This window comes from Nomascus leucogenys, chromosome 2 (genome assembly GCF_006542625.1).
Source record: "Nomascus leucogenys isolate Asia chromosome 2, Asia_NLE_v1, whole genome shotgun sequence".
Taxonomy (NCBI): Eukaryota; Metazoa; Chordata; class Mammalia; order Primates; family Hylobatidae; genus Nomascus; species Nomascus leucogenys.
Genome location: NC_044382.1, coordinates 18369661 through 18472507, shown reverse-complemented (window position 1 = coordinate 18472507; position 102847 = coordinate 18369661). Strand labels below are relative to the sequence as shown.

The following is a 102847-nucleotide window of genomic DNA, read 5'->3' as shown; positions in this document are numbered from 1 at the left end:
GAGGTCAGGAGTTACAGACCAGCCTGGCCAACACAGTGAAACCCCATATCTACTAAAAATACAAAAATTAGCCAAGTGTGGTAGCACGTGCCTGTAATCTCAGCTACTTGGGAGGCTGAGGCAGGAGAATCACTTGAAGCCAGGAGGGGGAGGCTGCAGTGAGCCGAGATGTGCCATTGCACTCCAGCCTGGGTGACAGAACGAGACTCCGTATCAAAAAAAAAAAAAAAAAAAAGAGCTTCGGTTTTGGAGTCACATTACCAGGATTTGAATCTTTTCTTTATCACCTAGTAGCTGTGTCACCTTGGGGCAAGCTCATCCATTTCTCTGAGCCTCAGTTTCCTCACCTGTAAATGGGAATAACAACTGTACTTACCTAATAGAGTTGCTACAAAGTCACTCAATGTTAGCTTCTACCATCACCTCCATCATCACAACCATCACTCTCAGGTCAGTGCAATCAAAGGGTTAGGAGTGCCTCTGTCACTAACTTGTGAGTCACTGGACCTCTCTGAGCCTCATCTTGGTCATGTGTAAAATGAATTAGTAAGACCTTCCCTTCCTTGGTCACAGAGGAGTTACAAGGATAAAGGGTAAAAATCCATGCTTTGGGAGGCCAAGGCGGGCAAATCATTGAGCCAGGAGTTCAAGACCAGCCTGGGCAACATGGTGAAACCCCATCTCTACAAAAAATACAAAAGTTAGCCGGGTGTGGTAGCACGTGCCTTTAGTCCCAGCTACTTGGGAGGATGAGGTGGGACAATCACCCGAGCCCGAGGAGGTCGAGGCTAAAGTGGCCATCATTATGCCACTGCATTGTTGTCTGGGTGACAGAGTGAAATCCCGTTTCAAAAAAATTTTTTTTATTTGTTTATCCATGCTCATGACTCCCAGAAAGTTAGATTGGCTTCATTATTTGCTGCACTGTGCAAGATGCTGGAAGGACTTCCCATTCCACAGACCTGGTTCAGGTGCCCTTTACCACAGGCTCTCCATGACCTTCACCCTGACATTTGGGAGTCATCTTTCCCACTCTGCCAGGGCACCTGCCTCCCTCCTGGCAAGCTCCTTTAGTGAACTTGGGAGCTACTCATAGCATCTTTAAAGATCACCACTAGAGCTGGGCGCAGTGGCTTATGCCTGTAATCCAAGCACTTTGGGAGACTGAGGTGGGCAGATCGCTTGAGCTCAGGAGTTTGAGACCAGCCTGGACAACATGGTGTAACCCTGTCTCTACAAAAAAATGCAAAAAATTTAGCTGGGCTTGGTGGTGGGCATCTTTAGTCCCAGCTACTTGGGAGGCTGAGGTGGGAGGATGGCTTGAGCCCAGGAGGCAGAGGTTGCAGTGCGTTGACATCGCGCCACTGCACTCCAGCCTGGGGGACAGAGCCAGACAATGTCTTAAAATAAATAAATAAATAAATAAATAAATAAATAAATAAATAAATAAAAGATCACCATTAGGTGGCACTCTGCCACCCGCCTGCCATTCCTTGGATACCTGATGTGTTTGGGGGGAAGGAGCAGTGAAATCTTGAGTAATTGGGCCTTCGTGTGGCTGTGTGTCACCCAGGGGTGACATGGCATGGCGAGACCTTCAGCCTCCACAATCCTCAGTATCCTCATCTAGGTAATGGTGATAATCCAACTAGCTCATGGTGGCGTTGTGAGGGCAAAAGAGGAGTAAGGATAAGAGCATGAGGAAAGTGCCAAAGACAGGGCCTGCCACATAGTAAGTGTGCACAAACGAGCTATTAATGGCTCTTCTTTTTTTTTTTTTCGAGACAAGAGTCTTGCTCTGTCCCCCAGGCTAGAGTGCAGTGGCACAATCTTGGCTCACTGCAAGCTCCGCCTCCTGGGTTCACGCCATTCTCCTGCCTCAGCCTCCAGCTGGGACAACAGGCGCCCACCACCATGCCCGGCTTTGTTTTGTTTTGTTTTGTTTTGTATTTTTAGTAGAAACAGGGTTTCACAGTGTTAGCCAGGATAGTCTTGATCTCCTGACCTTGTGATCCGTCCGCCTCGGCCTCCTAAAGTGCTGGGATTACAGGCGTGAGCCACTGTGCCTGGCCAGGGCTTTTCTTGAAACATCTACTGGTGAGAACTGGCACATACAGGGTAGGGCTTCAGAGCAGGGAAAAGTGTCCAAGCCTGGCTGTGCACAAGCCTCTCCTGGGAAACCTCCCGTCTCAGACCTGCTGGACTTGACTCTAGGTAAGAAGACCATGGACTGCCACTGGGACATGCTCCCCTACCAGGTATGACCTGGGAGACCATTCCAGTCCCACCCTCTCATTTACAGATGGAGAAACTGAGCTCTAGAAAAGGGAAATGACCTGCCTAAGTCCATACAGTTGGGAGCAGCAGAAGGCCTGACTTCCCAGATGTCCTGCCTGTGTGTCTCTGATAAGGGCAGGGACCTAGCACCAGCCAGAGCTGGCCCAGCAGAAGCCTGGCCACTTGAGTTCTTCCTTTGAAGTGGGAGCTGGGTTGGGGGAGGTGAAGCTGCCTCACCTGAGCCCTAAAGAAGGAGGGGTCCACTTATTTCCAATGTTCCTTGTGGAACTCACTGCTAAATGATAATACCACGTGTTCCAGGCTTCCTTCCCATATACCTGAACCACAGACCAGGTTGGCAGCCTTCCCCTTAAAATGAGGAGACAGAGGTTCAGAATGGAGAGATGGCTATCGTCAAGACCAGACACACCCAGACCTCTCACCTCTCAGGCCCTGCATTCTTGTCTAGATTGCACTTCTTTCTTTTTTTTTTTTAGACAGAGTTTCACTCTTATTACCCAGGCTGCAGTGCAGTGGCACCATCTCCACTCACTGCAACCTCTGCCTCCCTGGTTCAAGTGATTCTCCTGCCTCAGCCTCCCAAGTAGCTGGGATTACAGATGCCTGCCACCATGCCTGGCTAATTTTTTGTATTTTTAGTAGAGAGAGGGTTTCATGTTGGCCAGGCTGGTCTCGAACTCCTGACCTCAGGTGATCCAGCTGCCTCGGCCTCCCAAAGTGCTAGGATTACAGGCGTGAGCCACCGCACCCAGCCTAGATTCCGCTCTAACTTAAAACGTTTTATCGGCTTTCTATTTGTTAAAATGTTTTAAATTTAATTTAAAAAATTTTTAAAAATTGATTTCCTAGAAAGCACAGATTCTCAGTTTCTCTGGAAACATGGAGCTTACATCTCTGAAAGATAATACCAGGTAGCGGCTGGGCGTGGTGGCTCACGCCTATAATCCCAGCACTTTGGGAGGCCGAGGCAGGCGGATCATGAGGTCAGGAGATTGAGACCTTCCTGGCTAACAAGGTGAAACCCCGTCTCTACTAAAAATACAAAAAAATTAGCAGGGCGTGGCAGCGTGCGCCTGTAGTCCCAGCTGCTGGGGAGCCTGAGGCAGGAGAATGGCGTGAACCCGGGAGGAGGAGCTTGCAGTGAGCTGCGATTGCGCCGCTGCATTCCAGCCTCGGTGACAGAGCGAGACTCCGTCTCAAAAAAAACAAAAGAAAAAAAAAAAAGAAAGATAATACCAGGTAGGAGCTGAGCAGACATCATATCCTCTAGGGAAACACTGGCTTTACAGCTCAACACCGTCCCCACCACCTCACACTGTCAGTCATCCAGCTGTATTTGCACACTTACGGTACCTACCTGGCCCTGGCGGGCATTTGGACCTGAGACACCTACCAAATGCTTTGGTGTCTTCTGCTGAAATTCGGTTCACAAGAGTCTACTCTGAGGACCAGATCCTGGGTCATGAGGGCTGCTAAGATTCTCTTCCAGGCACCTGGTGCCAGGGATTGCCTCAGAAATACAAAGATGCTGGTTGCTGGCAAGGAGGAGGGCAGCTCTTTGGGCTGCTTGACAAGCTGGATGGTGCCTGGAACTGGTCTGAGCGATCACTGAGGCAGGTCTCCTCCTGGGGGAAGCTCTGGGGAGGCCCCAGGCCTGGTCCCAGGTCTTCACCTTCACAGATGGGGCTGGGAGCTCGGGGAGCCCCTCCCAGATCTGAGCGTGTTAGAAGCAGACAGATGCAGCCGCAAATCATGTTAGCCGGTGGCAGATGTGCAAGGAGCTACGGTTCTGTGTCTGCTGGTGAGCATGCTCTGAGAATGCCGGCCATGAATCAGGAGTGTGAATGCCAGGCAACTTTTTGCTTTTATGAACCCATGTCCATTGTTCTGTCCTAGTGGGGTGTTCCCTACCAGGTGAGTGGATGGCCAGCTGGGCCAGCCACGGAGCCTTTACCTCTTGCAGTCCAAAGCCATTGAGTCAGGAGCACAGGGTGGTGGGGCGTGGGGTTGAACTGTGGCTCCTTCACTGTCGCTGCTGTCCTTAGGCAACCTCTCTGTGCCCTTATTTTCTGATCTGTAAAACACAGCTAATAATACTTCCTACTTTGTAGGGTTACTAGAATGGCTGTAAGAAATAATATGAGCAAGTGCCTGAAACACAGTAAGTACGTAATAAATGTTAGCTGTGATGACTGCTGCCACCATCACCAGGAGCTATTATTATATGGGGTGGTGGGAGGGGAAGTAGTTTAGGCACAGCCATCAAATCAGGTAAACAAATTAGTTCGGTCATTTCAGACGGTTTGAATACCATGAAGAAAATCAACAGCTAATGAGAGAATGACTAGGGTTGTTACAGACGCCTGTTCGGGAGGCAGCATGTGAGCTGAGACCTACGGCAGGTTTTCTTAGCCTCAACACTATTGCCATTTGGGGCTGGACAATTTTTTGCCATGGGGGGCTCTCCTGTGCAGTGAAGGATGTTTAGCAACATCCTGGACCTCTACTCGCTATATGCTGGTATATGCCCTCAGTTACAACAACCAAACGGGTGTCCAGACATTGCCAAATGTCCCCTGGGGGGCAAAAATGACCCCTGTTGAGAATCACTGATATAAAGGGTGAGCAGCAGGCCAGGCACCGTGGCTCACGCCTGTAATCCTAGCACTTTGGAAGGCCAAGGCGGGCGGATCGCCTGAGGTCAGGAGTTTGAGACCAGCCTGGCCAACATGGTGAAACCTTGTCTTTACTAAAAATACAAAAATTAGTCGGTCATGGTGGTGCTTGCCTGTAATCTCAGCTACCCGAGAGAGTGAGGCAGGATAATTACTTGAACCTAGGAGGCAGAGGCTGCAGTGAGCTGAGATGGTGCCACTGCATTCTAGCCTGGGTGACAGAGCAACTCTGTCTCAGGAAAAAAAAAAATAATAAGCGTGAGGAGCCAGTCCCACAAGGACTAAGGGGAAGAGCAGAAATAGCTTTAGACAGATGGGCTTTGAACTCGGAGGGCAGAAGGAACTGGAACCCTGACCCTAACCCTAATCCAGGCATTTAGTCTGCAGTGTTAGTTTGGAAAGAAGCAGATTCTTCTTGGAAAAGAAGTCTGGGTGTCCTAGCCCTTCACCCAGCCAAGTCAAAGAAATGCTGCATAGAACAAAGAAATACTAAGTATAGAACAAAGTCGAGGTCTAGGACTCAAATGGTTCAGACATTCAGACAGGGATGCTACTTCCTTACTCTCATTTGAGTTTGGGAACCAGTTCCTGCACAGTTAATCCTTCAGTGTTTCTTCAATCACACGGGCAGTCTCTCAGTGCCTTTGTGCACATAAAGATGGGAGAGCAGGTGCCTAAGTCAGTGCTGTTTGTGTGTCTGGGTAACATGTGTTGGTCACCCATTGCAGAAGCAGTTTTCAGATTAAAGCATTTCAAAGGCCCGGGCACGGTGGCTCATGCCTGTAATCCCAGTACTTGGGAGGCCAGGATGGGCAGATCACCTGAGGTTAGGAGTTTGAGACCAGCCTGACTAACATGGTGAAACCTTGTCTCTACTAAAAATACAAAAATTTGCTGGGCATGGTGGCATATACCTGTAATCCAGCTAAGCGGGAGGTTGAGGCAGGAGAATCGGTTGAACCCGGGAGGCAGAGGTTGCACTGAGTCAAGATTGCGCCACTGCACTCCAGCCTGGGCGACAGAGCGAGACTCTGGCTCAAAAAAACAAACAAACAAACAAACAAAAAACATTTCAGAGAATTGGAGGGTAGACAGTGTGGTGATGTCTGGGTATGAGATAGGGAATCCCCTGACTACCCAGGGCACAGCTGCATGAAGAGGCACGATACTCCCATGAGCCACCTTGCCCAGCAGAGATAGGAATAGAAAAAGCAATCAAGCTAAAAACTGCAAAGCTAAAATTGAACTACTTGGGAGCTGTGATCACAAAACCAACTTGTTAATGCAGATCCCCATTATGGAAATGGCTGCCTTTTGAGACGGTGTACCAGCAGGGTGTCAGGTGCTGCAGAACGTTCTTGGGGGAAGCCCACCGAGGCTGGTCTGTACCCTGCTGCGGCCAACCCGACTAGACCCCAGCCTTCGGCTCTGCATCTCTGTGGGCAAGCTAAAGTATAATAGTGTTCCACAGCCCAAGGTCCCAGCTCGTTCTTCACTGACTTACTGTTTCTTACCTTAAAAAGTAATCGCAGATGGAAATCAGTTGTGTTTGGCAGAAGAATAAAAATCATTGATTCAGACGGTTTCTGGGGTATATTAAGTGTTCTTAGATTAGTTGAGCCTCTCAATTTGCATCAATTAGAAAAATAGTGGAACAAACAACATAAAACGACAAAATAAAACACAGTGGAGGCAAACTTCCCTTGAAGGCCCAGGTCAACACCTAAGCCCATTAAGACTTAATCGGGTCTGCCTCTTCAGTGGGTTTGATGATGGCTGGATGGAGGACAGGCGCCCTCTGCTCCCTGCACTACCTCCATCTTTTTGCCCTAGGGCCTTTTATAGAGTGACAATAGCCCTGCCCATAGGAGCTCACAGTCTAGAATCATTTTAATTCACACACACCCACGGTGCACATTTGTATATTTAAAAGATAGGGAAGAGGCTGGGCAGGTGGCTCATGCCTGTAATCCCAGCACTTTGGGAAGCCGAGGTGGATGGATCAATTGAGGCCAGGAGTTCGAGACCAGCCTAGCCAACATGGTGAAACCCTGTCTCTGCTAAAAATACAAAAATTAGCCGGGCATGGTGGCGTGCACCAGTACTCCTAACTACCCGAAAAGTTGAGGCAGGAGAATTGCTTGAACCTGGGAAGCAGGGGTTGCAGTGAGCCGAGATCGGACCACTGTACTCCAGCCTGGGCGACAGAGTAAGACCCTGTCTCAAAATAAAATAAAAAAAGAGGAAGAAATAAAAGATTTGGAATCAGTCTTTAGCAACTTTAATACTTCTTGATTTTTTGCCTAGTGTATTTCATGAGGAGGTCAGCTCATTTGCTCCCATTTGAACCATGCTGTCTCTGAAACTTAATTACATCCAGAAAGGACACTTGTATGCTAGTTTAACTATGGTCAGTTGTGGAATAGGTCTGTTTCTATATGCACATGTAACCCAAATGTCAAATATAAATTGGGTTAGGTGGGAAAAATAATTTAAAAAGGTGGAAAAAGTTCTATTATGTTGACATGCTTAAATATTGGTATATTAAGTATTCTTTCATCAGCATTTCATATTTACTGGCAAATACAGGTAATTTCTGTGTACTTTGAGGCAATTCTGTTAAATTCATATAGATGTCAGAAAGTAATTTTCAAAACAAACTGGACCAGGCGTAGTGGCTTATACTGTAATCTCAGCACTTTGGGAGGCTAAGGCAGTCAGATTGCTTGAGCTCAGGAGTCTGAGACCAGCCTGGACAACATAGTGAAACCTCATCTCTACAAAAAATACCAAAATTAGCTGGGTATGGTGACAGGTGCCTGTAGTCCCAGCTACTCAGGAGGCTGAGGTGGGAGATCACTTGAGCCCAGAGGGTTGAAGCTGCAGTGAGCTGTGACTGTGCCACTGCACTCTAGCCTGGGCCACAGACTGAGACCCTGTCTCAAAAAAAAAAAATTTAAAAATTTAAAAAATCAAAATAATAAACTGGGGAGTTATAAAAATACAACTGAGATATAAAAAACAAAGAAATCATATGCCTGAATGATCAAGAAGCTGGCTAAAGTGCAGATTCCAGGTCCCCACCCCTCCTAGACAAGGCTCCAGGTCATTCTGCAGCTTGCTCAGGCTTGAAAACTTCTGAATTTAACCCGATGCCAGCCCTGGGAGGAACTTTAAGGCTATCTTTGTGCTTTCTAAAGCTTTCATAGCTGTCCTCCAGCATGGGAACTAACACAATCTTACATGGAGCGCTAAAGGGTGGAAGAAATACAAGTGGATCCTTCTGGCTAAAGGCCACAGAGGTCACAGCCTCTGTGGCACAGTCCCCCCACCCCAAGAGCTTAGAACCATCCACCAACTTGACCATCTCCATAGTAACAGATGGAGAAATGGAAGCCCAAAGAGGGAGGGATTTGTCCAAAGTAAGGTGGGTGCTCTTGGTAAACCCAAGACTTGCCTTGTCTCTGAATCCCCAAAACTTAGAGCTTCCTGCCTAGCCTGGCCTTGCACACAGCGGGTGGTGAGCACTGCCCTCAGCCCCGCCCTTGGCGGTGTCAAACACACTCCTGGGTTTGGGCTGCAGCCTCAGGCCCTGAGCTCATCTTCCCATTCCTCCCCTAATTGTCTAATCGAAGGCATCTGCACTTAGCAAATGTCTCAGCCCCACAGTGACACCGGCTCTCTGGGGTGGTTCTCCTGCTGGAAGCTGGGTAGGTAGAGGGCAAGAGAGAAGTCTTGAGTGAGACTCCCTTCAAGGAGGAGTATGAATCTGACATTTTTCATAATAGCTGATGCTATATCTCATCAATTCTACATATACATATTTTGACATTTAACGCTTCTGAAATGAGAATGCAACATATAATCAATGGTATCTTAAAAACTGCCTCATGATTTAGTTTTCTAAAAAGTCTTATTAGTGCATAAAATAATAGTGCATCTTACAAAAAGCTGATCTTATGCTTGAAGAAATATAATAATTATCTCCTTTTTTGGAGGTACTGGTCTTGATGTACATTATGTTATTTAATCCTCTTGAGAACCCTATGAGGCAAGGTCTGTTATCACTCCCATTTTAACAGGTGAGAAGATGGAGGCTCAGAGAGAGGTTGGGTCAACAGCGGGTAAGTGGTGTGATAGTTAAGTTTATGTGGCAGCTTGGCTAGGCTATGGTGCCTGTTGTCTGGCCAGGTACGAGTCTAGATGTTGCTGTAGAGGTATTTTTAGATGTGATTAACATTTACAATCAGTTGACTTTAAGAAAAGCCTCCATAATGTGGGTGGACCTCATCCAATTGGTAAAAGGTCATAAGAGCAAAGATTGAGGTTTCCTGGAGAATAAATTTTGCCTCAAGACTGTAACACAGAAATCATGCCTGAGTTTCCAGCCTGTGGGCCTGCCCTACAGATTTTGAACTCTATTCCAACATCAACTCTTACCTGAATTTCCAGCCTGCTGACATGACCCAGAAATTTTAGACCACAGCCTCTGCAATCACGTGAGCCAATTCCTTAAAATAAATCTCTCTCCATATATATCCTACTGGTTTCTTTGGAAAAACCCCGAGATGGTGATGGAGCTGGGGTGTCAAGCCTTACACACCCCTCTGCTGGCCTCTATGTGCTCATAAGGCCCAGCTCCCACTCAGAAGGCAGGGTCCAGCTCCCACTCAGAGGGCAGGACTCAGCTCCCGAGGTCTTGCTGCTGCCCCCAATATTCCACCCTCTATCATGGGGAGATGCCCACCAGCGCTGATTTGAGAGAGGGAAGGAGGGGCTGGCCCAAGAGGGGACGCCTAGGAAAAGAGGCAAGAGACCAAGAGCAGGTGATGTGTTTATTGTGGGACGCCTCCTTCTGGGGGCCGTGCTGGCTGTGAGGGAATCCTCACGATCCCCAGGTCCCAGAACAGACAGATACAAGAACTTGAATCCAAACTGCTTGCACATAAATAGAACGGAGGTTGGCAAAGGAAAAAAAGAAAAACAACAAATGAACGTGCAGCCTCCTATGCTAGTGTGACATGGTGGCAGAGTCTTATCCACACTCCGTCTCTTTTCTTACTGTCTCCACGCTGAGATTTTCAGCTGCTCTGGAAAGATTCACCACCTTCGGATCTGACTCAGCAGCACACAGCTGCCTTCCTGGCGGCCCCTGCCACAGTCTCCAGGACTGGCAAGGGGCTAAGGAAACCAAGACAGGTATTCCTCAAGCAAAACAAAAATTGCTTCCACGGTCCTTTGCACCTCCCAGTTCTGATGGGTGAACGATGTGTCCCCCAACCCCAAACTAAACCAAAGAACATGCTGAGCACAAGCCATGAGTCAGAATAAAAACATATTGCACATGGTTACAAGAGTCTTCCTGAGAGCCCTCTCGCTGCAGATCCCTAAGTACTGGCTTTTGATCCAACCAGCCGCTTGCCTATCAATGCTGGTATCAAATGCCCATGTACATCCCACTCCCCAAATCCAGGTGGGACTAAGCAAATTTTCCACATTGCTATCCTTCACTATCAGCCACACTCAAAGCCGAGACTGGGTTAAACTCATGCACTGTAAGTATGTGGTGGAGAGAGGTGGGAATTGTTTAAATCTTTGTCTTCCTTTCAACGAGCTTCTCCCTCCCTGGGTAGTTATTAATGTTCTAGTGGTGAACACAGCCTCTAAGACGTGGAATCTTCTGGAACCGAGAGCTGGGAAAGTGGTTCTCTCCAACCATATGCTTTCAAAAAGGAAGCTCTGTGGTTACCTGCGGGTCCATCACAAGTTGGGTTCAAACTTGGGTTCCAACTTAACAGCCCTCATGTGGGACAGGCAGTGTGGCAATTAAGGTTTTTTTTTTCTCCAAAGGAATTTTCAAGTATCACCAAATCCCTGATACAGTGTGTAAACAAGACATCTTACGAAACAAAGCGAGACCACTTCGCGAAGCAGCAGCACATGACATATCTAAAAGGCTGAAAATGGTTTTAGGTTTGAAAACAAAGGCAAGACAGCCACCCACTGTGCCTCGCAAGGCAAACAACGCTCAGGCATACACACCAACTCAGGCCCCTCTGCACGGAGCCAGGGAAAGAAAAGCACCCAATACGGGATCCTCCAGGGGTCCTGAGAACACGCCAGGCTGCCCCTCCTTTTTCAGTGGTGTAGCTGCCATCAGCAAAGAATAGAGAAGTCTTTAATGCTAAAAACTGGACACGCTTGAGATCAGTGGTCTGTGTCCAGTTCCCACTCTCCTGGCCTCTTATCAAGTCTTTCTCGATTCACTGGGCCCCTGCGTGGGGGGACGGCCACCAAGCCATCCTTTTGTACCCTAGCCACAAGTGGCAGACGTTTCTCAGAGGAATGCTCTCGGGTGAGGTATGTTATTGAATGTTTTGCTCTGGGTCAGTTTTATTTAAAAGGAGCACAGACCCTCCACGTTCCAAGGCTCTTCAGGGATGGCCTCCTGCTGCCTCACTTGGCTGAGCTCTCCTCTTCAGTGTCCTCTTCCCCTGCCCAGATCTCCAAGGCTTCCTCATGAGGTCTGGAGATGGCCTATCTGTCAAAGCAGCCGGTGGGGAACACGTGGCTCCCACTGAAGTAGCTGCTTCCATAGGCGGTGGCGAGGCAGTGCCTGGGCTCAGCTGCAATGGCCATCTGCATGCTAAGAGACGCGGGGACGGGCATGGGACACATATCCAGGGGCTGCAGCGGGGGGTACGGGGTGTGGAGGGATGAGCCTGTGCTTCCCGAGAGCAGGCTCCCTGAACGGTGGGCCTGCAAGGAGTCCCGATAGGCCAAGCATAGGTCCTGCACAGGGGTCTGGAACTGTGCCAGGGTGGTCACTGGCTGGCCGAGGGCGGGGTAGGCTGGTGGCTGGAACAGCACTTGGGTGGGGGTGGGGGGGGTGCCGGGCACCATTGCCAAGGCCTGGCTCTTGACGGCTACGGCATCCTTGAGGATGTTGTCATACACTCTGAAACGAGAAGACCTGGGTGAGAACTGGAGGCCAAAAGCCACCAGATGCCTGTGTGTGTCTCTACCTGCCTTGCTAAGTGGGACTGGAAGAGATGCGTGTGCCCTGTGTCCACCGGGCCTTATCTGGCTGTGCTCACCGTGTGTGGCACCGCTCCAGCTGTTCACCAACTAGATTCAGGCCTTGGTTCTCAGCTTGGATCTGCTTCCTACAGAAAACTTCTTCTGGCCCCTCCAGACTAGGCTGGCTGTCCCCACAGCCCCACGCTGCCCTATCTCCACAGTCAATATCCCAGAGAGTAACTTGCTCCAGAGGGTAACTTCCAGTTACCTGGCTGCCAGGAGGATGGCGCCTGCTTCTGTTCACCAGTGCATTCCCTGCCCCTGGCACTGGAGTGTTCCTGGGGCCTGAATGAGCCCAATCTCTGCTTTCCAGGCAATTCTGGGCCAGCTCCGTCCCCAGCGGGGTCACTCCTTAACTAGCTGATACCAACCAAATTGACCCCTGGGGCCTAGGATTTTCCATCTGAAAACAGGGCTGGAACAGAGATTTTTTGCCATCTCAAAAAAAGCTTCCCATATAGCTTTTTGGGAAAACAAAACAATTAGAGGCTTATGTAAGGCATGCACCGACACTCAGACCAGGCTTTGGGGACCTTCTCCAAAACACAAATTTTAAAACAAGGCCTATGGAGTAGGACTGACTTTTCAGAGGAATGAGATTAAGACAGCTGCCAGCAAAGCTTCCCACATCGGGGAGGGCTCTCTTCAGCGGTCTAAGGCTCTTCAGTGGTCTAAAGCTTTGCCCACACGGCCCACCAGTCAGTCAGGCCAGCGCCCAGGATACGCGGTGCCTGGCAGGTGGAAGGGGAACTGGACAGTGTGTGCCTACCGGGAATGGCTCTGTCCTGTCTGCCTTGCTCCCTGCAGTAACTATGGGGCACGTTTACCTCCAGTGTCAGTTTCGGGGTGTTGGGCCCATGATGCCTTTAAGTATCTTCTCTGACACACTGAACATTTCCTCCCCAAGATTCCCAGGGACCCTTGCAGAGGCTGTGGCGCTTAGGGGAAGTCACTCGGAGCTTACCTGGCTAAGAGGTCAGCTTTGTGACCATGTCTGAGAAAAGTAGCTTATAATGGAAGTCCTTCAATGTGATTATCTGTAAGATTACACTGGGACTTAGATCAAATAGCCTAGACATTTAAAGGTGCAAACAGCCCTCTTCTCCCTTGCTGCCTGACTTTAAAGATGTAAACCTGGCCGGGCACGGTGGCTCACACCTGTAATCCCAGCACTTTGGGAGGCCCAGGTGGGTGGATCATGAGGCCAGGAGTTCGAGACCAGCCTGACCAACATAGTGAAACCCCCTTTCTACTAAAAATACAAAAATTAGCCGAGCGTGGTGGCACGTGCCTGTAATCCCAGCTACTCAGGAGGCTGAGGCAGGAGACTCACTTGAACCCGGGAGGCGGAGGTTACAGTGAGCCGAGATCGTGCCATTGCACTCCAGCCTGGGCGACAAGAGCGAGACTCTGTCTCAAAAAAAATAAAAAATGAAAAAATAAAATAAAAAGCAAACCCGACGCTATCCAAAATAGGAAGAACTGGTTCTCCAAACCCCACTTCTACCAGGAGTCACCATGACCCACTTTCCCTGAGACCCTGTAGCTGGAAGAACCACCACAAGCTCCAGACTCAGGAAACTGCCCGTGGCCTCAGGCGGGCCTCAAGGCAAGAGGAACCTCACTATTTCAGAAACACAGGATTCAGGGGAGAAACTTACACCAGCAGAATTTCAATACACGTGCTGAGGTGTTCCAGGGAATAGCTTGAGATCCTCTGCAGGTCTCTGGTCCAGTAGGGAGAAAGCTGCAGGCAAATCCTGGAGGCCCCAACACAGGCTGCAGCTACCACAGAAGGCTGGAATTTGTAGAATACGTGATCTGAAAGAAAGCCACAGAGGGAGTCAGCATCCAAATCCTCCCCTTGGAATCCCAGGCCCACCCTGAGAATGGATGGACAAATGAATCGTTTTCAAGGCTTTTCATTGATGCCCTACAAATAGGATGGAAAATTACAAACTGTGAAGTTCCATTTTTGAATCTTAACCTTGGCTCTTGGTCCGGGATTTCTTTTTTGTTGAGACAGGGTCTCGCTCTGTTGCCCAGGCTGGAGTGCAGTGGCGAGATCACTGCAGCCTCAACTTCCCGGGCCCAAGAGATCCTACTACCTCAGCCTCTTGAGTAGCTGGGACTACAGGCGTGCACAAACACATCTGGCTAATATTTGTATGTTTTTGAGAGATAGGGTTTCAGCACGTAGTTCAGGCTTGTATCGAACTCCTGAGCTCAAGCAATCCTCCTGCCTCAGCCTCCCAAAGTGCTGGGATTACAGGTGTGAGCCACCACACTCAGACCAGTCTGAGATTTCTGACAGCAGCCTAGAATAGTGTTTTCAAAATACTGTCCACGGCTTCCAGGGAGCAGCAAGGCGCTTGCTGATGTTCTACAAACAGAACTGCAAAACATTTGTCCTTTCTTTGGTTATTATAAGATAATGACACATTATTTCAAAGGCTTCCATTTTGGGGTATGACTAAAAGCTACTTATTAATTGTAACAATGCCTGGCCCATAGTAGGCACTCAGTGAAAATCTACTGAATGAATGGTTGTAAGACTTTGATATTTATAACTAAAATTGGCACTTAGGTTGACTGAGGAATCTTAACGTCCAACTAAGATATGTGGCCACAAGGCAAAGCTGGTACGAAATATGTACAAAGGCAAACAGCAGAAATTTCTGCAGTTTTCCTGAATGCCACTGGATTTTCAGTTTATTACTATGTTGTCTTAAATTGTTCATGGTTTTTGCTGGGTGCAGTGGCTCACATCTGTAATCCCAGCACTTTGGGAGGCCAAGGCAGGTGGATCACAAGGTCAGGAGTTCAAGACCAGCCTGGCCAACATGGTGAAACTCCATCTCTACTAAAGATACAAAAAATTAGCCAGGCATGGTGGCGGGCACCTGTAATCCCATCTACTTCGGAGGCTGAGGCAGGAGAATCGCTTGAACCCAGGAGGCGGAGGTTGCAGTGAGCTGAGATCGAGCCATCGCACTCCAGCCTGGGCGACAGGGCGAGACTCAATCTCAAAAAAAAAAATTTTTTTTTCATGATTTTCAATTACTTCCACTTTTGCCTTTTAAAGATCAGTTCATAGGGCAGCTAAACAACAACAACAACAAATTTAAAAAATAAAGTATCAGTCAGGGTGGTAATAGGGTGATAGAAACAATCATTCAGTCAGACTTCCCAGGTTCAAATCCTAGCAATGAGCAGGGCACGGTAGCTCTCACCTGTAATCCCAGGAGTTTGAGACGAGCCTGAGCAACATGGCGAGACCCCACCTCTAAAAAAATTTAAAAAATCAGCCGGGCGCAGTGGTTCACGCCTGTAATCCCAGCACTTTGGGAGGCCGAGAGGGGTAGATCACGAGGTCAGGAGATCGAGACCATCTTGGCTAACACAGTGAAACCTCGACTCTACTAAAAATACAAAAAATTAGCCAGGTGTGCTGGCAGGCCTGTAATCCCAGTTACTCGGGAGGCTGAGGCAGGAGAATCGCTTGAACCTGGGAGGCGGAGCCTGCAGTGAGCCAAGATCGTGCCACTGCACTCAAGCCTGGGAGACAGAGCAAGACTCCATTTCAAAAAATAAAAAAAAAAAATAAAAAAAAATAAAATCCTAGCAATAACCTTGGGTAAATTACAGCTGGGCGCAGTGGCTCACGTCTGTAATCCTAGCTCTCAGGGAGGTAGAGGCAGGACGATAGATAGCTTGAGCCCAGGAGTTCGAGATCTGCCTGGGCAATGTAGCGAGACCCTGTTCTCCACAAAAAGGAAAAAAAAAATATAAGCGTAACCTTGGGTAAGTTACAGCATCAGTTTCCTCTTTTGTAAAATATGATTAATCGAGGTGATTTTGGTGTGGGGTTGCTGTGAGGTTCAAATGAGATAATGCATGCAAAGCACTGAAGCAAGACACTTGGCATGCAGTAAATGCTCAGTTAATGTTTGGGATCACAATCACTGTTTTTTTTTTTCTTTTTTTTAGATGGAGTCTTGTTCTTGTTGCCCAAGCTGGAGTTCAATGGCACGATCTCGGCTCACTGCAATCTCCGCCTCCCGGGTTCAAGCGATTCTCCTGCCTCAGCCTCCCAAGTAGCTGAGACTATAGGCGCCTGCCACCACACCTGGCTAATTTTTGTATTTTAGTAGAGATGGGGTTTCACTATGTTGGCCAGGCTGGTCTTGAACTCCTGACCTCAGGTGATCTGCCCACCTCGGCCTCCCAAAGTGTTGGAATTATAGGCATAAGCCACCGCGCCCAGTCCAATCATTGATCTGGATGCTCATGCCCATTTTAGTTTGTGGTACGTTATGGGATGGTTGTATCAGCAGTATTTTTTTTTTTTTAAGACGGAGTCTCACTGGTCAAAATGGCTGGCAAGAAGGCTGTTGCAGCATCAGGCAAGTGGCTGCACGGTATTCGAAAATGGTATTACAAAGCCGCAGGATTCAATAAACTGGGGATAATGAGAGATGATACAATATATGAGAATGAAGATGTAAAAGAAGCCGTACGTAAGCAGCCTTCCTCAGAACCTTTATAATGACAGGATGTTTCACATGAAGAGGGCACTGGACCTGTCCATGAAGCATCAGATCTTGCCTAAAGAGCAGAGGACCAAATATGAAGAGGAAAATTTCTACCTTGAAATGTATCTGAAAGAGGTTATTCGGGAAAGAAAAGAAAGAGAAGAATGGGCAAAGAGGTAATCATGTAGTTGAAGTCTGTGGATGCAGCTGTTACGAAAATGGTTAAACTTGAAAAAAACAATCTTAAGAATTATTTGGTCTGCAGATGTTTTACTTTAAATAAATATCTACTGTAAAAAACAAAAGAAAAGACAGAGTCTCGCTCTGTCGCCAGGCTGGAGTGCAGTGGTGCAATCTCTGCTCACTGCAATCTCCACCACCTGAGTTCAAGCAATTCCCCTGCCTCAGCCTCCCAAATCGCTGGGACTACAGGCATGCACCACCACACCCAGTTAATTTTTTGTATTTTAGTAGAGACAGGGTTTCTCCATGTTGGCCAGGATGGTCTCGATCTCCTGACCTCGTGATCTGCCCACCTCGGCCTCCCATTACAGGCATGAGCTACGGCGCCTGCCCGTATCAGCAGTATTTTTGACCCAGTTAACATCTATATTTTAAAACACTGGGAAGAGTGAGTTTCAAGTAAGTTTCAAGTAACAGGGTAACTTTTATTGCTAAAACAGATGTAAACGTAATTCCCTCTCCCCATACTATCTGTATGATGGCAGCTATTTGAGAATAACCGATCTGCAAATCTGTGCTATTTAATTCATTTGCAATGTTTCAGGTTACTGTAAGAAAAATTACCAGTTGATCTGTAAGTTTCTAGGTTTCCGGCTGCCTGTATATAAGTTGCTATTTCTCTTTTACATGTTACTGGTAACATACTGGGAGAATCCTTGCCCTTTCTTTGCTTATGCCTGCAAAGTAAGAGTGATCTGGGTGTACAGGCCCCAGTGAGAAGGCCTGATCTGGATGGACATGCCTTTGAGGGCCGCCTGACCCCGACCCCTGGGTGGTGGGGAAGGGGTGGGAGGTCCTGCCATCGGGTCCCAGCTGTCACCTTGCAGGGTGACCTCTAGGAAGTAATGGGCATACTCCTTGAGGCACTCTTTGGTCTTGCGGGGGCAGGTGGTGGGCCAGGTGTGGCAGTGGTGGTCCTTCTGGCTGACGGAGGCCAAGAGGTAGTAGTCCAGGAAGTGGGCAGGCGTGGGCAGGCAGAGGTTCCAGCTGAAGGCCTCCAGGAGCAGCAGCTCTGTGCTCAGCAGCTCCTTCTTGGTGAGGGTGAAGTTCTGGCTGCTCAGGATCCTCGTGCTGTTTATTTGCTCCAACTTGGGGACGTGGTCTTCCCGATCCTCGAACTTACCTGTGGGGGATCGGGGGAAGCAGGGGTTACTGGAAGACATTTACCTGAACCCAGGAAGCTAATGGCCCACCTTACAGTGCCTGGATAGTGCTGGCAAAGAAAACAGAAAGCAGACAGGCCAGACTGCGGAGGAATAAGAGCACACATTCCAGATCTGTCAAACCTAGGCTTGAATCGACAAGCCATCACTTCCCACTGGGGGATCATGGCTAGGTGTCTCAACCTCTCTGTGACTCAGTTTCTTCATCTGTAAGATGGAACCTATACTTCATAAGGCTTTTGTTAGAGTCAATGGGAAAATGCACACCAAATGCTCAGACCAGCCTCTGGAACACAGAAAGCAGGCGACAGCGGTCAGCAGCAACAGCCAGGGCCTGGGGAATAAGGTGCCCTCCCTACTCTCCATCTGGCCCTAACCAATCCAACCTCCCGGCTAGAGTCAGCGTGGCCGTGAAAACCTGGCCCTGTCCCTCCATGTATAGAAAAGCTCTTCAATGGCTTCCCGCTATCCTTGCTATTGAGTTCAAACTGTGTAAACGGGGTCTTAGTTTGGGTTCCCTCTGGTTTCCAGGTCTTGGAAGGTAAGCCCAGGAAAGATCAGTAGGTGGGGGAAGAGAACAGGAAAGGGAAGAAAGCCCAAAAGGACACAAGCGAGTCACCACTGTGGACAACCCGAGCTTAATCCTACTGAGGAATTCTGAGAAACAGCCTAAGACAGGCCTCAGGTTATCCCACCCGCGGATTAAAGAGCAGAGGCGTTTACACAGCAACCCCCGCAGTCATCAGTTGTGGATGCTCCCAGGGGACAATGGGGGGTCCTTGTGCCCTGAGAGTCAAGAGTCAGGGGCTGGTGGGGGACATGACAGCTTCCACTGTGTGAGGCTCTGCAGACTGTGGGCCTCTCCAGCCTCAATGTTCCTCACTCTGGGGAAGCCACCCCACAGGTGGCCGTGGACCCCGTCCTTGGCAGTTCTTGCCTATAAGCCTTCATTGACACATACCCCTGGGCCTGGAGCACCCTTCCCCATCCCCTCCTCACTCAGCCAACCCTGACATGTCCTTCACCTGGAGTCCCTGCCTCTCAGGAGTCACCCTCCACACCAGCCCCCTGTACTGTACGACTCCCACATCAGGTGGTGAGGCCTTCAAGGGCCTGGCCTCGGTCTGTTCATCCGTGACCCCAAGGCCAGCCTCACGGGGTGTGGAGCTGCCACTAAGTAAATGCCAAAAGAGGCAGTGGGGTGGCCCAGCTGACCTCAAAGCACACATCAGTGCTCACGAAGGGAAGGGCAAACAACACATGCACGCACCTTCTCCCAGCTGCAAGTGCCTCTGACCCAGTTCCCATCTCTCATGCTGCTTAGGGGAGATAAGGAAGTAACCACCACAGGCTGCTCCACAGTAGATACAACACATTCCTGAGGACGGCTCAAAAGACGTCACTGCAGAATGAATCAACCATGTCCCAGCAGGCCAGGGTCGCTCCCTTCTCGGCAAGCCTTGCAGCAGCCCACCTGGTGGGTAACGATGACCTGACACAAAGCTCTGGTCTTTGATGCAGAGGAGTCTAGTGAGTGGAAATGCACAAGACAGTGAAGGGCAGAGGCACTACCAGCCCCGCACCATGCAGTTTACAGCAAGCACACATTCCATCCCTTTCCGGAGCCCAGTTGCTCAGCCTGCAACGGTGCTGTGTCCGAAGTACACAGTTTCTTGTCTTGCACACAAGAGCAACTCAGGCAGGCCAACGCAAGGTCAAAGCTTCCCAAAGAGAAAGAGCCTCCTGCATGGCTGGAAGTCCCAGGGTTGAGGCTCTGGCCGACTGGATCTGTTGGCTTCGGCAGCGCCCCCCGACTCCCCCCAACACTCCCTCTTCAAGCACAGGATCCAGCCACATGGGACTCCGACCTCTCCCCGGGCTGGGAATGCTCTTCCCCTCACCCCCCTTATCTGTGTCCTCCAGAGCTCAGTTTAGAGACCTCCAGATATTAAAGGGACTTTCTACACTCAGATTACTTGCTTAACATCAAGTATTAATATTAATGGCTGGCATCTGACTCTAAGCCTCGTAAGAATAGGAACTGAGTCCGACCCATTCGCTGCTGTGCCGCCAGTTCCCAGCACATGCCTGGTACATAGTAGGTACCCAATAAATATTTGTTAAATGAATGAATAGTCCTCTCAGGAAACAGGTATTTTAGGCCATTTGAATTTTTCTCTGATGATCTTGTATTCCTCAGTTTTTTCTCCAATGATCATGCATTCTTTGTGCAGTTTTTAAAAGGAAGAATTTTATTTATTTATTTTTTCCAAAGTTGCCCCGGCTCCCCTGAATCTTGTGCGGAGCCAGCCTCGGTTGCATGCACTCAGTAGAAACAAGCTCTCTTTCCCTCCCCAGAGCAGGAGGTGGTGAGATGAAGGTGCACTGTACTGGGGTGGCATTAAGACTCTTGCACAGCACTGCTGGCAGCCAGCAATCTCTTAGAACTGGCAGATGTGCTCAATCAGATTAGTTTCCTCCTCCCCTCCTCGCTTTTCAAACCTTTCAGAGCTCTGCTACCAGGCCCAAGAGGATTATCCCCCAATGGAAGGCACCAGGGATTACTGCGGAATCTGATTTCACCTGCTCCCTCTGCTTCCTGGGAATGCACACGGCAGGCCACAGCCAGGCAGAGCTGGGTCTGAATCCTCAGGAGTTTGCCCTGGACCTACGAGCACTAAACTCCACAGGCTGTTTATTTGTTCATGATGTAGGACCATGTCCCACGTGAAGATAAAATGGTGCTGCAGAATGGAAAGTGCTTCTCAAGCCCCCAGCACACAGAATGGGCTGTGCTTCGAGCTGGTCACGCACTGGCTCCTGGCAGGAACCTTCTAGGTAGGTTCTTTACAATCCTCAGAGGCTCAGAGAAAAAGCTGATGGGAGAACTCAGCTTCTACACCCAGAAGCAGACTTCAGAGTTAACCTGGGCTTGGCCTGGCCAGCAGTTAAAGCAGCCAGGAAAGATTTTATGAGTTTCCTGATGCTGCACGTGCCTGGCAGACATTTCCTCCCCTCCTCCTGGGACTGTGAGTGGGGCTGGCCCCTTGTCCCCAGTGCTGCCACCACCAAGCACCGTTACTCAGCTGCTTCCTCCTTATCGACAAACTGCACAGGCAACAGATGCCTAGAAGACTTCAGGCGAGTCTCCTGGGAGAGGCGGGGAACAGAATTCTGAGTCTTTCCAAGCCAGACAATAGCCACGGATTCTCTGACTCCTTTGATGTACTTTTGATTTCGAAGATTTTTAAATCAGAGAAAAGATGAAAGAGAACAATGAACACATAGGACCCTTCACCAGATTCTGCCCTTGCTGACCCTGATCCATGTGTGCTCTGTCTAGGTGTAGTCTGTCTGTAAATACTGGTTTTGTTAGACCATTTCTAGTCAAGTTGCAGACATGACATGCCACCCCGAACACTTCAGCATCCGTTCCTGAGGTCATTTTCCTACAAATCGTAATGCTATTAGCATTTCTAAGACATGAACATTAATGCAATCACATTTTCTAATATTCAGTCCACATCTGACTTTCTCCAGGGGTCCTAAAAATGCCTTTTATAACCTTTGTTTTGTGTTTTTGGATCCAGAATCCAAACTAGGTTCACACACGGAGTCTATTATCGCTGAAGTCCCCTTGTTTCGTTTGTTTTTCATGACACTGACTCTGGCAGAATCTAGGCCAGTTGTCTTGTAAAATGCTCTGCATTCTGGATCTGTCTGATTGTTTCCTCACAATTAGATGCAGGACAAACAGTACAGGCAAGAAAACGACAGAGGCTGTTCTGTCCTTCTCACCCACTGGACCATAGCAGGAGTCCTAGGCAACGTCACTTTGTCCCGGCCTATGTTAGATCACTTGATTAAGGTGGTGACACGAGACTGCTCCAGTTCAAGGTACCAGCTTCCCTGGAAAATTAATAAGTAACTGGGAGGGGACACTTTGTGAATATCCTTTTTCTCAACAACCTTTAGCTCAGTGGCTTTGCATCCATGGATGATCCTTTTCTGAATAAATTATTATACCGGGGGTTGAAAAGGAAGTTTTAAAAATCCTATCATTCCATCTACATTTTTCTTTTTTGATGTTCACATTGTCCTAAATTGGAACAGCAGGAGCCCTATCAACCTCTTTTTTTTTTTTTTTTTTTTTTTGAGATAGGGTCTCACTCCTGTCGCACAAGCTGGAGTGCAAGTAGCTCAATCTCGGCTCACCATATCTTCAACTTCCTGGGCTCAGGTGACCCTCCCACCTCAGCCTCCTGAGTACCTAGGTATATAGGCACACGCCACCACGCCTGGCTAACTTTTGTAATTTTAGTAGAGCCCAGGCTGGTCGAACTCCCGGGCTCAAGTGATCTGCCCGCCCCGGCCTCCCAAAGTGTTGGGATTACAGGCATTAACCACTGTGCCTAGTCACTATCAACATACTTATAAGATTAAAAAGCATTCTAAACCTAGTGAAGCACTTCTCTGGCTCTCGGAGGCCAGGCAGACGCACGTGTACCCTTAGTGTTGGTGATGATGGTGGTGCCTGTAAGTGATGCCTCTTATGTGTCCTCCTTTCTGCACCTGGCTGGCTGATTCCTAACACCTCTTCCTGAGGCTGGCACACAGAGCTCCTGGGCAATTCGTGGCAGGTGAGGATGCATCCATGTGGCCTACATGCTTAACCACAGATGAGGCCGTGGTGGCAAGATGCTGTGGATCCAGCTTACAGACTGGCCGTTTTTTTTTTTTTTTTTTTTTTAATTAGAAAAAACTTATGACAACACATAATATAAAGTTTACCATTTTTCACTGTACAGTTCAGTGACATTATATGGACACTCACAATGACGGGCAGCCATCACCACCATCCCTCTCCAGAACTCTTTTCATCTTGCTGAAACTCTGTCCTCATTAAACAATAATTCCTAAGTCCCCCCTCTCCCGAGCCCTTGGCAACCACATTCTACTTTCTTTCTCTATGAAGGTGACCACTCTGAAGACTGGCTTATCTTCTACCTACTGTCCTGGCAATCAAGCCTCAAAGCAGACCCAACAGGATTCCTGACTTTTCTGAATTAGTGCCAAGAGGAGCAGTATTTTTAACTGCTTAAAAGTCATTTTATTTTAGAAAAGTTTAAATATACAAAAAGAGAAAGAGAAATGTTATTATAATGAACTCCCTTGAATGTTATTACCCAGTGCCAACAGTCATCAACATTTACACTGCCTTAAAAAAAACCCAAAAACTTAAAACAAAAAGGTAACCAGCACAGAACAAGGTTCTCTACAAATTCAGCATTGCCTCATTCCTGTTGCCCAGGTTCGAGTGCGGCCCACCCCCAACTAGACAGACTGTGTTCTGCACTGTGCCCCCACGAATCCCCCCAAAAGTCCTTCAAGCGTGGGAAGATGCCTACTGACGGACCCATTCAGGGCTACCTGCTGCCCATTCAGGTGCTTAAACCAGGCTCAGAGATGAGGCCAAAGCTTCCTGGCTAAACAGAAACAGGTTTTAAAGCCACAGCTGGCTACTTTTCTTCCCTAAAGAAATGCAATGCCGGCCAGGTGTGGTGGCTCATGCCTGTAATCCCAGCACTTTGGGAGGCCGAAGTGGGCGGATCATGAGGTCAGAAGTTCAAGACCAGCCTGTCCAATATAGTGAAACCCGGTCTCTACTAAAAAAATTTAAAAATTACCCAGGTGTGGTAGTGTGCGCCTGTAGTCCCAGCTACTCAGGAGGCTAAGGCAGAATCGCTTGAACCTGGGCGGCGAAGGTTGCAGTGAGCCAAGACCGCGCCACTGCACTTCAGCCTCGGCAACAGACTGGGACTCTGTCTCAAAAAAAAAAAAAAAAAAAAAGGAAATGCAGTGCCCCAGCCAACATGGTGAAACCCCGTCTTTACTAAAATACAAAAATCAGCTGGGTGTGGTGGTGCATGCCGATAATCCCAGCTACTCAGGAGGCTGAGGCAGAATTGCTTGAACCCCAGAGGCGGAGGTTGCCTTGAGCCAAGATCGCGCCACTGCACTCTAGCCTGGGCGACAGAGCGAGACTCCGTCTCCAGGGGGGAAGAAAAAGAAATGCAATGCCTTTAAAAACAGGCAAAGCTACTCTTCCACAAGAATGGCCGCTCTCCTATTAAAAAGTCTCTTCCTCATTTTATCTGAGAATGAGAACCAGACTGTTATCAGAAGTTGAGGCCCCATAGCTATCCCACGCCCCTCCAGCAGCCGCCAGCCTACCCTGCAGGTGCTGATGATAAAGGAAAGATGGGGCTGACGGGTCAGAGGGATCAAGAACCACCCAGTGGTGCCCAGGCCTTGCCCTTTCCCAGGTGGGGCCTGACATCTATCTTCCCAGGTGCACGTGGGGAGTGCTATGCAGTCAGGTGGCAGGGACAGAAGAGGAAAGAGAAAGCTCTGGCTGAAAGGGCTTTTTCCCAGCTTTGCAGCCTTTGCTGGCAAGGGAGGCCAGCGTCCCAGAGGTGGAAGCCCAGGCAGGGCCAGGCTCAATAGAGATCTTTCTGATGCTAATGCTTTTTTCCCTCAGATTCTTCCTTCCTGGAGTGGAGAAAAGTAGCCCCAGAAAAGGCAGAACTTCTACCAGCTTTATTTATGGGCTTGGAGTCGGTGTGACCAGGGACAGCCAGGATTCTGGGGGAGGTCCCCACCAGAAACAGGCAGGAATGTCCTGGAGCAGGGGCAGGGCAGGGGCTCAAGTGCCAGTTTCCCATCCCCACTCCTGGTATCATTTGTGTGATCTTGGGCAACCACCTGGAAACCCACACCTCATAGGGCGGTTGGGAGGGCGCAAGGAGCGTCCCAGGTAACATGATGGGCATGTGGGAGGTGCTCTATAAATGGTAGCAGCTGCTGTATTATTTACTGAACATGGTATTCTTTGCACTCCAGACCCAGGATCTTCTCAAGTCCTGTTAGCTAGAAATATTTTCTTACAGGTTCTGAAAAAGGGGCTGAAAAAGGCCCAATAAAAGGCTCCCCTACCCTTACCCGACTCCACAGTCCACGCTGTGCTGGAATGCATGGAGTGGACTGGAATCGTTAGAGCTTCCTTTCCCCAGGACTGTGACCTTGAACTCTGACTTCCTGCTGGTAATTTCAAGGCTCACAGTCAGGGAGGAAGAAAGGGGAGTGAGTGTTGCATCCAAGGCCTTTCCCAGATGTCCCCCTCCCCCAGGGTGAGACTTTTCCCAGGTAACCCAGTTGGGTAGCAAGAGGCAGAGAATCCACTGGGTAGCAAGAGGCAGAGAATCCACACACCAGGATGTGAGCTCTGGGAGGGCGGGGAGCTTCGTTTGGCATTTGGTTCTCTGCTGCATCCCAAGGCCCAACGCACAGCAGGCATCAAATGTGCTGGCAGACCCTGGACCACACATCTATTTACTGCAGGGTTGGGTGGGCTAGGGGATCTGTGAACTGTGCTTGCTGTGCCCTTAACAGATGCTCTCAGCTGATTCTGGCAACAACCCTGGGAGGTTGGGGGTGTTTCCCACATGGAAACAGAAGCTCAGAAAGGTTGAGTTACCCTGATCTCCCAGCTGGTAAGGGACAAAGCAGCATTTAAAAGTCTGTCTGTCTGCTCCATGAGGGTAGGGAACAAATCTGTCTTGTAGAACACCACAGATCCTGTTCACCTAGCACAGCTTCTAGCATAAAATTAATAACAAATAACTTTTGTGTATTTTAAAAAATGAATGAATAAATTATTCCAAAGTCCCGAGCTTTTTACTTCATAAGCAAGAAACCTTATATACAGTCACAAGGCCCCCTGCAATCCTATAAGCTCCATAATGAGTGTATCTATCTGGGTGGAGGAACCCTACGGATGTGTCAGGCTAGTTTCAGCTTCACCCCATCTAACCACCCTGTTCTCCACAAATACTCTTAATTTTTAAAAATTTTTCAAAAATTGTGTACTTGTTGAAGAGATAGTGTCTCACTATGTTGCCTAGGCTGGTCTTGAACTCCTGGGCTCAAGTGATCTTCCTGCTTTGGCTTCCCAAACTGCTGGGATTACAGACATGCACCACCATGCTTGGCCCTTCCACAAATTCTCTTGACTTCAATCTCTCCTTTGCTTATGCTACTTAGCAATTTAATTCTAGAGCCTTTCTACTGAAGAGCTATATGATCAACAGGACTTAGTTTTTTCTTCCAATGATAGCATTTAAGTCAAAGGAGTGGCTCTCTAACAGGAAACTTTTTGTACTAAAGGTGCTCCCCAGCCTGACTTTTTCTTAAAAAACAAAAACTCTCTTTGACTTCTTGCAGTTATTGAAGGCAAGAAAGGTGCTTCCTACTCTTCGCAAAAAAAGGCACTGCTCATACGCCCAGCAGACAAGTGTCTTTCCGAGGAACCAGGGGGACAGATTTTGAGCAATTGATGGAGAGGGTGTGAAACTACTCTGAGGGCGCCATGCTCTGGCAGGCTGTTTTTACTGTGTAAGGCAGCACAGCGGGCAATGCACACACTCTGATGATGACTGTCCTGGATTCTACGGAGTGGCAGCCACTTACTAGCCGTGTGGTCTGGGGTAAGTCACAACTTCTTGGACCTGTGTTTCCTCATCTGTGAAATGGGAAGAAGACAAGTAGACAGAATTGTGGTGAGGGTGACATGATGGCTTAGTGTGCTTAGCACAGTGCCCTTTGTAAACCTGTGCTCAATTCAGACCCAGCCCTGTAATGACAGTCACAGCTACAATGACGGTGGTTTGGTTTCTGGATGAGATTTGGTGTGGGGCAGAGAGAAGGCCAGGCACAAAGCAAGAAAACCCTTCATCTGTAAGAGGGTGCTTCAGTGGTGCTCAAGGAAGGGAGAAAGCTGAGAGGACCACAGGGGTTGGAAGCCCGGTAGCCTCCCCTTAAGTCCTCTTAAGGACCTGCTGTAGCTGCATGCAAGATCTCTGGCCCATTTCTGATCCTGTAGTTAGGAAATATCCTGGAGAGAAACAGGCCTCCAACACCAGCCATTCCTGGGCTTCCAAAAGCCGCTGGGTAGACCTGGCGTGAAGGTGGATCTGGGTACCCTGCCTGGCTGAGCTTCCTTTTTCCCTCAGGAAATAAAGAAAAAGCTCTCTCTTCTCCTTCCTCTCTCAAGAGCAGGGCTGCATCCCCAGTCTCTGGCACAGAGTAGGCCTTGATAAATAATCAATGAATGGATGGAAGGATGGATGGATGAAAGAATGAAAGCAAGCCCATTTCTGACAGGCTGAATCAATTCCTGAGCCCAATTTTAAAAACAGAGACCAGAGGTGAGGTTGTGGGTGGTTGTTTCCTTTAGGAGGAAATTGTGAAAATGCCTTCTAGGTCAGAGGTGGCATTCGGCCAGCTGGGTCACCCACAGGCTTCCCTTCTTGCTAGGAGGACTTCCCTGTGTCAGGAAGGAGAAACTGCTGTGATGACGTCACACTGCGGCCTCAGGCAATCCCTGGTTCCTTTGTGCTCCCCTTTACACGTGACCCAAATAAGTGTCACTGACTGAAAGCAGGGCCTGCGGGGCGGGGGCCATTTGTCACCCGAATAGCTGGCATCTGGGGCTGGCGTCCCACAAGTGCTTCTGTCCTCGTATGGAGGATAGGAGTTATCTCCTGTCACGAAACAAGGTTTCGGTGTCACTGCTTTAAAGAAAGCTCACTCCTAACTCACCAGGGGCTGCTTCTGGCCCAGGTCTGATGGGGCTGCAGCGCTGAATGTGTGGGCACTGGGGACCCTGATCCTTTGTTCTGACCCGTGCGGGGAACAGGGAGAAGGAAAAGGAGAGGCCATCTTGGGTACCGCCCTTGAGGTTCAGAGGGGAGATGCTTCCAGATACAAGAGCTGGTCCTGAGGGCTGATGTTTTCATCGGGGTCAGCACAAATGCTGCTCTGCTGGCTCAGAAGGAAGTGTGCCCAGGAGTTTCCCAGCAATCTCTCCGTGTTCTGACCTGAGTCTTCCTGGCACAGCCAAGGAAGGACGTGGTCTGGCTGTACAACTAGGGCCATAGTTGTACAGTGGCTGAGAGCCACTGAGTCAACCCCAAGGTGACAACCTGGGTCCCCATTACTAGCCACATCCTAGCTGTATGCTTTTAGGGAAGTGTCCCAACTTACTGCGCCTCAGATTCTTCCTCTGATACTTGGGGAAAATACAACTACAGCCTACCTTATAGAATTGTTTTGAGGATTAAATTAGTAAATCTGTGTAAAAAATTCAGAACACTGTGTGACATATAGGCTGGGCACAGTGACTCATGCCTGTAATCCCAGCACTTTGGGAGGCCGAGGCTGGTGGACCGCTTGAGCACACAAGTTAGAGACCAGCCTGAGCAACATGGCAAAACCTTGTCTCTCCCAAAAAAAAAAAAAAAAGTCTGGGTGCAGTGGCTCACGCCTGTAATCCCAGCACTTTGGGAGGCCGGAGCTGGCAGATCACTTGAGGACAGGAGTTCAAGACCAGCCAGACCAATATGGTGAAACCCTGTCTCTACTAAAAATACAAAAATTAGCTGGGTGAGGTGGTGGGCGCCTGTAATCTCAGCTACTCAGGAGGCTGCGGCAGGAGAATCGTTTGAACCTGGGAGGCGGAGGTTGCGGTGAGCCGAGATTGCACCACTGCACTCCAGCCTGGGTGACAGAGTGAAACGGTGTCTCAAAAAAAAAAAAAAAAAAAAAAAATTAGCAGGGCCTGGTGGTGTGGATGCGCCTGTGGTCCCAGGTACTGGGAGGCTGAGGTGCAGGGAGCCGTGATCATGCTACTGCACTCCAGCCTGAGTGACAGAGTAAGATCCTGCCTCAAAAAGATAAATAAAAATAAACACTCAATAAACATGAACTATCCCATCACCACGGAGGCTAGGATTTACCCTCCACCGCAGGTTCCGATTATAGAAAAGAGAAATGTAGTGAGATTACAAGTGATTTTTATTTTGTTATTTTTATTTTTTCCCATTTTCTGGTTTTCTACAGGAACAAATATTACTCTCCTGCTGATAAAAAACACTTTAAACTCCTCAGAAGGCAAGACCCTGCTGCTGGGAATCTAGAAGCCAGAGCTAACAGAATAACTGCCAGAGAACGTTCCAGAACGTAGGTCTGCTCCAGTCCAAGAATATCTCAGCATGAACCTGTTTTACAAGTACCTACAAGTCGGGAGGCATCAGACTTCCCTAGAAAAGTCCCAGAAACCTCACTACGTTGGTGACAAAGAGAGACTTTTCCTGTCTAGACACCACAATGCTTGTAATTAAAATTAAGATTTAGGAGGTGGAGGGAGGCAACACACACTCCTTGAAGATGATCTCAAAAATCCAGGCAAATGCTCCACACATAAAAATAATCTCTAACCTTAGCACCAAGGGATAGAACAGGCCGACATATCTCCTTTGAGTCTGAAACGGATTTCAAAACCAACCAAAGCTGCCCTGCCAGTGCTAGCTATCACAACCGACAATACTGATAGGTAAGTGCCTGGGTGGTGAGGGGTGGGCTGCTGTGATCAGGGGCTCCTGAACACCGCATGTTCAATTAATTCATGCAGCTTGAAATACAACCCCCACTCCCGGAAAACAAAAATAAAATTAAAATAAAAAAAGCCATGCAGAGCCCAGAAAGTTAGGCCCTGGATAAACAGGTCTGGGTGTTAAACTTGCTAAGGCAATTTAAGAGTTTCCGGCCCAGCTAGCTGTCTGACAGGCAGTTTACACAAAATCCCTCCCCTGAAACAGCTCTAAGCCTGCCAGTCTGCAGAGATGGAACAGGAAATGGAAAATCACCATGTCCTCCGCTCACTGTGCTGTGACATTCGAGCCCCGTGCCCAGATTTGCTTAGCATGGCTCTCACTAATGTGAGAGACCACCTTTTCCAGTTGCCCCGTGCCGCGTGGCCACCACCCAAACGGCACTGATTAGAGAAGCACCATTGATGTCATGGCAGTGTTTTGGAAGAAAGATAAGCAATAGTCACTTTAATTGCACACGTCAAATGTTTAAGACCTGTTCTGATTCCTGAAATGTTCAAACACTGAAAGGCTCAAGCATTTCAAATGCTCTCCACGGCAGGGAGGAAATGGAGTTTCCTCCTGACCACTCTTGCATAAGATGTAGGGAGCTATTAAATTATCTCCTGCAAGGGCGCTGCCACGTTTCCTTGCAGATTTAGGTTTAATTCTATCAATAAATCTCATGTTTTGTCAGAAATACACCCCTGAAAAAGACCACCTGGAAATATTGCCCCATTTGCACCTGCTGCCTACAATTAGAGCCTTGGAGGCATCTCAAGCCTTCCCAGCTTTGGGGAGAGCTGATGTGATGACGCTAGGAAGCAGCATGTTCATTCATCCTTGTCCACCAGAAAGGATTAAGACTGCTTTCAAGTTTCTGAAATCTCCAATGGGGAGACCCCATCCCGCCCCCTGCCTTGTTGTCAAAGAAGCTGCTTTTCAGAAGCAACAGTTGCCAAGTAATCAAACCAGGGGTGAGTGGGGGATGGAGGATGCAGGGGGAGTGATGCTGTTTTACTGGGAGGAAGACAGGCCTCTCCTAGAATCTCCTGAAGCCCCACTGCAGGTACCTGGCAGGCAATAGCTTTTAGTGGTATCTGCCCTAAGACATGAGGCTTAACAGGCACTAAAAGCAATCGGTCTGGAAAGGATTCCTTGTCTGTGCTTCCTGGATAGGGAAAGGCAGAAATGCAGGGCAAAGGCTCTCGTGGCTGGGAGCACCGAAGAGAAGCCGAAGTGGGCACGGGTGAGGGGCCAGGATGGAGAAGAGACACTGTTTGTTCTTTTATAGTTTATTGTTTAGGTAGAGAATAAGTCAAATAAATGTTTTTCTGGAAGGCAGCTGTGCTCACCACTATACCACCAATGCTAACAGTTCCAAAGGCTCCCACGAATGAAGTTCAAATTCAGGGAAAAACGGATCTCATCAGCTGTTGGTTGAGTTAAAGCTTCCGTAAGGCAATTTGGCACTACTTATCAAAATCTTCAGTGTACCTACCTGTTGACCAAAACAATTCCACCTCTGGGAATTTATCTTACAGTCAGACTCATGTAAGTTTGCAAAGATACAGGGAAAAAGCTAGTCACTGTCATATTGTATACAGCAGTAAAAAAACAGATGGCAACCTAAATGTCCAAAAATAGAGAAATCATTACATAAATGACAGTGTTTATAAAACAAAGGACTTTGCAGTCAATAAAAAGAGTGAAGTAAATCCACAAGCACTGATGGAAAAAGAGGTTCCCTAACATACTATGAAGAAAGCACCTTTAGCAGTAACCCAGCTGTGTAAATATATCTGGTCAATTCTTGTTATTCATATCAGTTATGCTCTATAAAGCCATTGTGAACACTCAATTAGTGAATAATGAACCACTGCTCCTAGGGGAAGGTACAAGGTTAGGTTCCTGCAAGCCTCCGATCACAACATTTCATCAACTGATCAGCCTATAACTTTGTGTTGTGTATTTGTTTAATACATTAATTCATTAATATTGAACTCATGGCCAACAGCATTATAACTTCTGCCTGAACACAGCTTCTCTAATAGAGGCTTTTTTCTACAAGGCACATCACAGCCTTCTTGACCTTAGGAGCTCTAGACAGCACTTCAGCTCTATTCTTGGAGACTTGTTGACACCCAAATCACCAACAAAAAGCACAAAAATATGAAAAATGTGGCACTAAGTCCACTAAAAACACATTTGTTTACAGTGTGAGAGGTGAAAGAAGAAGGCAGAGTGCTTCTTACTGGGTCTTGGCTTGAAATATGGGTATGGGTCAATCCATATGGGACACACAGCTCTATGCGTGTTTGCGAAGCACCACGAAAGTGCTGCCACTTTTTTTTTTTTTTTTTTTTTGAGACAGAGTCTCACTGTCATCCAAGCTGTGGTACAGTGGTACGATCTTGGCTCACTGCAACCTCTGCCTCCCAGGTGCAAGCAATTCTCCTCCCTCAGCCTCCTGAGTAGCTGGGACTACAGGTGCCCACCACCACGCCTGGCTAATTTCTTTGTATTTGTAGTAGAGAAGGGGTTTCCCCATGTTGGCCAGGCTGGTCTCAAACTTCTGACCTCAGGTGATCCACCCACCTTGGCCTCCCAAAGTGCTAGGATTACAGGCGTGAGCCACTACGCCCGGTCTACAAAAGAGTTTTAGCAAGTAGGCAAATTCCCAAGAACAGAATCTGTTAATAATGAGAATCAACTGTTTGTATATCCATGGAACAATTCCAGAAAAATACACCAGATCAAATTCGGAAGAAACTGTTCCCAGGGTTTACCTGGGATTGGGAAAAGGATTTTTATTTTATTCTTTGGATCTCACTTTACAAGTGAGTATAATAATTGTAATTTTAAAAATCTATAGTAAGGGCCAGGTGTGGTGGCTCACGCTTGTAATCCCAGCACTTTGGGAGGCCAAGGCGGGCAGATCATTTGAGGTCAGGTGTTTGAGACTAGCCTGGTCAACATGGTGAAACCCCGACTCTACTAAAAATAAAAAAATGAGCTGGATGTGGTGGTGTGTGCCTGTAATCCCAGCTACTCGGGAGGCTGAAGCACAAGAATCACCTGAACCTAGGAGGCGGAGGTTGCAATGAGACAAGATCACGCCACTGCACTCCAGCCTAGGTGACAGAGTGAGACCTTGTCTCAAAAAAAAAAATACAATCTGTAGTAAGGAGATGGGCCTTTTCACAGGCAAGCTCAGCACAGCATGACTGACTCACAGCTAAGGGACCCTGCTCTGCAGGAGGACCAGAGCCAGAGAGAGGGGCTTTCCCACTCCCCTGAAAGAAAGGCCATGTGATCACCTCCTGCCAGACACTTCTCTCTCCTAGGGAGGAGGACAGGGGCCAGCACGAAGGTCAGCACAGGATGTGGCCCCACCTACAGAAACCAGAAGTCAGAACTTTACTGTAAGAGTCAGATCTATCAGCCTCAGCTGCCACTGCTTTTCACAGACAACAGGCAGTGGGCCAGGGGCAGGAGGGGCTCAGAGGACAGAGGAAAACCACTTACCAGTGAGAAACCTTGTTTTCTCAGGGACAGGCTCAGGCTCAGGGTCCGGAAGTAACAGTGAAAGAAAACAGAAAAAGTACGATGGAATTGCAATTAGATGGGGAAGAAAAAGGAAGAATGGAAAAGGAATGAGGAGAGGGAATCTGGCAGTTTTGTTCACTGGGTAGTGTGTAAGGGTGTAATCTATGAGTCATTCTCCCCCCATAAGTGAAAATAAGTTTATTTTCCCAGTTATGAAAACACATTGAGGTTTGGAAGGATTTGTGTTGTTTTCGTTGTTTTTTGTTTTTTTTTTTTTTTTGAGACAGAGTCTTGCCCTGTGGCCTAGGCTGGAGTGCAGTGGTGCAATCTTGGCTCACTGCAACCTCCGCCTCCCAGGTTCAAGCAATTCTTCCACCTCAGCCTCCTGAGTAGGTGGGATTACAGGTGTGTGCCACCATGCTTGGCTAATTTTTGGAATTTTTAGTAGAGTGGGGGTTTCACCATGTTGGCCAGGCTGGTCTTGAACTTCTGATCTCAAGTGATCCGCCCACCTTGGCCTCCTAAAGTGCTGTGATTACAGGCATGAGCCACCGCGCCCGGCTGAGGTCTGGAAGGATTCACACAAAACTTTGAGAGTGGGACTGTGAGCAAAGGGGAGAAACTAATTTTTTGCACTAGGTACTTCTGTACCTTTCAGTTTTTTTGTGTTTGTTTGTTTTGAGACAGGGTCTGGCTCTGTTGCCCAGGCTGGTGTGCAGTGTCAAGATCTCAGCTCACTTCAACCTCCACCTCCTGGGCTCAAGAGTTCCTCCCACCTCAGCCTCCCAAGTAGCTGGGACTACAAGCACGTGCCACCACACCTGGCTAAATTCTTTCAGGTTTTTAAAAGTAAAAACGTATCTCACACTTCTTGTACAAAATAATAAGATCTTACAGTTAAGGCCTAGCTACCCTAGCAAAAGGTCACCTCTTACCCTCCTGGCTTTCTCCCCAATCCTCCCTCCCTCCTCAGGGTGGTCCATGCCCTGGGGCCAAAGACTCAACACTGCAGTCATCTCCAGGCAGCAACTACCAAGCAAAAGCAAAACTCCAAGGTGTCTCAAAAAGTCCAACATAAAATTGCCACATGACCCATAATCCAACCCACAGACATATACCCAAAAGAATTAGAAACCAGTGTTCAAATATAACTGGTACCTGAATGTTCATTGCAGTGCTGTTCACAATAGCCAAAAGGTGAAAACCACCTAAACATCCATCAACACATGACTGGATAAACACACTGTGGGATATACAATGGAATATTATTCAGTCATAAAAAGAAATGAAGGCCGGGCGCAGTGGCTCACGCCTGTAATCCCAGCACTTTGTGTGGCCAAGGCGAGTGAATAACCTGAGGTCAGGAGTTTGAGACTAACCTGGCCAACATGGTGAAACCCTGTCTCTACCAAAATTAGCCGGGCGTAGTGGGACACACCTGTAGTCTCAGCTACTCGGGGCGGTGTGGGTTGAGGGGCGGCGCTGAAGCAGGAGAATTGCTTGAACCTGGGAGGTGGAAGTTGCAATGAGCTGAGATCGTGCCATTGCACTCCAGCCTGGGCGAGAAGAGCGAAACTCCATCTCAAAAAAAAAAAAAAAAAGAAAAGAAAAGAAAAGAAAGAAAAAAAAAGAAATGAGGTACTGATACGTGTTGCAACATGGATGATCCTTCAAAATTCTGTATGAAGAGAAGAATGCTAGACACAAATGGTCACATATCGTATAATCCTCTTTATATAAAATAGCCAGAATAGACGAATCCACACAGACAGAAAGCAGATTAGTGGCTGCCAGAGCTGGGGGGCAGGAAGAAATGGCAAGTGACTGCTTAATGGGTACAAAGGTTCCTTTTAAGATGATAAAAATGTTCTGGAAGTAGAGACAGCGTGAAGGTGCTAAACACCACTCAACTGTACACTTTAAAATGGTTAAAATCCTGAATTTTATATTGTGGCATGAATTTTATCTCTCTCTCTTTTCTCTTTTTTGAGACAGGGTCTTGTTCTGTCACCCAGGCTGGAGTGCAGTGGCATGATCTCAGCTCACTGCAACCTCTGCTTCCCGGGCTCAAGCAATTTCTCCAGCCTCAGCCTCCCATGTAGCTGGGACTACAGGCATGAGCCACCAACACCCAGCTAATTTTTGTGGGGTTTTTTTTAGTAGAGACAGGGTTTCTCCATGTTGGCCAGGCTGGTCTTGAACTGCTGGCCTCAAGGGATCTACCTGCCTCAGCCTCCCAGTGCTGGGATTACAGGTGTGAGCCACTGTGCCTGGTTGTATTTTTCTTTACTGAAAAAAAAAAAAAAACACACACACACAACCCCACACTACAAGTTGGGCAAGTTTCGTGGCCTCTCTGAACCTATAAAAGGGGTGGGTGACAGCACGACCGCATAGGCTGGTCGTGAGGATCCGTGTGACGTGTGTAAAGTGCCTGGCATGCAGTCCAGCGTATAGAAACAGAACAGTAAGGAAGGAAGCCACAGCCGCTGATGCCGATGATTCAGGGGCACTGCCAAAGCCAACTCACCTGGAAGTCGTGGGATTTCCATGTTGTCAAATTATCCTTTTCATTAAACAACAGGAACAACAAAAAAACATTGCAGGAGGGGTGCTGTATAAGATGAAAGATTATAAAAGAGGGAGGCTCAACTTCATTTACAGTATAGTGATCTGTATACTATATTTATAGTACATTTCTATCCTGTGTTAAGGTAGGAGATGCAAACAATAAACTCTGAGGGAGAGAGGGTGTCTTTGCCACGTGTCCACTGTGGAATGACGAAATGCTTTTGCTTCTTCTGCCTCCTCCTGTGGCCCGCAGACATGGGCCCCTGGCTGAGTCCTGTTTGACTGGGAAGAAGGGGCTGTAGGTAGGTGAGAAAATCCCATCTCTGCTTCCTGTCTGTTTTTTTTTTTTTTTTTTTTTGAGATGGAGTTTTGCGCTTGTTGCCCAGCCTGGAGTGCAATGGCGCCATCTTGGCTCACTGCAACCTCCCCGTCCTGGGTTCAAGCAATTCTCCTGCCTCAGCCTCCTGAGTAGCTGGGATTACAGGCACCCATTATGCCTGGCTAATTGTTTTTTTTTCTGAGATGGGGTTTCATTCTTGTTGCCCAGGCTGGAATGCAATGGCGCGATCTCGGCTCACCGCAACCTCTGCCTCCCAGGTTCAAGCGATTGTCCTGCCTCAGCTTCCTGAGTAGCTGGGATGACAGGCATGCGCCACCATGCCCAGCTAATTTTGTATTTTGAGTAGAGATGGGGTTTCTCCATGTTGGTCAGGCTGGTCTCAAACTTCTGACCTCAGGTTATCCGACTGGCTTGGCTAATTTTTTTGTATTTTTAGGAGAGACAAGGTTTCATCATGTTGGGTGGGCTGATCTCGAACTCCTGACCTCAGGTGATCCACCTGCCTCTGCCTCCCAAGGTGTTGGGATTATAGGTGTGAGCCACCATGCCTGGCCTTCCTGTCTATCTGGAAGCAGATTTAAAAACGTGAGATTGACAGATGGCGGGGGGCAAGAACCCCAGCACTTCTTATCTCAGAATAATTTGGTACCAAATTAGCAGATCTCCAAACTTCCCGAGGCAAGGGGATCCCCCTTGTGGCCCACAATGGCCTGGGGAGAGGGGAGGAGGGAAGAATAGGATTTCAGGCTGTCATGGAAACTTTTCTTCCCTCTGGTCTCTGCAGCATATGGCAGGTGTCCTGAAAAATCCGTTCCTGCTGCCTGAGGCTGTGCTGCCCTCAGACACGTGGGTGAGGGCGTCTGCCTCTCCATCTGAAACACTCCCTCTCTCCGCCAAGGCGGCAGCAGCACAAAGGAGTCTCCAGTGTGTGCCTCACATCCCAGCTCCCCAGACAGACACTCGGGGAGAGCTTCCATGGCCCCATGGAGAAATATAAGTCCCCTGCCCCCAGCAGGCCTCGATGCAGCCCATAGATCACAGACAGCAGCAGGCCAAAGGCCGTGGCACGAATTTCTCCTGTGCTGCTTGAAATACGACGCCCAGTGTGCCCTCCACAGCCGGAGATGTTTCACAAGCCCTGCAGATGAAAGGGGGCTGCACGTTGATTTGGGGTGCTGAGACAGGCTGGACACCCAGCAAGACTGGCTCCCATGTGTAACAAGGGAATCCAGTTGGCCCAAGACAGAGCAAAATCACCAAATGTGGGGCTATGAGCCTAAAGCAGCCAATGGAATCACGAACAACAGCAGGTAAAAGGTGCCAGCGTCAAAAACGAGACAGAATTCTGAAAACTCTAAATCTGTGCTTCTGGAACTGGGTGATCGTGCCCATAGGGTTTATGGAAGCCTGCCAAAAGCAGACAAAGCTACAGAAGAAAGTGGGTGCCATAGTCCTGCAGCACCAAGCAGGATGAAGGATGGCAGGGCAGGCAGGGGAAATGAATAATGAAATAGGACAGAAACATATCTCAGAGGAGAATGTAAAATCTGACTGTCAAGGATAAAATACCAGATGTCAAAGAAATGTCCTAATTGTACCTGGCCACTTTGAGCCTGAGGCCTCTGGGGCATTCCATTCCTCTGCATTAGGGCAACCTAGAGAAGTGTAGAGGCCTGGCTCTCAAGGAACCATTAGCTCCATTAGTTTCACTGATTCCACAATTTATTTTTGAGGTCTTACTATGTGCCAAGCTCCTTTCCATCCCTGAAACTTGCTATCCATGGGGGGGGGTGGTTGTTAATTCAAAGCACATGACGCTGAGGGTCTGCATACTTGGGAGAGCTCACCTGCTGAGGGCAGTGGGGGAAGGTTTTCACAGGGATATAGAGCCTGGGTGATGTTTAACCAGAACCAGGTGGGCAGCAGGAGGGAGCGAGAAGCAATCCAGGTAGAGAGAACAGCATGTGCAAAGCTCTATGACAAGAGGGGGCTTGGCCAGTGTGGCTGGAACCCAGGAAGTGATGAGGAGAAAGGCACAGGGCAAAGAGGCAGGAACTCAAGGGTTGGTCTTTATCCTAAGACTGCTGGTAAACTATGGGGTGATGTTAAATGGCAGGGTGGCATGGCAGAACTGTGTTTTAAGGAGATCATCTGAGTAGCAGCGAATTAACTCAGTAATCCCTACCAAGGCGGAGAGACAGATGGTCAAAGCTACGCTGTGTTTTTAGTGAGGCCTGTTTGGAAGGTGCAAACCCCAAGAGGGCTGTGCCCAGGCCTGGTGACCACACAATGGATCCTGCTTAGGTCCAAATCAAGCAGTCACATTTCAAAACACCTTATGAACAGTGGTTGCTAGGGTTCCCCTCCCAGCACGTTCAGATCCCCCATACCAGGAAGCAGGAGACAGGAGGTTGAGGGCACAGGTTCTGACACCATGCAGTTCTGGGCTCAAATCTTGTCTGCCATATACTACCCGGGCAGCCCAAAACTGGCTTCGTCACCTCTCTGTGCCTCTGTGAAGTGGGGTATACTAAGAGTATCTGTCTCCTAGGGCCACTGTGTGGATTAATTGAGACAAGCTGCTAACATCCTTATCACTTGGTCTGGTACATTAAAGATGCTAAAAAACGTTGCATCTAAAAATGTTGATGCTAAAAAACGCTCAGTGAAGGATGAACATATAAGACGTGCAAAGATCGTCAAAATGTAAAGTAATTTGGAAGCAGCCAGGCGCACTGAGGGGGAGGAGACCACACAAGCGCGGAGGAAGACGTAGGTTTTCGCTTACTTGCAAGCAGGAGGCAGGAGACGGCCACGGTGTAGAGCTGCTTGGAGGTGGTGACGTTGTAGCGATCCATGAAGTGGTCCAGCAGGTAGACAGCCAGGTGCCGGGCTGCAGGGCAGAGCTGGCAGTGGCTGCTTAGCAGGGTCAGGATGTCCACGAAGAACCGGCGGCTCTTCAGGAGTGGGGAGTGGGCTCGGAAGGCGGGCAGCTTCAGTTCCTGGAGGACAGGCGGGGCGGAGGGGTGATGGTCAGGGCCGCCTCCCGACAGTCTCGGCTGTCCCAGGAAATGGGACTTCAGGGCCTGCCTGCTGACTGAATGGGAGGTGACAATTCCCTCCATACCCTTCTTAGTTTTCCTGCAAGTCCCAGGATGGCAGCCCCTCTTGGGCTATCTCCCATCTGCTTTCGCTAAGCACAGACTCATAAAGTATCAGGGACCTAGAGGATGACAGAGGAAGCCAGTCATTCCTTCCCAGGGGAAAGGTATGCTATTTGAGATACACAAGGCCATAAAGGAATAAAGGCCTTGGGGTCAGAGGTCTAAGTCCAAATTCTTTTTTTTTCCCCAGGGTCTGGTCTGAAGTAACACATCCAAATTCTGGTTCCACTACTCAGCCAAGTTGTGTGACCCTGGTCACCGGCCATCACCTTTGTTTCCTCCCCGAGAGCTGAGAACTAAATTTAAAATGTATGTAAAATGCCTAGCACACTTGTGAACTCTCAGGATCCACATCTAATTCTTTCTGAGGGTAGGATTACAAGAGAGAGGTTTTTGAAAAAAACCAACCTAAAAAAGTTGTTGAAATAATAGTACAAGGAACTCCCAAATACCCTTCACCTCAATTCCCTAATTTTTGACATTTGCCTTCTTTCTCTCTACATGCATATATATTTTTTTTCTAAAAGTAAGTTCAGATATCATGATACTTCCCACGCCCCCGGGAGGTGACTAGATGACTTTTACTTCTACTTTGCAATTTATATACTGCCACATTACCTTATTTGTCTAACTCAAGAAAAACCAATAAAAGATATCAAACCAACAAGGATTTTTACAACATAAAAATGTTCTTATGTGCAGTATCTCTCATATTTACCATTTAATCAAACTAGATTAGACACTGTTTGTTTGTTTGTTTGTTTTTTTAAGAGAGGAGTCTCCCCTCTCACCCAGGCTGGAGTGCAGTGGTGCAATCACAGCTCACAGAAGCCATGAACTTCTGGGCTCAAACAGTCCTCCCACCTTGGCCTCCCAAGTAGCTAGGACTACAAGCATACCCCACTGCACCCAGCTCATTATTTTTGTATTTTTTGTAGAAACAGGGGTCTCATTGTGTTGCCTGGCCTCAAACTCCTGGCCTCAAGTGATCCCTCCCACCGTGGCCTCCTAAAGTGCTGGGATTACAGGCCTGAGCCATCACGCCCAGCCTAGACACTACTTGTTTAGGAAATGTCTTTGCAACATTTTGCCAAAGAAGGAAACTAAAAAGAAGTATAATTGAAGGAAAACAGGAAGTAAGTTGGCAGGAAAGGAATGTGAAAGCTTACTTATGGCAGGCTCACAAGGGGATGAGACTGAAACAAATGGGTGCCCCTCTTCCATAGAATACCTCTCTCTTAACCCTGGGGCTTACTTAACTAGCAGCAGATCCAGGACTAGAAAGGGATATCTGCTCATTCATTCATTCAAGAGCTAGTCATTCATTCATTTTACTCAATAAGTATCAAGTGTCTTCTCTACACTGGGCGTTATTCTAGGCACTGGGGATGCAATCTGGAATAAGATAGACACAGACCTAAATGTAAGACTTACAACTATAAAACTCTTAGAAGAAAACAGGGGGAAATCTTTATGGCCTTAGATTAGGCAATGGTTTCTTAGATATGACACTAAAACAAGAAGCAATCAAGGGAAAAATACACAAGTTGAATTTCAAAACTTAAAACGTTTGTGCTTCCAAAGACACCATCCAGAAAGTAAAAAGACAACCTGCAAAATTGAGGAAAATATTTGAAAATCACATGTTAATAAAAGATTGTATCCAGAATATATAAAGAACTCTTACAGCTCAACAATAAAAAGGCAAACAACCCAATTTAAAAATGGGCAATGAACTGACAAGACAGTTCTCCAAAGAAAGTATAAAAATGACCAACAAACACATGAAAATGTGACCAACATTACTAATCATTACGGAAATGCAAATTAAAATCTTGATAAGATACCACCTCACACTCATTAGAATGGTTGTTGTGAAAAAAATCAGTACAAAACTGAAAATGTATATACAAGTACTGGATAGGGGCAAATCGGAACCCTCAGATACTGCTGGTGGGTAAGTAAAATGGTGCAGCCACTGTGGGAAACAGTCTGGAAACTCCTCAAAATGTTAAATGTAGGGTTCTCACGTGACCCAGCCATTCCATTCCTTGGTATATGCATATATACCTAAGAGAAATGAAAACATATGGCCACACAAAAACTTGTATACGAATACTCACAGCAGCATCATTCATAACAGTTCCCAAGTAGAATCAACTCAAACGCTTATCAACTGAAGAATGGATAAACAAAATGTAATGTATCCATACAATAGAATATGACCCATGTTACAAGAGGGATGAATCTTGAAAACATTATGTTAAGTGAAAAAAGCCAGTTGTAAAAGGCCACATATTATATAATTCCATTTATATGAAATGTCCAGAATAGTCAAATCCATACAAACAGAAAGTAGATTAGTGGTTGCCAGAGGTTAGGGGTAACAGTTAATGGGAAATAACTGCTAATGGGTATGGGGTTTCGTTTTGGAGTTATAAAGCTGTTCTGTCATTAGATAGTGGTGATGATTGTATAGCTCTGTGAATACACAAACAACTAAACTGCACATTTTAATTTTTTTGTTTTTAATTTTGTGGGTACATAGTAGGTATATAGATTTGTGGGGTACAGGAGACGTTTTGATACAGGTATGCAATGTGAAATAATCACATCATGGAGAATGGGGTATCCATCCCCGCAAGCATTTATCTTTTGTGTTACAAATAATCTAATCACACTTAGTTATTTTGAAATGTACAATTAAGATATTATTGATTATAGTCACCCTGTTGTGCAATAAAATAGTATGTCTTATTCATTCTTTCTATTTTTTTTGTATCCATTAACCATCCCCACCTCCCCCACAACCCCCACTACCCTTCCCAGCCTTTGGTAACCATCCTTTTACTCTCTATGTCCATGAGTTCAACTGCTTTGATTTTTAGATTCCACAAATAAGTGAGAACATGTGAAGTTTGTCTTTCTGTGCCTGGCTTATTTCACTTAATATAATGATCTCCAGTTCCATCCATGTTGCAAATGACAGGATCTCACTCTTTTTTTTGGCTGAATAGTACTCCACTGTGTATATGTAGCACATTTTCTTTATCCATTTATCTGTTGATGGACATTTAGGTTGCTTAATTGCACGTTAAAAAAGCTAAATTTTGGCTAGGCGCAGTGGCTCATACCTGTAATCCCAGCACTTTGGGAGGCTGAGGAGGGTGGATTGCTTGAGTTTAGGAGTTTGAGACTAGCCTGGGCAACACGGCAAAACCCCATTTCCACAAAAAATAAAAAAAATTAGCCTGTTGTAGTGGTGCGTGCCTATAGTCCCAGCTACTTGGGAGGCTGAGGTGCGAGGATCACTTGAGCACAGGAGGAGGAGGCTGCAGTGACCCGAGATTGTGTCACTGCACTCCAGCCTGGACGACCGAGCCAGACCCTGTCTCAAAAAAAAAATAAAATAAAATAAAAGTGAATTTTATGATATATGAATTATTATATCTCAATAAAGCTGCTATAAAAAAACAAGACAGACGTATCACCCACAGTCATGGAGTCCACAGTCCAACAAGGGAGAGAGGTGGCAATCCAGCAACAAGACAGTTGCAGAATTCCAAACTGTGATGAACTAATACTGCAAAAGAAAGCCACAGATGCTCTGGGAGGCCCCATCGTCTCCGACGGGAGGGAGGCCTGTCTCCTGAAAGTGAGGCTTGAGTTGAGATTTCACACTGATTACTTCTCCTCTGGCCTGAGCCTCCGGAGAGCTCAGAGACCAGGACTCAGCTATTTTTCGCAGTCCAAGAGCTTTACTCATGGGAGGCTCTCAAAGCCTGAATAAATTATTTCTTCTCCCTTATGTTTATATATGAAGAAATTGAGTTTCAAAAAGTCCCTGAGTCCCTGGGCTTTATCTAACTAGCAAAAGATCTGAATTAGAAGACTTTCAAAGTATCCCTTTTTTCAACATTTTTTTTAATTGTTGGGTTTACCAGAAAACTTTTTTATTTTTATTTTTTTTAAGTCATGGAGCTTGGCTGGGTGTGGTGGCTCACACCTGTAATCCCAGCACTTTGGAAGGTCGAGGGGGGTGGATCACCTGAGGTCAGGAGTTCAAGACCAGCCTGGGCAACACGGTGAAACCCCCATCTCTACTAAAACTATAAAAATTACCTGGGCATGGTGGCGTGCGTCTGTAATCCCAGCTACCCAGAAGGCTGAGGGAGGAAAATCACTTGAACCTGGTAGGTGGAGGTTGCAGTGAGCTGAGATCGCACCACTGCACTCTAGCTTGGGTGACAGAGCGAGACTCCATCTCAAAATCAATCAATCAATCAATCATGGAGCTCTTTTAGCCCCAGCTTAACTTCTTTAGGGAAAAGACCTGATGTGCTTGTGTATTCTTCATCTTCATGGTTTGATGAATTTATGTGGCCACCATGGAATTCAAACTCCTTGAGGGCAGGTCTGGGTCTCCTTTGCACATCACTGTTACTTCAGCACCCCAGTGTGATGAGAACAGGGTTAGGTGCCCAATAACTAATTGTTGAAGGAAAGAAGGGGTGGGGAGGGAGGGAGAGGCAGTAAAGAAAGCAAGGAAAGAATTGCAGTGGTGAATACAGAAGGTCCTGGCCAACAGAGGGAAGTCGTGACCAACTCTACAGAGTAGCAAGCCCATGGGAACTTCAAAGAAGACAGATTGAGCCAAGTTGTAAAATTTACCTGTTGAAGATGCAGGAAAGGTAAGGATCTCTCACTAGGAGAAACAGTACCTGCAAAGCCACACAAGTGTCCCATCTGGGGAACAGCCAGCCAGGCAGGGTGTGCCTAGACACAGGCTGGAAACGTGGGCAGGGGCCTAGCTTGCATGCCCCGTTAAGAAAACTGCCTTGCCCTACTCTGAGGGCAATAGAAACTGAAGGGATTAGAGCAGGGCGTTGGCCTGGTCTGAGCAGCCTTGCATAGAGATCTTTTGGCCAGCTTCTTCCTAGGGTAAGGCCAGACAGCTGGTAGCAGCAGCCAGTGTGGGACGGCAGCTCCCCTCAACAGTGCTCCTACCTTCCAGCAGCCCCCACAAGCTTGCAGGCTACATGGGTATTTCCTCTAAGCACAGGGCTCTGAGTTTAGGGTCATGACAAGAAGCAGCCACAGTCACAGATCCTTGGTGTCTGGTGGGCTGCAGCTGCCAGAAGTTAGCCTTAGCCAAGTGACCTTTGGCCGGGCCACACTGCCTTCATCAGTGCAGTCCAAAGCCCCAAAACACAAGTCAGATAGGCAACGTCTTGACCTCCCTCCCCACTCAACTGGCCAAGCTCAAAGCCTTCTAGATTTTCCCTTGAGCCAAGTGAGAGAAGAGAGCTCAAGGCAACACAAAGAACGTCTTTCCTGTACATGTTCCTGGGAAAAGCGTCCTTTGCCTTGAGCAGGTTCTCAAAGAAAGACATTGGTGCATAAAAGAAAAAGTTATGGACCAGGTACAGTGGCTCATGCTTGTAATCCAAGCACTGTGGGAGGCCAAGGCGGGCGGATCGCTTGAGGCTAGGAGTTCAAGACCAGCCTGGCCGTCGTGGCAAAACCCCGTCTCTACTAAAAATACAAAAATTAGCTGGGCATGGTGGTGCACACCTGTGGTCCCAGTTACATGGGAGGCTGAGGCACGAGAATCACTTGAACCTGGGAAGCAGAGGTTGCAGTGAGCCAATATTGTACCACTGCACTCCAGCCCCGGTGACAGAGTGAGACTCTGTCTTAAAAAAAAGCGAAGAAAAGAAAAAAGAAAAAGTTATGGACCATTGGAATGCACAGCAATATATGTCACGTAGGGGTTAGTAGGTACAGCGTGCTGGAAGGGGCTAGTCTCAAGAGGGCAGGATTTTGAAGCTAGAACACTGGCTCCCTGGGATGCTCTTTCTCCCTATTTCTGTTTGTCCCACAAATACTGATTTAAATGTCACTTCCTAAGACTTCTCTGACCTCTCCATCATTCCAAATCAGGTTCCCCTTATTCTCTTGGTAGTCTTTTCTTTGTGGCCAAAAATTTACTTATTTATGTAGCTGGCATAGATGCAGACATTCAATAAATATGTATCGAATAAGAAAGAATAAATACAGAGTCACTCCCTGTACCAACCACCTCACCTCCCGCCCCCACATACCGGGGATTAGCTTGATACCTACAGAGTGTGAGGTCAGGCAGTTCTGGGTCGGAATCTTAGTTCCACTATTTACTAACCTTGGGCATGTGAACTGACCCTCAGTGTCCTTATCTGAGAAATGCGGGTCACGCTGCCATAAATGTAGAGTATTTGGTGTTAACAGCAGCTCAGCAAGCCTAGTGGCCCTTCCTCTTCCCTCAAGCTGGGGAATCAAGTCTCAGAGAAGTTGAATTGATCTACCTCTGTCAAAGGCTCTTTGGGCTTTCAAAGAAACTTGCTTTGAGAAACGTGCAATGAGGCTTTCTACCTTAGAGCTGAGGCGCCTCTGTGAGTGTGTCCTCTGCAGAGCCCTCAAACCAAGTAGAATTAGCAGCTCTGAGCTTCAGCTTGTTCCCCTCACTGGGAAAAGGGAGATTCTTTGGCACAGAAATAACAATGCAGGACTGCAGCATGCCTATCCTGTTTAGTTTGAGAATCCAGCTGATCACTTCGCTAACCCAATTAGGGGGTGCAGGGAAGGCATTCATTACAAGGGCTTTGCTCTAAGGGGACTGCGTTCCTCCCCAGGCACGCTTGACCTAAGTCCACTTGAAGGCCGCAGCAGCGCAGTGCAGGAAGCCAGCCCCTCTGCTGAGTGGCCTGGATTCCAGAAACAAAAGAGCAGCCTGCCCTAGGGCGGCTTCTAAAGCTCTCCCCAGATTAGGCAGGCGCTTGGCAGGCACTCAGCAATCAGGCAGGCACTGGGCGGGCAGGAACCCGGCCAGGCAGGGTGACCTTCCCCTCAGCATGCCTGGCAGGGCCACAGGCAGCGAGAGTGTGGGCAGCAGAAAGGCTGGGGGGAGGCCGGAGAAGAAGGGGAATGAGGTGGGAAGGGAGGGAAGGGCAGAGGCTTCCTGATCACTCTCCCTCCCCAGCTGTTGGCCCTTGATCACCTGACTCAGGGAAGCCCATCTGCCGCAGGAGTATCTAGAGATGAACAGGTGGAGGCACGGACAGATGGCCGTGATGGAGTTCCGGGAAAAAGAAATCCACCTTACAAAACCCCTGCTTTTGTCATCACAGTCCTTTATTATTATTATTATTATTTTTTAACAGAATAGCTATGGGCTAGAATAAACTTAGAAGAGCTACATCAAAATATTAACAGTGGCTACGGAGGGGAGGTCAGGATGGGCACACTGAGATCTTGCATGATTTTCACAATCATGCTTTTCAAAAGCCTGAATTTTTCAAAAATGCTCAATGCATAACCACTTTATTACTTCAGTTACTATGTTTTCAGTTTGGAAACAAACAAACAAAAAGACTAGATACCCACTGTGTTAAGGCCCAGCTCAAAATTTATCCCCAAGGATTTCCTAGCAACCCCACATCATCCCTTTAACAAAATCAGCCCTGTCATAATAACACCCCATGCCCAGAAAGTATCCCACTTCATCTTCCTACAACGCAAAGCCCCTTCCAGAAGGAATTTTCCATTTTTTTCTTTTCCTTTCTTTTTACTAACTATAAATTATCTGTTCACTGATGAATCTTAAAAAGAATAAATCCCAGCACTTTGGGAGGCCGAGGCGGGCAGATCACCAGGTCAGGAGATCGAGACCCTCCTGGCGAACATGGTGAAACCCCGTCTCTACTAAAAATACAAAAAAATTAGAGGCTGAGGCAGGAGAATGGCATGAACCTGGGGGGTGGAGCTTGCAGTGAATGGACACCATGCTACTGCACTCTAGCCTGGGTGACAGAGTGAGACCCTGTCTCTAACATGTGTGTATATATATGTGTGTGTGTATATATATATATATAACATGTGTGTGTATATATATATAAAAAACATGTGTGTATATATAGTATATACAGTAGTTATATATATAGTAGTTATATATTTATATAACTTGAAAGTCTGTATGTATGTATATATACAATTTAATATATTTTTTTCTATAATTTGGCAGACACTGCATTCCATGCATCTTGTACTCTAATTCTCCAACAGACCCACAAAGATTGGAAGCTTCGAAAATTATAAACTATGCACCTAGCAGTCATTTCAAAGGCAATGTTTCTCAATACATATTCTGTGTCACACAATCTCAAAATATGTTTCCTACAGAAAAGGGTTCTGAGATTACCAGCGTCCCTACATTACAGACAAGGATGGCTCAGAGAGACTAAGTAACTTGCTTAAGATCACCCAGTTAATAAATGGTGAATCTGAACCTGGGTCTTCTGACTCTACTGTTTTCTAGACACTATATTCTCAAAACACTGTGTTTTAACCCTCCATGTGATAGTTTAGGTTTGTTTGTATTTTCCTTTCAAAATAATGTTTTAGGCTGGGCATGGTGGCTCACACCTGTAATCCCAGCACTTTGGGAGGCCGAGGCAGGCAGATTACCTGAGGTCAGGAGTTCAAGACCAGCCTGGCCAACACGGTGAAACCCCGTCTCTACTACAAATACAAAAAGATTAGCTGGGCGTGGTGGTGCACGCCTGTAACCTCAGCCTCAGCTACTCGGGGGGCTGAAATAAGAGAACTGCTTGAACCCGGGAGGTGGAGGTTGCATGAGCTGCATTCCAGCCTGGGTGACAGAGCGAGGCTCCATCTCAGAAAATAATAATAATAATGTTTTATTTAACTGATTATAAAATACTTAATCACTAAAGGAATTTTAGAAAATACAGAGGAGCACAAAGAGAATTAAAGTCTCCAGCAATTCCACCAGCAGGAAAATACCGGGAGTATGTATACATGTTGGCATACGCACGTCCACTCCTGTTTCTCTGTGCGCACGCATGCCCACTTCTCTCTCTCTCATGGGACTATCTCCTCCCTTACAACTAGAACGTAAATGCTATGTGCATTTGCTATGTCCCCACACCCACCCTCCGAAGTGGAACCAGCACTAGCCCTGGTGGCCAGGAAACTGAGGTTAGTAGGGGTTATACAGAAGTATAACTGCCAAGGCCACACTGCAGGTGAGTGGTAAATCCTGGGCTTGGACATCAGAGGAGCAGGCCAGGGCTTGGGGTATGACAATACTTGGAGGGTGACAACCACTTCGTAAACGGCTCAAGGTGCAGTAAAGCAGGGCTGAGCTGCTCTCAAACACCAGCCACCAAGAGAAACCATTCTGCTCTCCTCCTCCAATCTCCCTACCACGCCTATCCCTACTGCTGTCAACAAGAGCCCCGGAATCCACGCCCTGGGCTGGGACAACAGCTAGAGGGGTCTTGTCTAAGAACAAAGAACCGCAGAGAGGTGAAGAAACACCATGTGTAACCAAGGTGACCAACAGGAAGTGGAGACTTGCAAATGTAAAGGGGCAAAGAAAGGGGGAGAAAGGCTGGCTCTTCAGAGGCCTCAGTACACAGCACGACCTGGGAGGCCCAGCAAGGCGGGAGGCTCACCCTCCTTCCTCTCTCTGCCCCGATTGCTTCATAAGGCCCAAGGAGGCATTTTCCGTAAAGCATCAACACCTCTGTGGGAACACTATTTCAACATTCTTGAGAGGGTGGCCCGTGTCACATAAGGCCAACAATGCCTGTCACGTCCCCTCCTGCTGAAGTCCAGCCTGTAGCTTCCTTCCAGCAGAGTGAAAGGTAACCCAGGCACCACATCCGCAGCCGGCGTCTGTACTACTCCTGGGCGGATGGCAGGCAGGCCAGCTCCAAGCACACCTCCTCATTCCTGGGAGCCAGAGCCACTGCCCTTCTGGGCAAACTCTGTACCAGGCCCGGCCACAGCTGCCAGGGCATCCACAGTGACCACACACATGCCTGCACAACCCTCACTGGCCCTCCATCCAACCCATGGCTCTGAGGCCTCCAAACACCCCCATAGACAACATTCATGGCCTTTTTAAAAGACACCACACCCCCCAACTGAATTCTTTACTTCTGCCAGCTTCCTACAGGACCGCATCCCCCATACCTTCTGGAGTGGAGGACTGGGGTGCCCCTCATCCTCCCACGCCCTCTGTTATCCAGGGGAAGAGGTCCCAACGTGCCTCTCCATGCTGGTTCTCTGTCACAGGTCCAATTCTTGGATCTCTCCGCTTTCCTCCTGGATCACTCTGTGGAGTGGCTCCAAAGCTCTTCCCTCCACACCTCCAGCTCCTGTCCCCGATTTCCAGATTCCTTTTGTGGATTCTCCTGGGAGCTTTGACCCTAATGAGAAGCCCAAAATGGGACAGTAGGGTGACTGCACCACTACCCCCTCGCTGCGACTCTACTTCCCTACCCATCTACAATCCAAGGTTTCTCAAATGGGTTGCCAGTTGACCACATGCATTCGAATCCCCTGGGGACCTATTTAAAAAGGGGGTTCCCCTCCTGTACTGGGATGAATAGTATTTCCCTGACAATTCCTGTCTACTCAAAACCTCAGAATGTGACCTTATTTGAAAATAGTCAGCTGGACGCAGTGGCTCACACCTGTAATCCCAGCACTTTCGGAGGCCAAGTAGGGCGGTTCACGAGGTCAAGAGATCGAGACCATCCTGGCCAACAGGTGAAACCCTGTCTCTACTAAAAATACAAAAATGAGCTGGGCATGGTGGTGCACACCTGTAGTCCCAGCTACTCGGGAGGCCGAGGCAGGAGATCTCTTGAACCTGGGTGCCAGAGGTTGTAGTGAGCCAAGATCGCGCCACTGCACTCCAGCCTGGGCGACACAGCGAGACTCCATCTCAAAGAAAGAAATAAATAAATAAGAAAATAGAGTCTTTACAGATGCAATCAAGTTAAAATGAGGTCATATTAGATCAGGATGGGTGCTAATCAGTGTTTTGTGTTCTTATAGGAAGAGTAAACAGAGACAGAGACACACAGAGGGAAGACGAGGTGAAGACAGACAAGGAGGAGAAGGCCTTGTGAAGATGGAGGCGGAAATTGGAATGATGCAGTTACAAGCCAAGGAAGACCACGGATAAAATGCCAGCTGCTGCCAAATGATAGAAGAGCAAGGAAGGATCTTCCCGTAGAGCCTTCAGAGGGAGCCGCGGCCTGCTGACACCCTGATGTCAGACTTCTGGTCTCCACAACTGTGAGAGAATAAAGCCCCAAGTTTGTGGCGCGTTGTCACAGCAGCCCTAGGGACCTAATACACCCTCTATTTCCTGTCTCACCAAATCAGAATTCCTGGGGATGGAGCTGGGCACCTATCTATGCTTTACAAGTTCTCCACTTGAGCCTGATGCTCAGCTATAAGCTCCATGACACAATTTTTCTTTATCCCCAATTGTGTACACAATTTTTGTTCATCCCTTAGGCGGTGGCTAGCACAGTGTGTAGGATGCAGTTGGCTGCTAAAAACAGTGCGTTAAATGCAGGAATAAACATGCACAGATATTCAAGAACCACCAGTGCCTTGGTCAGTGCATTTAACTCATCCTTTTTCTTTCTGAAGCAACTTTAATAATCAAACCAGACAATACACACAAGGCATTAACAGTCACTGGCACTCTGCAGGTGCCCAATGAACATCAATTCTCTTCACTTACTGGGCAGTGGGAGTCCTTCAACTGACAGTTTCTAGAAGGGGCCCTCCAAGAATAATGTTCACTATGAAAAAGGCTGAACAAACTCAACTAAGGAAAGTTGCTTTGTTCCAACTAGGAAGAAAGTTGAAATCTTCCATGCTTTTTGTTTGCTGGTCCTTTTTGACCCTATTGTCTACAACCTGTCAAGTCTCCTTACTTCCTCCCCTAGTTCAGATGCCATCGCTTCGGGGAGACGGCAATAACTGTAATAACTAGTCTCCGAGGCCAGGGTGCATTTCCAGGGAGCTGGCACTCTCCTCCCCACCCTTCTCATTGCCCTCCACGGGTTCTCAGGATAAGGTTCAAACATTTAGGAAGACCCACATCCTCAAAGCCAGTATTCCTGGTGCATCTCCCGGTCCTCCCCACAACTGACCAGGCCACCCCTTGCAGGCCACTAATGCTTGACTCTCCCCAGCTGCCCTGGACCCTGCAGAGAGATGATGAACTTCACACCTGTCTTTGCCTGGCAAACTTCTACTCATCCTTCAAACCCAAATCAAACAGCACCTCCTCGTTGAAGCTTTTTAAGACTTCCTCGGGCAACTGGACCTGTCTTTGGTACAGCAGTAGGTGTGAGCTTTGGAGACAGGTTGCCTACTAGCTGTATGGGCTTGGGTAAGGTACGTAACTCTCTAAACTTTGCATGTCCCATCTGTAAAATGGGGATAAGTATAGGACCTACTGGAAGGAGTTGCCTGAGGACTTAGCTAACGGAGGGGATCTCAAGCTCTCAGCACATGGTAAGCACCCATTAAAAGTGGACTATCATTACTAACATTAAATGGCTATTATGGCCATTAACATATGGCTGTAAGTGGTTTGATATGACTATATCTTCAGCTATGCTAAGGGCCTCAGGGCAGGTTTTGGGTCGTGGTTTCTCCTGGCAGAGCCTCCCACAGTCTTGCAGGTTACACATGAGGCTCACTAAATGACCACTGGATAAAGAGGCTGCTTTCGTGGGCACTGTGTGACAATCAAGCCAAAGAGATGGCCCCAGGAAATTAGCCAGAGCTCTGCCTTCCCCACAGTTGAGGCCAGCAAAGCCCACCAGCGACTGCTTGGCTTCTTCCTTCCTAACCAGAATGCTGAATCCCCTCTTCCTGAAACATGGCTCCGGGGAGGTCCTGGGAAGATAGATGTCCCTAGTGATCTGACAAAAATTCCCACAGAAACCGCTTCATAGCCAATCTTAAAAGTAACCATGGCTGGGTGCAGTGGTTTACGCCTGTAATCTCAACACTTTAAGAGGCCAAGGTGGGAGGATCGCTTGAGCCTAAGAGTTTGAGACCAACCTGGCAACACAGTGAGATCTCATCTCTATTTACAAAAAAAAAAAAAAAAAAGGCCGGAGAAATAAACCCTGAAGTATTAAGGGATAATGGGGCATTATTTTTGCAACTTGGTTGAAGAAAAGAAATATACATAGAGAAAAAGAATGATAGGAGAAATGTGTTAAAATGTTCACAAAATTGCATATTATGCTTGCAACTCTTCTCTAAGTTTGAAATGATTTCAAAACCAAAAGTTAACACAAAAGGAGAGCCCAAAGAGAAATTTCAACGCCAAGTCAATAGCTTTGCTCCACCAACCCCCGCCTTCTCACTTAGCTTGGTGGCTGCCCAGGATGTCAGCTCTGCTCGAGGGGAAGTCCATGTTACACCATCACCAACTTGGAGGCTGCATTGCAAGTCCTCTGCTCTATGTGTGCCTTGTCTAAGGTCAGGTGGGGACAGCAGATCCACAAAATATTAAGGCTTTAACTACCTTGCTTAAAAGGGGGACTCTGGTCAAATACTTAATCCCTCAGATGCCATTTGTCTACCAGTATATGGTGGAGTTACTGGTAGCCGTGCTACCTACCCCCAAGACTATGTTGAGGCCAGGCGTGGTGGTGCGCACCTGTAATCCCAGCTACTTAGAAGGCTGAGGCATGAGAATCGCTTGAATCCAGGAGGCGAAGGTTGCAGTGAGCGAGGCTGCAACACTGCACTCCAGCGTGGGCAACAGAGAGAGACTCTATTTCAACAAAAAAGACAGTTTCGACAGTGAAGTCCAGGAAGACAATTTGTGGGCTGCACAGCACAGACTTCAGTCAGATAAGGTGTCAGTGATGAGCAAATCCTGATGGAGGAACTCTTATGCAACACACACTCTGCTGAGAGCTGGAGAGACCCAGTGCCTGCTTCCCTGGGCCTACAGTCTGGGGAGGGAGCTAGCTCTACATCAAATAATTGCAGAAACAGGTGTATAATTATAAATTGTGCTAAGTGCTTAAGGAATCACCAAGGGTGCTCTGAGAACATACAAAAGGCCCAGCCTGTCCTTGTCTGGGAGTCAGGGATGGCTTCTCTGAGGAAGTGATGCTTGAGTCTACAGCTAGAGAACAGGTAGGTTAAAGCATATTATAATCCTGCAACATTAGGGAAGTGTATAAACCGATCTGTTAAGAATGAATTCAAGTTAAATGACAGTATGAGGAGGTAACAGGTCAAATCCAGAATACAGGACATTTATCGGACAAATCAAACTGTTTTCTCTGAAAATCAATGGCATGAAAAAAATATTTTCAGGCAGGGTAGGGGACCATTGGAGAGTAAAATACTTGACAACATTTATGTATTTTATATTTATTTATTTATTTGTTTGTTTGTTTTTTGAGACAGAGTCTTGGTCTGTCACCCAGGCTAGAGTATAGTGGCATAAACATAGCTCACTGCAGCCCGGACCTCCCGTGCTCAAGCAATCCTCCCACCACAGCCTTCCAAGTAGTTGGGATTACAGGTGTGTGTCACCATGCCTAGCTAATTTTAAATTTTTTGTTTTTTTGAGACTGAGTTTCGCTCTTGTTGCCCAGGCTGGGGCGCAATGGCGCAACCTCGGCTCACTGCAACCTCTGTCTCCCGGGTTTAAGTGATTCTCCTGCCTCAGCCTCCCGAGTAGCTGGGATTACACATGCCTGCCACCAGGCCCGGCTAATTTTTTTGTATTTTTAGTAGAGACAGTTTCACTATGTTGTCCAGGCTGGTCTCGAATTCCTGACCTCAGGTGATCCACCCACTTCGGCCTCCCAAACTGCTGGGATTATAGGAGTGAGCCACCATGCCCAGCTTAAAAGACACTTAAAAAAAAATGTAATGCATGGACTTTATCTGGATTATGATGTGAACAACTATAAAAACCATTTCTGAGACAACAGAGGAATGGACAACAGAAGATATTAATGAATTATTGGTAATTATTTTAGGTGTGAAAATGGCATAGTTGTTATGTTAAAAAAAAAAGCCCTTATTTGGTAGTGTCATTTATGGGTAAAATGACACACTGTCTGGGGGAACAGATGAAACAGGTGAGGAAGCTGGGTGGAGGGTATGCAAGGACTCATTCTACTGTTCTCTCCACTTTTGTGTATCTTTTTAAATCTCCACAATAAAAAGTTAAGGAAAAAACAATGGTTCACTCCGAAGAGTCAGAAGTGCTCTGAATTGCTTGGATTTCTTTTTTTTTTACAATAATCAGAAAAGTCCATTGCACACCAACACTGTCTACCATGTCGCATCTAATGACTGCACCATATTTTCATGCATGGACAGACTGTAGTGTGGCCAATTTCCTTCTGATGCCATTGAAGTTCTCTCCAACTTTCCCTTACAATAACTGAATCTATCCAATTCCCGATGCTTCTGTTCTGAATGACATCCTCTCCTTCCTCCTCGTGTCCTCCCAACCCTTCCACCCAAATCACTTGATGACCACTTCCAGACTTAGCAGCTGGTGGTATGGCGTGGGTATCCATGTCACAAGACTGCCCGGGGCCTGGAACCATCTGCTCCAGGGACCTACAAGGCACTCAGTGCCTCAGGATAATTCAAATTCTGCCTCCGAAGGATCCAGTTACCAGGGGCAGCACACGCTGCAATGCGGGGACTAAGAGGGAGCTGGAGGAGTTTTCCAGCCAGGTCACCTTAATAGCCCTCATCCAGCCCTTGATGCAGGTCTCAGGCCAGTTGCGTGCTGCAGATGGGGCTCCATGCAGCCTAGAATGAGGATTCAAGAGTTCCCTTCCTCTCGCCTTGCCATCCTCTAGCACAAATGTGTCCAACCCACAGCCCATGGGCCCCATGCTGCCCAGGACAGCTTTGAATGTGGCAAGCACAAATTCATAAACTTTCTTAAAACATTATGAGATTTTTTTTTGTGTTTTTTTTTTTTTTTTTTTTTTTTAGCTCATCAGTTATTGTTAGTGTTAGTGTATTCTACGTGTGGCCCAAGGCAATTCTTCTTCCAATGTGGTCCAGGAAAGCCAAAAGACTGGACACCCCTGCTCTAGTCATTTTCCCACTCGGGGTTCCCACTCTTTTTTTTAAAAAAGAGAGATAGGTGTCTCACTCTGGCATAATCACAGCACACTGCAGCCTCATACTCCTGGGCCCAAGTGATCCTCCCATTTCAACTTCTCAGGTAGGTGGGACTACACGTGCGCGCCACCATGCCCGGCTCCTGTTCCTTTTAAACACAGCCATTCAGACACCATTTTTAACCTACCCAAATGGTACTAATTTTTTTTAAGGGTACTATCCAGGGTTAGCAAAGTTCCTGGGAAGCAGGCATTCTTCCATAACACCACTGGAAGTATACTAGCACAGTCTTGTGGGAATTTATTACCTGGTGATATGCAAGGTTCTTAAAATCATACCCTGTGATTAGTGCTTCCATTTTAGGAACTTATTCCTGAGCATACTTACAGATACAAATCAAGGATCACCACGGCAGTGCTATATAAAATCAAATGGTACACTAGAAGCAACTCTAAAAGGCATTCAGTGGGGAAATGGATGAACAAATTTTTATAGACATAAAACGGAATACTAATCTAATAAAAAGAAATAAACTCCTGACAGACACAACGACACGGATGAATCTCAAAAGCATTAAGTAAAAAGGAGCAGGCAGAAAGGAGTACATACATATAACTCCATTTATATGAAACTCTAGAAAAGACAAATCTAATTTACAAGGACAAAAAGCAGATCACTGATTGCCTAAGGCTGGGGGCAGGATGGGACTGATGAGGAACTTTCTAGGTTGATGGCAATGTCCTATGTCTTTTTTTTTTTTTTGAGATGGAGTCTCACTCTGTCACCCAGGCTGGAGCACAGTGGCACAATCTCAGCTCACTGCAACATCTGCCTCCCAGGTTCAAGCGATTCTTCTGCCTCGGCTTCCTGAATAGCTGTGACTACAGGCATGTGCCACCATACCCAGCGAATTTTTTTAATTTTTAGTAGAGATGGGATTTCACCATGTTGGCCAGGCTGGTCTTGAAGTCCTGACCTTGTGATCCATCTGCCTCGGCCTCCCAAAGTGCTGGGATTACAGGTGTGAGCCACCGCACCTGGCCGTCTTTTTTTTTTTTTTTGAAACAGAGTCTCTTTTTGTCACCCAGGCTGGAGTGCAGTGGCAAGATCTTGGGCCACTGCAACCTCTGCCTCCCGGGTTCAAGCGATTCTCCTGCCTCAGCCTCCCGAGTAGCTGGGATTACAGGCATGTGCCACCATGCCCAGCTAATTTTTCTATTTTTAGCAGAGATGAGGTTTCATTACGTTGGCCAGGCTGGTCTCGAGCTCCTGGCCTCATGTGATCCACCCACCTCGGCCTCCCAAAGTGCTGGGATTACAGGTGTGAGCCACTGCGCCTGGCCTTGTCTTGATTATGGTGGTGGTTACATGAGTATATACATTTGTCAAAACTCACTGTACACTATAAACTATATATTCACTTAAGATCTGTATATGGTACTGTATATAAATTATACTTCGATTTTTAAAAAATGAATAAGCAGTCCCCTAAATATCCAACAATGAGATGAGTTAGTGAAATAATGATGCATCCACAGAACATTATGCATGGCATTGCAGAAGGATAGAAAATGACATAGAAGGTTATTTAGCATGTGCAATTAAGGAAAAAAGTTATGAAAGTGTGATATACTTGATAGTATTTTTGTAAAATAAAATGTATATACTTGAATAGAAAATGACCAAAAGGAAATCTTCTATTCATTTGTTCAATATAAATTTCCTGAGTGTCCACTATGTATCGTTATTGCTACAATTAGCGAAATATACAAAAAAACCCTTCTGTTCATGGTTTCATAAAAGTTATTTAGATTATTAAAATCTAAACATTAAAATAATGAGGCCAGGCACGGTGGCTCACACCTGTAATCCCAGCATTTTGGGAGGCTGAGATGGGCAGATCACTTGAGGTCAGAAGTTTGAGACCAGCCTGGCCAACTGATGAAACCCCATCTCTACTAAAAATACAGAAATTAGCCGGCATCATGGCACGTGCCTGTAATTCCAGCTACTCAGGAGGCTGAGGCAGGAGAATCACTTGTACCCGGGAGGCAGAAGTTGCAGTGAGCCGAGATCATGCCACTGCACTTCAGCCTGGGCAACAGAGTGAGACTCTGTCTCAATAAAAATAGTAATAATAATAATAATAAAATAAAATAAACATTAAAATAATGAAATGGTAAAGGAAAGTATGTAATTCATACTACCTCTTGTGTCAAAACACACATAATTTATGCTTTCTTATGCACAGAATAGGATTCACGAGAAATCGGGATCAGTGGTACCTTTTGGAGACGGAAATTCGGGGACAAGGGTGGCAGGAAGCCTTTCCACCATCTACCCTTCTGTACAGTGTGGTTTTTCAAAATCACATTCATGTGTTATCTATTCTAAACAAACAATTGATTGTTTCTAATTTTTTGCTAGTGTCCAATAATCAGGAATTGGGTGAGAAGAATGACATGGAAAGATGTATATGGGAAACAGACAAAGTGTTTTACGACAAGGTATTTTCTTTTCTTTTTTTTTTTTGAGATGGAGTTTTACTCTTGTTGCCCAAGCTGGAGTGCAATGGTGCAATCTTGACTCACCGCAACCTCCGCCTCCCGGATTCAAGAGATTCTCCTGCCTTGGACTCCCCAGTAGCTGGGATTACAGGCACTCGCCACCACACCCTGCTAATCTTTGTAGTTTTAGTAGGGACAGGGTTTCTCCACATTGGCCAGGCTGGTCTCGAACTCTTGACCTCAAGTGAGCCACCTGCCTCAGCCTCCCAAAGTGCTGGGATTACAGGCGTGAGCCACTGCACTCGGCCGGTATTTTCCATTTTTACTTAAAAAAAAAAATCCAAAATAAAAATCTATTGTGATGACATGCACAGAAAAGAACACACACCAAAAATGTCAACAGAGATTGCTTCCAAGTGGTAGGATTGTGAGGGGAATTTTACTTTCTTTTGTTTGCTTGTATTCATTTTTGCCATTTCCTAAACAAATGCTCTGTGTGTGTGTGTGTGTGTGTGTGTGTGTGTGTGTGTGTGTGTTTGTAATAACTCAAAAAGAAACGGAACGGCAGAGTCGCAGTGTCACCTCTTTCTGCCAGGTGCTCAGACATACTAGAGAACTGTTGGCTGCACTCCCTTTACCCGAGGGACTGTGTGATTTAGGAAGACAAAGAAGAAGTCAAGGACAAGGGCACAGGGCCAGCTCCAAGTCTTAAATGTCCTCTCCTCCCTTAGACAGCACAGGCTTCCCCAGCCAACCAGGGTGCCCAGCCAAGTCCCTTGCCCATCTCATGATGTGGAGGCCCTGGAGATTGATGGGGTACACCCACACCCATTTTCTCCCTGGGACTCCTGGGTGGCAGGTGAGGCAGGGATTGCTGTCGTGGTTTTGCAGAGGAAAGGAAACCTTCAAAGGTAATTTGATTCTGCCACAGATAAGGTGCACTGAGACCATGTCTTGACTGGGTATTGTGCACACACTGAGCATTTTGGTATTCTAAGACCTAAAAGACTCAAGCGACAATGCCAAGTTCTGGTTCAGTTTTGTCAACAGCTTCCTCCAGAATATGGGTGAAGCACTGCAGTCAGTCTCAAAGCTAGATACTATCTTGAATGGCAGCCCATCTTGTCCCGCCACCTCATTTGCAGTTTTCAATTCTTCCCAGTCCATCTTCCATCCTCTGTATACACCTTCTAAGGCAGCTTGAATCACCTCTGCAGGTTAGACTGCAGGAAATTTCTCCTTATTTTATGAGTCCCCACACCTTCATCTCCAGGGGGTCATGAGGACAGACTGCTTAGGGTCTCACTTGAAGACCGCAACCATAAGATAGCCCTGCCATTAGAGGAGGAAAGAGCTTGTCAAAGCCAGCATTTGAGTTTGAAAGGCCTGAATGACACATTCCTGTAACTAAGCTGGGCAGACACATCCCACCGCCAGAGTTTGGAACACTTTCTTTTTGGTAGATCTGGGGGCATCTTGTGATTTGGGGAAAACTTCCCCTTGAGGGATGCAGAAATCCAAAAGGAGGGGAAGGGAATGGAAAAACCAAGTGGAGGATGACCTACCCAAATCCATGAGCCCTTTGTTGAGTATGGACCTTGGTCACTACTTTCTTATTTTTTTTTAGGGGAAATCTCGCTCTGTCGCCAGGCTGGAATGCAGTGGCGCAATCTCAGCTCACTGCAACGTCCGCCTCCCAGGTTCAAGTGATGCTCCTGCCTCAGCTTCCCGAGTAGCTGGGACTACAGGTGCACACCACCACGCCTGGCTAATTTTTTTGTATTTTTAGTACAGACAGGGTTTCACCTTGTTGGCCAGGATGGTCTCGATCTCTTGACCTCGTGATCCACCCACCTCGGCCTCCCAAAGTGTTGGGATTACGGGCGTGAGCCACCGCGCCTGGCCAGGTCACTGATTTCTATAAGGAGACATGTTCAGCCTTGAAGTGGGGAAATTTGAGGAATTTAGGGGAAGGAGTGAGAAAAAAATACTGATGTTGGAAGAGAAAAATAAAAGGGTGTGCAAGCTTCAGGAGTCACTAAAAAATGATGCAGTTTTGGCCGGGCGCGGTGGCTCACGCTTGTAATCCCAGCACTTTGGCAGGCCGAGGCGGGCGGATCACGAGGTCAGGAGATCAAGACCACGGTGAAACCCCGTCTCTACTAAAAATACAAAAAATTAGCCGGGCGTGGTGGCGGGCGCCTGTAGTCCCAGCTACTCGGAGAGGCTGAGGCAGGAGAATGGTGTGAACCCGGGAGGCGGAGCTTGCAGTGAGCCGAGATTGCGCCACTGCACTCCAGCCTGGGCGACAGAGCAAGACTCCGTCTCAAAAAAAAAAAAAAAATGATGCAGTTTTGACACAGGGGCTGAGGATGAAGCTGGGATGAATTTCTACCACTAACCAGCTGTCAGAGTTCGGCAAGCGGGGGTGCCCAGAGATGTCCTTTTCCCTGGCAAGTTAGGGACAGGCAATGGCAGAGGCCAAATCACTTTGATGGGGAGAGGCACCACACACAGGTGAGGCCCAGGCATGGCCACTCACCAGGGCCAAATAAAGGCGACCTTGGCCTAGTCATTAGCCCTTTCCAATACCCAGAGCAAGGCCGGTGCCCATAGTGGCTAGCTTTTCAGGGTGGTTTAGGGAGAGCACATCCCTTGGAGAGCGCCACAAAACAAACTAAAACACAAGAGCCTATAGTGTCATGGATGACAGAACCTCAATTTTCCCCTGCTTTGTATTTCCACTTTGTGTTAAATTGGGTATTTTTAAAATGAATTTCCGTTGAAGCTTTGATACAATCCTCGGTTTCATCTCACACATTTATTCCACTGAGCCTTGCAGTTTCTTGTCTGTAAACTGGGGTTAATCCTAACAGTAGGGCCAAAGTGAGGAGTAAATAAGATAATATATGGGAGCATGCTGGCACACTGCCTGAAACCTAGAAAGTGCTCAATAAACCGTAGCTACTAACATTATCATCACTAAACGAAATGTTTGCTGTTCATGTTTTGGAAGATCTTTGCATAGACTCAGCCGCAAATCAAACATCTTTTATCTGTCCACTGGTTTAAGAAATGTTGCCGGGAGCAGTGGCTCACGCCTATGATCCCAGCACTCTGAGAGGCCGAGGCAGGCAGATCACCTGAGGTCAGGAGTTAGAGACAAGCCTGGCCAACATGGTGAAACCCCGTCTCTGCTAAAAATACAAAAATTAGCTGGGTGTGGTGCACGCCTGTAATCCTAGCTACTCGGGAGGCTGAGGCAGAGAAATCACTTGAACCCAGGAGGCGGTGGTTGCAGTAAGCCAAAATCACACTACTGCTCTCCAGCCTGGGCAACAGAGCAAGACTCCATCTTAAAAAAAAAAAAAAAAAAGTGGTCTCACAGTGCTGAAGTCCTCTGAGCGTGCAATGGAGTAAGCTTCAGGAAGTGGGAAAAAACGCATTAGGTGGCTGGTTGCCCTGCAGATCTCAAGTCTGGAGCAGGATGAGAAGACCCCTCTTAAGGTATCACATGACTCCCATCCTGGGAGAAAGTAAACACCCAGTGGACGAGAAGGAGGGATCCCCTAGCCCCTGGCCCCCTGGAGCCCAGGCAGATAAAGTTACAAGGTCATGTCAAGCAGAGCTGATCAACACGGCTTTGGGAGGGAGAGTTTTTTCCCCTAAGAACTCCAGAAATCCCTATATTCAGAAAGTCTTCTACACACTCAAGAAGCCTTAAGTCACAGTGGTGTGTGTCTTTGCTTATTAACGTAACTACTTCCTTCTAACTGGAGAGTGAAGACTATGGTAAAATGGGCACAAATCAAAAGGAGACGAGTGCAAGTTCTATCTACTTTGCTGCTCAGAAAATTCAGGAAGAAAAACATGACCTCTTGTTAGAAGTCTGGGAGGAATTATCTACATTTCAGTTATCCGGGCTCAACCTGCAGTTATTCTCCTAAAATCCTTAAGCTGTACTTTGGTCCAGGCCAGTAAATCTGCCCTTGTGGGTAATTGCTTTTCTAACTTCCTGCCCCATGTTACCTGACAGAACATGCAGGTCTGTAGGAAGCTGGGGCGGCATCCTCCCTCAACCAGATCCTGTACTGGGCACCATAGTCAATGCTGTGGCCACACACAAAAAGACTGTCCTGGCAGATGCCGAAGACGAGATGAAGGATTCCCAGGAAGCGTCCCTGCACACAAGCATTCATTCAACATTTCCCAGAAGAGTCCATCTGGGGCTGTCTCACTCTTTTGTGCACTCACAATGCCTGTGCCTGCATCAGGTGAGGCGGGGGACACCTGAGGTCCCTCTCAGACTCAGACACTGGTCTGGGAATGCCAAGGTAACAAGGCACACCTCATACCTGCAAGGAGCTCACAGTCTAGTGGGTAGGACAAGTCACTACGCAGGGTGACAAAGATGGTGAAAGAAGCAAGGATGAGGGTGGGGCCAGGACACATGACAAAGGAGAGGCTTGTGGGGCAAGGAACGTGGCCCTCAAGGGACAAGCATTGTGGAATGCTCTCATTCCATCATGTGTAACCAGCACTCACCAAAATCTATTAGTTCTTGGATTCAACACCCTATTAATTTTAAACTTAGGTGGATGCATCTTTCAAGAAAGAAACAAGTGGCCCCGAATTTTAATCTGGACAGATCCGGCACAGACTTGGTTACCAGAAAAACATCATTAGCAGCCTCCTCACTGGTGACGCCAGCCTGGTGACAATCTACTCCTTTTGGTTCAGGGAAGAGGGTCAAGGGGCACACATGTAGCAGGTTAAGAAACCCCACATCCCTGTACTGGCTGGCACTCGCACCCCCAGCAGAAAGGTCAAAGGAGAGGAGCTGAAGGGAGCAGGGTCCTAGGTGGGCTTCTGCAGATGCAACAGGGAAAGGGAGAAGGATCCAAAGAGGAATTTAAGGGCTGAGCATGGGATAAAGGTGGCCTACAGAAAAGGGAGGGAGAGATTTCTCCAGAGCAATTTGGGCTGTAGGAGAGTTCAACTCCCCACATTCACCCATCGGGATGCCAGGCTGGTTAGAGGGTCTTACCTATGGGGTCTCACTCCTGGGTCCCAGCCCTCAGTAGATACATGATTTTTGGTGAACTGGTCCCTTTCCTGACTTCAACACCATCACAGGACCAATGGTCCAACTGGCAAACAATGCCTTTCTTACAAGGATTACCTATCACATCTGTGGACTCCTTGGAGGGTGGTCACAAACCCTAAGCCTTACTCTGAGCAGCACTATGTGAACGGGCCATCATTGTCTTGCAGCAACCCTAAGTGGAGAGGTACAATGCCTGCCAAGTACCCACCATGCACCTCACACTATTCTTAAGTTCTCTCACTTAATCCTAACATTGCTGTAAAACATTTCTCCCAGCTTACAGAAGAGGAAAGCGAAGACTGACTTATTCATTCTCCTTGTCATTCCATACACATTGGGAAGCTGTGTTCAAGGCACTGAGGCCTCCGCAAGGAACAAGACAGACACAGGCCTCTATTCTAGTGTGGGAGAAAGGCAGCAAACAAATGAAAAATAACTTCAGGCCAGGTGTGGTGGCTCACACCTGTAATCCCAGCACTTTGGGAGGCCGAGGCAGGTGGATAACGAGGTCGGGGGTTCGAGACCAGCCTGACCAACAGGTGAAACCCCGTCTCTACTAAAAATACAAAAATTAGCTGGGCGGGGTGGCACATGCCTGTAATCCCAACTACTTAGGAGGCTGAGGCAGGAGAATGGTGTGAACCCAGGAGGCGGAGGTTGCATTGAGCTGAGATAGTGCCACTGCACTCTAGCCTGGGCGACAGAGTGAGACTCCATCTCAAAAAAAACCAACCAACCAACCAACCAAACAAACAAAACAGAAAAACACTTCAGATCCTGGTAAATGCTAGCAAGAAAAAACAAGGTGATTTAATAGAGTGACATGGAGAGGCAGCAATAGATTAAGGGAGACAAGCAACCATGTGATAGTCTGAGAAACACAGAATCCAAATAAAGGAAAGAGCCCGTGCAAAGGCCCTGAGACATGAACAAGTTTGACTTGTTCCAGGAACAGAAAGGAGGCCAGTGTGGCTTAAGAGCAATGGAATGGAGGGTAGGTAAGGGGTAGGAGGCAAGGTCAGAGAGCAGGCCAGAGCCAGGCTATGCTGGGTATTCCACGCAGTGATAAGGACTGGGAATTGTAAGTGCAGTGAGATGACATTGGAGGTCTTTAAGCAGTGAATGACACAATCTAAATTCTGGCTACTCTGGGAAGAATGGATGATAGGGGCTAGATTTAGAGAGGTTAAATGAGCAGATCAGGGTTTCGCTTCCATCACTAGTGTGCATGCAGTACCAAGACTTGTTTTCATGGTGTCAAGTTTTTGATACCCTGTAGTATGATGCTAGACTGGAATCTCATATCTGACAAAGTGGGGCTCCCAATGTCTCAGCGATCTCAGCTTCGCCTCCTGTGTCGGTCAGGTGAAGATAACTGCTTGTGGTTGTATGGTAACAGTTACACAGCATATATGTAAACATGCTTTGTATTCATCAGGCAACATTCAACTAAGAGTGAATGTCTACTGTGTGCCAGGCACTTGTAAAGTTGTTCTACAGTGTTAGAAACATATTATCAGAGTAGACGTTTGAGAAAAACAATTACCCTGTCTGAGGAAAACAAAATGCCAGCCCTCATTCCTCAAGAAAGGCGAGGCTAGTATGGTTACTATGTTCCCCTAGTCTTCACTCTTCTTGCCAAACTCCATGAAGCCAAATTTTTGAAGAAGCATTTTCTTCTTTGAAGTTGGAGAGGAAATAAAGCAAAGGAGAACAATAGCAGTATTTTGAGGAGGTGGGACATTATAACCAAAGGAACTTGGGATTTGCCCTAATAAGGCCAGCTTTAAGTCAAGGTTGACCTTGGCCATCAGTCCTTAGGTGAGCTTTCTATTTCTAACCTGCAAAACTGGGACAAACTCATCATCTCTCCGAGGTGGGCAGCCCAACAGTAAACCCATATGGCACTATGACATGGCAATAGCAGGTCATGGAGCCTTTCTTGCTTCTTTGAGCAGCTGAAGGAACATTTAGGACATCCTCCCTTATGCATAAAAGGTTGGGCATTCTCAGGTAACTAAACAAATGGTATTTATTGCTCTTAGAAATCCTTCCTTCTAGAAAGGGGCAAATCAGGTCGAAGTCGTTCCTCCTAAGCTATGAGCAGAAATGACAACCACTTGAGTCTATGATAAACAAGGAAGCCCAATTCCCACAGCAGTCCTCACTAGCTCCATTCAGCCTCCACCTCCAGAAAAGGGCCAGGACCATACCCCTACCACTTTCCTTGTTTTTCAACTGAACCAACAAGACCTGGATTTCTTCTTGTCCAGCTGCCTAGAATGTGCCACACCTTGGCCACTCTGTTCTGGGAAGAAGACCAAGGGAACAGAGGAAAGCTACAGACTTGCCAAGCAACGCAGGACAGAGACAGGTCAGCAGGTACGGAAAGAAAAGAAAAAGGCATTAATTGGACTGGAAGACAGTTACTCAATGAGGTAAAAACACTAAGTAGCTGGTGACCCTTTAAGCAGAGCTCCTACAGACACTCGGAACAAATGCACTGACTGTGAAACCTGTGTGGGGGCTCAGGTACCGCACTAGGAAGACCTTTTCCTCCCTGTATTGGGCGCAGTAGTGTCCCCCCAAATGTCATGTCAATCTGGAATTTCAGAATGTGACCTTCCTTGGAAATGGAGTCTTTTCAGATGTAATTAAATTATGATGACATCACATTGGATTAGGGTGGGTTCTACTCCAATGATCGGGTATACTTGTAAGAAGAGAAAACAGACAGACACACAGATAGAACCATGTGACAGTGGAGGCAGAGACTGGAATGATGTACCTACAAGCCGAGGAATGCCAAGGATGACCAAGCACCAGCAAATTTAAGGAAGAAGGAAAGATCCTTCTCTAGAGCCTTTTGAGAGTCATGGCCCTGCTAACACCTTGATCTGGGATCTTCAGCTTCCAGAGCTGAAATACATTTCTGTTGCTTTAAGCCCTCCAGTTTGTGTGGTCCTTTGTAATGGCAGCCCTAGGAAACCAATCCATTCACTTCACAGCTGTTCCCCAAGCCACCCCTTGCCAGTCTCAGCCCAGGAGCTGGAGGCAAGACACACAGGGCATGCCTCCAGCCCACCTGGACTCTTCCACCTTCCCAGTGCCCCTCAGCCCTTCTCTCCTTGAGGGGAGAGGTGTGCAGGGATCACATTTCAGCTGCTCCCACCCACCTTCTGCCACAGGAGGCAAACCCGCAGGGGAGTTTTTGTTTTCTTCCCTCAGCCTCCCTGTTTTGTAGCCTCTTTCAATTACACTGATGTTCCTTAAATTTCATTCGGTCCCATTCTAGATATACACATAGATACATGTATTTGGCCATAACCATGTATTGCCTGTACTACCACTTATCTTTATATAGAGTCACTACTTTTATTTAAATAAATTTGCTTTAAAATAAACTGCTATATCATTACAATAAATGGAAAATTGCAAACGCAGAGCTTGCTATATACACATTCTTAAATTAAACATTAGAATGAATACACAGTATTTTTTAAAGACCCCTTCACGTACGGTTTAAAATAACCTAGGGTGGCAATACTACAGGAAACACTGCCTTAGAGGTACAGTGGCTGTCTCTGACTAGTTGGCCCAGAGTTCTGAGCTCCTTATCAGAAAAACCAACTTCAATCTCCAGTCTCTAACCCCCGCCCCCCAATTCCGCTCAGACACTCCGGGAGAAGGTAAAGGGTAAGAGGAAAAAAAGGCACCCGGGAGTTCTGAGTTCCCACGCAGGCGACCTGAGAACACGAAGTCGAGACCGAAGGAGACTGTACCCACGCCTGAGAGTGACAAGGGCAGGGAGGGACTGACCTTCTCGCGCAGGGTGCAGTGGACGTCCGAGGCGACGGGCCCTTCCCACCACGGCTCATCCATCATCGCGTACGCAGCGCCGCTATCCGAGGCTACCCGGCTCTCAGGGCGCACCCTGCGTGGACACGGGCAGCTTCAGCGGCCAGAGCGTGCCCCGGGCTCCGACCCCCGATGTCCCTATCCTCGCTCGCCCCTGGCCCTGGGCCCGGGCAGGCGCCCCCTCCTGCGCCGCTCAGAGGAGCTGGCGGTCGCCTCCCGTCCGGGGAAGGCTGCGGTGCCCCCTCCCCTCTGCTCGCCGGACACGGGGCGATATGGAGCTGTGCAACAACTTGCAGAATTTTTATCTCCCCTTTTGCAAAAGTTGCAGAGAAAGTTGTCGACTCCGCTAGCTCGCCCGAGGCTGGGGCTCTGGCGGCGGCCACCAGCTCGCCGTCCCCAACTCCTCCCCCGCCGCCCAGCCTTTGTCCTGCTCCCACATCCTGCCCTCGAGCCGGGGCGAAACTCACGCATCCTCTCTGGGCGTGGGGGGCTGCGAGCGCCGGGCCCCTTCCAGTGCCGAGCCAGCCGTGCCCTCTGTTGCCTGCCGGCGTTGGACCCTCGCTCGGGGCGCTCCGCACTCCCGACGGCCGCCTCCGCAGCCCGACTAGCCCCGGCCGTCGCCGCGTCCTTGCGTGCGCTCGGGTCCCGCCGCAGCTCGCAGGCTCCCGGCCGCCGGGGGCCTCCCTCCCTCGCTGGGGGAATTGGGGGCCGGGCCTCGCGCATGCGCTGCCGGCGCCCCCGCGCCCCGCGGGGCGGGGGGCTGGGAATTGGAGCCTTTCTTTGCCAGCTCTGGCTCCGCTTCCTGCCCGCCCTCCTCCCTCGCTTCGGCGGAAAGCTTCCCTCTCACCTTAGCTGAGGCTAGTGGTAGCCTTCTGGGCACCCCGCCGGCTTGCGCGGGGAGCAAAGGGACCGCGGCGCCACCTGCGCGCACCACGCGCGAAACGTGCGGGCAGGACGCCCCCAGAAAGTTCTGCCTTCCGCGAGCATTGCTCTAGCCATCCTTACGTCGGTTCCACCTGTTTTTCTTTCTCTCTCTCTCTTTTTTTTTTTTTCTTGTTTTTGTTTCTTGTTTGTTTTCCTCTTCTTTTAAACCTGCCCTGCCATGGGGAGGTAGAGTTCCAAACGGACAATTCCAGTGAAAGCTGCAGAAAAACCACCCTTGTTCACCCACGAGTCTCTAATTCTAAAGGAGCCTAAGTCACTGGTATTTATTGTGCTCCTGCAGAATTATTTCTCCACGCCTCACACTGGAGGAAAGCTAGGCCTTTTTGCCGGGTCCGGTGGATGGAAAACATTGTCTTTTTAATTCAATTGATTGCTTTTGGAAAGTCATTCTTTTGAGTCAGCCCATCTGATGGCATAGCATTGGGCTCTCCTTCTTGGCTGATTGATTTTTGTGATAGTTTTGGAGATTCACAAATTTGGAATCAAATCCACTTACCAGCTGGGTGATTTTTGTCAAGTTCCTCAAACTCAGAGCCTCGTGTGTAAAATGGAAATAAAAGTTGCACCAACCTGCTGAAAATTAAATGAGATAATGCGTGTAAAGGGATAATCACTACACCAGGTATTAAGTGAACACTCAATAAACAACTGTGACTGAAGAGCCTTTAGTTTCTTTTTTTTTTTTGACTGCCAAAAATCTAATTTTATTTTTGCATTCTTTATAAATAAAAAGCAACCGATAACCACTTTCTTCTTAGATCCAACTTCAAGACCACATTCTCAGAACTACCAAGAGACTTCAAGTACATTGTCTGTAAGGAATAGTTTATAATTGCTGAATTTTACATTTTTGCTTAATATACAAAATTTCTGCTTAATATATCAAGCATATTTTTGCTTAATATATTTTTGTAAACTATAGTTAACTCTTGGAATGTCTAAACTACCTTTATTTTCTTCATTAATAAAAATGAGTAATTTAGAGCCTTTAGTTTCTGACTGCTTTCCTGCACATAAAGACACACCTGGAAAAAAAATTAAATCAGCTTTGATAAGCTTCAGTTGGACCTTGAAGAGCAGTTTTAACGTAAAACAAACAAAAAGAACTATTTTAAAAGTGTAAGATACCTAAAAATAAACTGAATAAATGTGCAGGCTCTTAATGAAGACATTACAAAGATTGAAACATAATAAAGAAGGCTTTAAGGAATAGAGGCACAAACACCAACTTAACCCAAATTACTTTATTTAATAAAATTTTAATGGTTGTGGGTAGATTGGCGGAGGGAGCACTTAATATGTTTTCTAACATTCAAATGGGAGAATATCTTTGAGAAAAGCTAAGAAATTTATCTTTTAAAAACGGGGGGATGGCGGGGCGCGGTGGCTCACGCCTGTAATCCCAACACTTTGGGAGGCCGAGGGCGGGCAGATCACCTGAGGTCAGGAGTTTGAGACCAAACTGGCTAACATGGTGAAACCCTGTTTCTACTAAAAATACAAAAAATTAGCCGAGCGTGGTGGTGCATGCCTGTAATCCCAGCTACTCGGTAGGCTGAGGCAGGAGAATCACTTGAATCTGGGAGGCGGAGGTTGCAGTGAGCCGAGATCGTGGCATTGCACTCCAGCTTGGGCAACAAGAGCGAAACTCCGTCTCAACAAACAAACGAAAAAAAAAAAACTGGGGGGATAGATGGGTATTATCAAATCTTAAAGCATATTGCAACACTATAGTTAAAACAGTGTAGTGTTGACACAAGAATGGATGGATTAAGCATCAGTGGAATAACTGAAAGTCTAGGAAAATTTAATATATTTAAAAATTCACTGTATGATAAATGTGGCATTTCACTTTGTTGGGAGAAGTATAAATGGCTAAATTATTTAATAAATTAGGTTGGGGGAAAAAAGTAAAACTAAGGACTTGTTTAAATATCACCAAAATAAATATAAGAACTCAGAGAACGACAAACAAGCAAATCACAAGAGGATAAGAAGAAAACATACACGAATTATACGGAGGGGAAGGCCTAGATACTAAGGCATGGGAAGAAACCAAAGGCAAGGTGAGTAGACATATTTGAATAAATATGCAAGATCTAGATACATCAATTATCATTGCCAAAAAGGCAAATGACAAATTTGAGAAAATGTTTTTAACAAATGTGACAAAAGTTTGATGTTACTTTCTAGACCTCTGATAAATCGGTATGTAAAACATTAACACCCTACATGCAGAAATGGATTCAAGACATGAATAGGTATGCTGTCAAAGAAGGAATTCATATAGATAGATGTTATTTTTAAAATGCTCATACTGCCTAGCACACAAATTAAAAGCTTTTAAAAAAAAAACAGTGGGGTACTTTTTTGTTAAGGAATTTTGGTAAATACACAGTGTTGTTGGGAATATAAATTAATACCATCTTTCTGAAAGACAACATAAATCAAAACATTTTAAACTGTGTTACTTGATCCAAATCTTCCACCTGTGGAAATTTATTCTTTTAAAAAAAGCAGATTTATTTCAAAGGTGTTTCATCAAAAATGCTTTTTCATTATAGTGAACCATTAGAACAGGGAACTGGTTTAATAATTATTTGTCTCTTAAAAACATTTTTAAAAGGATGCATAACGAATTGGAGAAAATGTTTATAATTTATTAAATAAAAAGGATAAACTGGGCTGGGCACGGTGGCTCATGCCTGTAATCTTAGCACATTGGGAGGCTGAGGTGGGAGAATTGCATGAGGCCAGGAGTTCAAGACCAGCTTGGGCAACATAGCAAGATCCTGCCCTGCCCCCCAACACACACACACACACCACACACACACACACACACACACACACACTAGCCAGGTATGGTGGTATACACCTGTAGTCTTAGCTGCTCGGAAAGCTGAAATAGAAGAATCACTTGAGCACCAAAGGTTGAGGCAGCAGTGAGCCATGATTGTGCCGCTGCACTCCAGCCTGGGCAACAGACCGAGACACTGCCTCTGAAAACAAAAACAAAAACAAGAGAAAGAATAAGCTGTCTTTAAGGGGATGAATAAAAACAAAAAAAGATTAGAGTACAATCCCAGTTGAACTACATTCATGCACACACACATATGCAAAAATATTATCTGTGTAATCAGAGTGGCAGGATTATGGTAAATTTTAATTTACCTTTTTTCCTAATATTTATGTATTTTCTAAATTTTCAACAAGAAATATGCATTATTCCATAACCAGAGAAAAAGAGTGAATGTTACTTTAAAATAATCACCTGACATATCAATATGTACTAGAGGGTTCTTCCATTCAACAACAATGAACAGCATTGTTGTTTTGTTTTGTTTTTCATAGCAGTATTATTTATTTCCCAATCTTTCTATGCTGGGTACATTGAAAGAAGATAGGCCTTTATTATTCACTAATTTGTACTGCCCTTTTCCTAAACTTCAGCTATCAATTATCAGGAGTTTGGATAACTGAGAGGGCTTTGGGCTTTTCTCCAGGGGCTATTTCAGTAGGATTCTAAGCATACTCATTCCACACCCCCTTGTGTATCATTCTCCAGAGTCCCTCATTTTCTCAGTATTTCTGAAGAGTAAATATACATTGCACCAATAAACAGATGGTTTTGTGTTGAGTCACTGTCCACAGGTTGAAAGGGGCCGGGCGGAGACCAAACTACACCGGTCGCGGTCAAGAGATCTTTATTGGAGGTATCCAGCGGCACCACACAAGGAGAAGGAAGAGAAGAGAGAGAGGGCTGCCGGTGTGCTGGGTTTTATATCCCTTGGGCCTATGTGGATTGGGCTAGGGGCGGGCCCAAGGGAAGGCGGGAGATGCTTCTTTCTGATTGGCCCTCCTTTGGCGGGTTGAGACAGTGCCCGGTCAAGGAGGGGAGAAGAACCCGAACCGGCCCCGTCTTAAGGTACGGCGCCATTTTAAGCTACCCCATGTTACCTAACATTCCTCCCTTTTTGTTTTCTTAAATGGGGGAAAATGGGCGTCGTGGTTCATCTGGCTGCTTCCTGCTGAGTGGGGGCACTGTGGGGAGGGGGCACAGGGAGAACTGTCAGGGTTGTGCGTGGGGTAATGTTCCTTGTAAGTATAGATCCTCCAGTGCCGTGAGCCAGTTGAGGGGCAGGGATGGGTTGGCGATGAGCCAGCTGTCGGCGCGGAGATCATTGAGAAATTTGTGGAATCGGTTGGCGGTTGTAATGACTGGCTTGGGTTAGCAGGTTTTGAGCCCGTCTGTGGAATCTGTCCTGTCCTCGCTGGTGGCTAAAAGTTGGTAGTTTCTGAGGAGAAGCTGGTTAAATGTTTGGTTAGATATGGAAGAGAAACTTAATGAGGCAGGGGAGTAGTGCGCAGAAAGCAAGGGTCCTAACCGCTATTTATTATGGTGAGTTTAGGGAGGGGAAGGTTTACTGAGGATGCGTCGATGGAGCATCGGGTGTAACTGATGACATTGGTGTGTGACCTCCAGTTAGCGTTGTAGGTTTCTTTGAGGGTGAACAGGTAGTAGGGTTGTGAAGGGGGCCTGTTGGGGGAGGAGGGTCCGTAGAAGAAGATGTAAGAGGCGGAGAGCCAGAACAGCGGGCTCGGAGCAGGCATGAGGGTGGCAGTACGCCTTAGGAATAGTAGAAAGGGAGGGCGTTTTAGAAATGTGAACTTTGAGAGGGTTGTGGGGTACAGGCGTGCCTGGCTTTAGAGGGGTTTGTGGGTTCATGTTTAAGGAGAGACAGGCAGGAGGGTGGCGGGATTGAGGGGTGCACATATTTGGAAAGTTACGGCGGAATCGTGCAGGAAGGAAACTAGGAGAGACAGTACGCGGCAAGGGGGAAGGGTTTGTAGCAGGGTTCCTTGAGTTGATGGGGGGAGGTAATGACAACAGCTGCCCTAAACGTTTATTTCTTTGACTCTTGAAATAGTAGGTAGGCTGCAGCCAGGGCCTGAAGGCAGGGGGCCCACCCTCTCATGGTGGGGTCTAGTCGGCCGGCAGGGATGCAGAGCCTCCCATGGTGAGAGAGGAAGGGGTATATGTATACGGTGGCTGGCTGAACAGGGGGTCCCCTATTAGCCGATGGCCGTGTTGCGAGTCAGAACCTTCGAGCCGGTCGTCACCGAAACGAAAGAACTGACGGGCCTCTATAAGGCCGAGGGCCATGGGTTACCTGGTACCAGGATTTTTTGACCGAGAGAAGGGAGGAAACCCAGGCTGGGCAAGTGAGGAGGGAAAGGAGAAAACTCAGTTCCCTGTGGGCCGAGTTCGCTCTCAGAATTGTTTGGATAGGTATGCAACTGCCGCAAAGGTGGGTCCGTGCATCTGACCTTGGACTCCAAGAGCCAAGCCATTGTGCTCATGTACATAAAGGTTGTTGTAAGTCTGGAAGATGTAGGGCTGGGGCTTTGAGTAGTGCCTGTTGGAGTGACAGGAAGGGCTGCTTGACTGTGGCCTCTACAGGTTCGGATGGGGTGCCTCGGGAGAGATCATATAGGGGCTTTGCTAATGAAGAGTAGTTGGGGATCCAAGTTCTAAGGTAGCCTGCTAGTCCTAAGAAGGAGAGTATCTCCTGTTTGGTTTTTGGGATGGGAAGACTTCTAATGAAGCACTTTCGGTCTAGGGTGATGGCCTTTGAGTCATGGGCAAGGAGGACTCCTAGATAGGTGACTTGAGTGAGGGAGAGCTGGACCTTTTGGGGGGATACTGGGTATTGTAGAAGGGTGGACTGGGGAAAGTGTAATTTTTGTAGGTCTGAGGCAAGAGTTTGACCAAAGATATGGGGGCTATCTCTCAACCCTTGGGGAAGCACTGTCCACATGAGCTGTTGTGACTGTTTAGTGTCTGGGTCAGTCCAAGTGAAGGTGAACAGGTCTTGTGACTGAGGGGAGAGGGGAATGGTGAAAAAGCCATCTTTAAGATATAAGAGCTGAGGTCTTGGACGAGGGGGAACGTACCATTGGGTTTTTTTACTGCTAGAATAGGGGTGTTAAATGGAGAATGGGTTGGCCTGAGGAACTCTTTTCTTAAGAGGTCTAAAATAATTGGTTGTATTCCTTTCAGGCTGGAGACGGGGAGAGGATATTGGGGTTGGCTGGGGAAGTGGTGTGGGTTTTTAAGGAATATTTGTACAGGAGGACAGAGTGCTAATGAGGGGGTGGTGGTGTCCCACACTATGGGGTTGACGCTGGCTAGGAGCGAAGGCAGAGTAGGAGCAGGAGTTTGATCTATGGAACTCGCCACCAAGGCAATGAGTGAGGTGGATTGCGGGAGGGTGATTAGGTTGAAGGTGATGGAGGTTTTAAATTTAGGGAGAATGTCTCTTCTTAACAAAGGGAGTGGGCATTGTGGCATGACTAGGAATCGATGGGAAAAGATGTGGCCGGAGAAAGTGCAGGAGAGGGGAGGAGTGGCTCTTGGACGTATGGTTTGGCCTCCGACCCCAACTATGGGAGATCCAAAGAGGGAAGTGGCGCCCCAAAATTCTCTTAAAACCGAGAAAGTACCTCCGGTTTCTAGGAGAAAGGTGATGGGACGTCCATCCACTGTTAAAGAGACCCTGGGCTCCTGTGTGGTGACGATTTGTGTTGGGAAGGAAGTCCTAAGGCCCTGTCACTCTTGAATGGCCAATCCTAGAAGATTGGGAGTTGGGATGGTGGCCGGCCCAGCCCCCCTTCGGGAGCTGGGGCAGTCTACGCCCCAATGGCCAGATTGGTGGCATTTAGGACATGGCCGGTTGGGGGGCCTGGGATTTGGGCACTCTCGGACCCAGTGCCCTTCCTTTCCGCATTTGAAACAGGGCCGTGGGGGCTGACATTGGGATGGATGGGCAGACGACAACTTATGGCCATGTGATCGGGGGGAGGCTTGAAGGGCTTGTGCCAGTAACTGGTACTTTTGCCTCTTTGCCTTCTCATCTCGATTGTGACACACCTTAAATGCTGTCGCTAAGATCTTGGTTTGAGGAGTGAGGGGGCCTTTGTCCAGTGTTTTTAGTTTACCATTGATATCAGGAAATCTCTGAGGAAAAAATGGGACATGAGGAGTTGCCTACCGTCTGGGGTTTTGGGATCTATGTTGGTGTATTGTTGGCATGGAAGGTAGGGCTATAAGCTTGGATGAGGTATTGGAATTCTTTGATATATAAAGCAGAATTGGAAGTGTAGGAGCCTAGGTGTTTTTCTATTTGTGATAAGTCAGCCATAGAAAAGGGGACGTGGACTCGGACAATACCTTCAGCTCCTGCCACCTCTCTAAGGGAGGCAAGGAGGCGGGGGTGTGACTTTGAGTGAGTGGTGGGGGGGCTGAAGGCCGGGACTGAGGGATAGGCGGTTGAGGGCGTGGGGGGGGCAGCAGGAGGCTGGGCGACTTCCGGTTGGGTGGCGGCCGAGGGTGCAGCGGAGGGTGGTGGTATGGGGGGTGTTCATCGGCTGGGTCAAAGGGGCAGAGGGAGAGGTTGGCGGTTTAAGAGCGGCAAAGAGCTGCTGCGGTTTGCAAGGGAGACAAAGGTTAGGTCTATCCCGTAGGAGAAAGAAGCCATGGATATATGGGATCTCTACCCATTTTCCTGTTCGCTCGCAATAATTGTAGAGATCCTGGAGAATGTTAGGATCGAGAGACCCATAAGTGGGCCATTTGCTTTGGTTGTCTAGGGGGTATGTGGGCCAGTTTTGCTATTTGGCGTCTACCATGGCCTTAGGGGCTTGAGGCGAGGCGCTTCGTGGGGTCTCTTGCCTGCCTAGAGAGGTAGACCCCAGAGGGGAAGACTTACCGAGATGAGGCCGGTGTTGGGCGAACAGCTTGGCGAACTAGAGAATGAGCGAAGACCGGCTGGGGTCTGGACTGAGCCCGAAAGGGATCGGGGTCCCACCGAGGGGAGTGGGGAGTCCCGATCTGAGTCATGGCACCAATGAAAGGGGCCGGGCGGAGATCAAACTACACCAGTCGCGGTCAAGAGATCTTTATTGGAGATAAAGCACCATGCAAGGAAAAGGAAGAGAAGAGAGAGGAGGCTGCTGGTGTGCTGGGTTTTATATCCCTTGGGCCTACGTGGATTGGACTAGGGGCGGGCCCAAGGGAAGGAGGGAGATGCTTCTTTCTGATTGGCCCTCCTTTGGCGGGTTCAGACAGTGCCCAGTCAAGGAGGGGAGAAGAAACCGGAACCGGCCCCATCTTAAGGTACGGCGCCATTTTAAGGTACCCCATGTTACCTAACACAGGTGACTTTAGCAGAGAAGGCTTCCTGTGCCGGGCAGCAGGAAGTACCAAGGCAATTGAAATCACTTCTCCCATCCACCCCCAACCAAGCCAAGAAGAAGTATTCATTAAGCCATTCAAAAACTAAACTTTTATTAAGTGCTTACCATGAGTCAGTTACCATCCCTCCACCCTCAACCTCTGAAGCTCACAGGTGGGGAACGACAGATTTAGAGCAAGTGCCTTCTACTTATCTTCAGCTTTCTTATGTATCCCTAAAAAAAAAGAAAATCTGCCCTTTTCAATCTTCCTTAGAGGACAAATTGGTCTAATATTTTCACTGCAATATTATCAACTGCCCAGTTTGCACTGAACTTTCCTTTTGCTTTTCATATGATACAAACTCTCAAACATGGCAAAATGTGCATGTTCTCCCCCTGGTCCCAGGCCTTGTTCTCCTCCTGCCCAATGATAACCAGAGTCTTATGTTTCCTTTGGAAGTGATTTATGCATTCACCGAAGTAGACATCCATGCCTTTTTCTCCTTTTACATGAATGGTAGCATATTCTACACATCCTCGTGTGCCTTACTGTTTTCTGTTTTGTTGTTTCATGGCAGTGCCCAAAGAACTGCATGGCATCCCGTAGTCCCATAGTATGGATCCATCATGATGTATGGACATTTAGCCTGGGAATGTCCATACATTTCTAGCCTTCTGCTTCCATATAACCACATTGCAGTGAATATTTGCTTCCATGTAACCATACTGCAGTGAATATCCTGACAGGGTCAAGCATATAAATTCCTCAAATACTCAGCTGTCCAGGGGAAGTTGAGGCATATACTTTGAATAGTGTTTCCTTATGTTGTTAATGGTTGGCACTGCTCCATTCAGGACCAAAAGCATGAAGCCTGGCTTGGTTTATAGAGACAGACGGAAGACATCTGCCTTATTACCACTTTGATCTTTAACCAAAAACCAATCCAATGCCTTTAAACGATTTTTAATCGTGTGCTCTACTTAGTCAAGGGAACATTTGCCAAATCCTTTATGATCATTGACTACGAGTTCTTGAGATATGAGTCGGCAGATTAGGTCTGAGAACAAGGCAGGAAGAATAAAAAAGCAGCATTTTGCAAACAGAACTCAAAACCTAGGACATTTATAAAGCTGGTCCACATTACTTTTTTAAACTTAAAAAGGCACAGAAGGAATAAGTGAAAAATAAACCTCCCTCTCACCCAGGGCCAGCTCCATGCATATAGAAAATTTTATCGTTGAACCTGTGTTTTGTAAATGAAGTCCTTCAGGATAGTGGAGCACGCAGGGAGCAGAGGAGACACAGGATAAATGTCTGCCATTCCATTCTCTCTGTTTGCATATACTATTCCCTATGCCTCATGAGCACAGAATTCCAGTGGACCTGCGATGCATGGAGTTTGGTGACATTCAAAGGGAGCAGAAGGTCAGTGGATCATGTGTACAAGTGGGCAAGGGGCAGGGGGAGTACCTGAGAGGCTGTGCTTTCTATTTGAAAAAGAACTTGCTTTGGAACATGGAAAGAAGGTGTTATCAGTTTCTGGGGCTGCCATAACAAAGTACAACAATGGGATGGCTTGAAACAAGAGAACTTTCTTCTCTCACAATTCTGGGTACTAGAAGTCCCAAATCAGGGCATCAGTAGGGCCACACTCCCTCTGAAAACTCTAAGGAAAAATTCTTTTTTCCTCTTCCTGGTTTTTGGGGGTGGCAGGGATTACAACTGGAGTCCCTTGTTCTTCCTTGGCTTGTAGCTACAGCACTCCAAACCCTGCCTGTGTCTTCACACGGGCTTCTTCTCTCTCTCTTCACGTAGTCTTCTTCTTTTTCTTCTTCTTTTTTTTTTGAGATGGAGTCTCCCTCTATTGCCAGGCTGGAGTGCAGTGGCACAGTCTCGGCTCACTGCAACCTCTGCCTCCTGGGTTCAAGCAATTCTCCTGCCTCAGCCTCCCCAGTAGCTGGGATTACAGGCGCGCACCACCATGCCTGGCTAATTTTTGTATTTTTAGTAGAGACACGGTTTCACCATGTTGACCAGGCTGGTCTTGAATTCCTGACCTCAGGTGATCTACCCACCTTGGCCTCCCAAAGTGCTGGAATTACAAGCATGAGCCACCGCGCCTGATCATGTCTTCTTACAAGGACACCAGTCATATTGGACTAAGGGCCCACCCTACTCAATATGACCTCATCTGAACTAATGACATCTGCAATGAACCTATTTCCTAATAAGGTCACATTGTGAGCTATTGAGGGTTAAGACTTCAACATATCTTTTGTGGAGGTATACCGTTCAGTCCATAACCAAAGGCGATAGTATTCTAGGAAACATGAATGACCAGGGAACCCTATCATATGCTTTCTTAGGGGTGTTACTTCCTTGTGTTAGGCAACCATGTATTATGACATAGATAGAAAGGGAAAAATGGGGCAACCCATAGTTCCTCTTCCTTCAGCTCTTCCTTACTCATTGGTATTATGCCTAAGGTAGAGAGTGTTGATTGGATGTGCATGTATCAAGAGTGAAATAAAAATAGTTAAGTTAATTTTGTGGAGTGTTTTCACCATTACGGAAAGAATGAAATATATATGCATGTTCAACCTACAAAATAGAATTTGTGTAATTTCAGTGATTTTGCATGTGAGCTGTGTTCTTATTTTTGCATTTAAAACTGGCATTGCATACTATAAATGATAAAAACTCATGCTAATACTTTACATTTTGAATTTTTCTTTGCTGAAAATGACATTAGATAGCATATTTTTAAAATATCTCAATAGAGATATTTTAAAAAGAACTCACAACAAGTTGAGAGAGGGCTCCATAAACTGTCCACAAACTATCTCACACTGCTCCCACTCTGTCCCACCGGACTGCCATCCCAGAAGAAATTCATTTATGTTTCCTTCCAAAGATATTCTCTCTCTCTTTTGTTTTAAGAGATGGAGTTTTGCTCTGTCATCCAGGCTGGAGTGCAGTGGTATGATCATAGCTCACTGCAGCCTGGAACTCCTGGACTCAACAAGGGATCCGCCTGCCTCAGCCTCCTGAGTAGCTGGGACTACAAGCAAGGGTCACCTCGCCCAGCCCACGTTGTTTATAACCTGATGTCACCCATCCCCCTCTGTGAGCAATCCTTGTGGCAAAGTTTTCCCCCTTGCTAGTAATGTATTTTTGTTGATAAATCTGAGAAAATTTATCATTTGTGGCATGCTTAGCATATGCCAGCACTGTGACACATGTCCAAGCAATCACTGAGAGCAGGCTTCCCTACTTCCCAAATAATTATCCATTGCCTTTCTTCCTGTTCTCCCACACCTACATCTATTTACCCCACATACTTCAGGTTCCTCGAAGACAAGACCTGTATCTTTTCCGTATTTGTATCCCCAACATCTAGCCCAGTGCCTGCAGTAAAGGACATGGTCAATATAGGTTTACTGAAATAATAAACAATGGGTCAGGCACAGTGACTCAAGTCTGGAATCCCAGTATGTGGGGAGGCTGAGGTGGGAGGATCACCTGAGTCCAGTAGCTTAAGATGAGCCTAGGAAACATAGTGAGACCCTGTTTCTACAATTTCTTTTTGTTTTTAATTTAGCCAGGTGTGGTGGTGTGCGAGCCTGTTAGTGCCAGCTACTTGGGAGGTTGAGGTGGGAAGATCGTGGCTGCAGTAAGCCCTGATCTCTCCACTGCAGTCCAGCCTGAGCAACAGAGCAAGACCCTGTCTCAATAAATAAATAAATAGACAATGGACAACATGGATAGTGGAGCTAACGGGGGCCTATGGGAATCACCTGGCCCAGACTTCAGACTGGTCAGGAGTTACTGTCCTCATTTTTCAAATGAGATCTAGAAAGTGTGTGACCCCCTACGGGCCACTTATGCTCTTTGGACCTCCTTGTTCATATTAGTAAAATAAGAAAACTACTCTTTCCTTAAAGGACTGTTGTATGACATGAAGAATCATGAGGTATAAATTGCTCTCTGATATTATTTTGTCATCCATAATAACAACAGAGCAGGCTAGAACCTTCCAAAGACATTGCTCTTTGGAGCCTGAAGCAAGCTCTGTGAAGCCATGGTGAGGCTTGAGTGAGTAGCCTTCCTTCCATGGGCCTTAGTTTCTCCTTCTGTGAAAGGAGGGGGTGGGATTCGATCCCAGAGGACACAAACCTAGGGGGATAAGAGGGTCAGGAAGACAACATAAACAAGAAGATGACTTACAGCCTTCCTGGTCTAACTTCCCCCACTCCCCAAGCTTTGGAAGAAACTTGGAGGGAGAGAAGTATTCCTCTTTGTGAGGAAAAAACAGCCTGAGTTTGACAGTCAATGTCCACACCAGCCACAGTGCCAGGAAGCAGTGTGGAGCGATGAGGACCGTGGTCAACTGGTGGGTGCATGCTGCATCCAGGGTGGGGAGCCCCTTCTGCATCCCCTCAGATTGTTATAGCTTGGGAATTGGTGCCCACTATTGCCAGATTGTTTGACTTCAAAAGAAAGAGGAAATTGAGATAACTCCTGATTTTAAAATACTGGTTTGACTTTGCCTCTTTTCTTTTCTTTTCTTCTTTTCTTCTTTTCTTTTCTTTTCTTTCTTTCTTCCCTCCATCCGCCCCTTCCTTCCCTCGTTCTTTCCTTCCTTCCTTCTCTCCTTCTCTCCTTCTCTCTTTCTCTCCCTCTCTCCCTCCCTCCCTCTCTCTCTCTTTTCTTTTCTTTTCCTTTCTTTCTTTCTTTCTTTCTTTCTTTCTTTCTTTCTTTCTTTCTTTCTTTCTTTCTCTTTCTCTTTCTTTCTTCTTTCTTTCTTTCTTTCTTTTTTCTTTCTTTCTCTCTCTCTCTCTTTCTTTCTTTCTTTCTTTTTTTCCACCATGTGGGTGACACACCGCATCAGCCCTGGCTTGGGAACCCTGGCGTAGGTGTGTGATAGGAGCCCTCCAGTCTGACAGGGATTCTGCAGGGAACAATGGGATAAGAGCTTTCCAGACTCCAGGAGGAGGAAATAAAAGGCACCATTAACTTCAAAGCCCCTGAGCCTGCCAGCCCCGCTCCTCCAACAGACAATAAACAGGAAGGAGACTGAGACTGGACAGTGAAAGGTGACCAGACAAGCCTGCCAGGGGACCCTCATGCCTAGAAGTTCCTCACTGCCAGCAGCAGGGCACTGCTTTCCTTGGGCCACCTGGATGCCACAAAGCCACCTCCTATGAGGGGCTTCCATAGCTTCCAGGGCTGCAAAAACCCAAAGTTCAAGAGCCAAGGATTATGGTCGCAGCCGCTCAGCTGAGGGGACTCAGGCTCGGGGTGGAGAAGGGTTGGGAAATCTACAAAAAAATTTCTTGATTACGCAAGTATCATTCTCCTTGTACCACTATTAAAGCATGATTAAAATATTATTAAGATCCTGGCCAGGTGCGGTGGCTCATGCCTGTAATCCCAGCACTTTGGGAGGCTGAGGCGGGTGGATCACAAGGTCAGGAGCTTGAGACCAGCCTGGCCAATATGGTGAAACTCTGTCTTTACTAAAAACATACAAAAATTAGCTGGGTGTGGTGGCAAGTGCCTGTAGTCCCAGGTACTCAGGAGGCTAAGGCAAGAGAATTGCTTGAACCTGGGAGGCGGAGGTTGCAGTGAGCTGAGATCATGACACTGCACTCCAGCCTGGGTGACAGAGTGAGACTCCATCTCAAAAAAAAAAAAAAAAAAAAAAAAGATGTCCCTCAAAAGTTTATTTGCTTGTTTGTTTAGGAGCAGGGTTTCACTATGTTGCCCAGGCTGGTCTCGAACTCCTGGCCTCTAGCAAACCTCCTGCCTCAGCCTCTCTAGTAGCTGGAATTATGGGTGTGAGCCACCACGCCTGGCTCAAAAAATATTTTTACTAGCTACATAATATTCTATCATATAGGCAATTCATTTATTTAACCAGTCTTTCATTTTAGGTATTTTAAATATGACTAAGAGCTATTGGCAACTCATGTTGTTTCTGGCTTTTCTCTGTGCATTGTAAACAACACTGAGATGAAAATCCTAAAAACTTCCTTTCTTTATGCTTCTCCAATACCCTGAGGATACACTCCTAGAAGTGAAATTGTGACAAAGGGTGTGACAGTTAATTTTGTGCCTCCACTTGACTGGGCCAGGGGGTGCCCACATATTTAGTTAAACACTGATCTGGGTGTGTCTATGGGGGTTTCTAGAGTCATATTTGAATTGGTGGACTGAGGGAAGCTGACTGCCCTTCCCAGTATGGTGGGCCTCACCTGGTCAGTTGAAGACCTGAATGAAATCAAAAAGCTGAGTAAAAGAGAATTTATTTTTCTGTCTGTCTTTGAGTTGGGACATTGATTTTTCCCACCTTTGGACTCAGATTGAAACATTGGCTTTTCTTGGGTTTCAAGTTCACCTGCATTCTGATGGGGACTATCCCCAAGATTCTTCTGGTGCTCAGGCCTCTGGGCTTGGGCACCCTCAGACCTCATGGGTCTCCAGCTTGCCAACTACAGATCTTGGGACTTGTCAGCCTCCAAGAACATATTAATCAATTCCTTATAATCAATCAGTCCATTCGTCTTCTATTGGTTCTGGTTCTCTAGAGAACCTTGACTTATACAAAGGGTATGAATAATTTTAAGACTTCTGAAATAGATTATGAATTGACCTCCAGGAAGGCTGTACTAAAACACATCCCCATCAACCATGTTAAAAAGTGGACTCTTACAAACACTAAGTCATTGTTAAATCTATCTATCTGGCCGGGCGCGGTGGCTCACGCCTGTAATCCCAGCATTTTGGGAGGCCGAGGGGGGAGGATCACCTGAGGTCAGGAGTTCTAGACCAGCCTGGCCAACATGGTGAAACCCTATCTCTATTAAAAATACAAAAATTAGCCAGGTGTGGTGGTGGGCACCTGTAATCCCAGCTACTACTGAGGCTGAGGCAGGAGAATTGCTTGAACCCAGGAGGCGAAAGTTTCAGTGAGCTGAAATCGTGCCATTGCACTCCAGCCTGGGCAACAAGACCAAACTCAGTCTCCAAAAAACAAAAACAAAAAACAAAATCACAAAAGCACACACAAAAAACTATCTGTCTATCTATCTATCTATCTATCTATCTATCTATCTATCTATCTATAATAAATACATATTTAGAATCAGTGTTTCCTCAAATTGATTATGAAATTGAATATATCATTGTAGTTCACATTTCTTTGCTCTCCAGCAAGACTGGTATTTTCTGAATGTGATTATCTGTCATATGTATTTCTTCTTCGACAAACTGTCCTTTACCAATCTTTCTGTTGGTGTCTTAGAGTTTTGCTAAAGGAAGAATTAGTTATGCATTAAAATTAACAAGTCTTGGTCTGTTGAATTTGTTACACACGTTTTTCCTGCTGTCTTTAAATTTTGTGTTGGGCTTTTATGACCTACACTATAGAATACGAGCAGCCAAACCTTTTCTCCGTTTTCAAGGGTATATGCTTCCAAGGTACTTGGTGTGTGTGCTCATGGGAACTGGGTTCCAGGCCTGCCTCTGCCCTAGCTTGCTCTGTGGCCATGGGCAAGTGACATCTCTCAGATCACAGCTTCCCCATCTGTCAATGGGGGCAGAGGTGGTTAGACCTCTGAGCTTCTTCCTAGCTCTGGCATCCTGTGATTTTAGTTCTTGAGCTAGAAATAGGGCATGTTGGCTCTGAGTTAAGAGCACATTTTAAGAAAACAGTCACTGCATAGTACGGCAGTCTGTTAACTAGTCTCCCCATTTTTGATTGCTCCATGCCCCAATTGTTAATGGGCATTGCTAACACCACCAGCTTCCCTACAGGGCAGTTTTGAGCATTCCATAAACCAGACTCCAGCCCCCTCTGCCGTCATTGGTCTCCCTTCTTGCTTGCCCAGTCTTATCGCCTGCTGCTCCCTGTCAAAATGAATATTTGTGGTTCCTCAGATATTTTTGCTCATACTACTGCTTTTGCTGGGAATATTACCACATCCTAAATTTTGTATGGAAAAACTTTACCTAATTTTTAAATCCCAGCTAAGCACCATCTCCTCCATTAAGCCATTAGTGAATATTGCCTGTTCCAGGGGAATTTGTCACTCTTTTGAACTACAGTATTTCCCACATGCCATGGGTATTATGGTTGTTGATATTAATGTCCTATTTACTGAACAAAATTATACACATATTTGAGGCAATATAAGCAAACAAACTGGCAGCCCATACTGTATTTTCAGAATTGGGACCTTTTTTACATAAAAATCCTGATTTTCATCTTCTCTTGAAAGGTCAGAAGATCTAGCTTACATCCTCAAAGACAGGTCAGCAAGCCACAGCCTGTGGGCCAAATCTGATCTGGCCTCTGTTTTTAGAAATAAAGTTTGATTGGAACACAGCCCCACCCATTTGTTTATATATTCACAGTGGATGCTTTCCTTTTACTGTGGCAGAGGTGAGTAGTTGAGACAGAGACTCTATGGCCTAGAAAGTCTATTTACTATCCAGCCCTTTACAAAAAAGTTTGCCAACTCCTGCTACAAGGCACCAACTGTGGAGCATGCATGTGCCCCAGGACCTCTTCCTACTCCGTATCAGACCTGGCCAGTTGCAAGTATTTATCCTGTCTTCCAAGGCCTTTGAAACATTAGAGCTTTTCCATTCTTCTTAATCCTCTTGATCATATCCTAACACAGTATAAAAGCCATTATGCCAGGTGGGGTGTGGTGGCCCACGCCTGTAATCCAAACATTTTAGGAGGCTGAGGCAGGCGGATCACCTGAGGTCAGGAGTTCGAGACCAGCCTGGCCAACATGGTGAAACCCTGTCTCTACTAAAAATGCAAAAATTAGCCAGGCATGGTGGCGCGTGTCTGTAACCCTAGCTACTTGGGTGGCTGAGGCAGGAGAATCTCTTGAACCCGGGAGGTGAAGGTTGCAGTGAGCCAAGATTACACCACTGCATTCCAGCGTGGGTGACAGAGCTAGACCCTGTCTCCAAAAAAAAAAAAAAAAAAAAAAAAAGCCATTATGCCATAAAGGCAAGGCAATCTCTAAAATAAATATTCAAAACCATTACACCGCCAATATAAATTAAATCATCAACTCTAATCATAGTCCTCAGTAACTATAGCTACTGATCAAGTAGGTTCTTAGAGTTAAAAGCTTGAAATCAGCGTGTGGGTGTGCTCGTTGTGAAATTCCACCATGGCCAAGGCCAGAAAGTGCAGAAGGTTACGGTGCAGCCCATCAACCTCATCTTCAGATAAACTTACAAAATAGATCGCGGATTCAGGTGTGGCTCTATGAGCAAGTGAATATGCGGATAGAAGGCTGTATCATTATTTTTGATGAGTATATGAACCTTGTATTAGATGATGCAGAAGAGATTCATTCTAAAACAAAGTCATGAATACAACTGAGTCAGATCATGCTAAAAGGACATAATATTACTCTGCTGCAAAGTTTCTCCAACTAGAAATGATCAATGAAGTGAGAAATTGTTGAGGTGGATACAGTTTGTTTTTAGATGTCCTTTGTCCAATATGAACATTTATTAGTATTGTTTCGATTACCCTTATGGTATTACAAGATGGCAATAAATGCTGTGGGATTGTTTGTATTTAAAAAAAAAAAAAAGCTCAAAGCCTAAAGTCAGATTGCCTGGACTCATACTCCAGCTGTGCCACCTATGTGAGCTGGATGAGTCTTTGTTTCCTTGTCTGAAAATAATGAGGATAACAGCAGTGCCTACCCTTGGATTGATGAAAGGAGTCCATTCAACTAATATTTAGTGATAGCTACTTTGTGTCAGGCACTGTGCTAGGCTCTTGGGATACATCAGTGAGCAAAAACAGCCACATTTCCACTTAGGAAGAGCTTAACTTAGGAAGATGTTGGGGGAAATGGAGCAGGTAGCAGACACCACTGGTGCCTGTCGTACAGCCACTTGGGCCACCACTGAGTTCAGCCACAGCTGCAGCGGAAAGTTTTGACTCTTCTCTGGCTGCCAAAGCCTTCTCCAATGCAGCGATGTAGCTGGAACCAGTTTGGCTCTCAGGCATGCACAACCTGGAAGGGAGGAATTAATGCCCAGAAGCAGACTCCAACAAGGTGGGCCAGGAGTTGGCGGTAGAGGATATGGCCCCTGTCCTTCAGAAGAACAACTCTGGGAGGCATTCTGTATGACCCTTGTCAGAGGTCCTGGCAGGATAAAGCTCCAGAGTAAGGAGAGACGCTAGTAACGCCCTCACATTGACTTTGCACTTTTCCTGTCTCACCTCCCCTGCTTTCTGGCAACATTACCCAAATGAACTATCTGTATCCAAACCTTTGTTTTAGTCTCTGCTTTGGAGGAAATCCAAAGTAGAACAAATTGTAAACAAACAAAAACAAGACAATACAAAAGAGTAGTAAGTGCCATGCAGAGAATGAAAACAGGTGAGAACAAAGTGAGTGATCAGAGACCCCCTGACACTGGGGCCATGGAATGCCTCCATTGAGAGCTGAGTGACAGGAGGAATCCAGCCATGCCCCGGCTAGAGGATGAATACTCTGCAGAGGGAACAGCTGGTACAGAGGCTCACAGCAGGAGTGTGCGTGGCATGTTAAAGAAGAGAAAGGGCAGCGAACCTGGAATTTAGTGGCTGAGGAAATGAGGTGAAGAGGAAGGCCAGATTGTGAGGGACTTTGCTGTAACCCAGGTATATTGATTTGGGACTTTATTCTAAATGCCATGGATGAGAAGTCAAGGGAAGATTTTAAACACAGGAGGAACAGGGATTAATCTTCAGTTTCAAAATATCACCCTGGCTGCAGCATGAGAGTGAGTTAGAGTAGACGGGGAGTAGAAACAGGATACCCGTTGAGGAAGCTACTGCAGAACTCCTGGCAATTGATGCTGGTGACATGGACTGGTGTTGGAAAAACGCAGATGAAGAGAAATAGATGATTTGGAACATGTTTTGTAAAGAATAATGGTGGACTGGGCATGGTGGATCAAGCCTGTAATCTCAGCACTTTGGGAGGTCAAGGCAGTAAGATCGTTTGAGCTCAGGAGTTCAAGACCAGCCTGGGCAACACAGCAAGATCCTGTCTCTTAAAAAAAAAAAAAAAAAGACTGGGCTCAGTGGCTTACTCCTGTAATCCTAGCACTTTGGGATCACAAGGTCAGGAGTTCAAAACCAGCCTGGCCAAGATGGTGAAACCCCGTCTCTACTAAAAATACAAAAAAAAAAAAATTAGCCGTGTGTGGTGGTATGCGCCTGTAGTCCCAGCTACTCAGGAGGCTGAGGGAGAAGAATCACTTGAACCCAGGAGGCGGAGGTTGCAGTGAGCCGAGAGCACGCCACTGCACTCCAGCCTGAGAAACAGAGTGAGACTCTGTCTCAAAAAAAAAAAAAAAAAAAAGAAAAAATGAATAATGGCAACACACTAGGCCCGACTATATGCACAGAAAGATTGAGTAACTTATCCAAGGTTGCCCAGGGCAGAGATTTGAACCAAGACCATCTGGTTCCATAGTCTGTACTCTAACCACTAGGCTCCTCTGCCTCGCCAAAACCCATGCCCTGGCTGAGGAATCCGACGTGGAGGTAAAGGGAAGAGGAAGCTAGGAGCCAAGCCACAGCCCTGGAGGTCCAGGTGTTAAAAACAATTTATGAGACAAAAAAACATTGTTTTGGACTGAGTGCCTATACTAGGCCCCAGCAGATCAGATCAAACCAGAATGGAGTCCCTCATGCTAGGTGCTATGTAGTCAAACTAAACTTAGAAACAGGAAAGTTTCTTGAAAAACAAGAGATTCACAGCAACCAACCCAAAGGAGCTCATCAACCTGAGCCAGTATGATAAGGAAGTCTTCTTTGCTTTAACCCTCTAAGGAAAGTAACTTGGAAATGACCCATCTGCTTTTTGATCCTTGTTTCTACTTTCTTCGGCCTTTTTCTGCCTATAAAATCCACCACCTCTGCTCAGCTCACTGGAACACCTTTCTATTTTGCAGGTGGGATCTGTCCAATTCATGAATTGCTAATAAAAGCCAATTAAATCTTTGAAACTCAATTTGTTGACATTTCGTTCTTTGAGACAGGTATTGTTAGGACACCCCTCCGCTGTCCTCCATATCACCACTGTGGTTATGGAGAGAGACCACCACCCTCTCTGTGCTCCTGGCAAGACCCCCACCCCTGCCTCTTTCCAACACAACCTCATCACCATGATCTGTCTTGAGACCACAGTGAGGCACCTGAGCCTTCTTCATGTCTGTTACTATAGAAGCTCAGGTCTCCCTTTGCTCCTTCAGATTTGAATCCTCATGCCCCGCCTTGCCATTGTCCCCAATTCTGACCCTATCTCCTGAAACCTGCCACTCTGTTCTGGACCCTGGTCCAAATCTCTCAGGGTCCCCTTGATCTCATTACTCTCATTCCTGGGCTGCATATTCATATCACCTCAAGGGCTTAAAAACATCCTGAAGTCCAAGCTCCTCACCAGACCAATTAAATAAAATTTCAGATTGTGGCATCCAGGTATTGGCATGTTCTTAAAATTCCCCAGGTGTTTCTAATTTGTGGCTGGGTCAAGAACCACAGAGGGAAGAGAACTTGGCTCCCCCTGAGAGCTCAGCTGCCTTTAGGGGTGGCTGTGTTCACTTCCTGCCGCCTCCGCACCATGGGCCTGAAGGTGTCGTGGGCTCCTCCCTCCTCTCAGCTCCCCCTTGTCACTGCCACTCTCTTCTCCATGGTTGTTCCTGTAAAACCTTCAGGCTTTGAACCTCGTGTCTTCAAAGTGCACCTCCTGGCCACCAGGTCACCCCTGATTGCTTGAGGATTTTAGCTCCTGGCTCACTATCACTCTCTCTAACAGTGCTCCTGTCTTTTTCTTTTTTTTGAGACAGAGTCTCCCTCTGTCACCCAGGCTGGAGGGCAGTGGTGCGGTCTCAGCTCACTGCAACTTCCGCCTCCTGGGTTCAAGTAGTTCTCCTGCCTCAGCCTCCCAAGTAGCTGGGATTACAGGCATGCGCCACCATGCCTGCCTAATTTTTGTATTTTTAGTAGAACTGGGGTTTCACCATGTTAGCTGGGCTAGTCTCGAACTCTGATCTGCCCACCTTGGCCTCCCAAAGTGCTGGGATTATAGGCGCGAGCCACCGTGCCTGGCCCACTGCTCCTGGCTTAATTCTCAGTGTTTTCAATATCCAAACAGATAGATGGACCTTCTGAGACTCTGATCTACTGTCCTCTAATCCCCTGTCTTCCACCTCACTTCAGCCGTTCCTTGTGATGGTCTCGCACCATCCATGGTCTCAGTGTCCAATAACTCCTCGACCACTCACCACTTATCACTTGCCATCTTTCCAGCAAACCCTCACTAGGACCCAGATCCCAGTTATCCTTGAAGCCCTGAATCTTTTCTTTTCTTTTTTTTTTTTTTTTTTTTTGTGAGACGGAGTCTTGCTCTGTCGCCCAGGCTGGAGTGCAGTGTCTCAATCTTGGCTCACTGCAAGCTCCACCTCCCAGGTTCACACCATTCTCCTGCCTCAGCTTCCCAAGTAGCTGGGACTAAAGGTGCCCGCCACTACGCCCGGCTAATTTTTTTGTATTTTTAGTAGAGACACGGTTTCACTGTGTTAGCCAGGATGGTCTTGATCTCCTGACCTCGTGATCTGTCTGCCTCGGCCTCCCAAAGTGCTGGGATTACAAGCGTGAGCCACCGTGCCCGGCCCAAAGCCCTGAATCTTATCTCCTCTCTGCTGTCTCACCTCCTCTCTTCTCGCCTTTTCCAGATTCCATTCCAAAGTCAATCAGTGGAATCAATCATTTGCATCTACCCTTAACCCTCTTGACTTTCTCATAACTTGCAGCATCCACTCAGTCAACCTTCAACCCAGGTTCAATACAGCTGCCTGTTCTGCACCAGATCCTGTGCACTGACCGTGATGGGACAGAAACACAGCCATACTAATGGCCTTCCAGTGAAGTCACCATCATTAAGCACAAATGGGTTTTCCATTTGGCCGAGCAAGCCTACTATATTTCTCTTGTCTGGTGGATCTCAAGGATGGTCCCTGAACCAGCAGCATCAGCATCATCTGGGAACTTGTTAGAAATGCAAATTCTCAGACTGTCAGACCTACTCAATCATAATACTCTGGGGGTGGGCCCAGCACTCTACTTTAACCAAGCCTCTGGTGAGTCTGATGCATGGGCCCCAGTATATACCATTGCTAGAATCTGTTTCCTCTCCCTCTCTCCAAGATGAATATTTCATGCCATCTCTTCTCCCTGCTGATGTCTAATACTTCCTCACCCCTCCTCACATTCAGCTAGCTTCCTTATACACTAAGAAAATAGGAAAAATCGGAGGAACTTCCACAAGCTCCCACACCACACCTCTGCCTCCTTTTACTGCACCTGTACCCATACATGCTGCCTGCTCTCTTTTATTGAGGACACGCTGGCCATCCGGTCTTAAAACCAGGCCCCATGACTTCCCTGCTCAAAGCTGCCACCAACTCTCCACTGGATAGTGGCAAAAGCTCCCTAACCAGTCTCCTTACATCTGCCCTTGCCCCTCCCCCCAACTTTGCCCAGCCAGAGTGACTCCATCAAAATGCAATTCACATTCTTCCTTTGCCCAAAACCCCTCAGTGATTCTGCATCTCACTCAGAGTAAAGGCCTATACCTACAGGGCCCTGTGTGATCTGCCTACACATTTGTAACCCTGTCTGACCTCATCTTCTCCCACGGTCCCCACCCTGTCCACCTGCTCCCACCACACTGGCCTCTTGCTTGTCCTCAGACATTCTGGGCAGGCTCCCACCTCAGGGCCTCCGTACTTGCTGTTCCTCCCAGCCCCACATATCTGTACAGCCAGCTCTCCAATATCCTTCAAGTTTTTACTCCATGTCATCTTATCAAGGGGGCTTTTCCCAGCCACCTATTATAGTTTCAACTACTGACCCTTCCATCTGTCTTCTCTGTTTTTTTTTTTTCTCCTAGTCCTTAGCACTAATAGACTATATATTTGGCTTTTAAAATCTTGTTTACTCTCTGTCTCTGGGGTGGAGCATAAAGTCCACGATGGCAGAAATATCTTACTCTTTTCTTCTCCATCACAGTGCCCAGCTGAGTACCAGGCATAGAAGTGGATCAGTGAATTAAGACCACCAACCTCATCAATGATTCTCTTCCTCCACTGGGCATAGTGGCTCACACCTGTAATCCCAGCACTTTGGGAGGCCAAAACAGCAGGATTGCTTGAGCTCAGGAGTTTGAGACTGGCCGGGCCAACATATGACTACCCAGTGTCTACAATTTTTTTTTTTTTTTTTCCGGAGACGGAGTCTTGCTCTGTCACCCAGGCTGGAGTGCAGTGGAATGACCTCGGCTCACTGCAAGCTCTGCCTCCCGGGTTCACACCATTCTCCTGCCTCCGCCTCCTGAGTAGCTAGGACTACAGGTGCCTGCCACCACGCCTGGCTAATTTTTTTGTATATTTTAGTAGAGATGGGGTTTCACCGTGTTAGCCAGGATGGTCTCGATCTCCTGACCTCATGATCCGTCCACCTCGGCCTCCCAAAGTGCTGGGATTACAGGCGTGAGCCACTGTGCCCAGCCCAAAAATTTTTTTAAAAAGTAGCCAGGCATGGCAGTGTACACCTGTAGTCCCAGCTACTCAGAAGGCTGAGGTAGGAGGATTGTTTTAGCCTAGAGGTCAAGGCTGCAGTCACCCATGGTCATGCCGCTGCACTCCAGCCTGGGTAACAGAGTGAGACCCTGTCTCAAAAAAAAAAAAAAAAAAAAAAATCCCTTTCTATTTTCCCTCTAGCTAAGAGAGCAAGCTTCCACTATAATCCCCTTAGGTGGAGTTGTTTTCTGTCCCTCTCCCCTTGTACCAAGAGGCCTGAGCGGAAGATGGTGACCCCTGCTCACCATCACCACACCCAAGCCACTCTCCTTCCCTTCTCTATGCCCCCTAGCTTAGAAATTCACCTCATCAGACTAGTCCATCTTGCCCCTGTCTCCTGTGGACCCCCAGGCTTTTCCCCTCACTCCTAGAAGAGCTGAGTGGGTGCCTTGCTGTTGCAATTCCAGCACTGCTTCATCAGAATTCTTGGTGATTTTGCTGTCTTGGTAGATGATTCATCCAAGACCCAGGTTTTTCAGTTCCTTGAAGTCCTCTCCAACAATCTTATTCTCCGCCTAACTCAGCCACTTACTCTGTGGCCAAAACTCAGACTCTGTTTTTACTAATAATTGCAAACCATCCATTTCAGGAATCGCATGCTGTGACCAACAAACCTGTCTTGCCAGCTCACCCCTCAGGCACCCCAACTTCAGCAACCACCCTACTCCACTGGGTCCTCCAACCATTGATCCCTCCACCTTTTCACTGCCTCACCCACCACGGTCATGCCCATGCCACACACAGTGCAGATTCCATGGCTCCCCATTAAATCCTTTGGTTGTACACGATCTCCACTAGGTTGCCTACTCTTGATTCATGATTTTTACCCAGCAAAAGCCCAGCCCTTATCAAAGGCAACATGCCACCTACTCAGCACCTGCACAACCAGAGGGCACAATAAAATGATACAAATCCATGCGGATGGCCTCACTTTAAATCAATCACAATAGCTATTCTCGTAGTGCTCTCCATGGGCAAGGTACCATTATAGGTGCTTGACATACAGTAAGTCACTTAATCCTCATGACAACCTTATGAGATACTATTATTATCATCCTTATTTCAAGATGAGAAAACTGAAGCACAGAAAGGTTAAGAGACTTGCCCAAGATCACTCAGCTGGGTGGAGGAATTAGAAAAGAACTGGCAATTCAGCCCCCAGAATTGATACTCAGGACCACTACCCTGGCCTCTCGGGATCCATGAACTTCACACACCGCTGTTGTCGAACATTTCTCCCACAATTCCTTTGGCCAGGCTTCTCACATGAGACCCGGCATCAGATCCACCTGGAGGGTCTGTTAAGAACAGGGGGCTGGACCCCATTCTCTGGGCTTCCGAATCCATGACAAGAAAATGTGGGCTGATGAGGAGCCTTTCCAACAACTGCCAAGGCAACGCCACTGTACAGTTCAGTCACATTAATTACATTCACACTGTTGTGCAACCATCACCACTGTGTCCTAATATTTTATATATAGAATATACATTTTAGCTGGGCACAGTGGCTCACGCCTCTAATCCCAGCACTTTGGGAGGCTGAGGTGGGTGGATAACGAGGTCAGAAGTTCGAGACCAGCCTGGCCAACATGGTGAAACCCCGTCTCCACTAAAAATACAACAACTAGTCGAGTGTGGTGGCATGCGCCTGTAATCCCAGCTACTGGGGAGGCAAAAGCAGGAGAATCACTTGAATCCTGCAGGCGGAGGTTGCAGTGAACCGAGATTGTGCCACTGTACTCCAGCCTGGGCAACAGAGTGAGACTCCATCTAAAAGAAAAATTACATTGTAATGTATCTGCTTATATATAATATAGACTATATAGTTTATGTATCTATTTATATATTTATATTTTTATATACCTAGATATATAGAATTTATACATTTTTATATACAGAAAATCTCAAAGAATCCACAAGAAAGTTGCTAGAGTACAGCCTCCTATTGTCTCTTGACCCTTCCCTGGGCATGTTTTGCCTCCATTCCTCCACCCAAAATGCTCTTTCAAAGTCTCCTCTGATCTCCATCTTGCTAAAGCCAATGGTCAACACTTAGTCTGCATCATCTGATATGGTTGATCATTACTTCCTCTTTCTTTCTTTCTCTTTTTTTTTGAGATGGGATCTCTGTTGCCCAAGCTGGAGTGCAGTGGCATGATCATAGTAGCTCACTGCAGCCTTTGAACTCCTGGGCTCAAGGGATCCTCCTGCCTCAGCCTCTCAGATAGCTTGGACTATAGGCAAATGCCATCATGTCTAATTTTTTTTTTGATTTTTTTTTTTTTTTTTTTGTAGAAATGAGGTTTTGTTTTGTTGTCCAAGCCGGTCTCAAATTCCTGGCTTCACGTGATCCTCTCACTTTAGCTTCCCAAAGTGCTAAAATTACAAGCACGAGCCACTACACCGACCCCCCTTGCTCTTTTTAACAGTATCTTTGGTTTCCAGCATCACAGTCTCTTGATTCTCTTCTAGCTCTGTAGCAACCACTTATTTTTCAGTCTCCCTTGCTGGATCCTCCTCATGGTCCACACTCCAAATGCCAGAGTGTCCCAGGGCTCAGTCTTCAGACTCTCCCCTTCTTTATTTGCATTCTTTCCCCTTGTGGTCTCTCTAGAACCATGGCTTAAAAACCATCTGTAGACTGAGGACTTATAAATTTATATGGTCAGTCCAGACCTCTTCTCTGAACCCCAGACTCATACATTCAACTACCCATTTGCCATCTCAACTTAGTTGTTGATGACAGTCCTCAAAAGAATATGTCTACATCAAATATCTGGAACCTGTGAATGTGGCCTTATTTGGAAAAAGGGTCTTTGCAGATGTAATTAAGGATCTTGAGATGAGAAGATCTCTAAGGAGGTCCCTAAGTCAAATAGAAGTGTTCTTATAAGACACAAAGAGAGGAGAACCACTCAGAAGAGGAGAAGGCTGTGTGACCAAGGAGGCAGAGACTGCAGCAATGCAGCCACAAGTCAAGGAACGCTGACGGCCACCAGAAGCTGGAAGAGGCAAGGAACAGAGTCCACCCAAGACCCTTCAGAGTAAGTGCAGCCCTGTTGCTGACATGTAGATGTCAGACTCTGGCTTCCAGAACTGTGGGAGAATCCATTTCTGTTGTTTTAAGCCACAGTTTGTGGTAATCTGTTATGGCAGCTCTAGGAAACTTACACAGGTGTTTTATAGACATCTCTGACACAACGTTTCTCAAAACAACTCTATTTACTCACCTCCTGCTCCCGTCCACATAGCCTGCTCCTCCCACTCCTCCCAGGAGCAGTGTTTCCCATCCTGGTGAATGGCAATTCCAGCCTTAGAAGTTGCTCAGGCCAAAACTTTTATGTCAGTGTTGACCCTTCACTTTCCATCACAGCCCACATGCAAATACTCAGTAGAACCTGTTGGCTCTATCTCCAAAGACGGCCAAAATTACATCGTTTCTTACCTCTTTCCTGCAACCACTTGGGGCCAAGCTCCCATCATCCCTTGCTGGGATTTTTTTTTCCTTCCTTCCTCTTTCTTCTTTCTTTCTTTCTTTCTTTCTTTCTTTCTTTCTTTCTTTCTTTCTTTCTTTCTTTCTTCTTTCTCTTTCTTCTTTCTTTCTTCTTTCTTTTCTTTCTTTCTCTCTCTCTTTCTTTTCTTTCTTTCTCTCTCTCTTTCTTTCTTTCTCTCTCTCTTTCTCTCTTTTTTTGATAGGGTCTAGCTCTGTTGCCTAGCTTGGAGAGCAGTGGCACGATCACGGATTACTGCAGCCTCTGCCTCCTGGGCTCAAGCGATCCTCCCACCTCAGCCTTCTGAGTAGCTGGCACTACAGGCATGTACCACCATGCCTGGCTAATTTTTGAAATTTTTTTTTTTTTGAGGGGGTAGAGACAGGTTTTCATCATGTTGCCCAGGCTGGTCTCAAACTCCTGGGCTGAAAAGACCCTTCCGTCTCGCCTTGCCTCCCAAAGTGCTGGGATTACAGGTGTGAGCCACCGCACCTGGCTGCTGGGATTATTAAACTAATCTTCTGTCTCCCTCCTTTGTCCTTGTCCCTCACAGTCTATTCTCAAGTAGTAGCTGGAGTAATGCTGTTATAATTGAAACCAGACTTCATCACGCATCTGCTCAAAGCCCTCCAATTATTTCATGTCTCACTCAGCATAAAAGCCAAGTGCTTACCATGTTCTGCAGGGCCCTACATGATCTGGGTGCTTGTAACCCTTCTGAGGTCATCACCTGCCACTCTCTTCCTCTGTTACTCTGCTCCTTGAGCCAACCATGTTGGCCCCCACCTCAGGGATGTTTCATTGAGAATGTTGCCAGGTTACATTTTGTGTCATTGGAGATTTGTAGGCATGAATTGAAAGTAGGACCAATCAGCACAGTTACATGTTCTTCTTAATATTTAGTTGGAAATGAGTGAATTGTGAACAAATGTGAACCTGAAAGAACCAATCCTTCAAGATAGATCCTGAGTGGCTAACTGGGCCTAAATTTAAAATAGAGCCAAATGGCCATTTGCTGACTACAGATCACACACATACTCTGAGTTCCCCAAACGCCCCTCACCTCTGTTTAATTTTGGGACTTTCAGGGCTCACCTCAACCAACAAGAGCTCATCTACCTCAGCCAATCAGGGCTTAGCTGTATCAACCAAGCAGAACTCAGCTACATCAACAATTCAGAACTAAGCAAGTTTGAATCCTTCATTTGCATAAACAGATTTGATTGGAAACCTACGTAGAAACTTTTTCTATAAAAGCTAAACCCGGCTCACTCCTGTAGTCCCAGCACTTTGGGAAGCCAAGGCGGGTGGGTCACTTGAGCCCAGAGGTTGGAGGCCACCCTGGGTAACATGGCGAAACCCCATCTCTACAAAAAATACAAAAAAAACTAGCCGGGTGTGGTGGCATGGGCCTGTAGTCTCAGCTATTTGGGAGGCTGAGTCGGGCAAATCTTGAGCCCAGAGAAGGTTGCAATGAGCTGAGATCACGCCACTACATTCCCACCTGGGTGACAGAGTGAGACCCTGTGTCCCCAACCCCCCCACTCCCCAAAAAAAGCCAAACCTTCTCTTTGTCTCTGGAACATATCTTCATTTTACACTAAAGGCTTACCCTCTTGGTTTGTAAACTGTTCACTGAAATAAAGCCTCTTTCCTCCAAATTCCTTTTTTAGAGAATTTTTATTCACGGAATGAAGAAAGAGAAGGATTGGGTTTGGCCGGATTAAGGTTTTGCTAGGAAAGAATGATGAGCGAAAAGGGCAAGGATGTAAGGGCTATTTGTATAAGGGAATGATTATAATCTTGGCCCATGAGCTCTCAGATGGGTAAGAAGGACTTAGGTAATGTGTATAAAGTGCTTACCATAGGGCCTGGCACATTTTAAAAGCTCAGTAACTGCATTCATCCTATGTGTACTAAAACTGTTCTTCTTCTTCTTTTTTTTTGAGATGAAGTCTGGCTCTGTCACCCAGGCTGGAGTGCAGTGGCGCAATCTCAGCTCTTTGCCACTTCCGCCTCTGGGTCCAAGCGATTCTCCTGCCTCAGCCTCCTGAGTAGCTGGGATTACAGGCACCTGCCACCACGCCTGGCGAATTTTTGTATTTTTCATAGAGATGGGGTTTCACCCTGTTGGCCAGGCCGGTTTCGAACTCCTGACCTCAGGTGATCCACCCACCTCGGCCTCCCAAAATGTTGGGATTCCAGGCATGAGCCACTGCACCCAGCCTAAAACTACTCTTAAATCTCAAAAAGACCTGGCAAAATTAACCACAGTGCCATACTCTAGCCTATCACTTGCAATTAAACCTCAATCTCTATAAACAAGAGATGGCTTTGAAGATAGAGCAATAAAATCCAAAACATGGATAATACTTAAGAAATGTGCATATATATATTTTATATATATATATGGTATAAACAAATCAAAGGTATAATTGCCAGAGTGAAAGTGATTATCACTTTGTAACTCTATATAATGAGCAACATGCAAAACAAAAAAACCAAACCAAAAAAACCACCACAACCCCAAAGCACATCCAAACATGTTCTTCAATTTAAATACATTAAGATTTACTTACTCCTCCAAGTGTTTGTAATATTTCAGTACCATTTCAGCCTGATAATATTGTGGTTTTCTTTTAGATGTATGCCTCATTTTACAAATCTTTGTCGACTTGCTTTCAGTTATCCATTAGTGCTGACACAGAAAGTGTTTTTTCATCTGTTACTCATATCTGCCAAGTTGCAAGCTGTGGTTGACTAATTGGAAACATACAACCAAATGGATCAACTTTATCAGTGTGTTCCAGGTACTCAAGGCCATGGCCCATTTTCCTCAAGCTTCAGTATGATTCAAAGATTTGGCTGAGAAAAACATTTTATTTTTATGTTCATACAAATAGAGATGTTAATAAGGAGAATGTCAAAATCACATATATTTGAAAGATTAAAACATATCAGCAAAATTCACGAGCTGGGCCATGGATCAAGAAATCAACAGATGGGAGTTACAGTAGGAGGTGCCATCTGCCAATTCAAGGTCCCGCTAATTTAGGACTAAGACAAACCCTCTGTGACAACACTGTGGTGGAGGGAATTATTTCTACATTTTTGAGCCGAGCACCTGGGTAGGTGGAGTTGCCACTTACTAAAATGAGGGAGTTGGGGCTGGAACACACAGTTTCAGGTTCAAGCCCCTGATGGTTTAATTCCAACTGCAGGAGCCTCAATTTCATTATCTATGAAATGGATGTCTATTCCAAATTTCCTCAATCCTATTATTGATTTTTTTGGCATTTCTGCTATTGAGAATGTCTTAATTAATAAATTAATCCATCTGAAGGGTCTTTTAACAGATAAAATTTAAAATTGAAAGCATTTATTTTACATGGTGTTGATTTTAAATGTAACAAAGAAGACAGGACCTGGCTCACGAGGTTGCTGTGAGGATTAAATTCGTTAAAGTGTGGTGTTGTTGTAAAGCATTTCGGAGTGTCTGGACCCCAGGGCCGATGAGGGAAAGTGAGAAGGGCTGCAGCCTGAGTGAGGATGTTCCACTTCCTAGTCCTGTGTGTTGCTAAGATCTCCACCATCACCTCACCGAACCTTAGCAGAAAAAGGCCAGGAAAAGCATCCCTGTCCTAGTCTGGGGGATTATTTCTTATTTATAATTTGTTTAGGGATATGCATTTCTCTTGAGCTGTTTCCTACCCTGCCCCCCTTTTCTTGTTACTCACTATGAAACCTACTTCAGGACAATGTCAGATTCTGACCCACACAATCAGCATCTCTGCAGGGGGATCTTGATTTCACATTTATTTCCTGTTTACATGTGAGTCTTTTATTGTTCAAGACACTCCAGGTGGCTGGGCGAGGTGGCTCATGCCCTGTAATCCCAGCCCTTTGGGAGGCTGAGGCTGGTGGATCACTTGAGATCTGGAGTTCGAGACCAGCCTGGGCAACATGGCAAAACCCCTTCTCTACAAAAAGGACAAAAATTATCTGGGCATGATGGTGGGTGCCTGGAATCCCAGCTACTCAGGAGGCTGAGGCAGGACAATTACTTGAACATGGGAGGCGGAGGCTGCAGGGAGCCAAGATCACTGCCCTCCAGCCTGGGCGACAGAGCAAGACTCCATCTAAAAAAAAAAGACAACAACAAAACTGCAGGGGCGACCGTCAGGTCAATGGTCCATAAATGCCATCCATGATGTCTCTGACCAAGGACTCTAGCCATGGTGGCCTCTTGGCTATTCCTTCAACCCACCAGGCTTACTCTTGTTCCAGGTTCTTGCATTTGATATTTCCACTGCCTGAAATGCTCCCTGCTACCCTCCACCCCTACCCTCAGATATTCTCATCTCACTTTCTAAAAGGTCTGTACTCAAACGTCACCTTTGCAGTAACAGTTTCCCTAACCACCCCCATAAAGCTGTAATTCACCCTTAACCAGCACTCCCATTTTCTCCCCTACTTTATTTTCTCTCCGCAGCACTTTGACCATCTAACCCCATTTTATTTTATGTTTACTTGGTTTATTGCCAGTCTCTGTATTAGAATGTAACTTCCACGAAGGCAGGAATCTTTCTCTGTCTTGTTCACTGCTTTATCTCCAGTGCCCAGAATGGAGCCTGGCATATAAAGGTCCTCAGTAAGTGCTGTTAAATAAAATGTGTAGGAGGCCATTGGTTTAGACTGAGCTCCTGCGTTAGGCCCAACTGAATAAACCAAAATGGGATCAGTCATGCTGAAGTTTCATGTCACCCAGCTAAAACTAAGTTGTTTATCTGACCTTCCCAGAAATCAGGAGAGACAATAGCCAAATTTCTGAACAAGCTAGTTTTAGCTGGTATGATAAGGAAGTCCCCTCTTCTTTAACCTTCACAAGGGAAGTAACTTTGAAGTAACCCATCCGCTTTTTGCTTTCTGTTTCTGCTTTCCTCAGCCCTTTTTGGTCTATAAAACCAATATTCTCTGCTCCGATTCTAGGAACGCTCATTCTGTTTTACAGAACGTGAGGTATTGCCTGATTCTAGAATTGCAAATAAAAGCCAATTAAGATCTTTAAATTTGTCAAAATTTTGTCGTTTGACAGGATTTATTTCAATAACTAGTCTTTTACGTATTCAGCATTTCTCTTCTTCAAGTTGGGATTTGGGGCCAAAAGGGATGACTACTTTTTATAATTTTTCATCTAGGTTGTTTCAGTATATCAATAGTTTGTTTCTTTTTATTGCTGAGTAGTATTTCATGGTATGGATGCATCCCAGTTTGTTCAACCAGTAAGTGCAAAGGCCTGGAGTGGGGAATGAGCTTGCCACCCTTCAAGTGACAGGAGACCAAGTAGCTAAAGAGAAAGAGGTTATTTATCACATTAGGCTCTGAGCAGCAGAACCCCAAGAAGCTAAGGAGCCATAGAGGGCAGGTGAAGGATGTTCCTTGAGGTTTTTTTCATAACTCAGCTCTCAAGCTCAGTCTCATCTGACCTCTACAGGAACTTTGCCTTGGGAGGAACCAACCCCCGCCCTGCCCCACACCTTCCACAGCTCCTGACACTCTCAAAGGAGTGGATCAGATCCTGGCCAACAGCCAGCGTCATCCAGTCCTGGCAGTGCCAACTGTGGGTCAGCTACTTCATTTCTCCTCTCACTGGTCTGCAGGCTTGGTCTGCATCAGAGGGAAGATGGTGGGCAGGGCGCGGAGATACAGCCTTGAAGACTCTGCTCTCCCTGATGGGCCATTGGAGCTGACACAGTATTACCAAGGTCCCTCAGCCTCCATCTGTCAGTTCCAGAAATTCAGTCACCTTGGAGAAAGCCTTCTGGCAGCAGAACTGGTGAATCATAAAATCAAAAAAAAATCCAAGCTAGAAGGGAACTCAGAGATCACTGAGTCCAGCCAGAGAGATGGCTCTTCCCTGCACCAGCTCTCTCAGATGTTTTATGAGCTCTCTGCCTGTGGGTCTCAACCTGGCTGCACCACAGACTCAGCTGGGGAGTTGCCAAAAATTCCCAATGTCCAGGCTGTACTCCAGACTAATTGCATTAGAGTCACCTAGTGGGTGGGAGACAGGATTAGAAGTCTTACCACTCCACCCAGGTGCAACCACTGTTAGAACCAGAGCTGTGGTCCCTTGCAGCCTGGCTGTCAGAGGGCTGCAGTCATTATGACCGTGACCTCTGAGGTCTGAAGGACTTGGATTTGAGCTCCTGCTCTGCAACTTCTCCAACTGGGTAACCTCAGTCAACTTTCTGAACCTCTTCTAGCCTCTATTTCTTCATCTGTGGAAAGTGGATCATCGTAATACACCTACGTTACATGTTGTTCTCAACGCCAAACGTATTAATCCATGAAAAGCACACAGTGTTTCATTCCTAGTAAGAACTCAGTAAATGTTAGCTTTTATTGTTATTACTTTCCCAAGGTCTAGCATTCTATTAGAAAGCTCTTCTGGGCCGAGCGACGTGGCTCATGCCTGTAATCCCAGCACTGTGGGAGGCCTAGGTGGGTGGATTACCTGAGGTCAGGAGTTCGAGACCAGCCTGGCCAACATGGCAAAACCCCATCTCTACTAAAAATACAAAAATTCGCCAGGCGTAGTAGCGGGTGCCTGTAATTCCAGCTACTCGGGAGGCTAAGGCAGAAGAATCGCTTGAACCCTGGAGGCAGAGGTTGCAGTGAGCCAAGATGGCACCACTGCACACCAGCCTGGGTGACAGAACAAGACTCTATCTCAAAACAAACAAACAAACAAACAAACAAACAAAATGAAAGCTCTTCTATAGGGTAAGTTGAAATGTTTCTCCTATAACTGCAAGAGTGGTCTTCTCAAAACCCAACTCTGCTTATGTCACTTGCCCACTTAAAATCATTCTGTGGTTTCCTGTTATTCTCATGGTCAAGATAGCCATCTTTAGTTTGACCTATCAGCCTTCAAGGTCTGGGCTCTGCCCCCTTATCTTCTCCACTTGCACTCTTTGCCCCCATGACCTGGGGAGGGGCTTCTTTGATTCCTCCCCTCTGTCGTGCCCTGCCCCACCATGGGGCCTTTACCTGCCATGCCCGTCCCTGGAAAGCCTTCTCCATCCAGCTTCCCTTGCCACCTCCCACTTGCCCTTCAGCTCTGCTTTTACTCCACCAGTGCTACTCCCTGACAGTCTCACCAGGACAAATCCTCACCTTGCCATTCTCATGGCATCATGCCGCAGCTGACATCTTACATTTATTGGTGTGGTCATTTTTGCAATGTCTGTCACCTGTGTTAGACTCTAAGCTCCAGGAGAAGAGAGACCATATCTGTTTTGCTGATCCCATGATCCCTCTGTGCCTAACTCACTGCTTGGCACATAGCTAAGGTTCAATAAACATGTGTTGCATAAACAAACTGGCCCCAATTGGCCTCTTGATAAAGTCCACCAGTTGTTTCAGTTCTGCCATCTGCAGCTTTTCAAAGCAGTCAGCACCTTCTACCCTGAGACCACCTTGCAGGGGCAGGCAGGCGCCTTCAGGACTCCCAGTCTTCTCTCCTCAAGGTTGAACAGCCAACACTCCTATGGCAGGTGGCACTTCTAGACCCTCCACACCCTCCTCGGGTTCAGGTTGTAGGATGCCTAGAACCAGACTCAACACCAGGGAATGAGGAGCTTTTCAAAAGTGATTTGCCCATCCAGTTCTGCCAAGTGACAGGAAACTGTGATGAGGCTGAGGATTAAAGCCCTGTTAGCCTTTCACCTCTCAGGCCCTTGATTTCCATGTCTTGAAGCTCACACATTAAGTGTGTTTTATGGGATAAGAGAGCCCCAAATAGAATATGGACGTTTCCCATAAGGAAGCCATTTCGGATCGCTGTCAGCATCAGCTTGAAAACCACTTGGGGTGGGGATAAATGAGTGTCGGAAGTTTGCAAG

General features: G+C 46.9%; 1 protein-coding gene, 1 long non-coding RNA gene and 3 pseudogenes across 6 annotated transcripts; 3 read left to right on the top strand and 2 right to left on the bottom strand.

The window, feature by feature from the left end:
• Positions 1 to 5613: 5613 nt before the first annotated feature.
• Positions 5614 to 6385, top strand: LOC115837009 (annotated as a pseudogene).
• Positions 6386 to 9784: 3399 nt separating this feature from the next.
• On the bottom strand, positions 9785 to 67285 carry CCNJL (cyclin J like). Of its 5 annotated transcripts, XM_030825647.1 has the most exons (7): positions 67055 to 67261; positions 66549 to 66663; positions 49222 to 49381; positions 38732 to 38945; positions 17652 to 17954; positions 13715 to 13874; positions 9785 to 11931 (listed from the first exon to the last, which is right to left on the bottom strand). In XM_030825647.1, exons 2-7 carry the CDS (start codon positions 66605 to 66607, stop codon positions 11511 to 11513), a joined length of 1317 nt encoding a protein of 438 aa, XP_030681507.1. In that variant the 5' UTR covers positions 66608 to 66663; positions 67055 to 67261; the 3' UTR covers positions 9785 to 11510. The 5 variants fall into 5 exon arrangements, with proteins under 5 accessions (XP_030681507.1, XP_003268652.1, XP_030681512.1 ...); XM_003268604.2 differs by lacking the exon at positions 49222 to 49381 and having other exon boundaries at positions 67055 to 67285; XM_030825652.1 differs by lacking the exons at positions 66549 to 66663; positions 67055 to 67261 and adding an exon at positions 42603 to 42690 and having other exon boundaries at positions 49146 to 49313.
• LOC100581172 lies at positions 16288 to 16881 on the top strand (annotated as a pseudogene).
• On the bottom strand, positions 33575 to 35970 carry LOC115837944. The gene is made up of 3 exons (XR_004032968.1): positions 35563 to 35970; positions 33968 to 34275; positions 33575 to 33600 (listed from the first exon to the last, which is right to left on the bottom strand). It is a non-coding gene; the product is annotated as an uncharacterized LOC115837944 (long non-coding RNA).
• A 17034-nt stretch (positions 67286 to 84319) lies between the features above and the next one.
• Positions 84320 to 85236, top strand: LOC100602637 (annotated as a pseudogene).
• Positions 85237 to 102847: the final 17611 nt, after the last annotated feature.

Bases quoted from the DNA above. Each gene is read 5' to 3' on its own strand.
- CCNJL (XM_030825647.1), bottom strand. From the start codon at position 66,607: ATGAGCCGTGGTGGGAAGGGCCCGTCGCCTCGGACGTCCACTGCACCC. The intron at 38,946-49,221 runs GCACGTTGGGAC...CCTGTCCTCCAG, and splicing joins CAGAGAACCAGCATGGAGAG to GAACTGAAGCTGCCCGCCTT. The intron at 11,932-13,714 runs GTAAGTTTCTCC...TTCTCGTTTCAG, and splicing joins TGTATTGAAATTCTGCTGGT to AGTGTATGACAACATCCTCA.